General features: G+C 43.4%; 1 protein-coding gene and 2 long non-coding RNA genes across 9 annotated transcripts; all 3 read right to left on the reverse strand.

Moving 5' to 3' along the window:
* Positions 1–5,733: 5,733 nt before the first annotated feature.
* On the reverse strand, positions 5,734–7,705 carry LOC115597941. Its single transcript, XR_003987281.1, has 2 exons — positions 7,594–7,705; positions 5,734–6,010 (listed from the first exon to the last, which is right to left on the reverse strand). It is a non-coding gene; the product is annotated as an uncharacterized LOC115597941 (long non-coding RNA).
* A 2,421-nt stretch (positions 7,706–10,126) lies between these two features.
* LOC115597879 lies at positions 10,127–12,183 on the reverse strand. Its single transcript, XR_003987222.1, has 3 exons — positions 12,036–12,183; positions 11,135–11,240; positions 10,127–10,559 (listed from the first exon to the last, which is right to left on the reverse strand). It is a non-coding gene; the product is annotated as an uncharacterized LOC115597879 (long non-coding RNA).
* A 4,711-nt stretch (positions 12,184–16,894) lies between these two features.
* LOC103525556 (SWI/SNF-related matrix-associated actin-dependent regulator of chromatin subfamily D member 3) lies at positions 16,895–105,825 on the reverse strand. Of its 7 annotated transcripts, none has more exons than XM_030446471.1 (14): positions 104,901–105,211; positions 102,253–102,438; positions 61,423–61,640; positions 58,301–58,343; positions 43,445–43,567; positions 34,470–34,592; positions 33,147–33,242; positions 32,534–32,635; positions 31,130–31,291; positions 30,067–30,164; positions 26,417–26,552; positions 24,263–24,385; positions 21,026–21,127; positions 16,895–20,928 (listed from the first exon to the last, which is right to left on the reverse strand). In XM_030446471.1, the coding sequence occupies exons 3-14, from the start codon at positions 61,629–61,631 to the stop codon at positions 20,875–20,877; spliced, it is 1,371 nt and encodes a 456-aa protein (XP_030302331.1). In that variant the 5' UTR covers positions 61,632–61,640; positions 102,253–102,438; positions 104,901–105,211; the 3' UTR covers positions 16,895–20,874. The 7 variants fall into 7 exon arrangements, with proteins under 7 accessions (XP_030302331.1, XP_030302330.1, XP_030302327.1 ...); XM_030446470.1 differs by having other exon boundaries at positions 103,682–104,963; XM_030446467.1 differs by lacking the exon at positions 104,901–105,211 and adding an exon at positions 105,797–105,825 and having other exon boundaries at positions 20,468–20,928.
* Positions 105,826–109,496: the final 3,671 nt, after the last annotated feature.

Consider the following 109,496-nt stretch of genomic DNA (forward strand, 5'->3'; position numbering starts at 1 on the left):
ATGAATGATTCCAGGATCCAAGATAGCTGGGCTAGAAGACATGCAGGGATGCAAGAGTGACACATGGAGGCTCCACTGTGGCCCCAAGAGTGTTGAAGGGCACCACCTTTTAAAAGAAGCTACTTTCTAAGCTTTGGTGACACGTAAATGACAAGTGTGGATTCAAGACCTAAGGATTCAGGGAACAAGCCCCAGTCTAAGAAAATCGACAATTAAAGATGCTGCTGCAGTGAGGAAGAACATGTCAGAAAACAACCTTTGAGAAAGCTATGATACACAAGAACGTTCAATGTTGTGAATTTGTTATGCAAAATAACACATCAGTGAATGCGTTGATAAGGTGTTTCAGAGCCTAGGGATGGTGCCTAAGGTGCGAGACTTGCTCTGTGAGCACAATGAGGACACCAAGGCCATAGAAAGCTTTAAGACAACAAAGACAAAGACACACAGCAGAAACTACACACCACCGCACACAAAGGCTGGAGCTGCCCTACCCAAGCTTGCATCATATTGGAATCTAAACCACTCCCTCCACCTGACCAAAGGGGGCTGCTCCTGGACAACTCTCTCACCTACACTAACTTCCAAACCCCTCCCTGCAATTGTCAACTTTTCCCCTCCCTCCCCAGCCCTTCCCCACACCTGGTTCCACTTATTTTTCAGAAGGTTGGGCACCTGAAGCCATAGTCAACAAAGAAAGCCACGACAGGGGGCTGGGATGTTCCTGTAGCCACAGGGTTCCTATCCATCACATGCCATGAAAAAATTCCAACCCACAGTACCACCAGCAAGTCCCATACCAGTAACACTAACCTCTTCTAGAACGCTAAACTCATCCAAAGAACCCCTGGGTGTTTCACTAACTCTCATTCTAGAGTTGAACACTGCAGCTGTTACCATTTGGGAAACCAAAAAATAGCAAGACAGAGCAAACAACCACTGCACCAGCCAAAAGACCCCAACCCTCCCCCTCTCACCTGGTAGAGCTCCAAGCACAAACACAACCCCAAAGCAGACTGAGCCAGTCCCTAGAGGTGAAGGCTTATATGCCTGGGCCCCGCCCCACTGCACTTCCCACAGTCCTATGGGAAAGCCCCCTCATCAACCTGACTGCCCACACCTGGGCTACCCCAACCCCAGCTGGAGCCCTTTAGAGAATATCATCCCCAGCCACAGCTGGGAGCTCTGTCCCCTAGGGCTGCCAACCGCACCCCACCCCCCTCAAAGCAGGAAAATGTTCATTCAGACTCCTCAGAAATCCCAGTAGAGTTGGAGACAAGGCTCAGAGCCTGAACTGAGCCAGAGAAATGAAGAAAAGGAAAGAAAAAAGGAGAGTGAGGGAGAGAGAAATTAGGAGGGGTGGGAAAGAAAGTTAGGATTATGCTCTCCCATCGCCTCAGTGCCTCCCTCTGCTGTCACAAGCTACGTCTGCTGCTGTGCGGACACAGCACAGCACAGGTCCCGCCCCATTCTCTGTGGACAAACACACAGGTGTAAAGGCCCCACCCCCTCTCGGGTGTGGACACACCCTTCGTGTGAAAAAAACCCTTATAGGTCTCATGCACACTCCCCCTTTGTGTAAAAACCCGCACCACCTCCAAGAAGACACACCCCAAGACCAGGAAGCTGCGCCACCTTGTTGTGCGTGCGCGTGCGCGTGTGTGTGTGTGTGTGTGCGCTCTGGTACAAAAAACAAACCAGTTCTGCCCTCCTGAGATTGGACACACCTTCTGGGTGATTCAAACCCCACCCCCTTTGGGTGTGGACACACCCACTATGGATGTGGGCACACCTCCTTTGCATAAAGCCCCGCCCTCCTGGAAAGAAACACTTCCCTTGTGTGATGTAACCCCCATCCCCTTAGCTGTAGCCACGCCCCCTTCGGGTAAAGCCCCACTCGCCTAAGAGCACCCCCTTCAGTGATGCAAGCCCTGCCCCGTTTGGGTATGAACTCTCCTCTTTTGTGTTAGCCCCGCCCTGCTTCACGTGGACACGCCCCCTGTGTGATGGGAACCCCACCCCCTTTGGGCCTGGCTAAAACCCCTTTTGTGTTAAGCCTCACCCTCCTGAGAAATACTCCTTGTGTAACACAAGCCCCACCCCCACAGTCGGGGTGTGGACACGCCCCTTCCTGTTTAAGCCCGGCTCTTTTCAGGCATGAACACGCCCCTTTGGTGACAAAAAACCTGCCCCCTTTTGGGTTTGGACACACCCCTTTGGGTATAGCCCCACCCCTCTATAGCTGTTGGCACGCCCCCTGCCATGGAATCCCCGCCCCCTTTTGGATGTGGAAACTGCTCTTTTGCATTAAGTCCCGCCCTCCTGGGAATTAAACTCTCCCTGTGTTACAAAATCCCTGCTCTCCCTTTGGGTGTGGACACACCCCTTTGCTTTAAGACCCGCCCTCTTTGGCTTAGATGAGTCCCTTTTGTGTTAAGCCCCACCCTCTTTTGCATGGAAACACCCCCATGTGATGCAACCCCCCACCCCCTTTTCATTAAGCCCCGCCCTCCTGGGAATAAACACGTCCCCTATGTGATGCAACACCTGCCCAGGATGGACGTTGATACTTTCGTGTTAAGTCCCACCCCTCACACCTCCCCTCCCTGAGTGGACACAGACCCTCTGCTTTGAAACCTCACCCACTTGGGACTTGGACACACCCCTATGTAATCAAAACATCTCCTCCCTTTGGAGGAGGTGTGGATACGCCCCTTCTGCGCAAAGCCCCGCCTTTTTAGGAGAGGACACCCCTCCCCCCCATGTCATGCATACCCCACCTTTTACCTCTGTGGTTTACCACCTCCTTCGGATTAAGCTGTGCCCTCCCTTTGCATGTACATGCCCGTCATTTGATACAAGCCCCACCCCCTCTAGGCTGTGGACACGCCCATTTCTCCTAAAGCCTCACCCTCCTGGGAATAAACACTCCCTGTGTGATGCAATCCCCACCCTCTTTGGGTATAGTCCTGTCTTCCTGAGTGGACACACCCCCTCTGATCGCAACCCCACCCCTTTGGGTGTGGACACGCTACTTTTCTCCTAAGCCCCGCCCTCCTAGAATGGACAGACATACCCTTGTCCAAACCCAACCTCATTATGGTGTGGACATCCCCCCTTTGGGTATAGCCCCACCCTCCTGAGATTGGACACACCCTCCATGTGATGGTAAAACCCGCCTTCTTTGGCTATGGACACACACACTTTGGGTGTGGACATGCTCCCTTTCCCATTAAGCCCCACCCTCCAAGAAATAAGCACTCCCTGTGTGATGCAAACCCCAGGCCCTTGGGTGTGGACACACACCCTTTGCTTATACTCCCACCCTCCTGAGTGAACCCACCCTTTGTATAATGAAACCCCGCCCCCTTTGGGTGGAGACACCCCTTTCATGTAAAGCCCCACCCTCCTAACTGTGGACACACCCCTTTCATGTAAAGCCCCACCCTCCTAACTGTGGACACACCCCCTGTGATGGAAACCCCGCCCTATTTGGTTGCAGACACACCCCCTTCACATGAAGCACCGCCCTCCTGGGAATAAACACTCCCTCTGTGGAGAAAACCCCGCCCCTTTGGGGTGTGGACACGCCCCTTTGTGGAATAGCCCTGCCCTTTTATGTGTCAACACACCCCCTGCATGATGCATACCCCTCACTTTATTGCTGTGGAAACGCCTCCTTCAAATTAAGCCATGCCCTCCTTTGCATGGACACGCCCCTCGTGTGATGGAAGCCCTGCCCTCCTGGGAAAAAACAATTCTTGTGTAAAGAAAACCCTGCCCACTTTAGTTGTGGACACACCACTTTTACGTTAAGCCCCACCTTCCTGAACACACCGCCCCCATGTGATGCAAACCCCACCCACTTGGGGTATGGACACGCCCCTTTGTGTATAGCCCCGCTGATGTAAACACTTTGAAAATACAAAATATGTCTCTCGAATCAGTATTTTTTCTGCTCTTTTTAAAATATACCAAACATTCCCAATTAACAGATTTCTTCCCCAAACTTAACTAGCTTCTGTTTTGTATCATGCTTGACAGGCACCTAAAGATAAGACTGCTTATCAGGTCGCCTCCTGGTACACGGCCCAGACAAAGATAATAAATTTAGCAAGGTAACAAGGACAGAAAAATAGTAATAAATAAAAAAGAAGTTCTTGGGATGGCAAAATCTGTGTTATCTTTAGCAAGTCTGTGTGCCAGTAATTTATGAAAAGACAGAACCCCTTCTGCTGTATAAAAACTCCAAGAGAAAAAGGAGAAGCGGTGGGTCTTCTTCCACCCCCCTTCTCTCTCAATACTTCAGCTACGGGACAACAACAGCGGAGGAAAGGAAAAGCGGAGAACATCAAACCCCGCCACTCCAGCCAGAGACCAGGATCGGGGACGGTGATAAAATCTTAATTGCTCCCTCAGTTTCTTTTCTTTTCTTAACAACTCTTCTCTCAAAAGTAACAAATTGTGTTCACCCTTTATTAACAGTGATATTTTGTTTTCCCTTTCCTAAAATAAATCCTTGTAACTTGCTTAAGTTTCAAAATGCATTAGTGTGCAATTTCCATGCGTTTTCTCTGAGTAGTGGCTGCATTTTCCTCATTATCAAAATATTAAAATAGTAACTTGGATCACAACACCCGCCCTCCCATGAGTGGACACACAACAGGTAACAGAAATCCCACAGTCTTTGAATCATAAAATCATAGAATTGGCTGGGTTGGAAGGGACCTCAGAGATCATCAAGTCCAACCCTTGATCCACTACCGCTGCAGTTACTAGACCATGGCACTGAGTGCCACATTCAGTCTCTTTTTAAATATCTCCAGGGATGGAGAATCCACTACTTCCCTGGGCAGCCCATTTCAATGTCTGATCACCCTCTCCATAAAGAAATTCTTTCTAATATCCAACCTAAACCTCCCCTGGCACAACTTGAGACCGTGCCCTCTTGTCTTGCTGAGAGTTGCCTGGGAAAAGAGACCAACCCCCCCCCTGGCTCCAACCTCCTTTCAGGGAGTTGTAGAGAGTGATGAGGTCTCCTCTGAGCCTCCTCTTCTCCAGACTGAACAGCCCCAGCTCCCTCAGCCTCTCCTCATAGGATCTGTGCTCGAGTCCCTTCACCAGCCTAGTTGCCCTCCTTTGGACCTGCTCCAGGACCTTGATATCCTTCCTAAACTGAGGGCTTGAGTGTGGACACAACCCAGAGCCCCAGAAGCCCCACACAACTCATGACTATAGGGCAGCGGAGATGTCCACTGGGGCACTGGGGGTCTGCGTGGTGCTGGTAAGGGGCCTATAGGGGTATCTTACGGGCCCATGGGGGGGGAGCTGACATGCACAATGGGACACTGAGGGTCCTTCTGGGGGACAATAGGGCAGCTCAGTGGCCCATATGGGAAACTTAAAATGCCCTATGGGACACTGGAGGTTTGTGTGAGGTAGTGAGGGAACAATGGGGCAGCTGAGAACTCCAAATGGGACAGTTAAAATGCCCAATGGGGCACCAGGAGTCTGTGAGGGCAAGTTAGGAAACAATAGGGCAACTGAGGGGCCCATATGGGACAAACAGAATGCCCTCCTGGAAATATACATTCCCTGTGTGATGCAAACCCCACCCTCTTTGGGCATAGCCCCACCCTCATGAGTGAACACACCCCCTCTCATCAAAACCCCGCCTCCTTTGGGTGTAGACACGCCCCCTGTATGATGTAAACCCCACCCTGTCAAAAATGCTGACATGTTTAAAAACTTTTTATTGAGAGAGATGTAAGTAAAGCAGTGTGCTGCAGCACGCTGGGCAGCCGGGGAACTGAAGCCCCACCACCTGCTCGCACCTTCAATAAGGTAAAGCCGGCCCTTTATGCTTTTCATCAAGCCCTTCCCCCTCAGTCTCCCATCAGTTTATCATTGGTTCCCATCCCGCGGGCTCTCCCAGCACTGGTTCTTGCTTCCCGGCTTCTCTCTGCTGCCGATGGGAACAGTTTCACATTTCGCAGGCTTCGCTCTGTTGCTGAGGGGAATTGTTTCACGTTACGTTCCTGTTTCGCAGGCCCCTGCAGTCGGCCCCTCCTCCTCTTTTTCTGGCTTTTCTTCCTTAAAGTACACTTACAAATACACCCCAAAACAACATGATACAAACTGCTTCAACAAACTGACCAAAAAAACATTATTAAACTGAAAGATACACTCAACAAAACAATAAACTGCAATTTTAAACCCTTATTTTTCACACACTCCCTTTGGGGATGAACACACCCACTTTGCATTTAGCCCCACCGTCAAGGTAATAAACACTTCCGGTGTTATGCAAACCCCAACCCCTTGGTTGTGGACACACCTTTTTTCATAGCTCTGCTCTCATATGTGTGGATATACTGCCTTTGTGATGCAATCTCCTCCCCCTTTGGGTGTGGACACTACCCTTTGGTTACCCTGCCCATTTCGGATGGACACACCCTCATGTGGCACAAAGCCAACGCACTGTGTGTGGAGACACACCCACTTTTGCTTATAGTCCCACCCTCCTGAGTGGACACACACTCTGAGTGATGCAAACCCCCCTCTCTTTTGATGTGGAGATGCCCCTTTCATCCACATGCCCCTTTCATGTAAAGCCCCGCTGCTATATGTGGACACACCCCCTCCCTTGGAGACCCCGCCCCTTTTGCACGTGGACATGACCCTGACCCCCGGAAGCCCCATACACCTCACCCATGAGCAGCTGAGCAGCCCAATGGGGAGGTGACTGTGGGTCACGTGTGAGTCCCCACGGGTTGGTGTGTGTCCCCTCCCCCTAAACCCCACTACCTCTGTTCCTGTTCCACCTGGGGTCCGTAGCAGAGGTGGATTTCCTATTACCTCGGCACGTCCCTCTGCTGCTGCAAGCCACGGCCACTGCTGCGAAGACACGCCCCTCTCATGGGAACAGGTCCCCCCTCCTTCTCTGTGGACATACACCCAGGTGTAAAAACCCTGCTTCCCTTTGGGTGTGGCCACATCTTTTTTGTGTTAAACCCCCAGCCTGAACTACATACACACCCCCTGTATAATGGATGCTCTGTGTACACTTTGCCCACCATGTGCTCACCTCTTCCCCCCACACACACTGTACTCTTTGTACACAATGTGGACACCTCGCCCCCCATACTGCACTGTTTTTCAAACTCGTGCTCGCGTTCACTGACTCACTCTCTCACTCATTCACACACACATCCCTCCCCCCCACTCCTTGCTCTTGGAGCCGATGCGGGTCCCTTTTGTCCCTGTCCTTGTTTTCCCCCCCCCCCCAGCCTCACAACCACTCCCAGCCCCACACAGCTCACACGGGCCTCTGCGGCTGCATCTCCGGTGGCAAGAAATCCCCCTCCCAAGTCGTCGTGGCTGTGCCAGGAGATGCCATTTACTCTCCGGACGCCATTTTCTCCCCCCAAGCTCTTGCCCCCCCCCCCCCTTTTTTTTTTTTTTTGCCCCTGCCACCCCCGCGCCCGCCCTCCAGGTCCCCCCGTGTTCGCGGATCCCTTCCGCCTCTTCCCTGCGCTGCCCCCCACGCCCCTCACCCCGGCCGCCAATTCCCAACCCCCGCCTCCCTGACACCTGTCTTCTCATCGGCACCGTAGCTCCCTCACACTGACGAGTCACCGCTCCAAAGTTTCGGGGCTCGCTGATTGGCAGTCCGCTCCGGAGGGAAAGGCTTTCATTGGTTCAGCCGCTGGTGTGCCTAACCCACTTCGTGGGGCGACACAGGCGCTGATTGCGCCCAACTATGCTCTTCGCACCCGCACCCTCATTTTGCACCCTCCCAGGATGCTGATTAGCCAGCGGCGCTGAGGCCGCTCTGCCACTGGCCAATGGGCGGGACATCGCCAGCGCCCGCTCATTGGTTCCTGAGAAAAAAAAACACAGTAAAAGAAAAAAAAAGGAAGCGCGTGGTGCCCTCACCTTACCTACAGGACTCAGGCATCTTCCTCCTCTTTGAAGAAAGGTCGCCCCTTTCCCGCCTGTTATTAAGGGCACGCTAAGGGGTTTGCTGTTCCCCCGAGCAACCCACAGCTGCCCGTGATCGACTGCCCTGCACTTTAGGGTCCCCCCCTGCGCGCTAGAACTCCACAGCCACCAGTGAGGGGTCTGCCCGTGCCCCAGAGCACCCTCCCCAAGTGCCCACCCCAGCACTATAGGATTGCTCCGGTTCAGCCGTAGCCGTAATTTCACCACCGGCAGCTTCTGCAACCAGGTCCTGACGGAAGCGGCAGCTCCTGACCAGTACCGACCAGTACACACTGTATAGACCCGTACGCAGTATAGACCAGTCACATGTTCACCGGGCCATTATTCACACCCAGTGCACAACAGTAGCCCCCAATGCACCTTTCCGGCCCCTCCAGTACACACCATTTTACACCAGTACCCCCAAGTGGCACTTCAACCCCTCCCAGTGCTCCCATCCTCCCTCCCAGTTGCTCCTGGTCTTATCTCTGCCCCTCCCACTCATTCCTATCTGCTCCCAGTGCCTCCACCCCTCTACCAGTACAACCCCGTAGCCCCCAGTGCCTCAGTGCACACCAGTAATAGCCTCCCTCTAGCCCCTCCCAGTGCCCCCCAGTATAAACTGCCTGATGCAGTCCTGTGTAGAGGACAAGAAACACATTTTTATATAAAATCACTTATCTCTCCCTGAGGCTTACCTCCTTCCTTCTCTCTTCCTAAGGGTTTTTTTTTTTATATTTCTAAATTGTAAACTATGGAACTAAAATTCCCTGGAAGGCAAGTTATGATCCAATTATCAAATTCAATCACTAGCTTTTTCTAAAGGTATTTCTAAAATTAAGTTCAAGTGTTATTTAAGTAATGTCAAAGGCATTCAAACTGCCTCTTCTTTGTCCCGATACACTTTCGTTGCTGAAACTCCTAAACAGCGGGTTTTTTTAGACAGAGAAGGTCTCCATAAATGTAATCCAGTGGGCCAGACTGCAGGAACAAAAAAGCAAAACCTGATCAGAAATTACAGTCCTGTGACTGTAGCTTGTATGTACATAGAGCAAGGTAATTCTAAAAGCAAAGCTGTGTAGCCAAAAAAACACATTCAGATGACAGCAACCAACTAAGTTCCTCTATTTTCTGGCTGCTTAAAGCCACACTAACCCTCTCTGCTGGGAAACAAGGTGGTGTTACCTTGGGGGGAGAAATGGAGCTCAGGGGGAAAAAGAGGATTGCAGGGGGTCTAGTGGGAGAAATGGGGGCTTAGGGGGGGGCAAAGAGGACTGGGGAGAAATAAAATGGGTGAAAGGGGATTTTGGGTGGGGGGTAATGAAGAGTTATGGGGAAAAAAGAGAGGAGAAATGTGGCTCTGGAGGAGGAAATGCAGTTAAGAGAAGGGAAACAGGGGGGTTGGAGGTGAAAATGGAGATTTTAGAGGGGGTCCGAGGAGGAGAGAAATGTGCCTCTTGGGTGAAAAAGGGGTTTCAGGGAGGAAAATGGTGGTTTGGGGGTTGATGTGGGGGTCACAGGGTCTACAGTCAGAGCTCCAGCCCCACAGCAGGGGAATCAGGGGTAAGTTACACCCTCAGGGTTCCCCCCAGGGACTTACCCCTGCAGGTCTTTCTGCCTATTACACCCCCCAGACCCAGCCCTGCCATTCTAGGACACCCCACAGCCCCTTAAAACCCCTGCAACCCCACAGAGACCCCCCCCAGTAACCACTCGGACCCTGCAGGACACTAAGAGCATGAGGTACTCGCATCACACTAAAGCGTGATGGGAAATGTAGTCCTGTCATGCAAAAAATAACATTTTATCAAATTCAAACCAAATGAATTGGTTGAAATTATCCAATTCAAGTAATCAAATTCAACCAAAGGCTTTTCTATAAAGTATTTCTAAAATTAAGTTCAAGCATTATTTAAATAATCTCACAAGCATTCAGACTGCCCCTTCTTTACTCACATGCACTTTGTCGAAACTGACAAAGAGCTCCTCCCAAAAACAAAACCAGAAGCTTAAATTTCATGTGAAAATTTAATAATGAAATCATGATAATAAAGTAATAAAACTTTACAAAAAAAATTAAAATCTAGGCACTCGCCAAAAAATTATACCAGCATCACCAGGATTTTCCATTTGAAATTATAACCTTTGACTTCATAATAAAGAGGTGAAAATCAGCTCAGTGGAGCCACATTGAGATGTATAGTGCTGTATTGGTGTATGTTGTAAAGTTTGGACAGAGAAAGTCTCAATAAATGTAAGGTCACAGTATACTTAGCTTTTATCCAGAGATGATTTTGTAGCCAAATCCAGGAACTCACCATCTCCCAAGATCCAAGAGCAGAGGATGACTTTACCTGAGCAGATCTCCCCACAACTGGCTGATGCAGAGGAGACACAAAAGCACAAAGCAGTTTTTTGTTTTTGTCTTCAGTGAAAAACAGCATCCTGCTCAGGTCATAAAAGAGAAGAAAGATGCCCTGGTTTTAAGGTACCAACACTGCCTGTGAGTGAGGCCAGACTGCCCAAAGTCTTGGATTCAAGTGGACGTTTTTTCGTTTCTCCGCAAGCACAGAGACCTGCATAGAGGACATTAAGTCTACTGTGAGCTGAGGCAGTTAAGAACAAACAACACTTGTACCTCAACTGTTAAACACTACCCCACACAGATAGACTACCACTTGAGATACAGATTCTTAATGGTGCTTTGACACTTTTAATTCAGTTTATTCATTTAATGTTTAATTGCATCTACTGCTGACTGTTTATTAACTGCATCTGCCAAGCAATATTTTGCAACACCACACTAAAATTATGTTCCAACTATATTCCATTATTATATTAAAGCTTCATTAAAATGCATTCACAAGGTAACACGCTAGAACTTTATTATCAGATCTGTCCTTTGATATCCTCTTAATCTGCACACAAAGTAAGCTTTTCACATCTGCCTACCCTACATTTGGTAAATCATACAGCAGAACAATGTACAGAAATCTCTTCTTGGCTACCACTACAGATAACTGCACCGCTTTGGACAAAAAGTTTAAATCAGCAACCGATTAAAAAAAAAAAGCCCACCAGAATGTTCTTCAGTGACTCAAAACTCTTACATTGAGTGTTTGGATAAAGAGCCATAACCAGCACTGCCCACCTTAAAACATTTGTTATGTTTTCTGTCCCAGCCAGGAGTTCTCCCACAGGGATAATCAGGGCCTCTCTTCACCACGTAGATTCTGGATCTCTACTTTGGGATTTCTCTATAACGTAAACTAGAAAGACATCCTGTTGACTGAAAACTGCACTTGCTTTGTTTTTGAACTAAAATATGGACAGAGTGCACATGCAACCTAAAACCTAAGTGCCTCAAAAAATCTTTTCATTTTTCTTTTTTTTGGGGTTTTTAATTTTATTAATTAGCACACTGCGCAAAGTGCAGGGGAACTTAAAAGAGGCGTGAAAGCCACACTTCCTGGTTTTAAATTCCTTTGTTTCACCTTGTCTGGAATGTGCCGACAGGTTAAAAACAGCAACTGCAGTTTTAAGCTTTCATACAAAAAAAGAAATTATGGACTGCCCTTATCAAGCCGAAGCTACGTATTTCTCTTAGGTATGTTCCTTACAACTTAAACTTAAAACTCATTTAGATCAGGTAAAACCACCACAAGAGTTAAAGGGTGCTTAATCAGCCATGGACTCCAGCTTGCATACCACAAACCCTCAAAAAAACACCATGAAACAGTACTTTTTCAGAGATCTTCCAAGTGGTCTTGAGCAATTTGTGTGCTATGCACCCTGAGAACAAAATCAGAGTTTTTAAGGAATGGCAGCTGACTTCAGTGGGGATACTACAGTGCAAGAACAATATAAATTGTGTTCCTCAAGCAGGCATTCAAAAGCAACTCTACCCTATTCACTCCTTCAAAGTAAACTACAGTCTCTGTAAAATGGTAACACACCTGGATCACAAGCTAAGTTACACTCAAACAAGAAAACTTACTTTTTCAGTTGAAAATTTCAATTAAGTCTATTTTACTTAGTAAAGGCTTATTTACCATATCTCCTGGTCTGTCAGCAAATCCTACAGCCTCCACATCCTGGCAAGCCAAAATAAAGCAGTGCAGTTTCTCTCTGTCAATAATCCAGTGCAACGTACCAATCGTCTTCAAAGATGACAACACCCACCACAAGTAACATGCATCAGGTAACTGGCAGGCAGAGAAACAGATCATTATTTGATTTTGTTTTAAACAGAACATTTCAGTATTGGTGATCGTGCAAACTGCTAGGTGTGGCATAATACTGTTGCAGAGAAACAAAACTTGAGGAATTTTTTTGGGGTAAAAAGAGAAGACAGTTCCTGGATGTAGTCTCTTGTCAGAGGATATCTCTTCTTCCAGAAGGGTAAGTCTCTTTCAAACCTCTTCCCTTCTTCAAGAAACAAAACCACAACTGATTCTGAAACAGCCTTCATCTTCTATGGGAGAGGCTAAAAAAAGACACAGTGACTTTTAAAAAAATACAAAGAATTTCTTACCAACCAGTTTCTTTGGGGTTGTTTCTTTGTTTTTTTTTAATCTGTTGGGATGGTGTTGGGAATTTGTGCCATTGCTATTGGAGATTATTCTAGGTTAGACAATTTCATAGGGTCATGTGGAGCGCTATTACACCCTATCTCCACTGAAACAGTAATTTTTGTAAAAATTCTGTAAACCAGATCATTCCCAATGTCAGAAAATATACAAGCCTTGTTAAAACGGGATACTGGTTCAAGCAGTCAGCAACACAAACTTCAGCATGAGTACTTTCCTAAACTGAGGATTCAAACTAACCATAACTGAGGACTGCTCATGAAATCTTAGTAACAAAATGAAGAATCAAAATGAGAGCCTGACTTAGAAAAATCTATAGAAAAGTTCATAGAAAAAAGTACATAGAAAAGTAATTATATTTTTAAGAAGCTCTTCAGCTTTACATAAAATAATCTCAGCTGAAGTTTGAACAAAGAAGCCACGCAATACCTCTTCTAGTAGTCCATTGCGACCTCCAGAAGGTAACTGATGTTCACAAAATCACCATCTCACCAAGGCGTTTATTTGATGCAACTGGTCTGTTATAGCCAGAAATCCTGTGCAACAATACATGTCAAACTACAGACATATATTTTTTGTGTATTTAAAAACTAGGTATAGTTAAGCAAACTAAGTGCAGTAAGATCTCAAATCAGGAATATAGCTGTGAAAATGCAACACAAAGTGGAAACTTCAACTCACTACTTTATTTCAAAGGAATTTTACTTTTCCATTGGAAAATGTTATTGTTTCAGTTGCTTTTGTAAAAAAAAACGAAAAGATTTAAAAATTAAAAGATTTTTAAATTACCCCACTTCACAAAATGATCCATCTTCTTTTTTGCAAGTTCTGTGTATATTATTTCATCTACCTATGCAACACGGAGACTACCACGGAAGATACGAATCTGGAAGAAAAGACAATTGTACTTGGTTGTAATCAAAGAGAGACAAAAAACCACCTTAGACCTGTAAGAGATTTTATTTAATTTACTGTGAATACTATTTGGTACACTTAATCAAAATAAAAGTGCATGCACCACGGTTCATTGTGTAAAAACCACATAGGTGCGACGCCCCCCCTCGCACAGGCTCAGCATCTGCTTCTCCGGCAGCACCGCCCCTGCACAACATACACACCTCCTCATGCCCTCTTCCCAGCTCAGGAACCTTCCACTTTCCCCGTCCAAGCTCCGTACAGCAATTTTCTCGCCCCCAAGGAATCGGTGAACATGAGGCGGCGATAGGAGGCCCCAGGGCAGCACTCGGGACCTGCCCAGAGCGGCCCCGCGCCGCGCCGCTCCGCACACCAACCCCCCCTCCACTCCACTCACCGTCCCTGCCGCTTCCGCCCCTCTCCTCGCCCTAGAAGCAGGCGGTGAGACGGAACAACCAGAGCCGGCGCCCACCCGCGGCGCTGCGGTTCTCCGCTCTGCCCACCGGCACCGCCATCAGCAGCGGAGACGACAGAAACAGCAGAAGCCACTCCATGCAGGGCGATGAGTGACGACGGTGCTCCAGCTTCATCCAGAGCTCATGCGCATGCGCAGATCCCCCATGCCAGTACTGCAGCTCCCAGCTGCAGTACCCACTTTTCGCCTCCGGGCGACGCACTGAGCGCCTAAAAAAATAAAAAAATAAAAAACAAACCAAACCAACCAACCAAAAAGACCCACGACGGCAGGGAAAAAATTAGAAAAATACCAAAAATACCAAATACCGATACTTTTTTTTCTTTTCTAGACATCATATTCGGTGGCACTGAGCTGCAGCTGACCGCCCGCACCTCCAGGACGCAGGGAAACGGCTCACAAAGCACGGAAAGCAGCAGCTGGGTGGAGGCAACGGGCAGGGGCACGGCGACAGTTCCCAGGCAGGGGGAGACAAAGACGCGGACGGAGGAGCGGAGACGCACATGGGGGACGGGAACATGAATGGAGGGGGGGGTGATGGCACGATGCACTGCAGCTCCACACTCTGCCTTCCGGCTCTGGCAACAGCAGCAGAAGTGGCAGCGGCACCGGCGGCTTTGTACAGGGCGAGAGGGAACCCCGCACCACCGCCATGACTCCGGAAGAACCGCTAGCTCACTTGCCGGCATTTACGGCCGCCAGGCTTCTAAGAGCGTTGCGCATGCGCCACTCCTCTCTCACGCGCCTTTCAGTGGACATCTGGTTTCAGGTGATGTGACTGCACATACGCGAAGGCTTAAGGCAGCATTTGGCACTGAATTGCAGTATTGATTTTTCGCCACCGGGTGGCGAACTGAGTGCCAAATAAACCCCACAAACAGCACCTGACACAAAAACAGCAAGAGAAAAAAGAAATTCACATGCACAGTAGGATCACGGTTTTCCTTTTCTAGCCATCAGACTCAGTGGCACTGCATTGCAGCTGACCGCCCGCTCCTCCAGGACGCGTGGGAACGGCTCACAAAGTACAGAAAGCAATGGCGGGGAGGGGCCAACAGGCAGGGGTACAGGTACAGGTCCTGGGGGGCGAGGGACGAAGGGGGGGACAGGGGAGCGGAGACACGCAAGGGGCGTGGGGGGTGGTGACAGTGCAGCGGGGGGCACTGTATGAGGGAACAATTAATATAAGACTGTTGAGACACCCACTTCTGCTTCTGTTGGGGTGTCCGGCAGTAGTACGCACCACTTCGCGTGCTATCACTCGTGGCACTGGCTTCGTATGACATCGCTGTGCATGCGCATACTCCGAGTGTCAGTCGCTTCTTCGGCCGATGGGCTGGAGGACCAAACCACCATAGGGAGAGCGCTCGGAGGACTGATGGGGTCGCTGGAAGACCAAAGCACCGTGGAGAGCGGCCGGAGGACTGACGTAGGCCACCTGGCCAACCTGGCGGGCACACACGCCTCTACGTTCCCATTGCCACAGGTAGGAGCTGCGGGTACTCAGTCTTCTCCACATGACTGCTGTGCCGCACTGCTGTACGCACTGACCCGCATCCCGCGCAGCCCCGCACACTCGGGTAATCCCCGCACCAGCCCCCCACTCATTTCAGCTCTCCCCGCTCCCCATCGTGGCAGCTCTCCTCGACACGCCAGCCCCGGCACACAGCTCCACCCATACGGTCCTTCCGTTTACATTCCTTCCTCCCAACAAGCTTTTTCTTCTTTGCATTCTTTGCATTTTCAACTCTTTTTTAAAATTTAGGCACACAAGTGGTGTTTTTGTTTGTTTGGGGTTTTTTCTATTTTAAAGTCGTATCTATCTCTATTCAGATTTCTGCTTTTAAATCCTTTACCTAATACAAAAGAGGGAAGTTTATGGTTTCCAATCAGTTTCCATATATAAATTAGTACTTACTTTCCAAGATACATAAACATGAGAGATTTCAACACCTCACACAGAACACTTCAATATTTTTTCATCTCCCTTGTATTTTCAGGCATTTTTTAGCAGCTACCCTCCTCTGTGGGGGGGCTGCCCCCATGCCCCATTCACCTGCTGCTCCTCTGCCACATCATCAGCCCCTTAGTGACTGACACTGGTTGCCCGAAGTCCATCATCTCCCTCCAGACTCCCCCTGATCAGAAGCTCATTAGACTGACCATGCCATTTGCATATACACACACACAAACCAAAAAAACCGGGGAAGCTTCAGCTGGAAAAATAAAAGGTAGTGCTCCCCTGGACAGCTGCAGCCCCCCTAGCCCCTGTCCCAGAGGCCAGAGGGGACCACAGCTCTGGCTTTGCTCACCCCTATTTGCCTCCACTCCCACCACGGAGCAACAAATACCCCCAGTCCTTCTTGACCCCAGACTTCTTCCTCCCCCGCTTCCCCTCCCTGGGCAGCCCTTGCTGCACCCACTGGACACAGAGCCCTCGCACGCAGGAACTCTGACTTGTTTGTCGAAGTAGCACCCAGGGACAATCCCAGCTGAGGTGGCATCCACAGAATTCCTACCATGGTCTAGGTGGTGGCTGTAGAATTCCTCCTCTACCTCTCAATACCCAAGCTCCAGCCCCAGCTACAATTTATTTGTTCACTGTAACTAATTACAGTGGTAAGGATAAATGTACTCCAGATGTACCTGACCTTGAGGAGCCAGACTAACCAATGGTAAGGATTTCTCACTTACTCAGCATGGAAGTGGCCAGTGATGGAATTCAGTGTAGAAATGAATTCATGTAACCAGTCTCTAAAGAGCAGCAGTCCTTAGCCCTGTGAATTCCCATTAGAACCTGTGCATGTGTCCACTGGGAATGCCTGTGCACCCACCAGCAAGCAGAAATCCAGAAACTCCAGAACACTGTCAGGAGCAGAAAGAAACCAACTTCACCTGTCTTCCTTAGGACATATAAGGTAAGTGCAAGAGGTACAAAGAAACAAAGTATTTATTGTTAAAAGCTTTTCTATGAATCACTCAGCATCAACCAATGAAGATGTGGTGGCTACAGAGTAGAGGGATTTTCTCTCTCTCTCCCCCCCCCTCCGCTTTATACATGTATTTGCTCACTCTCACAACCCACAGCTGTATTTTTTAAATGGAGTTCTTTTCTTCAATGAGATTGGAAAAGGTGCTTATCATACAGGATCTGGCAGAACAGATACATCCTATTGAACAACAGAGCAGTTACAGAGAGGTGATCCCTTTCTTCAGGAAATAAAGAGCTTTCTTTTCCCCTTCATCTCTTTGCACTGCCACGAAAGGGTTCTCAATACCAAATCAGGTCAAAAAAACCTCCAATACCTGACTAGCATTTTGGCAAAATTAGAGGCGCTAGGATATGCACCCATGTTGATATATGCACTAATTTCACTAAGGTTCACAGGATAAATTCTAGATAAAGTGTAAAGAAACTGCCAGCTGAAACAATGTCTGCACTACAACCACCAATGCTGCTAAATCAAACAAGTGAATCCCTGTTGAAAACAGTGGAAAACATTCTGATGATGTGTCTTGGAGTTACTGCAGAACAACTGGTCCTTGTCCTGGACACCCGTTTCCCAGGCTTCACATGAGGTGACACTGGCTCTCACCTACACACACTCTGTTCATAGGCACCCACACATGCACACAAAATACACCACATCACTCATACTGTGGTATTTCCAACAGTTCTTTGCACATTACCTTGTGCTATGCCTCACTGACATTTCATTGGTGCTTTGCTCCATCTTTGTATATTGTTTTCCACTGCTGTATTCTTCCCTCTGTTCCATAATCAAATGTTTGTTTCCCCTTAATTTCTAACAAACCCTTGGTCTGAATCCTGATTCATGGCCAACAGCACAAAGAACTGTAGAAGTGTTTCAAACCTGCCATATCAACACTTCAGCTCCAAGATACTCCTTGCATTCCAGAATTCTGTTTTAGCCCTTTCCTAGTTTGATACTAACAATCTATATTATCATCTATACATTAACTACTCTTGTGCACACAACTGGGGTTTTTTGCAGTATGCACAGACATTGTACTGAGTGAGCAACAACTGAAGACCCCAAAAGACCTCCCTATCAACTTTTACAAACACAAAAAGACAACCATCCTGAAATTAATTTATTGTTCCAAATCTGCCACAGTAACATGCCTGTTCAGTACCACTGCCCTTCCTTTTCATATGCTCAAACAGCATTTAGTCCACTTCCTCGTAGTATGTCTCAAATATTTTTCTTCAAATGTAATTACTACTTTTTGCAAATAAACACCCCTGGAACAGAAGACAAATTTTTTTCTCTGTTTCTTCAGAAAAAGGCCTGAACTGCTTCTGAACACAGGAAAGCAGTGTCAAAATCTCAAGCCCCTGTTTAACCAAAGACACCTGACAGATATTCCCAAGACTCACTGCTGGTGACCAGGCTGTTTGTGTACATAGGAATATGGACAATGGGATGTAAGAATCTATATTTTGGATTGCCCTCTACAGTGGCTGACACCTGCCCAGCTCTGGCACTCAACACAGGTTCACCTTCCAGCAATGATGCTGTGAACACTGGGCACACCACCACTTTGGTTTCCTTAACTTGCTCTGAAAGACAGTTGAAAACAGACCCACACAATTTATTCTACAGAGAGATTCTAAAAGCAGATAGGACACCATTATGCTGCCAGTTTTGCCACATGACTGAAATTTCTCTGCAGAAATATTTGCCACTGCAGTGGAAAGTTCTCAAAAAAACAGAATTTGCTGGCAGACATCCTGCAGGCCTCTACCCCAGTCTCACTCCTTTCGCACATCCTTCCATATCCTTCTTTGCATTTCTTATTCCTGGAGACTGAATGCATCCCCTAAATGTAGCTGCTCTGTTTACCACATACAGAAAAGAGTTTATACACTGGACAGCATGCACACAACTGACACAGCAGTGTAATAAACATGGAAGCACAGTAGCAGATGACCCCCACTGTTTTCCCTCACAATGCTTGTTTGTAGTCTCATTAGCAGAGTCCTAAAGTAAGATTTAAAGTCATTGTCTGGCAGCCTCACAGTCCCTCACTATACCCAGCTCAAGACTGCAGGATTTCGTATTTTATTGTAAAAAGAGGTTTTAACATAAAGCAATTCCAAAGGAAGCCATTCCTAGTAAAAGGCCTCAGGCAAATTGGTAGAGAAATGCTTTTACTTACCCCAGTGGTTTTGCATGACAGCACTGCCATTATATGACTGCAATCAAATGTACATTTTCCAACACAGCACTGAACACAATGGACAGAGTAAATGCTATGGCACTATTAATGTGAAAGCAGAGGTATTAAATAAAGGGCTGGGAGAGACTATCACTTCTGTGACTGGACAGAAGAAACTTTTAAGTTCAACTACAAATGAAATTGGCAAAGACACTAGAAGAGAAAAAGGCAAAACTACAGCAAAATGCATTATTCAGAAGAGCTGCCTCCATTCTGCACCACGTGAATTTCTCTTTCCAAGAAAATTAAAGGAAATGAACAATCATAACCCATAAGAGGATTCTGAGTGCCACATCATCTGGCCAGTTATAATTTGGTAGCTGACTAGAAATCATGTTGGGCCATTAATTACAATCTAGTCTATAAACTATAAAAAATGAGAGTGGGGAAGGATTTAATGAAGAAGTCCCTGTTTCCAAGTAAATATGGTACAAATTCCCACAGTCTGAATTTTTTGTACATTTAGAAAGAAGATGGTTTCCAAGGGATATGTTCTCTGTGCTATTTAAGGCTGACAGTGCTTTGTAACTCAGCAGTATCCTATATAACCACTATGTATAATGTATGGGGGAACGGAGTAATTCCTAGTAAGAGGCAGTTCATGACTGAAATGTGAGACCAATCCAGGGACTCAAGTCTTAATATCTTGAAGTAAGAGAAAACTGCTATGTTATATGAAGTCAAGCTTCTTGTGTTCTGCACCAACTTGACAATTAGGGAAGTTCTTCTCAGTGTTGATCCCAACTGGCACAGAGAGAAACTATGATTTAGGAAATATTGTATTTTATACACATGCTTACTGTTAGTATCTGATGTGTTCAAGGCAGGTATCAGCAAAGCACCATTAAGTCATTTTCATTTTCTCAGAATGCCTCATTTCCTGCTCCAACTTCAGCTTTGCTGCTGCCATGGATATTAAGGATGCGTAAGCAGGTATTATCCAGGGAGTAATTCTCTGTCTCTCAGTACAGCACACTGATCATACCCACCTAGTGTTACGTAATTCATTCTACCTTTCACTGCAGGGTCAAGGGAAAGAGTAAGTATTGAGAGTCTGCAGAAGAGATACCCTGGCTGTACTTCCCTCTTCCAGAGTGGCTCTTCATTTCCAGGAAGGAAAATCCTCCTAATTGGCTCTTTCACATGGCAAGATGGCTTCTTGCACTGGTCCAGCTGGAATAAAAATTCTGTTCATGGATACAGAACATTCCAGAGCTATAAGAAAGACTATCTTGTTTAGTGGCAAATTGAGACTCCTAGGTAACATAGGATGAGAACTGCCTTTATTTCTCTAAAGCTGTAGTCTCCTATAACACCCATCTCAACTTCCCCCCCATCAATGCCACCCATGACTCTGTATGTAGCCCATTAGGATTTGCTGTGTAGTGTCTGAACTTTCCACTAAATGATGCACGTTGATGAATAAACCATTAATCTTCTTAAACACTGACACTTGTATGGCACTGTCTCTGGTCTGGAATGGTTTGAGACACCCCCTCTTGGGCAAGATTTTCAAGGGTCACTCTAAAGCTGGTGTTCTGACTGGTGTGTTGATGGCACGTTCTCATCCAGTCAGGAAGCGGGTCCATGTGTAACAGTGAGCTAAGTAACACTGAAAAGTCCACTGGTTTGGTGGTCATGATACCAATGGGATCTGGTGAGCAGTACTTAAGTGTTGCGCACTCCCAGAGATTGTTCCAGTTCCTGCCGGCGCTGCTGGATCTGAAAGAAACAGAGAACTGTGCAGCTCAGCAAATTCGATTGTTCACTGGCAGGAAGATCAACATGTAAGCCAGCAGTGTGGGTAATTCCTTTATACCTTGCAGTAGAAGTATCTGCTTACAGCCTCTTGAGACCACGGCTCATGATAAAATTCAGCTCTGCGTTCTTCCTCTGGGTTTCCAACCACATCAGTCATTACCTGTGACAAAAACAAAAACAGTTTTCCCTATAGCTCTTCAACAACACAGAGAAACGTCCAGATTTACCTAGAGTCAAAATTTATCATTACTACATTATTCAGGACTGCTCTCAAAGCCCAGGGCAAACGGACAGTGAATGGTTTGTGTGCTTATGTCCAAAACAAGATGGTCACATACAAACTGTGAACAGCTCCTCTCCTCTGCTCCTCAACTGTGCCAAGGAATAATCCTGGACACCAGTGATTGCCCAGGCTATGTGCCATGGTCTCAGTTTAACAGCACTGACAGTTCAGTTCTAGAGCCCAGGAAAAGTTACCCAGCACTGTATATTTTATTAGCCTATGTATCCAAAGAACCTCCACATCAGACTGAAGAACAACTCTCTATCAGTCTTGCCCTCATCTCAACACATACCTCACCTTGATTTCAAGGAAAGTTCTTTTGGGAAAAGTATTAAGGAAAAATAACTCTATTGAAATGCAAAGGATAGAAAGCACTAGTAATTCCAAAATGGCCAAAGTCCTGAGCTGAAACTTCAGTCTCAACACAACTGCCAAGAAAGCAAGATTTGACAAACCAACAAGCTGTTTAAGCAACTAGTGGATGGGACCACCTGGAAAACTGCCCTTAGGGACAAAGAGACTTAAGTGTGTAAGAAATTGGGCAAGGAAGGCAGAAGGTTGGCATGGCTCAGTAAGGAGCTCCTGGTCAAATGAAAGCGTAAGAAGAAAATGCCCAGGCAGTGGAACCACAGACATAGATCTTGGAAAGAATATAGGGCTACTGCCCAGATATGCAGGGATGGACTCAGGAAAGCTGAGGCACAGCTAGAGCTGAATTTGGCAAGGGATGACAGACCTGGTGATCTTAGAGCTCTTCTCCAGCTGTGATGATTCTATGATTCTGTGACGTGAAGAATAAGAAGGGCTATTACAGGTACGTTGGCCAGAAAAAGAAGATTAAAGAAAATTTATCCCTCCCTCTAGTAAATAAGACAGATGAACTGGTGACAACCAATATGGAGAAGGCTAAGTTAATCATCATTTTTATTTTGCCTCAGTTTTCAGTGGTAATATCTCCTCCCACATCTCGCAAACCTCAGGGGGAAAGTAGTCCCTCTCATGACATGAGAAGAACAGGTCTGAGACCATCAGAGAATCTGAACAAGTCCATGGCACCTGACAAAATGCATGCCAGGGGCCTGAGGGAACTGGCTGATGCAGTCATCCTCCAACACATTTGAACTCACCACAGTTAGGTGAAGCCCTCAGTGACTGGAAAAAGGGAAACATCACATCAGCTTTCAAAATGGTAAAAAGAAGAACCCTAGAAACTACTGACCAGTCAGCCTCACCTCCCTGCCCAGTGAGAGTATTGAAAGAGATCCTTCTGGAAGACATGTCAAGAGATAGGGAAGGCAGGAGTTGACTAGACAGCCACATGGATTCAGCAAAGGAAAATGGTGTGTGATTAATGTAGTGGCCTGAAGTGAATGCATTTGTGGATAAGAAGAGAGTAACTGATGTCATCACCTGGGTTGAGGCCATCCTCAGTACCACTACAGGCAGAAGGATGAATGGATTGAGAGCAGCCCTGCAGAGAAGGATCCAGAGATACTGCTGGACAAAAAATTAAAATGAGCTGGCAATGTGGGCTTGCAGCTCAGAAAGCCAACTGTGTCCTGGGCTGCATCAAAAGCAGCATGACCAGGAGGTCAAGGGAGGGGATTCTCCCTCTCATGAGGCCCCACTTGAAGCACTGAATTGAGTTCTGGGGTCAATAGTACAAGACAGACATGGACCTGCTAGGGCAGGTCCAGAGGAGGCCGTGCAAATGGTCAAAGGGCTGGAGCAGCTCTGCTCTGGAGACAGCCTAAGTTGGTGTTGTTCAGCCTGGAGAACACTCCAGGAAGATCTCTTGCAGCCTTTCAATACTTAAAGGAGGCTCTTAAGAAAGATAGGAAGAAGCTCTGTACCAAGGCCTGTGGTGACAGGACAAGGGGCAAGGGTTTCAAACGGAAAAAGGCTAGGTTTAGATTAGGTATAAGGAAGACATTTTTTTATTATGAGGGTGGTGAGCCCCTGGCCCAGATTGCCCCAAGAAGCTGTGGCTGCCCCATCCCTGGCAGTGTTGAAGGCCAGGCTGGATGGGGCTTGGAGCAAGCTGGGATGGTGGGAGGTGTCCCTGCCCATAGCAGGGGGGTGGATTGGGTGATCTTTGAAGGTCCCTTCCAACCCCAGTCATTCCATGATTCTATAAAAAATCAAATCTGATGACTAAGTCTCCAGCATTACATAATTGAGTAAATATAAAATTGTTAAGCTCTTTTGCAGTGTAGTATTGTGCAATCACAATTCTGATGCCAGCAGGGTGGATCATAGAAAAGGCCCTCATGGGACTGATGTTCACTTAGGGAGAACATTGAACAACTGTTCTACATATGCAGCTAGAGAAGCTAGCTTAGTTTGTAAGTTATTATGCTAAAGACTGCTTTAGTTAAACATTCTCTTAGATGCCTGTCCCCTTTTGAATATAATATAAATAATAATACTTGTAATATCAACAGTAGATTTTTGGAAGACTATTGACTACAAACTAGACACCTATACTTGAAAGAAAAAAAATTTATTAAAATAATTTTTTTAGTTCCTTAATTCAACTGGTTCTGAGGCATCTAAGTGAAAGACACAAAGTGTGAAACTTTTTGTCAAACAAAGTAATTTTTACTGGCAAAAAATTTACCTTCTTTACTTTCCATTTCTTGGGTATCTCAAAGCTAAGCTCAAAGGCATCTGATACTTAATCTGAAATTTAATTCATAATTAAATTAGGAACTAACAAAACCCCCAAACTGTATTACTGTCCTACAGGATGTTCCTACTGAGTTTTATATGGCTTTAATTTTACAGAGTACACCAACACAGCCCTGCACCTCGGTATCACTGTTGAAACCCCCATTTCTTCTGGGAGATAAGTACAGTCTGAACTCTTCTTCCTGCATGCTGCTCTGGAATTGCAGTATTCCACTGTCTGTCTTCCACAAATTTCCATCCTGGATGTTTTCTCTATACACATCTAGATAAAATTCTTACACTCTGGTTCCGTTATTCATTCCTCTTCAAACTTTAGCTCACCTTGAGATCCCTACTTTGGGATCGGAGAAGGTCTTGAATGTATCCTTTGGGATCTTTGGAAAAACTCAGCATGAAATCTCGTTGTATTTTCAGCTGATTTATGGATTCAATTGTCTCATGAATCTGACAGAAAAAAAAACAACAAAGCAGATGTTACTTAATTCTTACCATACTCCAGTGACCCTTAGGTCTGCCCCATTACCACCTTTGTGCTTCTTGTCATGTACAAAGGTAGGAATTCTACACCACAGACTCGTGCAGGTTCCCATGGCTTTTTCCCTTCAAAGGAGGAGTTAACCATATTCCTGAAGTTACATTTTGGTTTCACCAGTGCCCCTGTAATGAAAATCTGTCCTGCGTTGAGCTGCTGGGTGGCATGCTGTATGCAATACTGAAGAGCTAAGTCATGCCACTGTACAATGTAGTAATTTCCTGTGTATTATCAGTCTTTCTGCCAAGTCTGGGGTTCTTCAGGAAAGGTGCTATACAAATGTGTCTCTTAAGAGTGTCCAATGCAAGAAAGCAACTATTCCTCTGTTTAATTATCATTGTATCTTCAGTACCCTGCTGTGAGCCTTACAATTTCTAGTGATGCCTCAACAAGTTGATGTTAAACAAAGTCCTGTAACAGACCTGACTTCTACACTTTTCCTTAGGAGAAAGCCAAAATGGCTGCAAGAAGAAGTGGGGTGTGAACAACGAGAAATCATCAGTATAGAAAGTTTATGGGAAACAAGTTGTATATTCAGAAATATTTTGTTAGAAACGAGCATTAACCAGCAGGGAAGAATGAAGACTTCAAAGAGAAGTCAAGGTTCTATAACCATCCTGGATAAAAAAATCAAGTATAATCAGTGGAAGGAAAGTAAGGAAAATTAATATACATACATACATACATAGAAAAGCAAATTTTTACTACCCTGTTCCTCTAATATTCTAGTTTGAGATTGTAAACCTGTCTTGTTTAATTTAAAGTACGCATCTATCCTGCTAAAACAGCTAATGTGAGCAGGTGCATGGGAGAAAATAATCCTTCCCTGATCTGGCTATGCCAGTAGTGTAGGCACAACTGTAGAGTATGTTAACAGCAGTGAGTTGCTATGAACTCAAAATCACTCCTTATTTAGGAAAATGTGTAGCCATGCTGGGGAGAACTCTGTTGGTATGCACCGAGTTTCCACTAGAGGACTCCAGCAGCACAGCAATAAACCCCAGAGATGATGATGCAGCAGTTAACACCTCTTTATCCAGAAGTTATCTCAGTAACTTCACTGATCAGTTTGTCCTCTGCTGTAGCAAATGCTCAAAAAGAGATGGTAGAGACATAGGAAAAGGTGAGATGGGCTGGGAATAGAATAATCCAAAACCTCTACAGGCTGAGAAATGACTGGCTGAGCAGCTGTCCTGCTGAGAGGGACCCTTCTCAAGAGCCATTACACAAAAGATGCTGCAGGAGTTACTCAAATTCACGGGAGTGCTAGTGTTAGAAACAGAAACTAGGCCTGACTGCATTTCACATAAATCATCTCTGGTCCATATTGTCACATTTCTTCCCTTGCTCTGACAAACCTATTTTTTCATTCCTTATCAAGCCAAGTTAGCCATTTACTTCACTTGTGCCCAAGGATGGCTAACAGTCCCCATGACCTGAACCCCTAGCACAGCCTGCAGACCTCACCACTGCTGACAGACAGATGCTACTATTTAGTGTCCATCATCTCCTTTCAGTAACACTGAACACAAATCTGCCACACAAGGGATTTCTCTGCCATGCACTTTCCACATTTGCACCAATTGCAGAGAGCTGCTCAGCAACCCTGCATGCACAAAACATTTTGACTATGAGATTCTCCTGACTTTGCCTCAGAGAAATTCAGCAAGATACCATGACCTCTCAATAAAAAGTTCTAGTCAAAAAGTTCAGATGATTCTTGAATATCAAGGGACACTCTGGTCAGGTCAGGCCCTGGACCACATCCCAAGTAGGATTGTGAACCACCTCTCTGTATTCCCATTCCTGATTAATCCCCTGAAAGCACATCCACTTGGAAGTCTGTCTTACAACACCGCTGACTTTGATGTGTGACACCAAACCCACATGCAGGTACACAATAAGTAAATATGCCACATGACACTCTACTCCTAGGCTAGTACCTTGTTGTCCAGTGCTGTAATCTCCTGTTGGTTAGCTGTTGAGAGAAGAAAACTACTCATCTGTCCCTTTAATGGGTCTTCAACTTCTACATCTATGTCATAACAAGCCGTCTTCTTCTGATCGTTGGGGTCAACACTATGGAGAGTATAATAGATCATGAGAACTGCCATAAAGAAACAGAATAAATATCCACCCAGGCCCAAATACACTCTTCAATAAAGCCTGCTGCAGTTGCTGTGAGAAATCTTAACAACAGGGTATCTTTACATAGCATGATGAGCTATCATTAAGTTGCCTGCTTAGTTCTTCCAAGAATAGTCAGTAATGCCTTCCTGTTACAGAACCTCTATTAGCTCTTCCTCAATGTACCACACGTCTATGAACTCTGTTCTCTTCTACACCAACTGGCTAGCACCAACTGGCTTCCAGTGTCCAGGATTGGTCCTGGTATGTTTTTGGCATCACATTAACTATTTACCACCCTGCTGGTACTGAAGATTTCAGTAACAGGTAACACATTATAACAAATCACAGAATCATTTTAGTTGGAAAAGATCCTTAAGATCCTCAAGTCCAACCATTCCCCCAGCACTGCCAAGGCCACCCCCAGCCCATGTCCCTCATCCCCACATCTCCAGGGCTCTGAAACCCCTCCAGGGATGATGGGGACTCCAGCCCTGCCCTGGGCAGCCTGGGCCAGGCCCTGACAACCCTTTCCAGGGAGAAATTGTTCCCCAGCTCCAACCTAAACCTGCCCTGGCACAACTGAGGCTTCCTGTGCTCCAGGCTCAGCAATCCCATCTCCCTCAGCTGCTCCTGAGCAGACTTGTGCTCCAGATCCTTCCTCTGCTCCATTGCCCTCCTCTGGACACGCTCCAGCCCCTCAATGTCCTGCTGGTTTTGAGGGGCCCAGAACTGAATGAACACAGGAACTGAGGTGTGGCTTCACCAGTGCCAAGTTCAAAGCTGGTAGTTAACCAATTCCATTACAGTCCTACATGAAAAACCACTTACAGCTCCTCATTTAGTGTGTATTAAGTTTATTCCTATTTGTTACCTTGGTGTGATGAAGCATTTCAGATACGCCCTTTCTATCGGCCCTCAAAAGCCTGAACTGCACAGAGATGGAGCCTTTCCTACATTCTAAAGTTAACATTCATGGAAAGAATTAATTTTTGTTTTCTTATCTGACTTCAAGCAGCCGATTCTTCCAAGAACAGCTTTTTCTAACCTTATTAATTTCTCTGTTGCAACTGTAGTTCTCCCACTTCCAATATATTTTGATCAGCCTTATTAATTTCTTTTTAATCTTTGAGATGCTAAATACAATTTTTATTATTATTTTGTTTGCCCTATACTAAATTTACATTTAATTTGTTGATGTTTAGACTTACCATTAACTTTATCTTTAGACTAAAGTTTCTTAGCAAGAAAAGTTTTCCAGCCCAGGATGTGGTAAATCAGAATTGAGTCACTGTCACTGTTTTTGAAATGTCTAGCTTGTGTGCATCTGCTGTGGGTAGTAAAAATAATTGGCTCAGAATCTAATTGAGCTTGTTAGACTTCAGGAAACAGAAGAACTTCCATGAATGGATTTGGATTAGAAGTGTTCCAAGCAGGTAGAGAGAGATGATCCTTCTCTATAGCCAGCACTGGTGAGGCCACGCCTGGAGTACTGAGCTCAGTGCTGGGGTTCCCAGTGCAAGAGAGAGAAGCAGCTACTGTAGAGAGTTCTGCAAAGGTCCATGAAGATGATTAGCATCGGAGCACCTCACAATGAGGAAAGGCCAAGGGGTTTGAGACTGTTCAGCCTAGAGAACTTGTTGGGGAGGGAGCTTATGAATTCCTGAATGGAAAGTTTAAAGTAGATGGAGCCAGGATCTTTTCAGTGGTACCCTGTGACAGGACAAGAGGCAGTGGGTGCAATCTGAAACACAAGAGGCTCCACCAGAACACCAGGAAACACTTTTCTACTGACCAAGGACATGACTGGGCAGCTGACCCCCACTGACCAAGAGGATATTGCAAACTATATGACATCATACTTAGCAGTAAACCAGTGGGGGGGACAGGACACACTGCTTGGGGACTTGCTGGGCAACAGCTGGTTGGTGATGATAAATTTTCATTTGTATCACTTGTCTTTCTTGGGGTTTATTTCTCTCTTTGTTGTTTTGCTATTATTATTACTGCTTTTTTTTTCTTCTTTTTTAATTATTAAACTGTTTTTAGTTCAACCTATGAGTTGTCTCACTGTCACCCTTCTGATTCTCTGCCCCGTCTGTCTGGATGGCAGTGAGAGAGCGGCTGCCTGGTGCGCAGTCACTGGCTGTGGTCAGACTGTGATGAGCAGCTGGCAAATTGCCTCACTGGCTGCAACATTAGCTCTTAAAAATGTGTAGAGAGTCTGTGAGAGTCTGCTTAAAGCTAAACTGGACATGGCCCCCAGATATCCTGATTTAATCTGAACCTGCTCTGAGCTGGGAGAGTGGAGCTCCACATGACCACCAGCGCTCCCTTCTTCTACACATTATCCTGTGATTTTTGTCAGTCTAAAAATTACTTAATTCCTTTAAATTTAGTGCCAGACTTCCAGATTTATTTCAGCCTAGACTGAGATTGTAAAGACACTATTGCAAGAGTATTCCCTGTCCTCAGGAGATTCATCCTTCCCCCTGTACTGCTGCAGGTGCTGTGTGGTGCACACAGTGCATCACCGAACAGTGCAATACACAAGCTCATGCTCTTTAGCTTGTGTCTGATAAAACGAATTCTTTGTTTGCCACCAGAATCTCTTTGCCATCTCTCTGCCCCTGAAAACACAACCAACAGTTCCTTCTCATTTTTCTCCAACATAATGACTATGTATCCCTGAGGAACTCAGATTTTTTATGTCCATCAAATGAGTGACTGAGTTGTCTTGACTGACAGTATGTACACAGCTATCGGTCCACGAGGTTTTCAAGCTGCTTTGTATATTTATAGTCAAAAAGCAAATTTTATTTTGACAGCCAATGTAACATTTAGAGAACCCAATTTTAAACATATTCAGAAATATTTGTTGCCAATATTCTGTAGCAAACCAAACCGCTATACTCAATTAACAACAGTATTTAAACACCCAGAATCAGTTTTGACTGGTACCACAAAGGAACCTGCGAAAGACTGAAATTCCTGAACAGCAAGGTTGCAATCTACCTCTCCCCCACAGATATTTGCCACTTAAATATGGAATGTGCCGGAAGTGCCCTAGATAGCTGAAAACTGTATTTAATCTGCTATGCCAGAAATACATCTGTTTTGACAAGGAATCTCAGTATTTTGGTGACAATGGCCTTCTCTGAATAGGCATCCTTTACTATACATCTCCTGAGATCTCCCACTAGGCTGGCATTCTTACAATGAGACTAACACCCAAATGCTGGCCCAACTCCAAAAAAGCATGCATAGACCAGCCACTGTATTCGAAACTGTAATACTGTTGTGCGTTCTATATAGTGACTCAGTGATTAGAATGATTGCCCATGGTGTACAATATCTTGCTTCCATCCCTTTTTTACCCCTAGAGGAAAAAAGTAGGTCCCTGCTACTGCAGTTGTTTCTGTATTTTTCACAGTGACTGTTTTGTACCTGACAGTGCTGTGCTTACCTGATGATGTGGTTTATCACAATAGGGTCTGGTGGCAGCAGAAGGTTAGTGAGCCTCTGAGGAATTTCTGAAAACTTTAGCCGTGGACAGTCAAAGATCTGGAAGATAATTATAAAATAAATAAAAATATTAAATTATGAATCAGAAATAAAGCACATTATCCTTGTCCAAAACCTAACTTGTAATTAAACAAGAAAGTAAGAAATCCACAGTTCAAAAGTGAGGTGACAGCTACCATTCTGTCTCTTTGCACAGGACAAATTTTTGTCACTTCTGTCCCTGCTGCACTCACAGTCTGGGCTATCTGACAGAGGCATCAGATGATGACAATTCAGGTGTACCACCTTTGGTTTAGCTGCTGAAGGGCACATGACACTTCAGTGGGACATCAGGATCAACTGTATCAATGATGGAAGAGAACTGAACTCTTCCTATATCAAATGAACACTTCTAACCCTAAGGGTTTGCAGGAGCATATTGGACAGGAAAAAATTTGGGGTTTTACTAATGAAATATAAAAACTTTGTTGTTTTTTTGGTTTTGATTTTTTTCTCAAGGCATGTTTCCCGCAGTATTTTGTGTGAAAGAAAAATACAAGAAAACATTTTTGTATTTTAAAACCATTTGCAAATTTAGCAGACTTAAGCAAAAATAGATTTTCTAATTATATCTTTCATGTCTTCCATCCTCCATAAAGAGGAAAAGAGAAGGTCTACATACCATTTGGCAATCAGAATCAGCAGATTATTTCATGTTTCTTAGTGCAAAATGACATATGGATAAGGAGTAGGCATGGTAAATCAATAGAGACAATTAGAGAATGTCCTTCCTGGAAAGGCCAAAACTTATGTAGGAGCACTGAACCACCAAATGTGATTTTTTCACAGCAGTGGCAGATGGCGGGATGCTTTTCATATTGTAGTAACTGCTGACAGCCACTCCATACTGAAGATACTGCATATCATTAAGAGAAGATAAAAATCAGTCGTCTTTATCCTTCCAAACTTTGTGGACAGATATTATAGTCGCCTCTAAAGAGGTACTGTGCCCAAAAAGGAGTTACCTGCTGGAAGTATTTGTCACAATTAATGTATTCCTTATCATGGGAGTCTTGCAGCTTATTTGTTTTGATGTACTGCCAGAGAGCCTGGATGATGGCTGACCGGGTCTGCGTGTGTATCCCCAGCAGACGGGCTAATCGTGGGTCCAGCTTAAACTGGGGAGGCTGTAACAGAGAGGAGATGGAGGTGCCGAGAGAGAGGAAGGCTAGTAACTGCTCAGCTGCCTTACATCAACCAAATGCTTTGGAACTCTGCTTTTCAGGCCTGTCCCCACTATTCTCTGTTGCATACCAGAAAATTTACCCAACTTCACAAGTATACAATGGAATGTATTTCTTCTCCTGACCTCTGTGACATCAACACCTCTTAAACTCCCTACAATTAATAATTTTTTCTTTCTGTTAACAAAAAATTAAGTGTCTTTATACTGGAGAAGTGCTATTTGCAGAGAGGAGAAAGACAATGGCACAGAAGGAGTTCTTAAAAGTTACAGAATCAAAATCTATCTGAGGCTGAACTGCCACTGAAAAAGGAGACCTCCTCTCAGCAGTGCATTTCTGTCAGTTTCCTTTAGACAGCAACATTTCTTTCAGCGGTGCTTTCAGTCATATTAGTGAGCTCCACAACTGCAAACCTCCATTGTTTGTGCCAAGGGAATGGAGATTCTAGCAGTGCACACTGACAACTGAAATGAAAGTGGGTTTTTTCAAGTAGCTTAGCATTAAAACAGAATAAAACAGTTGGAAACTCTATCCAGGAACCTTTTTTTATATTCTGTCCCAAGGCAGAATAGCCTAATGATGCTTTTTGGTTTCCTGTGACTGGAAACTGATTTGTAAGTAAGCTTTGTCAGCTTGCAAATGGATTGGTTCGTGGGTTTTTTGTGTTCATTCCACAAATACTACTAAAACTGACAAAAGAGAGGAAGCAGGAATGCCTAACGAGTAATGAGTAATGGCAAATGTAACCTTTGCAGGGCAAGGTTGCCTTATGCTGTACTAGGGAGACAATATAACCAAAACTTCAGAAAACAGGAAGGTACCACTAACAAAACCCACTCTTTTGAATTTCTGTGCAGGACCACACACATAACTCATGTGCAACTTATCTGACAATCCTCTAAGATGCCTGAGGTGGAGATGCATATTCTTTCTGCAGGCGGACAACAAAAATACTAATTATCATAGTGCCAAGAACAGTACGTTGCCAGACTGCAACAGAAACTTAGTTGTTGTGCCCCCTTTACATTTAAAAATAATCTGTCTTGGTATCATTCTAACCTCAACAGACTCTGTAACATTCTGACTGCAAGTATATTGGGTTTTGATGTATGTGACAGTATGAATTAGCTTTGTTGCACTATGTGCCAAAAGCTATATTTTTCATGCCAAAAGGAGTGCACTGACCTGGTAGTCCAACATGAGGAGTAACGTGCATCGCACACTGACATCTCCAGGTCTCTTCACCTGGAAGCCATCCGTTTCCTGGGTTGTGGGAGTTCTGTGCCACTGACAAAGGAGACAACAAGTAAGACAGTCAGCCCTTTTTTTTTCACTGAGGTCCATCGAGGTCCACCTTGCAGAGAATGCCGTGCAAGAGTAAGACAAGAACAAGCGTTCTGAAGATCTTGCAATTAAACAAACAAACAAACCGTCCTCACCAAAAAACCCCAGAAAACCCCATAACAAAATGCCTCCCAAAATTTCTTGCTCAAACCTGACAGTTGAGCATTAGTGCACTATCTGTTCTGCTGCTCCCGTGCTTTCACACCCCAACTTCTTCATCAAATTTCATTCATTCTGTCCTAAGATGTAGCTACATTACATCAACATGGATGTTGATCTGACTATATAGATTCTGTTATGAAAAATTCTTTAAAAGAATGGAATTTTGATAACTGAAAACACCTTAAATGAGATAATGAACGCAAGGTAAGTTACACAGGTCAGATGACGAGCACACAGCCGTTTATTTGTGCTACTTGCACATTTGTATGCAAAGGGTACATGACTTTCTTACCTCCACAAGATGGTTGTCAGGCCCATAAAGATCTTTATCCAGTTCAATAACTAAACTCTTAAAGAAAGATGAAAACTTCCGTTTCTGTTTGCTGAGCTGTACAATGAGAAGAAACAGAAATGCTTATGGCTGCATATATTAGCTTGTGTTCTCTGCTTCCTTCTCAGGCTTTGTCTTGAGAATTAATTCCTAATTAATTAAGTCCCTTCCAGCCCAAAATATTCTATGATTCTAAGACCACTGTATACCTTAATAGCTTGTTTTCTTTAATGAATGCTCATTTCTTGATCTGATTTATCAGAAGATAGTAAATTTTACAGATTAATCATATGTAACATGAAAGTGTTTCCTTTTACATTTTGCCTTTCCCTTTAAATACCAGTATTTGCTGTTTACTGCAAAGCTCATACTGTCTAAATTAAAAACTGGGAGGTTTATCATCACATAATCTGACTTTCCATAGAATCAGTCCACAGGACTTTAATGAATTTCTTCTTGTTTAAATGCAGAAAGCTTTTTAGAAATACATCCTCCCTCAATTTAAAATTTGCCACTAACTGAGAAGCTATTTTGTTTCAAAAAAATCTTTCTTTGGTAAAATATAGGCTGTAATCTCTACACTGAATTTGTTTAACATCAATTCCAGATGTTGCACTTTGTCATCCCTTTACCCTCCAGCAAGATTATGTTTCTGATTCCTGTACAACTAACAGCAGCCAGACATGCCTCGCCAGCCTTGTCCTCTCTGTAAAGTGTGTTTTTTATCTGTTTATCCTCTCAAATTCTTAGCTTGTGAAGTCTATTCAAATAGGAGACAATTTTATCAGGAAAGCCCAGCCATCCCCAAGGATGGCTAAATCAATCACTGAAGTTTCTGAGGATTTTAGAATGATAAAACTTTTCTTCAATCCTTGTTCTTAGCATCTATACACCCCCTTGTCCTCCCTAGGAATGTGTTTCTTCTTGTCACCCTGCTCTCCATACAATGCAATGCCTGACATTGGCCTGACTTATCACACCTCTCATGACCTGAACCTGACATATCTTACACGGGAGTCATCTCAGCCCTGTTCTCTCCACTTCCTCCTACCTGCCCTGTCCTTAGGTTCTTCCATGTCCTACTGCCCTTCCCTCTCCCTCCCCAACATTCCCATCATGGGCTCATCCCTCACTCTGGTTGGACCTGGTGCCTTCCAGCAGCAAGATGTCAACGCTGCCATCCACTGATGTCTTGTCTGAGCTGATATCCCCAGTACAGCCCACCACCCCACAGGACAATGTCTAGATCCTTCCCAGCCCCAGTGAAGCACAGGTAAGTCATACATCATCCAGAAGCTTCCCCTCCACACGCAGCTCCCAGGAGGCAATACTGCCATCAGAATCATCTGCATCAGACTTGGCAGGATTGAAGGTGTTGGAGATGTAAAGTCTCAGTTTCCGCTTTTGCTGTTAGACAAAGAAAGAAAAGTTTAAGTCTGAGACACGAGGAAGCCACAGGAGAGGTAATAATTACATATTTGGTAGAGAATATTTAGTAGAGTTTAGTCCAGTTCCACCAGGTTGTACTAGAATTTAAGATTTGGTTATGTGTAAGAAAATACACCAAAGAGATGAATCTCAAACTTCCTTTCAAAAACTACTGGCCAAGCAAACATGCTCAGATCTGCTGCAAGTGGAGAGACATGGGAGGCTGCAGGGCCTGTGAGGCTGTATATCCTTTATTCTGGATTAGAGATCTGAGAATTCGCTGTGAGAAAACCACAATACAGTTCCCTCCCTGACTAGATCCTAGCTAGATTGCTGAGTCTCAGCTGCAAACCTCCTGCTACCTCAATGCCTTTTGTAGCTGCAGCAGTTCAGAGTTGCAAATGGCCACCACAAATACACCTAATGCTACAAATTACATGCCGGGCATATCGCTGCCCATCTGTGTTCTACCATCATGTAGAACCTGGTAACAGCCTGACAGACCCAAACACCCAAACCCACTCACACCCCTCCTTGCTGCCAAACCTGGAACTGCCCATTGCAGCTTCAACGTGCTGTGAGAACCAGGTGCAGGTCACTGTGCTTCATCCCTCACCCAAGTGCTCAAGTCCTTAAGAGTCACAACCATGCCTAGCTGCTGTATTTCTAAGGCTAAGGTTTCCCAGCTGCCACACTAGCTTATGGCTATGTTACCTCTCTGTGCCCTTCTTGTCCCTGCTCTATGTGGAAAAATTGGCCATCAACTCTGGATTCCAGAAAATATATTGCCAAGAATTTCTTTAGGACTCTGATCTCCAATACCTGTTTATAAAATAATGACAAAAGGGCTACAGTTGTCACATTAATGCAGTTGAAACAATGGTGAAAAAGACACTTGTCCATGAACACTGCTTGAGCAGCCAAGCATGTCCTCCACTGCATAGCACTGCACTGACCCAGGGACACTGATGTCTCCACAACCACCTTTATGAAGCTGCTGCCAACATGTCCACCTCCTGTTTGTTCCCTCATGAGATGATGCTCAATTTTTTTTCATTCTTTTTGCCCTTCTCGCCCACCACCACCTCTTCCTTTCATAAGTCTAGTGTTGCCAGCACCACTGTGTCCTCGTAAAAGCTACCGGAAAACAGCTCTGTTCAAGACATTCTGGAAGGATGACTTCCAGAATCCAATTCCAGGAACTAGACATCCAATTCCAGGAACTAGACAATGGCACTGAACTTACCTTACACACACATCACCAGTAGTGCTAATAGACACTGTGAGCAGTGGCACTGAAAGAAAATCCATTTAGAAATCTCTAGCATCAGACCCATAGTTCTAGAAATTAACATTTTCTCCAGACAAGTAGTCTCCTTCTCCTCAACCATTACTTTTCACCTGCCAGCTGTCACTACCATCCCATCTGATAAAGTAAGATCCTGGCAGAGATCCAAGAGTTTAATCTGAGCTATCAGTCCAGAGACAATACAGATACTTAAAATTGAGCTCAAGCACCAAACAACCACTGGCGGGGGCTTTACGGCCAGTATGCAGACCAAAAGGTCTCCTTGGCTGAAGACACACATCCCAAATCATTGCTCTCAGTTCGCTTATCTGTACTCCTGAGTTCCACAATAATGTCAAGTTCATACCCAGAAGGCTCTGAGAGTGAGGTGTTCCTCCAACTCCAGTTGAGCAATTCCATCTCACCCATGCAGGAAATGACACATCGGTTATGTGCAACGTGGTCACTCTACAGTATTATCTGGGCAAGAGGCCACTGCCTTTCAACAAATCCTGCAGTTTTCTTCATAATGCACATTATAGCACATATCTAAAATCTACTCTCCTCTCTGTATGGTGGCTTCTCAGACAACAGAAGAGAAACCAACAAAAACCCATGGCCTTATTTTTTCTGGTAGGATTTTCAGGATTTGCCTGGAGCAAAAACTAAAGAGAAATTTTTATCTTGAGGGCTACAGGAAAGCATCATATTTCATCCCTTCAGACACACTAAAATTTTACCACCCACAAAAAAAACAAACCAAACCAATCAAAAAAACCCAACCAACCAAAAAAAAACCTCAAAACCGGGGAGAACTTGGCTGAAACCTGATCAACACTGTGAGTCAAATAACCTCTCCTCCAGAAATCAATGGATGCTTAATCTGCTTGCACTCTAAGGTTAAGATACACATCTTAAACATCAGCTTTGTCTTGCCTTCAGCAAAATGAACCTGAACGAGAAGTCATGTTAAAAAGAAAATCCTTTCCCAAAACCACTGTATTTCACTTGCAATTTTTCCTTGAGAAAAAGAGAAGGAAAAAAAAAGCATATGTGACAGAAAATTAGTCATGTTAGCAATAAACTACTGCAAAGGTCTCAGCTGCAACAGCAGCACAAGCAGCAGGACAACTCATGAATGAAACAGATCTAAAGAGGAGTCTTACAGGACTGCTGGAGCCAATCTGCAGATTCTTCTCTAAATTCTTCAATGTCATTGTCCTGGTTTGGGCCAGGATAAAGGTAATTTTCTGCCTAGTACTTTTGCTTTCAGCTAAGTCTCCGGTAAGTAGCTGCACTTGCTGAAATTAACAGCAAGTTTCTCAGACAGTGTCTGCTTCTAGGACTGATAACGCTCAATGTGTATAGTTACAGCCAGGGACTTGTATGCAGAACCAAGGACACTTGCTCAGCTCTGAGGAGCATTTTACCCTCCGGAAGGAGTCAAGAGGTCCCACCTGAAACCCTCCTTTGGGGAGGAACAGACAAGATAGATGACCAAAATTGACCAAACAGAGCACTCCATCCCATACATGTTATACTCAGTATAAATTTGAGGGATCAAAAGGGTCAAACCCCCTTCCTTCTCTTCCTGCTTCCCCTGTCTCTGTTTGCTTCGGCATCCTGGGAGGATTGTGTCCGTTCGTCTGCCTGTGGACCTGATCCGTGCCAGCCTGAACCTGTGTGTTCCTGCCTCCAGCTCCTGACTGCTGCTGACTCCGGGAGTCCAGCCTGGACTTTCCCAGGGCTGCCCTGCAGCCTTGGTGGTGACATGAGAGTTATTGGTGGGAAGGAGGGAGGAACATGGTATCAGTTTTCTTCTGTATTTGTAGATATTGAGTAATTTTTCCTATTTATCATTACTGTTTCATTAAAGCTGTGTAGTTCAGTTTCCAACCCATAAGTCTCTCTCCCTTATTCTCTCTCCTGTCTTTATCAGGGAGGGGGATTAATAGAGAGCATCTGTTAGTTTAATTGCCAGGCCAGTGTTAAACCGTGACAGTCACCTTCACACAAATCAATATAACTTTAAGTTGAAGTAAATGGACACAATGCTGGAGATCCATGAAACCCTTCAGAAAACTACTTCTCGTTTATAGTGCCACTTTCTTTTATTTTTTTCCTCCCCAGTTTCCATCCCTACAAGGTGAAATCAGGAGCTAAGCATCTCAAAATATCATGATCTGCATAATGCCCACAGGACAAATCTGCACTGGTGGCTGAAGTTAAAGTTTCCTTCAGTGCACTCTCAGGCAGGACACAGTAACTCCAGAACACTTCCAGAGTTGTGCTTGGGAATTCAAACACCTTAAGGATGGATTTCTATGTACCTCAGAGCAGCTTAAAAACCTCATGCATAAAGCACTGGAAGAATTTAAATCTGCTTCTGCCTGCATGTAGAGTGAGTGTTTCATGGTCTCACAAAACTTTCTAGGAAGTAAAAAAAACAGCAGTGGAAGATGACGGAGAATAGAAATCAGGACAAAAAAGGAACAATTACCACTAATAACAAGTGTTTACGTGTGACTGAATCAAATAGAACAGCGAGTGTTCACATCAGGACTGGAATACAGAGGTATCTTCTACCCAGAGTAGCAGCGAACAAGTACCTCAAAATTTGTAGAAGGAACAAAATTCATTAAGCAACTCATGACAACAAAAATGGACAAGAACTTAAAAATGGAGAACCCAAAGCAGGAAAATGAGTGAGTTGATAGACTATGCAGGTATCATGAAGACTAAAAGGAACTATACAGTATTTACTGAGTTCAAAATTGTACCAACATGTGAAAAACACCTGTAGAGAGTTCTATTAAAAATTCAGCAACAAAAAAGTCTTCAAAAAAGTTGAACAAATATTATAGGGGATTAAAATGCAGAACAGCATGCCCGGTAGTCCACAAAATCAGTTACTGCAGATTGCTATTTAATTATACTGTCTCAGGAAGAGAATCTCTACTGATGGGGGATAAGAATAGCTAGGTGCACTGAAAAATTCTTTCTCTTCAGTGACTAAAAGGACTCAGTTTTTTACTTAAGAAAAGATAACACTAAAGAGCCTGAAATATGGGCTGATATAAGGCAGGAGATTAGATGTTCATGTTTTCCTTATCTCACAACACAAGAAGAACATATAAATTATGTCATAAGAAAATAAATTCAAACCTGAACAATGGAAGTATCTCATGTATGCTCCACAAAACATAATGAATCATGATTAACCTAAGGAATTCAATGTCAAAGAAGGTAAATTTTAAACTTGTAGGTTTTTAAGCCAGAAGAAACTTTATTGTCCATTTTGATTTCCTGTACAACACAGTCTCTAATCATTCACAAAACAGGGCAGGTCTTCTTAAAAGACATCTAGTGCGGACCTAAAGACTTGACATAACAAAATATCTATAACACGAATGATATCTTGCTCTAATGGTCAAAAATATACACATTCATCAGTCTCAACTGGTCTATTCTTGAAATTCCATCTGTCAGACCAAAGCCAAAGGCTCTTAAAAAAAACCCAAAAAACAAAAAACAAATAAACAAAAAAACCCACACCAAAACTAAAAGACAACAGAAGAAAGCAAACAAACCCGGAAGGGTCTGGAGTCACTGTATTATGTACAGGTCCCAGGAATGTCCAGTCATATAAAAGTGTGAAGGATTTTAAAAGATGTCAAACTTTTCTGTGTCTTAATGTGAACTGATCTCTCATTTCTGGAATTGAGGTGGAACTGTTACCTACTGCTGGAAGATTTTTTGTATCCTCCTAAGAATTATTTAGCACTGGAACATATTATCTTGAGAGGCCATGTAGTCTCCCACCTTGGAGATGTTCAAAAGCCATCTGGATGTGGAGCTGGATAACTAGCTGTAGGTGGCCTAGACTGAGCAGGGGGTTGGACAAGATTATCTGCAGAGGTCCCTTCCAACCTCAACCCATCTGTGATCCTGTTACTGACCACTATTACTATGGACAGTGATCCAAACCAGCCTCACGATTCCTCTTGCCACTGCATGTGGGAGAGAGAGGGTGATTACACAAGATACAACCACATTCTCATCCAACACTAATGCTAGTTTATGATGGGTTAAGATTGTCTGTTTGTGTTGAGGCTGAGGGACGTTTTGCCCAAGCATGTGTCAGTCTTTCACAGCAGGTAATTATCCAGGGAACAAGCCAACCAGGAATGCACTAACCCATGTTGGTGTGGTACCTTTGGCAACTCAGTCCTCTCAGTAATGTGTCAGAACCCCCAGATCTGTATAGAGAAGACAACCTGAGAACTCCTAGAGTAAAGTTCAGGGGTGTCCAAAAGAAGGGGAATTCACCAAAAGCCCACTACTTCTGAGGTGATCCTCAAGGACTGGGAGAACACAGATCAACAGACATGGAAAGATTAAGGACAAGTCTCCCAGTGTGTGACCACATACTAATCAGAGGATGAATCTGCTGATGAACTGGTCTCATTACACTAGGAAAACTAAGCTGTTTGGCTTTTTTTTTATTTTGTGAATTTTCTGGTTGATGATTAAAGATGAGAAAATTCTTAATAAAATTCCCTTGATAAGTTGCTTTGTTTACATTTCAATTGCCATAAATTCTGTTTTGCCTTCAACGTATTTCTACTTTAAATGCCTTCTGCAGACATTTCCCCTAGAGAGCTTTAAAAGATCTTATTAAAACCTCTGTAGTGTTTGATGGAGCACACCAATGGGGTGTAGGGTCACTGGGCTGGCAGAGACAGGTCTGTTTCACGTAATGCTTTTCAGAACTCATGAAGATACAATTTAAAAAAAATAAAGTATTTGTTTTCCTTCTTGATTTGGAGGAATTTTGCTTCTATGACAATTACAAGCTCTTTCTAATTTCAAGCCTAACATTTATTCAGTCACCTTTTCACCATTTATTCTTGTGTTGACATTGTCCTTCAGCCTAAAGGTCTATACTTTTCTTCCTCTCTATCAAAAAGGCAGCCACTCCCAGTCCCTTCCAATTTTTTTAGTGATCATATATAAAAGCCAAGTGATATTTACAAGGTGTATCTTCTTTTCCCTAGGTTGTTCAAGCACTTCTTTCACATGATCATTCTAGTCTGAGGAGCTGCTCACTGTGAGCACTGCTGACACTGTATTCCAGCTTTGACAAGATGAGATGGCAGCAGGATCTTCTGCAGCAACACTAGAACTTCTCTGTTGCTACAAGGAATTCTAGTTACAGACCTGTCTTGTGATTTCTTCTCTCAGTTGCATAACAGTAAGTATAGGATTGTTATTACCAAAATAATAAACCCCACATTTAATGGTGTTTCAAATCAATTGGCAATTACTTTACAACATAAATTATTCCAATTAATCCTAGCCAGCACCAAGACCAACATTACAATCACAGGAAAGGAGGTTGTAGACTGCCCATGTGCCATAGACCTTGAAGTGTAGAGGGCAGGTGGTGAAGGCCTCCAACCAACCTCACAACCTCAAGGTCTCCTCCCTTTCTGAGCAGTCCCACTGCTGGCATCTGTTGCAATACTGCAGCTGTTCACAGAAGGTTCAAGTAGGATCAATATGCCCAGCACAGTTTATGCACTGTCTTCAACTGAAAGTGTTTGAAAAATTTCCCTCTAAAATTTCTCCAGAATACAAAATTCTTCAGACAGAAAAGCAAAGTCTGAGCAACACCAGACCATAAACTCATGGCTCCCAAAGACTCTTTCCAGCTGTAACCCAATCCCTGTGCCCAGTATAATAGCTGCAATTACAGCTGATTGATCTAAGCAGTTCTGCATGTTCCCTGCCTATCACCACATCCCTCAGACAGATTTAATTCTTTCCCAGGATTACAGTCCCAGTTTGTGAACCACTACTTTAAGGCAAATACTCCAAAATTAAAAGAACTTTGATAAGAGTTGGAAATGCAGAGATAACTTTTATTGCTTTTATCAATGTTTCAACTACAATAAAATGAAAATACTTCACATCAGAACAACCCAGATTTATCTAGGCTTAGTTCTATTTTGACAGGTCTTGAATTTCATTTGCTACATGCTAAGTCTAGACATGAATTTGAAAAATATATGCTTGATCATTCTTTTGATGGATGTTAACTAGCCAAGGAACTGATATTTAAAATGTGTTTGCTGACCCCTAGATGGAAACAGAATTTTCTGCCTGCAGTTTACGTAGAGTGTGGTGCCTCCTACACTCTTCAGACTTACAGGCCCTGAATATCTCCACTGTCAAGCTTTGAGCTGGAATCTCATGTCCTTGTCCACTTCCTAGTGAGAGTTTGCCACAGAATCAGCATCTTATTGATCTTGCATCAGATCGATAAATGTAAGCCTGAGTCTTCCATTACTTTCAAACATGGCCCAGTTCCTGGCTAGATTAACATAATGATGTTCTTTTACAGTAAGAAGCTATGTCAAACTATTCCTTCTGAGAGTCCAATCTACTGCATACACAACACCTTTTGACTACAAACCTGTGATTTAAACCACCCACACTTAGTTTTCCTATCTGTAAAATAGGTATGTTAATTTTTCCTTTTCCTTTTTCTTATTTTTTTTGTTTCAAATATATCAATTTAAAAAACGTCAGAGGTTGCAGCCTTCCTCATCAGATAACTGCTGAGTGACAAACAGAACAGAATCTCGATCTCAGTTGGGTTGATACCTATTACTGAGGTACAGACAAGAAGGACTGCTTTCCTTCACAGTAGACACACAGCTACATAACTTCATACTAGAGGATTTACTGGATGAATGAGTATGAGAGTTAAGACCTTACATAAGACATGGAAAGAAATTTCTCACAGTGGGAGTGGCCAAACATAGGAACAGACTGCCTGCAGAGACTGTGAAACCTCCATCCTCTGAGAGTTCAAAAACTGAACAAGGCCTTCACAATCCTGTTTTGAGCAGGAGGTTGAAGCAGAGGACTTCCACAGTTTCCTCCTAACTAAACTTTCACATGATTTAGTTGAATGGCCTAAGAAAAGCTGGGACAGGAGCATTTCAGTAGGATATGAACATGAACAATGAAGCGCTGGACTACATCTAATAAAAAATGCAGAAAATGTAATCTATTTTCCTACATGAATTATCCTTCTACAGACTATGGAAATGCAAATATTTTTGTCAGACCTTTGACAATTTTTCTCTAAGTAATTTTTCCCATCTATGTTCTTTTATTCCACAAGTTTAACTTTTGACTAAAATCTAATCGGGAACTTAATACACCTCTTCAGCACACTCCTCTGATCTCTTATTTTCTTCTTTTTAACCATTCTAATTCAAAGTTGCAAAACCAGGGTTTACTCATCCAGAAAGTATTATTCCCCATTACTCAACGCTTTCAGAAGCTATAGCTGGTAGTATCCACGCAACTTTCTCCATGCACACTGCTCCCCAGCTGCCTATTTTTAGGAGCTTCGTTTGACCTGTTTCAGAATATCTCTGTTCACAGGACTTTTACTGGAAAGACCATTCATACAAGGATTATTCTCTCCCAGACCCCCAGCTCAACCCACAAACTGTTCACAACGTACCTTCATTGGCCTCTTCAGGGCTTCCTGAATGTCCACGCGCTTCCGCATGATGGTCTGGTCTAGCTTGCGTTCAAAGGCCAACAGATCCATGTAGGCCTGAGACTCAGGAACCAGCTCCCGGATCTGGGAAGGAAGCAAGGAATATCCAAACACTGGAAGCAAGAATCAACTATGTGGCAGAGCAGCGATGCTGACACCTTCACAGCCTGAAGACAGATGTGCTCCCTTGGTTGCCTAGGGAGGTTATTGATGCCCCACTCCTGGAAGTGTTCAAGGCCAGGACGGATGAAGCCTTGTGCAACCTATTCTAGTCCGATGTGTCTCATTAAAGGGGGCTGAATCTTGATGATCTCTAAGGTCCCTTCCAACCCAAACCATTCTATGATTCTGAGTTAACTCAAGTCAGAAGTTCCCAACTAGCAGGACAGGTCTCAGTGTCGTGGCCCAAGCATATGGCTGAAAAAAGCCCCCAGCTGGATCCACAAAGCCACAAAACTTGAATCATGGCTGCTTTGGGTTTTGTTTGTTTTTTTTTTAACCCTAACCCATATCTACAAGCAGCCTGGGAGCCACTGTTCTCACCAATGCACAGAAGACTGAATTTGGCCTGTTAAAAACAAAAAAGTGCTGTAGACTAAACCTAAAGCTTTATGTTAATGTTGGTATTTTACAAACATTACCCACTAGAAATAAAAACTGCTATTAATAAAGCCAACTTTTGTCAACACATCTTGGCTGAGGTGAAATCGACCTTCATATCAAAGTTTTAACCCAACTATGAAGTGTCTATTTACGATCTTGCCAACTTTTATTCATGTTTTATTACATTAGCTAAACTACATTAGTATTTTAAAACATTAGCTACACAACATTAGCTTTATTAATAAACTCCCTTTTTATTTTCCCTTTTCCACAGAAGTTAGCACAGGTGACATGAAGTTGTATAGCAAGAACTAACAATCTGAGCTTAGAAATGGGCAAGTATACCCTTTCATGAGTTCTGAACTGGGAATAACCCATGCAAACAAGGTCTAAAAGAAAGGAACTCTAAGTGTTTGTAATAAATCTACTGGACTGCCTGGTCTATCTCTATGATACTCACTCTTTCACCTCTATAACTACAGTATTTAACTGTTAAGACTGCTGTAGGAATTAAAAGCTAATTGGTATTCCAGTTATGCTTTAGAATCAGAAGTCTACAGTTTTAGTTTGGTGTAAGACACAAACACCTATGTGACAGGTGACATATAAAACTGCTCCCCATGTTCTGTAAGGACATCAGAACTATTGCATGAGGTCACCCCAACACTCCATCTGTCATAACCCTGTGTCTCTGACAGCATTTGGAAAGTTGTTGCCCTTTAGCACCTACAACTGCTTGAGGCACAGCCTCCTAGAGCCTCAACAGACAGTGAGTGAAGAAGTTATCTCCTCCTCATTTTCTATCTGACATCTGTTATCTTCGTCTAATGCCATCTCCTTGCACAGCTGGAGTAGCAGTGGGCAGGCATTCCCTGTGCACATTCTACATTCTGCTTACACATTTCACAGATTTTTTGCCATCCCTTTCTTCATATTTTTATTTTCCAGGATGAAGAAGCACATAATAATTCCTCCCTTCTGTATTTAGATTGATCAGGACTATCAAGTAGGTGTCTCTTTCAATATTATTTATCTGTTTGTTTTGCAATTCTAGAATGCCTGCTGGACTGACACTCTGGAGAAGCAGAAACCATGAAGCCAGAAACTGCTCATCTTTAGCTGAACCACTATATATTTAACTTTATATTTATCTTTCACGAAGTCTTACTATCAGCAGATTAGTAAAAGAACCTGAATGGTTTTTAGAACAAAGCATGATGAGCAAGCATTACCCTGGAAACATCAAGGAATTGCCAGACAGCTTGCAGAATAAAGACAGCTGGGCAAGACTTCCTCCCCATGGTAAATACAAAGCTTTGAACTCAACAAAATACCCCAATCCTTTTATCCTGTCCCACACAGAAAAAGACGTATCTCAGTTCCTTCCACACAGAGGAAATTAACCATGGTGTAGTGCAGTCAATTAAAAATTCTGGACCCAGAACCTAGTTTCAGTCCTTGAACTCCCAGTTCCTGCACAGTCAGTTCTTGAACTCTCAGGATCTGATGAAGCAGGGAAAGGGCCTCTGCAGCCCTCCAGATAAAGCACACACAGAGCTGGGCTACAACCTTTCCAGACGGTTTGCAGGGGTACTGCACCCAGAATCTAATTAAATTTCTACTAAAGTTTGTAAAAAGATCAGTATATTTCTATTCCACATTGTAGCTCTTTTCTATTCCATTCTTATAACGAAACTGGATCTAAAACATTTTAAGATGCTAATAAAGCACTGACACTTTAAAATGAGCCAACAAAAATAACACTTCATGTAATTCCTTGAACTGTCAACAACTGTGGGCTGGGAGAGCATTTGGGAGAACTGTACTTGCCTGTGTTTTTACTCTTCTCTAGGTATGAGTTTGATCCCAGTGCAGGTAGGATACTGGGCTAGATCAATAGTCCAGTCAGGCCAGTTTTGGCTGCTCTGACAGTCTTTTGCTTTCTCACCCTGCTATTGGAATAATCTTTTGGAGGCACGATAATGTTCCAATTTCACATTCTTTCCTAATTTCCCTTCAAGAGTGAGAGAAAAATTAAAGGCTACGACATCAAAACAAAGAATTTTCCTTGTTTCTGGTACATCTTACCTCAAAAAGATGAAGGTATTCTTACACTCCAAGGTATTCTTGTACTCCAGACAGTAATATTTAATTAATTTTTCAGTTTTCTTCATAGGAAACTGAACACCAGCTACCCCAGTGTTCCTGTGATAAGGATCTGTGCAGGCTGTGCACTAACTGAAAAGTTCACAGCTCCATGCAAGTCTCCTCTCTTCTTCTAAAGAAGAAGAAAAGAATTCTTCTACAAAAGTTTTAACTATTTAAAAGAGTATTTCAAGACCTGAATTCTCCATTCTGGCCTTTACCTATCTATTTCAAGAAAATTCCAAAAAACTACTTAAGGACAGCATCTCATCATCTGAGGTTTTGAAGCATGTGTGGTAAAACCTTACTTCAGAATTATATGGATAACTGGAATAGATTACTATTAGTATGAAAAGTGTCCTTCTACAGGCTAGGGTTAATTTTTCCCTAGTGAGAAAACTGAAATGTTGACAAATGAAAAAAAAAAAAAGTAAGAAAAAATTATTATTAAATTATAAGTTCTAATCTTTAACTTCCATTCCCTCTTTAATCGATGGTGACAAAAAAATGGAAAAATTATAAGAAGGACACAAAGCCTTTTGTAGACACTGGGAGGAAGCCCCGTGGTTGCAGGCCCTCATGCTCATGAAGGAACTTTAACCACCCTGACATCCAGTTTGAGGGAAGGAGCACTGGGCACAAGCACTGCAGGGGATTCCTGCAATGGACTGATGGCAATTTCTTGACACAGGTACCCAGCAATAGGAGGAGGCAATAGAAGCTCACTGCAACATGGGCAACTGACTCAGTATAAGGAACCTTTTTTCTTCTTTTTTTTTCTTTTTTTAAAAAAAGCCACAATGGTACCAAAACATTGGCAGAGGCTGTGGGATGCCCATCAATGGTTGGCGGTATTCACAATCCAACTGGACAGGGTCCTGAACAACCGGCTGTAATCTGAACCTCCTTCATACAGCAGTTTAAGTTCACAGCTTTCAAAGGTCCTTCTGATCCAAATAATTTTGTCATTATTGGGGCTTAAACAGTTGTCTACCCAAGTCTTGGTTTTGCCTGAAATTCAGTGAATCCTTTGTGTGTTTGAGGACTATGAGGTCACTTTCAGCCTGTATGTCAGAGGGTCTAAATCACTGGTTTTATTTTATTCTATGCAACTGCAAATACATGTTACATGTGCTACATGAGTTGCAGTAAAATGTACAAGTAAATATTTAAATTATAAGTGCATATGCAAATGAGACTTTAAGTTCTTCTCACAAGTGTTCCAAAGGAACCAATAGAATTGCTCGTCTACCTAATACCCTCTAAGTATATTCACAAATATACTTAGGATATCACAAAAGGATATCACAAAATCAAAAACTACAGAAGACATTAACATAGAAAGAAAAATTAGAATGGAGCAGCCACACAGCAATAGGAGCTCTCTATAAAGCTGGGCTACTTGAGCAACCTTTTTTTTATACAGCTAGATGAAGGCCCCAGTAATGACCATCACTCTTCCAGAACACCAGCTAACTAACCATAACACATCCGAAAACAACAAATTCAGACCTACCGCTCATCATTGTCCTTCCCTCTCTCCAGACCTGGCACTAACCACCAGGAAGGAAAAAAAAAACCAGGGATAATCCATCTTTTGAAATCCTCAATTAAAGTAAGTTAACATTAGTACTGTAACAGATTAAGTATCTAAGGCAGTGGGACAGGTAAGGTTTTGTTTGGCCAATAACATGACTGGAGAAGAACAATCCTGGAAAAGGTGGCCTTCCTTCACATTTGAGGCTACTGTTTCAGACCCGAACATAGCAGATTCTGCTCAAAACACTGATCAAAATCAGCTGTGGGTTTTTGGTGGTACAAAGTCAAACTAATAAAGCTCGACAACATGTCTGACTTCTTTCTGCTTCAATATTTGCAGCTGAAAGCAACATTTATCTTACCATTAAGCAATGGTTTGGAACAGAAGTGTCAGTCTTCAGAAAAAGCACCTACAGGGCACAACTGTATGATAATTTAGTTACCTGAAAGAAAAGGATGGATGTTACCTATGAAGCAGGAAAGAGGTGACTGTTGTTCTGGTGAAACAAAAACTCTGAGGAACACTGCAAGCAGATGGAAACAGGAGTACTGTAACACCTGTGTCTCTGCTGAACGCAGTACTAAAAAAACGCACTGAGGCTGTCTGGCCTATCCTATACATGCCCTATGGGACAGGTACTAGCTCCACCTGATCTTAACAAATATTGTGTAAGAAAGTATGAGAGAGGCAGAACTAAGTACAAACCATTGCTTGAGCTCTGCCAACTCCAACTGCTTCAAGCACGTTGGAATCACTGCTTTCCAAGACAGACTCTTGTACTACCAGATTCCTGGGTTAGAGACGTTCCCTTATTTACAGAAAAACTAATTTTGTTTACAACTACTCTATTGGGCAATTGTAATGATGCTTTCTAGCAATAACTGTCCTTCTCCCTGTGTTTATTTACTGTTTCATTAATCTTAAAAAAACCTGTAAATTTTATCATCAAATTTCTTGTATTATGCATGACAGTGAAACCAAAGAAAAAGAATTTTTAAAAATTACACTGCACTGGGTCAAGATCTTTCTCATTCCACTAGAAATGATCCACTCACTATTATGTCTCCAAATTGACAGTGAAGGACTTTTCAATTTAAGGTAATCAATAAGCTTCAATATACTGTAATATTTTTTATTGAGATGTCATAAATAACAGATCAAATGGCTTGAAAAAGTCTAATACTATCAACACATTTTGTATGATCAGAAAATGCCATGATGTCCTCAGAAAAGACAGTCTTGTTGAACAAGATTTAATTTTTAGAATGGGTCTGTGAAGCTTCAAAGTACTCAGATGTCTTCATTTAGGTCGAGGCACAATGGTCTCCTCAAATAATGTAAAACTTCACAGAGAGATCAAGCCCTGGCAGGAACTAAAAGATCCTTCCTCACCTAGAGAGAAAAGTCTTCCAGAGATGAAGAGAGATTCCCTAGCTCTGAATTTCTCTTCTCCTGTGACCAAGAAAAGGAAGGGCTGGGGAGTGAACCCTAACTGGACTGGCAGCCGTCAGGCAGGGAGGAGAACATAAAAAAAATCACGTTTAAGCAGCAAAAATCAATTCTTGCCTCCTCCTTCTCTGCATCTGCAGCAGAGCGTAAACTAATCCAGTAACCCTTAGCACAGAGGCAGAACCCCAAAACTTCACTTCCCAACCCTCAAAAAAATGTGTTGTAATTAAAGACCCTTTTTTTCTCTTTTTTCATTAACTCCTAGTCCCAGCTCTCCCTCAGCCCAAACTCCATCATAACCATAACCATAATAATGCAACTAATAATGCAACTGTGTTGGAGAATGGTGCATTTGTAAATTAATTTTGAATGTTACAATGTTCTGGGTATCTTATTTCCAATTACTAGAAAGGAAAAAACAGTTTAATGGGAGAAAATACTTATCTACTTATAGTCACAGAGTTATGGGAAGAAACCCGAAGTCTTATTTTGATCTAAAATAAAGAAGGGTGGAACCAGGACAGATAAGCCTGTTTCCACGCCTGTCACATGCAGCTAAAAGATACAAGCAAGATTTAGAGAGTTTTACTCTGGTTTCTCTACAATGTTTTAAGCAGAATGTCCTGAACACTTCTTAGTTATGAAATACACAGTCACGAACATTTAAATTTAGACTAAACTCTCACAAGAACACCAGAGAAAACCCTGCTTTGGTCTCCAAGGCTATATAGGAAGATAAATACCATGTCAAAACCAATCTAATGTGTCCTTTCCATGCTAATTACTACTTCTGAGTATTAAAATGCATAATGAATTCCAAATTTATTCCTCTAAATATCAAGAGACCTAGCTGTATCACTTCTGCAAGAAAACTATGTCCTGTCCATTCCACAAAGATGTCAGAAATAATGGAAAAAGGAAAACTGGTATTTTAGGTTTTCAGGTGGTCCTCAGGGACACAAACCTTTGCAGTAACTTTTTGAGGAATTCACAGTGGCCCACATAAAAGTAAAATACTGCCCATGTGTTGTTCAGGAAAGAAAGAAAAAAAAAGCAGGAAGACAAAAATTTCATTTTCATCACTGCCAAGTGCCATATGAAACCTCAGATCTTTCAACAGCTTTGACTTGGCATTTCTATTAAAACGATCCAGAAAAGACAAAAAGTGACATTAAATGCATTAAGAGCTGGAAACTTGTAGTTAATCACAACCTGAAGAGACTGTAAGGCACTTCTAAGTTTGCTGACTGTGGTAGCAAATGAGCTGCAACACTCAACTAACACAAGGGAACCACATCAAGACAGTAATCATACTGGTGGGCACTAATGCAACCGTGGCTACTGATGAAAATGACCACAACTCAGTATTAATTAAGTCATCTGCAACAAATAGACAAAGATGCAAGGTACAAAAAATAGCAAGGGGTATGGGGCTTTTATAATTTAATCTGAATGTAATGAACACGATCAGGAAATCAGAAGAGGAGGACAGGGATATGGATCCACACCAGGGTGACCTGAGAGAAAGAAAATAATACAAACTACTAAGATATTTGTACAACCAAAAAACCTAATAGCAAAGAACGTAGGAAGCAGCTACAGCACGGGGACTCTTACTGCTTCCCAGGGAAATTTTTAAAGGATTTAGGTAATTGTAAGTGTAGAAACAATAGCCCACAACACTGCTGTAGCCTGAGAGGCCAGCACAGCTCTTGAACATGTGAGCAGGAAGACACAGAGCAAGACTGAGGATTTTACAATTACTGCCATGCTTGGTAGGAGCATAATCAATGAAAGAACACACTAGAGTCACAGATGAAGAAATCTACTGACAAACTTAGGAAAATTCTGAGAAAAGCTTTTGAGATGATTAACAGACAAGAAAACATCCTCTGTAATACGAGGCTCCACTAAGCTGATTCATTTAGCTTTGCTTATGAGTATATATCTACCTACATAAAAAGAAAAAAATGTTCTCTGCCTGTCAAAGTGAAAACACGATAAACTTGAAAATGCTGAAGTTCACATTAGAAAGAAGGTAAAAATTCTTAGCAGCGAGCATAGCCAAACACTGAAAAACCTGAAGACAACTGCAGGGAATATTTCATCATCAGTGACTATAACTATATGTGCTCTTACAAGAAAGCTTCAGGCCTGTATTGTAGAAGTTAAACAAAAAAACCCCAACAAGGTAGCAGTAAGTTCTCACCATAGGGTCAAACTTCAGAATGTCTAGTTGCACGGCACTAAAAATAAGTTAGTACTTTTTTTCTTCTCCCAGACCAAGTATGTGCGGTCTTTCTTTTCAAAGTATTATATAAGAAGACTTGCCATGCTACTGAAATTAAATTGCCCTCTCAGTAGAGCTACTAGGAGTTGATATACAGATATGCTGACCATAAAGGACAGTATACTGAAAGGAAATGACAGAAAAAAATTAGTACCAGTGATGGAAAGCCTGAGCTTAAGCTGAAGATAAAGGTTTTCTTGAGTTGCATCATTGCCACTGGCATGTTCCAGATCAGAGACATAAGGAGAAACAGAAGTGAGATGTCCCATTTCTGCAAAGAACAGAACCATCTCCCACACTCTGAACACTACAGAAACAGATGACAAAACACAGGCTCCCAATACCCTCCTGTTACAGACAGGTCAGCTATTCATTCCTCCCTGTGAAAAATAAATTATAGTTATAATTTCTGCTACTTCTGCCATCAGGAAACACAGAATCTGGGACATGCATTTGTGGCACAAGCAGTTTTCTAAAGGGGGCTGTTTGGGTTTTCATTGTCGTCCCTAGGTGAGGTGTGGAAACTAAGAAATCTAAAGAATGCACATATGTGAACCTTGCTGACTTCCAGCACCACTGTATGTATGAAATCTGTCCTGCTGACAAGACTAGAATTCATTATGCCATAATTTTTATACTGTGGGATATGGAATTCTGAAAGAATTTGGGTCCCTTCAAGTGGAGCCCTGATAGGACTACTGCTGGCTACCATAAAAAATCCATATGCAGCCCAGCCTTCCTTGGTGCCCACAAGCCTTCAGTGTTGAGGCAGCCAATATTTCTTTGCCAATCAAGGAGTATCAGAAGCACCAACCACCATTCCTTCCAACAAAAGACAGACACCAAAGTCACGCACATCCTAGGAACAACGCATTAGAACTTACAGGGTTGTGGGGCTATGTTGATGAACAGTCTTCAAAGCTGTCAAGGATTATTTGAATTTCAGGCAAAACCAAGACTTGGCTAGAAACTGTTTAAGCCTCAGTAATCACAAGATTATTTGGATCAGAAGGACCTTTGGAAGATGTGAATATGAACTGCTGTATGAAACATGTTCAGTTTACAACAGGTTGCTCAGGACCCTGTCCAGTTGGATTGTAAATATCTCCAATCAATGAATATCTCCCAAAGCATGTTTTGGATGCCTCTTCTGATGTTTTGGTACAATCATAACTTTACTAAGCCAGTTCAATTGCCCACATTGCAGTGGGTTTCTGTTCCCTCTAATTCTACTGTTGGGAACCTCCATGTCATTTTTTTTCTGTCTTTCCCTCACTATCCCATACAGCAGTTGCACTCAAAAGTGTAATCCTCCTTTGCCCTTCTTAAGGCTGGACAAACCCAGTTCTTGCAGGTTCTCTTGGCAGGCACATGCTTTAGCCCCCATATATGCTGGTGGTCCTCTGCAGGCCTCACTCCAGTAGATCACGTCTTTCTGGTCCCATGCCCAGAAGTCCAGGTGCAGTTTCACAGGTGTGGCGTAGCAAGGAGCAGATTCCTTCCTTACTTCTTTCCTTGACTTGGTGGCAACACTTACGCTAAGACTGCCCATTTTGCAGCTAACCTCTGTCATGGCTGGCTTACCTCACAGATTCATTCTCTGCTTGCTGTTTGTGAGGAACCCCACGTCCTCTCCTGCAAAACTGCTTGCTACTCAGTTGATGTCCACCTGTACCACTGCAAGGTGTCATTCTATCCCAGGAGCATATGTTGAACTTCACAGAGCTGAACTTCTGTCCTGTTTCTGCAGCCTGTCAAGGTCCCCTTTAACAGCCAGGCTCCCCTAATCTGATGTAGGCTGAGGGACCTGGGAGGCCTGATGACAGGATTTACCAGGAGAAATGGTGCAAAGACAGCATCTAGTGCCTTGGCCTTTGTCATGACTTTTGACATGAGCAATATGAGCAACCCAGGTGTTCCTTAGCCTTGCTTCTGCTGCTGATCCACTTGCAGAAGGCTTTCTTGGGGCCCATCACATCTTCTGCTAGGTTCAATTCCAGTTGAGTTTTGACTCTCCTTATGTCATTCTATCCTGCTTGGACACCATTGTCCCATTCCTGTTGGGCTGATCATCCCTGCTGACACATCTTTGCATTCTCTCTTTGCACTTGAGGCCAGTCAGGAATTCTCTGCCTAACCCTGCTGGCCTTCTGCCACACCTGCCCACCTTTATGCACATCAGCCTGATCATTTCCCTTTGCTTTGAAGAGGTTGTTCTTCAAGTTCAGCCAGCTTCCCTGAGCCCTTTTGTCTTCCAGAGATCCTCACTGACCCATGGGATCCTTCCAGACAGCCAAACAACAATCCTTCCAACAACCCAAAACCTGCTCCCCTGAAACCCAGGTCTTGCTTGCTCAGGATGACCAACTCAGCCATCTCATGGTTGCTGCAGCCTGGGCTGCCCTTAACCTTCACATCATCAAACAGTTCTTCCCTTTGAGAGTAACAGATCCAGCAGAGCACCTCCTCTTGTTCACCATCTATGCCAAAAACCTGTCATCAGTCCAGTGCAGGAATCTCCTGAAGTGCTTGTGCCCAGTGCTCCTGCCTTCAAATTGGATGTCAGGGTGGTTAAAGTTCCCACACGAGCATGGGGGCCTGCAACCATGGGTCTTCTTAGATGTCTAAGAAAGGCTTTGTCTCCTTGATCAGGCAGATTGCCTGTAGCAGACAGCCACCATGCTGTTGCTTTTATAACTTATATTTTGCTTAGAGATAGTTTAAAAAACCCAAAAAAACCCAAACCAGATACAGAGAATGTGCCCTTCAGATCAAAATTTCTTTCCAGGCCAAAGCTGGCCATCATAAAAGGTCCCAGAAAAAAATTATAAATACAATTTGATCCATTTCAGGTAGGAAATAACAATTGCATCGGCATTCTTCACTACCTGAGCAGGACAAACAAAAGAGTTTTGGCAGTTTTCTTAAAAAAAAAAAAAAAAAAAAAAAAAATCAGATACTAATAAATAGAGAGTTGACAACTTCCTTATAATTAGGCTAGGCTATTACCTCTATCTCAGTATTTTGACTGAGCATTCCACAACAGAGAAGAAGAAAGGATGAAAAGGAGAGAACAGCTGTACAAAAAACCACCAGCACAGCTCAGCAAGGTCCTCATGGGAACCTGGAGCCCAGCAACAAGAGCAGTAGGCAATACTGAGAGCAGCATGCTACTGAAGGAGAGGTTTGTAGTTCTGAAGCTGCGCTCCACTTATCAAGTGAAAATGGGAAAAGCAAACAGACTCCACCTAGGGAGGCAGGATGGCTTCAGCTGAGATTCCTGCATCAGAAGAGGTAGGCAAGGAAACTGAAGGAACAGAACTGTGAAAAATGGTCATGGTGCCTGGGAAAAAACATAATGACCCAGAACTAAGAGTAAATAAGACACTGTCCAGAGGCAATGAGGAGACAAGACACAGAGAAAGAAGAGGAGCAATCAGATGTGCAATCATGTTTTTCTACAGACAGACTGTGACCTGAGGCTGAAAATGTGGCACAACTTCTAGACCTGGGTCACAAAGGCCACATCAGCTCCAGAGACCTAGGTCCTCAGTTACGAATGAAGATACCTATGAGCTTTTCCGAAGTTGAATGAGGGTTTCAGTGACCTGAGGACTTGGGAAGGATCCAGAGGAGAGAGATCCAGCCTGCTGTACAGAAACTAGAGTTAGTGTTGAAAACACTATAGAAAATTCTAAGCCTTGTTACATTACAGTCAGTCAGCCTGGGCTTAATCAAGCCTTTCTTGCCATTAAAATTGCATTTCAGATCAAAGATATGCAGTAGATCCAGTTGACTTGCATTTAAGCAAAGCATGTGACATATAGTCATAAGTCACTGCTTAAGACTAAAAAAGACAAAAACAATATGTGGTAAAGAACTGGCATTGGTAAAACATACTAAGCAGCAAGTATATCATGGACCATTTTTGGAACTGATTTTATGTAGATATTCTCATTAATAGCTCTAGCACAGGAAGAAAAAGTATACTAACAAAACTTAATGGCAAACTTGGGTGGAACTGTCAATACAACGCAGGAGAGAGTACAGAAAATGTAAGGAAGCTGAGAACTGTATAACAGGAACAGCATAAAATATAGCATTACAAGGAACAGAATCATGTTCCTTAGAATCTATACCCATAATTCCTGCTCTAACATGGTAATTCTTCAGTTGTAAACAAGAGAAATACTTGTGACTATCAGTCAATCATTGAATTACTATATGCTCTATCAGTGTGGTAAGGCTGTAAAAAATAAAATGTGATACAAATCTGCATCAGCAGCTATATCCAGTAGAGATAAAAATGTGTGACATTCAAGAAGAGGGAATACTGGTAATCTGTAACACTATGTATAGTTCTGGTCTCCTGAGAGGTTGAAAACAGGTGAATTTAAGCTGGAATAGATACGATGAGGGTATTAGGACTGGAATTGTGGAGAGTTCCTCTTAGCAAACTCAACACCCTTGCCTTGCTGAACCATGCAAAAAGAAAATAGAAAATAAAGCTGCTGGATCGAAAGGCTCTCATAAGCAAGGAAAGAAACTAATCTTCATGCAGCAACTGTGTTGTGGCCTCCATGACAAGGGGGAACCAGGACAGATATTCCCAGGAGGTCCCATGCAGCTCAATATTCCTATCTTCCTATTTGTAAGAGTCTGCTAGGCTGAGCTTTCTCATATGATTGTATCAACAGAAAACTAAATCCTTCTCAAATAGCTGGGCTGTAACAGCTGAGTAGCCCTGCCTAAATGGGAATATGCTCCAGTGTCACATCACATCCTTGATCAGAGAGCCTCTGTGCCACAGTTTATCTGTGCCATGTGCTTGACTCACTGTCACAGCAACACTGAGAACCCACCTCCATCTACCAGTACATAAGACGGTTTTCAAGAGTAAAATATATTTAATATCTTCCCCTCTCCCTTTCACATACAAGCAAGAGTCTGCAAAAAGTCTGTGGGTAACAGATGCTAGCTGGATGGAAACCACTCCAGAAGGACCTCTGGAAAGCTGGAAGGTTTTCATGCATCCCACAGCCACCAGTGCAGATCCTCCAGTTGACAGGGCATGGATGCATGCAGCATTTTCCCATCCCATGCATGGTGTGCAGAAGAAGGTTCTGATACAGCCACTGAAGCTTAATGAAGCACCTTGAGACATAATGTCCTAGCATTCATACCAGGGCTTCAGCTGCAGACAGAACTTTAGCCGTATGTGTCACCTTAGCACTCCATCAGTGAAAGTTATTGGCTGACAGTAACAAAGATAATGAAAGGCAGGAAGACTTGGTGACAGCATAGATCTGAAAGGTGTTTGCATCTGTATAGCTTTTTGACATACTTGAGTAAGGCTCTACCTGTTAAAGAATCATGAATGCAATAACAGACCCAAAAGTCTTCTGTTACCAAAAAAGTTTGGGTACCTCTGTTCTGAGACCTTTTTATCTTGTAAAGACGTAAGGAAAAAAAAAGTAAAAAAAAAAAGTAAACAAAACAACAACACACAAAAAAAACCCAACAACCAAAAAAGCCTTGAATGGACATGTATTTAAAGCAATAGTCTCACTATACAGGATGTATAATTCTCAGTGAAAACAATTTGTGTAGAACAGACAGAACTGACATCACAAGAAACATAGCTTTTGCTCCAAGGAATTACAAACTCCAGGCAGAGCAGGAATGAGGCTTTAACACAAACAACATGGAAGCTTCAAGTAGTTCAAAGGTCTGGATTTAATGGTAGCTTAGTCCATGCAAGATAGCAGCACAATTGAACGAATGGCCAACCTATGAGAGGCTGTGCATACAGAGGGTGGCAGGAATTACAAGAAAAGAAGTGTTTATATGACATCAGGAGTACCAAAGTGGGATCACCTTCTCAGGTGCTGGCACTAGGGCCTGTGGAATGTCACAGAAAACAAGGTGGAGGCTGCCAGCAAGTTTGGATTTCCACTACTAGTGGCAAGGTAGACTTGAAAAGGATATGGAGATCTACACACCTGTCAAAGGGGTTTTGAACCCAGAAAAAACAGCAGAAGCTAAAGACAAGTATGGGACAAGTATGTGACAGGGGTGTGTGTTTTGAAGAGTAAGGAAGCTTGCCTGTTGGGATCAAATAGGTTTTGGGGGAGCTGCAATGAAGAGGGCATAGGAAAGAAAAAGTCTGGGAATAATGAAAGAGAAGGGGAGCAGAAGAAAATTCCAATGTTTAAAAAGGAAGCAGAAGATTTAAGCATTGAGTATCAAGCATAGACAGACACCAAAGGCTAGACATTCACCCTGGGGTAAGAGAATTCAACTCCCTGGGCAATGCAGGCCCGTTGAACTGTGCTCTTTATAGTTTCCCTTTAGTCCTACTAGGACACAGCTACAAAATTTACAATCTGGCAGCTGTACTAGGCCTGTGACACCCGACGAGCCCACCTCCTACAGGCATAGCTGGGCTCTGAACCAGCTTTTGGCCAGCCTCAAAAATTGATAAAAAAACATCCTTAAGACGCAGAGGGCCCAGAGTCGAGCCGCGCACGCCGCAGCCCAGCACCACTGTCCATCCAGCAAGTGGCAGTGCTGGCTCGGCTAACCCAGCGCAGGAGGAGACAGGCCGGGCTGTTCCACGCTCCCAGCCCCCAGCCCCAGCCCCAGCCTGGTGCTCCAGACTTTCACCCACTGCTGACTTACTTTTTAATTAGATTTTTAAACAAAAAGTGAAAGTATTTTCTAAAATCCCTCTAATTACACTAAGATGCTGGACTGATTGTGAAGGGAATAGGAAATGAAAGCGACTCACCCTCTGAGGGAGAATTTTGTCAGCCATCTTCCTCCTCTTGGCACTGTACATTTTTTAAAGAAAAAAACACGTTACCATGGTGACAGATCTAGGAGTAACGAGGCCACCTGCTAAATTATCCTGACATCTCCACATGCTGGTGCACAGCTGTGCATGCATCAGCAAAAGAGTCTCACCCATGCCCAGGCCCTAGGACCCCTTCTCTCAGCAGCCTGGGGAGGCAGTTAGCTAAGAACAAATCAGGGCTGTCTGTTACGCTTCTTGGAAAGAAGTGTGCAAATTCTTTGATCACAGCATCTTCTGTGGTGCAAGGCAGCAATGTATGCAAGTGCAGGTGCACATGCTGGCTACAGAGACAGAAAATGCATGTAGGAGGAGAGGGAGCAGGTCTCAAGTGTGCACAGACACACCTTTGTACATGCACATCTCAGTGGTTCAGTGCCAGTACACAGAACATGACCTTGTTCAAGCAGATGACATGCATTCATTCATGCCCAAAACTGAATGCTGGTGAAAATATATATACATGTGTATTTCATGTGATGTATGGAAACACACATATAAACACACCCCGCCCTACTATACACACTTGTTTTGCAGTAATGCATTCGCATAAGTGGCTATAAAGGTAAGTGGGCTGACATTCCCCATGACATTCATCTTAATGAACACACACGTGGGAAGATACGTGTGCCTGCTGTGTATATACCTAATGCTTCCATACCTACATATAAGCACATTTACCTACCTATGCTTTTAGAAACACAACTATGTCAGCTGCGTTCATTATATAAACACAAATGTGTACGTACCTAAGATATTGTACTGTCAGGAATATTCTCCAGATTCTAAGAACCGTTTGTGCCCATCAAACCTGTCATCTAGCTTTCTCTAGTAGGGCCAAGAGGGAATCCAGGCATTATTCTTCACCCCTATAATTTGCAAGGCCTTTATCTAAAGCAGCAGTCGAATCACTCCATCTGTGACAGACAAATGGGAGCAAGCCAACTGCATGCTTCTGCTCTGCTGTGTCACAAGGATGCCTCTCCTTACTGTTTTCACACAGGAACTCCATCATCAGCTATGTCCACATAAAAGCTATTTCCACACACATCAGTGTAGCGCGCTCCTTTCCTACATTTGCTAGTAAGCCTGTCCTGAAATACCAGATCCTTAGATTCTTCCCCATCCCCATAAAGGCCAATCCTGAGTAACTATCTGTGCTCAGAGGTGAAAATTACAGCCTTCTCTGGGGGCAGAAAATTCATCCACACAGTCACACCCAACTTCATAGGTGAACATGGTCCCTTTTTAAAAGCACTGCGGTAACAGAATGTCAAATGGCATGAACTTCCAATACCTTCCACAGCTCATAAAATCAAATCTGCACTGAAACACTTCTCAGTCTGGAAATAATGCCTGAGCAAGCAGTGTACTCCCAAAGGGGAATGGGATACGCATGCATTTGCAACAACCCCATAGGCTTGCAGTTAAAATGCAAGTAACAAACCAAGCCCTAACAACTTGGGTCTCAACAGTTCTCTAAGAGTATTACAGAAATTATACTTTTGTCTCAAACAAACCTGCCAAGAAAGGATGACTACACCTTCTTGGCCCATTTGTGACATAAAACACAGGACCTGATGACTCTCGGAGTTGGACCCAAGATGCCAGAAAAGTTTGCCAGAAAAAAAACCAGAAATATCCCAAAGGGAAACAGGGAGGTGGAAATGAACAAGGGTGAACATACAACACATTATCTGGAGGGAAAGCATGGCAGAACAAACAGAAACTCTCCTGAGGAAGCCCTGGTGTGAGCTGGACTCTAGAGTAGAAATTAGCACTGGGTTCCAAATTAGAAGCACTTAAGTGAAGAACTGGGGAGTGGGAACTGCTTTCTTCTGTGAGACAGGTCATCAACTTTTAGAAAATATTCTTTTATGTGATCTCTGGAAACCAGTCTAAAATTTACCCTAATTATCCAGGAGTGGCAATTTTTCAGGTTTATCTACCCTGTATATTTGAAGGCTAGGCCCTATTTTGTGCAGTTCCTGGAGTTCCTCTGGGGAGGTGATGTGGAATGTACATTTCAGTTACTGCTGGGCAGGTGATGTGGAATGTACATTTCAGTTACTGCTGGGCAAGGCCTCCGTGACCCACATGCTTGTGCTCACATGCTACACTCACACACTTCTGTATTCAGTCTTATTCAATCATAATGCATTAGTATGCTCAGGACTGGTGTCCTTTCCAGATGCATCCCAGATACAAGCATCCTAAGTCTGGCTTGCTGATCCAAGGTATGTAACCTGGACAGAGCAGCGCTCCTGAAGCACTGAGCCTAGAGAGTCAAGTACAACTAGATATGATGACATCATAGGGCACTGCCTGAATCTGTATATACACCTATAAGGATTCTGCAAAAGGCAGACCATCTAGATGACTGCACCCTACATATTTATCAGGAACTGGCTCACACCTAGAACTCAAGACTTCTGAGGTCAAATAAGTTGCAAAACAAAATTAGTGAACTGTTACTCAGGAGAGAAAGTATCCAGCACTGTACAAAGCAGGCATATTTTAAAAAGAAGGTTCCCTTTAAAAATTGCCCTCTAATTCTGTGAAATTATTTGCTTTGCCTATTTCTTTATTTTATATGTAGGAATGCCTGCAACAATTTCAAGTTTTATGACCACTCTCCTTAGTGACCGTAGTAAAAGTATTCATGTGACCAGCAAAAAAATTTTCCCACTTGTCTTGTTTACAAACCATTTTGTTAGCCAGTCAGAAACTATACAGAACGGATAATGAGTAATACAATAATGACATTATATTAGAAAATAACTGTTCACTAACTTTAAAGGTTAAATATAACAGACAGAGTTATAGCCCAATAAACCTGAGAGGTAAAAGCATTATAACTGCGAACAAGACGTTAGTAGAGATCAGTTTGTTCAAGACCATTCACAAAGAGTAAAACTGGCCAATGTTTTTCCTGCCTTAAGAAACCAACAATTTGCAAATCTTCTATTCTGCCTAATTTTATGTTAAAAGTCTTACCTATAGCTAGTAAGGTATAATTTTTTCCTTCCTCAAACTGTTGTTCTTTTTGGAACACTCACCTCCTAGTTCGGTTCTGTGTGGCTTGCTGCTGCTGTTGCACTTGCTGCTGGACCTGCTGCTGCTGGACCTGCTGCGGTGCCGTACGTTTTCTTGTGGTTTCCATCACTGTCTGAGGCATCCCAGGTCTCACTGAGGGGCTTCCAACATATGGGGCACCTGGGGGACCCATGGGAGCCCCCTGATGGGGCATTCGAGCTCCTGATGGCATCCCAGGTCGCTAGAGAAGAATTGAAACAGAAAGAAGAGCCAGTTTGGTCCCTGCTTCTTCAGCTGCATAGACATTGGTACATAATTAGACACTAGTTCCAGCAAGTTCACAATTTTGACCATCTTGGTAAACACTAAGCAGCAACAAGAGCTTGGTACATGGACTGGTATTTCCTGGACATTGTAAAGAGGAATTCAGTAGACAAGAATCAGGGATGAAAAGCACTAATCTTGGCGACACTCAGTGGTCAGTAACATATCCAGGCCAGCTTAGAGAAGAAAACTCTGCCTTCAGATAGAAGAAAAAGCTCCACGGCAGCTACACACAGTCCAAACCAGTGTAGTTCACATGCTAATCAAAGCTATGGGCAAGCTCACATCTACAGTGCTTCAGATTTTGCCCTAACAGGCTGCTTTGGTCAGTACACAGACTATAACAAGCAAAGGTGAACCATGAAAACACTGATAAAACACTTCCATTAAGAGCCCTCTCCACCTACACTGGAGAGCACTGTATTTGGTCATAAAGCAACAAGAATCCTTTAAGAAAAGGTCATGTCTCTGATCAAGCCTCTAAAATTAAAAAAAAAAAAAAAAAAAAAAAAAAAAAAAAAAAAAAAAAAAGAGAGAGAGAATGTGGTAGACACTCTGTCTTGTGTCAGAAGGCCCTGTAGGCATTCTAAAGTCCTGACATTTATGTTTACTTCAGCGCACTCTGGAGAGATACTTTAGGTCAAATCAGAAGCTTGATGCTGTACAAGACATACAGCAAGCTCAATTCTAAATCCTAGAAGTTTACAGTCATCAAGGAAAAGCAACAGTAAAATAATTACCATCTGTAAAATGCAATTTAAAATGGAGAGCTTGGAGAGCTTAGCTTCAATCTAAGACTTATAAAGATGTTTACTATATGCCTATGCATATGTGAAAGTACAGGCAAATACAGACACAATGTATAGGCATTTAAACCAGTGAGTGAGTAAGAATAATGATACACAGAAGTCTTTTGAAAGCCAAGTCCATCTACAAAGTCTCTTAAGGAAACCAAAAGGCATCCATTATGGGTAAATAATTGTTTAAAGGATAGAACCAAGGTATCAGTAATTGATTCTGAAAATGAAAGGAAGGCATGTGCAGAGTTCTGCTGGGACTCATGCTTTTCAGCATATTCATAGGCAACTTGTAAAAGAAAAGTAAAAAAAGAGAGAAAAAAGGCAAAGAAGTGAAAAATTTGTTGGTAATGCTAAGTTATTCAAGCTGGCAAGGATGAAGGACAGCTTCAAAGAACTGCAAAAGGATTCTGAGACACAGTGAACGCTTAAAACGAAGATGAAAATGTATTTCAATACATATTGAAGTGAATTACATGGGAAAAAACAATCCAATCATCACATACAAAACAATGGGCTCTGAGCTGCCAGTAGCCCAACAGCAGCAAAATCTTGGAGTTTAAACAGACACTGACATAAATAATTTAAAAAAAAAACCTAAACAAACAGTACACTGCTTACTAGAGTTCAAAAAAAACCATTAAACAAAAGAAATGGAAGGGAACACAGAACATCACTGTGTCACTGTCCATGGTTTGCTGAATGCAGTTCTGATGCCTGCAGCTCAGTAATGGAAGATCTGAAAAAACTACAAAGAATGGCACAGAAATTATTAAGATATGGAATTGCATCCACTATAAGTAAAAGTAAATATAGTGTAATTTTCCACCTGAAGAGAGGTGATCCAGGGTAATCTAAGGGGGCATTTGCCAGAGCTCTGCAAAATCCTGAATGGCCTGGAGAGGGCAGTTGGGGATTGCCTGTTCACTGCCCCTTCCAGAACATCAACCCGGGCCACCAGAAGAGGCCAGGAAGAGTCAGGCTCAGAGGTAACCAAAAGGGGATAGTTGGCCACACAGTGGGTAGTCAGGCTGTGGAACCTCTTTCCAAAGGGGTAACAACGACATGGCCAGCAGATCTGGCTCAGGAACTTCTCTGGGTTACCAACAGACTTGGAAGAAGTACATTTGTGGTCTCCAAAGCAAGGAGCATGCACTCCAGAGGGTATGCAAGGGACTAGGGCCTCAAAAGAAAACATTTTTTTGTACCATTAACCAACAAAATAATATAAAAATTTAAAACAAAAATCATATTTTAAAAGTTACTTTAATATCTTCCTTTATAATTTCTAGACATAAAATTATAATATATACTAAACTTCTATAAAACTATAAATACAATTTGGACCTGCATCTCCAAATTACCCAACCAAATTCAGTGTAGTCCACAAAGTGACAGCTCAGTGTAACCCTGATCATCACAAGTCTTAGATATTCCTTGAGCTTGCATGTGTGAAGGGAACTGGAAAAAGAAAGAAGGAGAGTGGATGATCAGCAAAAAAAACAATGGCTGTGACTGGTATGAGCAGAGAGGCTGAGAAGCCAAGCTAGTGAATTCAGCAAGGATTCACATAGGAAACCGACTGTGGGTCTGGTCTGGAGCAGCAGCAGGAGGCAGCAAAAGGCAAAACTGAGGCTTTGAGCAGAGCTGGAAACATTTTCTTCCATAAACAGGGAGCTATGAAAACCACTGGAACAGAGCAGCTCTCTCTGTTCCCACGTACTCACCCCCACCCTCTGACCCAGGCAGAGTCAGCAGAAACAAATAGCCCAGAAAATGCTTCTCACTTGAGCTCGAACTTAAGAACTCTGTGTTGTCTGTCAATCTACACATTGTGGCCTTTCTCCAGCAGAGAGCAGAGCACTGAGCCCGCTGTTGCCCGTCAATCAGACGGGGACATTTCAGAGTCGTTCAGAAGAGACAAGATCCTGGGCACAGCCATCTCACATTCATGTCTCCAGGAGACTATCTGGTCACCAGGATCAGACTGCAGGCCCACTTCTCTGCTCCCACAAAGGACACTGTAAGGCCTGAAGAACAGGGTCAGCAAGCCAAATCTACTCTTGATCTGATACCTCTGAACTTCAGTTCCCCTTGTTAAGCATCAAAATAGAGAAACATACAGAAAGGACAAAACTGGGAAAAAGGAGAGAGATCAAGCAAAACCACATTCAATCTCACCTCTTGCCCCACCTCATTCCTTCTCCTCCCTTCTCATGTTCGTATCTGTGGTATCGCCCATAGATAAAATATTATTGACTTCATAACTGTCATCTCCCTGCTCTAAGCCCACCAGACACCCAAGATATAAAAAGGTTTTCTCTAAGCTTTTATAAAAGAACACACAAACAGTACCTTACCTCACCCTACAGTTTATTTTGCTCTCCAACACACGTGCAAGACAAGTCAGACAACACACTGAATTTTTCATAACACTGACATTAAAAGAAAAAATATTGATAATGAAGAGTATTATGATACCATTATGTCTTTTGATAGACATCTTGGAGATGCAGGTTAGGATCTATCTCTCCTCTCTTTCTTAGAGGGGTGGAATCTGCCCTCAACAAGAATCACCCATGGTGAATGCCGCAGTACACAATCGCACTGACACATCCTCCTTCCTGGGAAATCATCTACCCTAAGACCTTCTACATGACCCAACTTCCTCCTTACCGAAAGACCTGTCCCCTTTTCTCCTCCACTGATTCCACCTACATGTATTGCCCTGCACTATCTCAATACTTCACGGGACAGAGGGCACAACCTCTGTAGGCCACATAAAATGAGGAACACAGGGTATCCATAGCTGAATGGACCCCTCTCACAACTCTGAGAAGATGAAGCAAGAAGCAGAGGAGCTTGCAGAGCAGCTAGGCAAGGCCAGCAGTACAACATGCAGAGAAAGGCACACAGAGTACTTCATGCATGCACACTGGTCCCCAAGAGCTGTTCTACCTGCCCATGTTCCTGCACAGCCCATCACTGCCCTGGCTGGACCCTTCCAATACTAACCACACTGACACTGCAGCACACAGACCACCTCCCAACAACTGGATCTTAGGAAGAAGTTCTTCAGTAGGAGGGTGGTGAGACTCTGGAACAGATGGCCCAGAGAAATTGTGGCTGCCCCCTCCCTGGACATGTTCAAGGCCAGGTTAGATGAGGCTTTGAGCAACCTTGTCTAGATGAAAGGCATCCCTGCCCATGGGAGAGAGGTTGGAGTAAATGATCTCCCTTCCAACCTAAGCCATTCTATGACTCTGTGGAAACTGCTGCCAAGTCCTATCACTACCTTCTACTGCCCAGGTTCCTAAGCTGCACATTTGGCTTTCTGGCTTTCTTCTCTGCCTGGATGTCCTGTCACAGCACAGGACTGCCTCCTTCCTCTTACTCTTTTTCATTCTCCAAGTGAACTTCACCTGTCTCCTGGCAGAAATGAGACAACATTGGAGTGGTGCTTTTCTGCACATTTCTACTGCAAGGTCTGTTCTCAAGGGATGTCAACACCATAGTAACCAAAATGGTGAAGCAGAAAAAAATGGAGGGTTCCTGTCTGGACATATTACATAGAGAACTGATAGGTAAAAGGAAAATAAAGTGTCAAGAGAGGAAAAGCAAGAACACCTGCATGGGCTTTTGAAAGGGACTGAACAGAGAGCAGGGAGCCACTGCAACATCAGACAGCGCTGAGATGCGCATACAGACACGCCTGAAAGACACAGAATGTCTCTCCTGATCTGGACACCTTACAGGAGGACTCATGGAGTGCAGTGACCAGCCACAGGCTTCCTGGTAAAAGACATGCTGACACATTTTGAGAATAACCATTACCAAGTATACAAGCAGCATTTTTTTTTAAACTAAAAACAGAAGCTACCTTGGCTGGACAACATATTGGGTCAAGGTATAAGTGTAGGTAATGATTTCTGTAAGGCATAGATAAGTAAGAGGAGATGCCAGATGCTGTCTGAAGGTAAGAATGCGTCACTAGAAGTATCTGGAACAGTTCAGAAATTTAGACTAGACTGATACTGACTGGTGGTAACAGATTCCTGACTGCACAAATGGCTTCCCAACTGAATGTGCCATTTCAAAATGGACTCTTACAAGTACAAGAAAAAGCTGCAGGTGGCTTCTCTCCTCTCTAGAATTACAGGTGTTACCCTATATGAGTTACTTTTTCTCGATGTCTATTAATCTTCTGGAGGTTTAGTAAGAAATACCAGTATTGCTATTCTTCTTGCTTGTCTGCTACATTCACCTTCCTCCATTCCCCAAAAGTTCTCACATCCTAGAATCAAGGTCCAAGTGTTTCACCCATTTGTAAATAGTGTTCACAACAATCCAAAAATCTTTGACTTAGAAAACATCACAGGTACAGAACTGTGAACTGTAACTTGAAACAAAGTTTAGTGATCACCTTTCTTTTTCATGCATGTCTTTTTCATGCATGTCCATTCACAGCTCAAGATAATCAGACACCAAACCTCAAACAAAGCCCTTGGAGACAATTAAAGAAAAAAAAAAAAAAAAGAATTGAAACTAACAAACCCTATACACCACCTCTGAGGTACAACAGCTTGCTCATTTTAACAGCTCTGATCACATCCACTACTGTGGTATCAGGTGCAGAATGGATTTTGTGTGAACTACCAGACTGCAACTCTTGACTCTGTAAAAAGGATGACTTCAGGAGGGGGAGAGGGAACAACAGAACTCTGCAACATCATGGTTGGGATGGAGAGAGAGGATGCTGATCCAGAGCTCAATCTCTTCCCTTACAAGAATCAGACAACAGTGAGCAGTTGTCAGGATCGGGTACTTCTTTATGTGAGATAAGCCTTAAAATTCCTGACACAAAACACTTTGAATGCTAGAAGTTTATCTGGGTTCAGGTGGACATCACCAGACTAACCTATATAAATAAAATCCATAAAGAGGTGCTGCACACATAGAGGGCAACTTTGGGTCAGAACACTCCAGATGAAGCATAATAAGGCTTTTTTGCCTTGCTCCTACACTTTCATGCAGTCTTCTGCTGCTCCCTGAAACTGGCGGCACATAGTTAAATGATCCAGTATTACTGTTTTCATATTTCTACAGTATTACTTTTTCAAAAAAAACAGAAGAGTAATTAAGACACCTCACAGATCAATTATGCCTGTGCACCCATATTCATCAGCACATCCAACTTTTCTCAATGAGCAACTCAAATTTGCTTAACAAGCCTGTGTAGCATTAAATCACATCTATCTTTATTAAAACCCTAGCTGGAATTAATGTCTTTTCTAAATTATGTGTGAACTCTTCTGTGCGCATTAACCTGCAATTAGTCCAGGGGTAGGAAAGGACAAACCTCTGGCTTCTACTGGCAGCTTGTTCACACCACACTGTACAACATTTCCACTCCACTAGTCTTCTGCAAGCCCCTTCCCAATCACATTTCTCCACAGCAGTAAGGTCCCTTGATTCCTCCAGGATGCCCTATACTCACTACAAACACCTCCTTGTTGAACAAAACAGGGAATATACATGCAGCAAACCAATGACTCTATGCCAGGAGCAGTTCCCTGACAGTGTCCTTGCATAGACAACTGTGCAAACAGCCACATGCCAGGGAAGTGGAGCAAATTGTTCCAAAACGACAGTTTGTGAGGCCCTTCTCTAGACTTTCTAGTGTTAGCTTATTTATGCTCTGACAATATAGTATTTATATCCATTGTAATATAAAAATTGGTGGGATATTTTTCATTAGCAAAGTTCTATTTTTTTCAAAGCCAATATCCTCACTAACTTCTAGTAGTGACATCTACAAACAGATGACTGGCTGGAAATAAAAATCACTCTTATCCACTTCAAATAGATGACCATTCAATTTGGGGAGAATATCTCTAGTTCTTCCCATTCTAATAAAACAAAGAGAATTGTTATAATACACTGAAATAAGAGTTCTTGAGGCTATCCAATCCTTCCCCGTCTCAAAGAAGTATCTCCATCATCTTTGATAAATGTTTATTTACTTCTTTAACCAGTGCCTAACAGCCCCCGGTGACAGTTTGTACAACTTTCCTAATCAGTCTCCATCCTTAGATACTATTAATAAAAAACCCCACACATTCTTTTATTGTCTTCATAGGCCTCCCACCATTACAGCCCTGTAAATTGCCCTTTTTTTTTTGCTTGTCAGTCACACAGATGACCAAAATCAGAGCATTCTTGTAAGCATATGCCATGGATTTACAATTGCTTCTGTATTATTCTCTGGCCCATTTTTTAACCAGGCGAAGAGTTTACTTGCTTTCCTAGTAGCAGTGGCAGCTGCTACACACTAGGTAGCTAACAGGGACATTCAGTTCCTCAGCAACGTATGAGGAGATGCAAATTTGTTTATGAAAATCATTGCTCACCCCCTTTTCCAAATCTCTGATAAATCTATTTGACACTACATACATACTTTTGGGGCACCAGACCTGTCTTTTCATCTGTTTTAATACTGGCAGCAAATTATTTACCTGTATTAAGTATTTGTTCACATGATGGCATGCTTTGAGAACCTGCTTCTGCTCTACTCAACACCACTTCATGTAAAACAGCTGCTATACTTACAATAAACTTCTATGACCAAATCCGAGAGGTAGATAACCAGACAAAAAGAAGACTGAGGATAAGCAAAGGAGCCACAGAGCTGATAGAGAGGTTTGTATAAATGACCAGTCTTGATGTGTAACTAATATTAAATTGTAAAATTAGCAGGAACTATGAAAAAACACATATTAGCAGAAAATAAATATGGATGAGGAGTTAATAGGTATTAATAGGAAAAGCTTCCTAAGCACAGTACAAAGAACAAGAACACTATGAGAAAGAGAAGCTGATTTGAACTGACAGCAAATATATTGTAGATATAGATATGACTTGATAGTTAAGAAAGGGACATAGACCTTTACAGGTCTGTCTTATGTATAAAAGGAAAGAAGACTGGTTTTGGAAGGAAGATGAAGCGGGAACAGAAAAAGGACACAGAAGCAGATTAAAAAGGTCAGAACAGGACAAGAAAATGAACCTCTCAGCAGCTTCTTGTGTGAAGATGACACAGACAAGGTCAACAGTACAAAGCACCAGATAGAAGATTGCTCCAACTGAGTCACAAGAGGACAGATGTCTGGACAAGAGCTTTGACAAGATCTGCACCATGGACCTTCCCAAGGCTATTTGGGAAAATACCTGTTTCAGTAAGAAAAAAAAAAAAAAAGGGGGGGGGGGAGGTAAAAGAGGGAGACACAGGTAACATTCTTTGAAGGGATTCAGCCAGCAGACAGGCCCATGATAGGGTTTAGAGGATAGAATAAATGGAGAAAAGGAATGGCTTGCAGGAATATTAATAACTTGGTTTGGGTCAACAAAATTTAAGGCACCAGCTGGACACCCAGAGGAAGATGTCATAAAGACAACCTGAAATATACTACTGGACACTAGAAAATGCATCAATAAAGAGATAAATCAACATAAATGTGATTATTAAAGCTGTATTTATCCATAAAAGTGCTTGAAATAGAGTGGAACAAAAATAAGGACAAACTAAAGAACGAAGCCTTTTGGAAAGAAACAAACCTCTCTTCCCGAACCAAAAATGTGCAAGACCCTGATGAAACAGAACAGAAGCAAAAGAACTGTAAAACTAAACAACTGAAAGAAATCTAAGTTTTTTTAAAAAGAAGAACTGAGAACCAGAGGTATAATAAGCTATCACAAACTCAAGCAGGACAATTAGGATTTAAGATTTTTAACAATTAAGAGATAACAGAGATATCCTACTTGACCGTGACAAACAAGGAAGAAGACATCTTCTAAGCTGGTAATATGGAAAAGAACAAAGGCAAGATCAAGTGCACAAGAGCAAAGGGCAAAGTGACCTTAGCAAAGGAATGTATGTTTCCAGAAAGATCAAGTGAACACAAAAGCTAAAAGCCCTTTGGAAAGGCTGCAAAACTATCCTGTTCATTTAAGTTTTCACATGACCAAAAAAAAAATTTCTTGCAACATTGTGCCTCTGTTTACCTCTCCCCATTTCTGGGCAGAGGAAAAAAATAAAAAAGCCTGCAGAAAACAAAACAAATATGTTATGTTAAATAAAAATAAAATCAGTAATTTGAAGATAATTTTTCCCTGAAGTTAGAGCAGAATCTGACTTCAAAGAAGTATGAAGTCTGCTTTGTAACTTGTTTTTTCAAGGAATTATCAGATAATAATAATAATAATCTGATGGTGACATGCTATGGGCAGCAATAAAACTCAATAGCCAGCACTGTGTAATCTCAAGGCAATGGCTGCCATGGCTCATTCTCTTCTTTGGTAGGATACCTGACCTGAAGAGATAAAACCAAGTTACAACTTTTAAAATCTTTTTTATAAGTAACAGAAGATTGACTACCCCAACCTGTGTTTTGATCCAAATGAACCTGAGATGAGGAAAAACTAAAGGAACGAACAAGCAAGGATGCGAAAACAGAACTAGATGGGATCATCACATAGGAAAGGAGGTCATACATAAAATGTTCAGGCAACAGAATGACGGACAAGAAGCATCAGCCATGCTAACAAGGAAGGGGAAGATGACAAACAAATGCAGATATTCTCGGCAAATACAGGTGTTCAAGATGCCAATAGTGCAAATACTCCCAGAGCAGAACGGGTAGATTTTTCTAGAATCCAAATAAGTAATGGAAATGAGTTCTGCTACATTCATTCTGGCATAAATTAAAAATTCACGTGCTTAAGAGGCTAGTACGCCTTCACATTATGTCCATCTAGATCAGGAAGAAGCAAAGTCACATAAATATTTTTGCCACTCCTCTTGATATTAAAGGAAGACAACTGGTGTACAAACAGAAACCTTGGAAAAAGCAAAAGCATCACAATGTGCACACCCCTCCCAGCTTGCCAATGGTTCTGCTTAGCTCCAGCCATTCAAGGCTAGCCTACCTTAATGAACCCACTAGTACAGACCTGCTTATCTGCTCTCCAGCCATCCCTGTACACCCACCAACCTCGCAACTCACTGCTCCTCTACACTGGCACCCACCTCATCTCTTCACTCTTCTCACAAACACAGAACGTTGCCTGAAAGTCCTTAGCCTTACAAGTCCCACCATATCCATATCTGCAGGACACAGGCTCGCCCCAACAAATCTGGAATATGCCTAAATTATGGAGACAACCTAGAAGCCAGTGGTGAGCTCCAAAGATTTCTATGATCTTTGCACAAGAGCCCCCACCTGATGTCTTCAAAAAGGTGTCACAGGAGATGCCAAAATGGTCCAGCAAGAAAACATGGTGGACAATCAGTATCCAAATATGTGCATTCCCCAGGGCTCCTTAACAGTCTTATTTTTGTTAAATGTGTATAAATGCAAGAAATCCAAATGTTATAAATGGTGACTGCTGTCAACCACTAGAGTAATTTAAAGTACATTGTATCCAATGGTAGCAAAACAGGGTTAGCATTTCCCCTTAAATGGAGATCAAGACCTGATTCTTAAACAAAAGCTGAAAGATTTGTAAAGACCTGAAGGACTGCTTTAATTAAACATGGCACCCTGAAATTCTCTCATGGGGAAGTTCCCATAGACTGTTTCAGATCTGCAGAGCTAATCTCTTCAGGCCCCTGAAAGTCACCTGTTAAGTAGCCAGAGGATACACAAGAGCCAAGACTGGAGACAAGAACCAGACGCAGCACCATAAGGCTTCATCAGGCTTTCATCAGAATTCTTTTCCAAAACACAAGTTTGATTACAGAACAAACTGTCCTACAAGCCCATTTGGGTCAGATCCAGTGCAGATTCTGCGCCACGATCAGGCTCAAAAGCATGCTATTCACCATTCATGGAGAATCAAAGCAAAAAAATCACAGCACACATCCCCCCCAGACCCAAGCCTGTATCATCAATGAATCTGCATATCCTGGGGCTCTACAGACCCCGCTGCTCTCCTTGCGAGGCTGTTACCAGCGCCCCAGGAGCACACTGCAGGAGCCGATCCAACCCAGCACAGAGCCTCCAGTTTCCACTCATCCCTCTATTCAGAGCCAGCCAGCTCACTAACTTTCCCGACTCACCACCCCATGGACCAGAAACTCAAAAAGTTTGCTTTTCGTAGCTTTGCGAGCCCCTCCTGTAACTTCGTCTGTAGCCATCGGGGTCTGCTCAGCCTCTATCACTCTCTCTCTTCCTCTTTCTTTCCCTTTTCTGCCTTTTTCTCCAACTCTCCCCTCTGAGTCCTGCTGGGCTCTCACACTTCTAATAGCGCGGAGTGGGGAGGGGGCCCCTTCAGGGCCTTCCTGACGGCCCACTCGCGCTAAGCCTCAGCTGCTGCATTCCTCCACTGATAAGCCAGAAATAGTTTGTGCTGCCGGGTTCTCTGTGTTTACTCTGCAGGGACAGAAAATCCAGCTTTTTAAAAACCTCTCTGTCCAAACAGCAGAGATAAGCAGGACGAAAAACTGAAACCACATCTCAGGCTTTTTTGCAGCCGTGCTGCAACCTCTCCTCCTCTGCACCAGGGCATGGTAAATTCTGGGGCAGGGTGGAATGGGGTGGGGGCAACTTCAGCAGTGACATAAAACTCGGTACTTCAGAGGGAGTGTTTTCCCACTTGAAAATGCAGCAGGCAAGCAGTGAGAAACAATGGTTTTCCCTTGCTCCCACTGCTCCTCCTGCACTGCATTTCCAGGCCTTTTCCCCAGGGACCTGGCAGGCAGCAAACAGAAACATTCACTGGCTCCTTTTCCAGCATCAGAGACTGAGAACTAACCTCTTTGGACAAGAGAGAGAAACAGCAGGAGGGATAAAGCTGGGAATTGGGAGGGACAGCATGTGAGAGCGAGAGCAAAGAAAGAGTGTGAGGAGAGCGGGAGGAAGGGGGCGGGGGGCAGCATGGCGGCTGCACAGCAGTGCCTGGCTCTCCTGCCCGTAGCCTCCCTGGCGGGGTGACCGCCGTCAGGATGCCTTGGTACCACCTCATGGGATCCATTAGAGACCCCAGATCGACAGGCACAGACAAATTATTAACACCACAGCTGCCGGGAGGCATCAGCAGCTCACTTGTTAGCACACAAAGCCCTGTGCGACAGCACATGTCATCCCAGAGCACTGCTGGGGACATGGCTCCCACCTGCCACCCAGGAGAAGGAGGCAAAAAGTGGCACAACATCCCCTCCACCCCCTCACGCTGCTGTGAGGGCCCTGGCGTGGCGACCATTCTGCGGATGGTTGCATGGGTCCCTCCATAATGGCAAAGCAGGCAGCGGGGCCTGGGGCACCCACCGCCTCACCCCCTTTTCCCTGCTACTCCCAGGGGCTGGTGATCCCCACACTGCCTAACACAGCAATAGGTGAGATGTTACAGGGTTACGAGAGGGCTTTATTCTATTACTCTGCTTGAAATTCTTGTCTAGGGGCTGCGATTTTTCTGTAGAGGCTGCGAACAGAAATCAGGTCTGAAAAAAATAAAGTGCCCCCAACCAGCAATAAAACCCAAGCAACTACATTAGCCGGCAGCAAAGAGCAACGTATGAAGACCATATAGCCTTTTGCACATGGGATGAAGGCAATGACCTCCACTGGTTTTTAGGGTGACTCCAAAGCTTTACCGTGTGGCAACAGCTGTTCGATTAAGAAATTTCAGGAGGGTTTAGGATTAACAGTTCCCCTTCACAGTCCGTCCGAATAAACATGCCAAGCAAAATGGTGTGGCCCTATTCAGTGCCTGAAGTATTCCTGAGGTCCTAGCTGATTTGCATAAATGCATGTTATCAGGAATCAAACTGCTTCCTGCCTGGAAGACTTAGTACCATTACTGATTGCACTGGATCCTAGGGGCCTCTTTCAACCTAAATGATTCTATGTGTCAGCATTCCCAGCAAGGTGGCACTGGGCCTCCATCTGCAGGGATTTTTCTTTAGAGGTCAGAAAGTAACACACAGAAATACTGGCTCCCATCTTGTGAGCCCTTTCGCCTGCTCCCAGACAGACCACAGGTCTTTTCTTCAGAGACCTCGTTGACACTAGGCTCCTGCCAACTCCTGCCAGAGAAGCACCAGCTCAGCCTGCAGCGGGGTTATTGCCACAGGCCTGTGCAGGTGTTGATACTACCCTTCCTTAAGGGGAACCGAGCAGTCACCATCGCTGCACGAAATGGCTCAAACGGGAAGCCGGCTGCCCACAGCGGCTCGATGAAGGCTTCAGGAAAACAGCTCCGAGCAGCCCTGGTTACCAACGACACCGGCACAGCTCGGGCCAAGCCGCGGCTCCTTGCGCACCCGCGCACCGGAGGGATCCGCCAGCCTCCGCAGAAGGCGGCAGAGCGGGCAGGGCGAGGAAGGCCGGCTGCCGGCTGCGGCGCGCAGTCCCCCCTCGCGTCCCCCCGTGCTCCTCCGCCAGCGCCAGCGGCACCGAATGGCAACGGCACGGGCAGGGCGTGCGCCAGCCGCGGTCCCGGCCGCGCCGCGGGCGATCGGAGGGCTGTGCCTCAGGCCCCGCGCCGAGCCGGGCTGGGCCACACCGGGTCGCGCGCCCAGCCGAATCGGGCCGAGTCGCCCGGACGACTCCGCGGGCCCCGGGCGCGACGCGCATGCCCGGCGCCGCTCCCGTGAAGGTCAGCGCTGGCCTGGCGGGGGACGCGCGGGCGGGGACGGCCGGAGGGTGCGGCCTTAACCCCGGCCGCGCCGCCGCCCAGCCTGGGGAAGAGGCCGTTGTGCTGGGAGCTGAGCGGAGCCCGGGGGCGATTCGGCTGGTGCGCATCCCCCGGGGTCGGAGCTCAGGGACGCCTCGCTGGGAGACGACCCCGGCCGGACGCCGCTGGCGGTGAAGACAAAGCAGAGCCGGACGCCGCCACTCCGCCCTGTCCCGTTCGCCATAGCCCTGCGGGGCCTTTTTTGACCCCGGCACGGCCGGGCTGGACTGTTTTATTTTTCTAATCAGTGATAGAAAAAGTCGTGAGCTAGTTGCTCCCATCTCCAGCAGTAGCTGGCTGCTGTAGTACCTTCTGGAGCAGGAGGACAGATGATGAAGTGTTAACTTATATTTAATGCCATAGAGTATGAATTCTATCTGGATGTTCTTAACAGGCATCAGATAAAGAGATTTCATCAACATCAAGTTACAAGGTCAGCCACTTGAAAATTAAGGAGTAGCAGACCTGCTATAACCATAGACTGAGTAAAAGTTAAAAAAAAATATAACTGTAAGAGTAAGACTTGGCTTTCAGTTCTTGACTGTAGTTCTTTAAGTATTTTAGAAAATAAATAAGTAGAAGCAGCTCCTTTTTTTGCAAATGGAAAATAAAGTACAAATGGATGGAAGTGACTTTCCCAGTATCACCTGGTTGAGAATGAAAGCCTGTTCCCTGTGATTCTTCCACTCCCTGCAGTACTGTCAAGGAAAACTGCTACACAACACATTTTCACAAAAGGGTGAAGGTTACAGTGCAAGACTGTCTTCTCCCAAATTAAAAGAAAAAAACATGTAATTTCACTTTAGTGTTTCTACTTTCCCTGCATGTTTTTTTTCATAAAAGTGTAGAAAATAATTGCCTGTGTAATTCAAGTGCCAGTTTCAACCCAACTCTTTCCCCAGCTGCTAAAAGTACCCCGGCAGCTCACAACCATTCCTGGTCTTGAGGATGTCAGAGGCACTAGACTCACTGCCATTGTGCCCGTGTTCCTTCACCAGTCTTTCGAGGCTGACTGTGCTCCAGAGCCTCCCTTCCATCCCACCACTGCCCACTTCCAGCTCACCTCATGCATTCCTGGCCCATTTCATTTAAAGGAAAGGCTTGAAATAAGATGTAAGATACTTCTTGGGGCTCTGAGAGGCCACCTTTTGTCCCACAGGCTGGTGTGGTTTGTTTTCACTCCTGTGCTGTTGTTTGGTTTGGGGGAGCTATGTTTGCAGCTGCTTTCAGTTTTTTGATATGCATTTTCACATAAGACAGCAGCACTCTGTTCACTGAAACTTAAAATTCAGCAGTTCTGGTACTGATGCACTATGGCATATAAAACATGCTGAAAAGCAGACAAAATATCCCAAGTCTGTAGGTCTGCTTATTCTGAAGAAATGACTGCTTGTTCCTGAGTTCATAATTACTCAATATTATTCAATATTCTGATTAACAGTGTAGATAATGAACTAGAGAACATGCTTATTAAATTTCCTAGCAACACATAATTTGGAGGGGTTAGAGGTATGCTAAGAGAGATTATTAAAATGAAAATCCAGAGAAGCTAGAGATGTGGTTTGACAAAACAGGACAATTCAATCAGAATGGAAGCTTTCACCTCAAGATAGAAATCAACAGCTATATAAATGGAAGAGGGAGAACAACTGGATGAAGAGGTGGGATTTTTTGTTTTGGTTTGGTTTTAAATAGTTGAGGATATAATAAATTATAAACTGAATGAGTTAACAGCACTACACTGACATAAACTCAGCAAACAAAAAAACACCAGAGGAGCAGTAACTGCATATTGCCCCACTTCTCTCATCCCCTTGGTGGCAGCATAAGCAGTGACAACAGCACTGAAGATTCTTTTTCCACTTTGTCTCTGCTTCTTCGCCATCCTTTGTCCTCTCCAGGGCACAAGCAATCCTAGTTCAACATTTCCCTGAGGCTGCAAAGTTAAATTTTGCCAGCATTTCTGAGGAACCCTTCCAAAGTAATTCTACTGTGGCATGAATTGGTTATGTCTCAACCAGACTGTCCTTTGCAGTTCAGGACTCTATGCATTAGAGAAAATGTGTTTGGGAGAACTCAAAGGGTTCATAGGAGAACAGAAATCAAGATGGTTCAGGGAAGAACAGTAGGTGTGACAAAAAATGTAAAGCTCAAGAAGAGAAAATATTTTTTCTCTTTAGATATCCAAAAGATGTTCCAGATACAGGGAAGAGCTGATCACTATCCACACAGTACAAGAAAAAATGGACTGAAATTTCTGCCAGGAAGATTTACACTAGATATTAAGGCGGAGTAGAGCAGTAAAAGTAGAGATGCTCTGGGGCAGTTTGTCCAGCAAGGATGGGAATCTCTGTACCTGAAGATCTTTCAAGAAAGGTTAGACAAGCATCTGTCCAGAGTGATGCAGGTAGTGTAGCTTCCGTACCGGTGGCAGAACAAGGGACTAGCTGATTGTCAGAGGTTCCTTTTGCTTTATTTCCCTACAGAAACAGTAAAGAATTTCATGAGACAAAGATAAGGCTTTTCGCTGTCCCTGTCGAGTGGTTTCCCCTGATAGATTCCACAGATCTGATGTAAACAAGTTCAACCCCATCAAAAAGGGTGCCTTATATTTTCTCTATTGGAAAAATACACATCTGATTGCCTCAACAATGTAAGAATAAGTAATCTGTTTATGCAGATTGCTGCCAGTTACCCTTCAAGACTCCCCAAGTATCCTATAGCTTTTATACTGTGGCTTTTTGTTTTCTCCTTGAGTCACGTATCTTCATCTACCATCTTGTATCACTGTCTCATAAACCTGCCTTTTTATGTTAGGCCTTTCCGCTGTTTTTAAAATATATCTGCAATGAAGAAATACCATCAGCAATTTGTAGCACGCATCAAGAAAGAAGATTTGAAATAAAGGCAAAAAAAGAACAAATTAAGCCAAAGAAAACCTCTGTCTCCAAAGGTTCCAAGCATTATTCTGCAGAGGTAGAGAGATAATTACAAACTTACCTCCCGAGTATTTAAAAAGCAATCAAAGGCAACAGCAGGGATGCCAGAAGATGGAGGAAAATATATTAAATAATATAGGATGCAAAATAACGAGTCATTGGTATTATCATTATATCAACCATACTTGGTTTCTACCCAACTCTGCAATTCTGTGTGATCTCATAGCAAGCTGTCTAGCTCTACCATGCCTCTGCCTCCACTTTTCCGCCCTCACCAAATCCAATTTCTACAATTTGTGCAGTGACATCTGTGTCTGGCTTCTCACACTCCCTTAGCAAAGAAGCAGAGTGCTACACGTAGCAGTCCACCATAGTGATTTTCTAGCCAAGAGCCAAAGCAGAGCTGCAAAGTAGAAGTTCATAGGAAGAGTTTGGTTCTGGAAGGAGAACAGAGACGATAGGAGATTTTGTTGGGATTTTTTCAAAAGTGAGGGAATCAGGAATTCTTGGTGAGGAATCCTGGGCAGATAAAGAAAAAGGACTATCAACAACTACCACCAAACCTACTGCCCCCTCATCCAAAACGTGTAAGAATCTTAATGATATTTGTTGACTAGAATGATGGTTTTGGGGTGTATTTTTCAAGACCATCATAAAGGATTCACCTACTATCACTGAGAGAACACAGATGGGGGAACTGATGGGACTAGATTTCAAGTCCACTGTTGTATAGCCAGTAGCAGTCATGTCATACTTAACCCTTTCAGACATAAATTAATTGCACAGCACTTTAAATCTTGATGTTCCTATGGAACAGCTGCTAAAAAAATTAGTTCTTTAAATGACTCAATATGTTCTTTTTTAAGATATGCAGATATTCCCATTTATTATTTTTACCACCATTGCCCTTAATGGTTCTTCATTGTGTATAATGTTCATGCTTTGCAACATTTATACACAGACCCACAGATCCTGTTATCAGATTAAAAAAGTAAAACTGTTATTTGATCTCTTAAAACTGCCAATTTCACATAATTCCATCAGCCTTTTCCATGTCAGTCCCAGTTAACCTGCCTAGAACACAGGCAAACAGAACTGTACCTAATTAAAACTTCTCTCACCTGCAGACATCTCCACCAAGCTTTGTTAGGTTCACAGCTGCCTCCCACAATATTATGACAGTGATAACCCCCCAGTTTCCTGCAAGCAGAATAAATGTAGTGGGCTGTTTGTCCTTCTTTAATCACTGTCATTAGGTAAGCTTCCAAGCTTACAGTGCTGATTTCTGTTACTAGTCCCTCAGCACATGACTATGCACTATACTGTCATCAGATACCATTTTACTTCCATTTGTGTAGCCTTCAGAATACTCCAGTTCTTTCCACATAACTCATTCTTTTCTGCTTCAACAACACCTGTCCATTTTGACACATCAACAAATTTAAATACAAAGCTTCCTATTCTTGTGCTTTGGGCATTACTAAAAATATTAAATTACATCAAACCCAAGGCAAATCCTGAAGAAAGTTTAATGCCTTTTTGGTCTTCTTTACTGAGCTTCTTACCTACCTTGCAATTCTTCTATTATCTGTCTTCTGAGTATCAACTATCAAAATTTTGAGATAGCACTGTATCAAAGGCTTCACTGAAGTCTAGATAAGTAAGACATGCACTGTTTCCTTTTTGTAGAAAATTAGCTGAGAGAGCACGTGAGTAAACTTATACTGCTTTTTTAATCCCATCTACCATCCACATCCTCCTCATGCTCAGCTATTTTCTCTTCCAAAAATCATTCCTGATCCTTGCATAGACTTAAGATGCAACTGCTGAAAGTATTCTTGCCTTTCTGTGTTATAGAACCAACAGGATTTCCTGTTTCTTTAACAGGAAAATGAAAATTTTAGGCCCACTTTGATTAATATTAATAATGCTAGGATTTATATCCTGTTCTTACTGAAAATACTGTGAAAAGTGTCTACAGTTTAAGCAAATAAGCAAATAATGACTGAAGGATATATTAATATGCAACACTATGTAAGAACCGACAAAGTCTGAGGAAGCACTGAGAGCACATGACCAAAGAAGGAAAACTGAGCAATCCTAGCATAAACTGTCTGTGAGATTTACCTCTCATTTCAGCTAATCTAGCAGAACAATTAACAGATCAATACAACCACATCAATCGTAGAGCACAATGAAACTGAGAGCAGCAAATAATATTGGTAAGCATAAAAAACCTGCATTGCTAGACAAGCCCGAGTGTCTTTTAAAATTATTTTATTTCGCAGAATTACAATAATTTCAGATTACCCTCAAAAAAAGTTAACAATAACTCAAGTGGTGCAGAATTACAGTAAACATCAGTGACTTTAGAAAATGGCAGCCAGTGGGAAACAGCAACTGTAACTTAAATGCAATGTAGTAAAACATCATTAGATGCCTGAAATTCTTAATATAAACATATTTTGTATGTAATTGCCAGGAAAAATAAAAATTACCAAAAATTTATAAAGAAAGGGTTGTAAATGAATGATAAAAATAGGTGGAAGGGAAGTGGCTACTAGGGACTTCAAGGATGGTTTTTATATCCAGATTGTTTTACCATCTTCAAAGATCTAAAAGCGGGAAGTAAAAGACATATAGATTAAATCCTCAAATGAGGTTCTGAAAACTGTTCTGAGAATGTTCACTGCCAGTCAGGACAGAGATAAAAAAAAAATTGAAATGGGCCTTAAATGTTAGACAGAACATTTAGGCTGGAAAAACTCAAGCAGGTGGTAGAAGATAAATTCTGAAGTGAAAGAACTGTACTACGTCAGTAGCAGCAGCTAAGACAGTTTTCTAATCTTTTCAGTGTCACATTCACCTGGGACATAAATTCACCTATAAAACTGCAGGGATACGGAAATGCCCAGAACAAAAAGTCAGGGCACAGAGACACAATTACAGCACTTGTGCTTCAGCTGGACAATGGGCTTTCAACACAGGCTCTTTTTGAACAACTCTGAGTTGCAAAAGTGGAAATTGTCTGCCTCCAGCACAATACAGTGGTTTGTCTCCTCATCTCTCTCACCAGAGCCTAGGCATGGTGAGCTGGCAGATGACAGCTTAAAGCAACAATTTGCACTTGGCACTGGGGTTAGGAAGTCATCAAGTGAGCACAGCAGCACGCTGCCCATGCTCCCAGAAAACAAGCAGGTCTAAATGACAAGGCATATAAATGGTGGCAAAAGTTACTTGTTAAGTGCGCTTCAGAACATATGTAAAAGAAACACAGAGAGAAGAAACATAAGTTGGATCATTTTGGCATTCAGTACTTTGCAAAATAAACAGAATTTAGAGTGGTAAAACTGAAAAAGCAGAGGGATGAGTTTGTGTGTGGATATGAACTGTGAGAGGGAGAAGAGTTACGTGTTATACCATATGTCATATCTGTCACATTTCACAATTCTTCCAATTCTTGGTACTCAGTTGTTTCTAGGGCCTGAGAGCACTAGGAGATACAGATAAAAACAATGGCCTTCACATTTTACAAATTAAGCTAACAGATGGAAATAGAAAGAGTGCAACAGAACAGAGAGTGTACCTGTCATCCTGACAGGCAGTGGACTTGGCACACCAGCTGTCCAGCTATGCTTATTTTGAATAGCCACCACATTCCTGCTCTGTGCACCCCATCCTTGGCACCTGTTTTATCATCAATTTATACCCAGCCTGCAACTTGAAACCACAGAAACAATGTGCTTTGTGGGGGATTTTGACTACCCTGTTCTCTCTTGGGCGAAGAGTACGCTTCATTCTTCAGAGATTCCCTAGTGCTCATGTGCTACAACAAGATAGTATATGTAAATTTGATACAGCAACACTGAATATTGGTTATAAATATGATGCCAAATAATAAGACATAAACATCTGCTAAGGTTAGAGACTGAAAGGCTTTATAATCTGTACTTGTAAAGTCCAAAATACCAAGAAAATGAGAAAATTACTTCTTTAAGTTTCTTTAGTTAAGATCTTGGATGTGGGTCTGGATATTCACCTAATCTAAACAAGCAAAAAACAAACTTAAAAGAATAGTGAAATGTTTATACAATGGAAGGTCAATCACAATTATTCCAACAATAAGAAATATATGGAGCTGAACATTAAGGAAAAAAATTCCAACACAAAAAACAGCTTGCCATATTTCTGCTCTTGTGAAAAGCTTCTTACATAACTGATTCCTTTCCTACTGCATTTGATCTAGAACAACTCTTCCACTTAGCAGACTTTGTCTTAACAGCTACCCTTTTTCCAGTTTCTCAGCCTCCTGCTATTTGAATCAATTCCTTTTCCCAGGCAAACTCCTGCTACTGAACATCTTAACACTGCAATTATGTATTTTTGGAACTTGAAAAATCCTGTTTTCATTGATTAAATACACTTGGAATGCTGCTGGCAAAAATTTGCTCTGAAACTGTCTAAAATGCCAAATACAGGTGTATGGAAGTGGCCACTTCTGCTGCATCTATCTCATCCATTTGTTGATTTTACTCTGCTCTGTGACAGCCTTGCCACGCATTTATCATGCCACATCACTCTCGGATCCCTACTTTCTTCCACAGTGCTGCAAGAAGTCAACAATCCCAGTTCCTTATGAGAAATTAATCAAGAATCAGATGCAGGCCTACACCTCTCCCCTTGCTATGGCCTTATTTTAGGACTTAGCATTGTTATTCCCTATGTTACCCTTTATATGTTAACTCTGTTCATCTATCAAAGGACCAATTCTGTGAGCCCTCAGAAAATTACTGTTCTGCCTGGAAGCTAGTGAAGAATGGAGCACATGAAGCTTAAACAGTTTACAGTCTTTCAGCTTCTGATCCTGTTGCAGTCTCCCAAAACAAAAGTGGTTCAGACATTTCCTGCAGCAAAGTGTGCAAGACAGCAGCAATCAGTCAAATGCTCGTTCAGTTGTTTGCTTGTGGCTAGAGGACAGAAGACACTCCCGTAAGACTTACGAAGACATGATGTACTCTCTCAGTTCCTACTGCAGCAGTTCACTCTCTGCTCTGGCTAACAGGCCACCCCTCTCTCCTCACAGGAAGATGCACTATCACCTACACACTGTCAGTGCTGCTCTCTCTGTTTCCTTTCCCATCCTAAATGTGCACTGAATTATAAGGCAGCTGAAAATCTGCGGGGCTGGCATGCTGCAATGGAGGGACACAGGCTCCTCAGGAGGAGCAGGTGTGGGGCTGGGGTGGGGTGGGGCTGCTTTTTTGGCTGAGAGAGCTGCAGGGGTGCACAGAGCTCCACCTGGGTCAGTGGATCAGCACAGAGCTTACGGGCCTGCGGACCACCACACTGTGGTCTGCTACAGACCATCTGCTGAGAAAGAAGTAGATAAGACCTCAGACAGCAGGGAAAACCCTCATAATCACAGTCTCGGGTCCTCTTGGGTGACTTCAACCACACCATCATCTGCTGTAGGGATAACATAGCAGGCCACAATAAGTCCTGGAAGGTTCCAGGGCAGATGAATTCCTAACACAGGAAAATGAGGATCAGAGAAGAGAAGGTCCTCTGCTGGACCTGATTCTTACACACAAGGAAGAATCAGTCAGGTATGTGAAGGTCAGGACCACCTTGGCTGGACCATGCAATGGATGATTTCAGGAACATGAGAGGGGGAGAAAACAGCCCTAGACTTCAGAAGAGCAAACTTTGGGTAGTTCAAGAATCTGCTTTGAAGAATCTTCTGAGTTATGGCATTGGAAAGAATAGGGTTCCAGGAAAGCTGTTTGATTTGCAAAGATCACTTCCTCCAGATTCAAGACTGATCTATCCCAACAGGCAGGAATTCAAGCAAAAGCAGCAGAAGGCCTGCATGCATGAACAAGGAGCTTCTGACTGAGTTCAAGCACTGCAAGAAAGCATGCAAAAGGCAGAAGCAGGGACAGGAGATTCAGGAGGAATACAGAGACACTGTCCAAGCATGCAGAGATGCCATTAGGATAACAGAAGCCCACCTAGAGTTGAATCTGGCAAGGAACATAAAGGGCAGACAGGCTTTTACAAATGCATCAGCAGCAAAAGAAAGACATGGGAAAATGTAGGCTTAGTGATGAATGGGGAAGGGGACTTGTCAAGAAAGAATATAGAAAAAGTTGAAGTACTGATACCTTCTTTGCCCGCTTCTTTACTGGAAAGATAAGCCACCAAGAATTCAAGGCTCCTGAGGTCAGTAAGAAAGCCTGGAGCAAGGCAGACTTCCCCTCAGTAAAGGTTAGGGAACATTTAAACAAACTGGACATACAGTAGCCCATGGGACTTGATGAGATGTTATGGAAGCCAGCCAGTGTCATTGGGAGACATCTCAGTTATCTCTAGAAAGTCCTGGAGACTGGGTGGACTAAAGAGGAGGAAGAAAAAACAAACAGTAAATACAGGTTGTTCAGCCTCACCTCAGTCCTAGGGAGGGCAATGAAGAAGATCTTCCTGGAGAACATTTCCAGCACATGAGCACAAGAAGGTGACTGAGAGTAGTCAGCATCAATTTGTGAAGGATAAATTGTGCTCATGTACCAGGACAGGCCAGGGGATGAATGGCTGGAAATCAGCTTTGCAGGAGAAGACTGGGGGGGTCCTGGTAAGCAACAAACTGATGATCAGCCAGCACTGTTCACTTGCAGTGAGGAAGGCCAACAATATCCTTAGCTGGATTAGGAAGAACATTACCAGTACATCAAGGGAGGTGATCCTTCTTTGGTTGCCACTGGTAAGACCACATGTGGAGTGCTTGTTCAGTTCTGGGCCTCCCAGTACAAGAAATACATGGACATACTGCGTGAGTGCTCATCGCGATGGTTAAGGAACTGGAGCATCTATCATAATAAGGGAAGGCTGACAGGGCATTTTTTTAGCATGGCGATGAAAAGGCTTAAGGAGTGTTTATTCAATGTGCATAAATACCTGATGGCAGGGTGTACAGAGACAGATTGTTCTCAGTAGCACCAAGTGACAAGACCAAAGGCAACTGGCACAAAATAAAATACAGGAAATGTCATTTACACACAGGGAAGTTTTTTTACTGTGACTAGGCAAACAGTTGTTCTACTTAGAACAGTTTGCCCAGGGACCAGCCTAACTCCATTCCTTAAGCCAGTCAAAACTTCACTCAACTTGGTACTCAGCAAGTTGCTCTAGCTGATCCAACTTCAAGGAGGGAGGTTGGACCAAGTGATCTCCTTGGCAATTCTATGACTTTATGATTCTACTCAGGAAAGACTTAAACATTACAAATGACTAAAATATATGCCCAATGAACATGCAACAGATTCACATAAGGAACCATGGAATAGAAACTGAGAGCAGAACCAAGGCAATGACAAAACACCTCAAATGCCCTTACCTGTAAACATATACAGAGACCTAGCTGCTGCTCCGCAAGCATAGCAAAATTATAGGATGCAGAGATGGGGAGAAGAAGCAGGGGTTAGAGAGGCCAATTCAGGAATAGTGATTGAAAATGCAAGGGGTTTTTTACTGCAGAAGGTAAGTCTTAGGGGGCAAATCAGTAAGATTAGGAAGGTAAGCACTTGTGTTTTCTGTCCCTTAATGCAGGACTAGGAAGAAGCTACTGGAATTAAAAGCAGGCTGTTAATGAAAAATCTTTGAAACAAAAGAAGGCATGGCTTAGTAACACTATATGCCTATAAAATATATATATAATGCCTATAAATGCATACAAAATGCTGTTTCTAAAATAATTTTCCCAGTCCACCACTTTTATATTATCACTGTTCCACTAATGCCTCTGCATCCCACATCTCATATTTTAAAAAAACTTAAAAGATCAAACCATGCTTGTATCCTGCTTCTGGTCTCTACTAAATACATTTTCTCCCTTAGAAGAGCATCATGATGGGTTAGAAGAAGTGGTGTCTGCTATATATAATTTGCTTACTGTATCAGCAGTTCCTGATCGGTGGATCTAGTGCAGGTAGATATGTCAGTGCTTCTGAATATTTCTCCTTTTCTTCCTGCAGACATGAGAAAGGACTGCCAGCATATACATTGTTTTGTGTTTTTCAGTTCTGTCTGTCCACTCATTTGGAATAATAAGTATAAGAAAATCTCTGGTGCCTCCCTGGCTAGCAAGACTACTGCTTTCCTTATAAAGAGCTGAGAAGAAGTCTTCAAAGCTGACAATTAATGACTGAGGAAGGAACGTCTAAGATGGAAACAACAGTGTACAATAAGTGGTTTATACAGGAACAGCACCACACCATGTGCAGCTCACCCACCTTGTCAGCTGCAGGATCAGAGCACCTGGATGTGCCAGTGCTTCTACCTCAGGTGCAGGCAACAAAGAGCTGGGAGCCTGCGCTGTGAGCTTTGAGCAGAATCTTCGATGTGAAACGTTCACAGCACATTTCCATGGGAACAGACACATGCCTTTCTTGTTGCCAAGGAGATAGCTACTGCCTTTTGAGACTGGTGAACATTGTGCCCAAAGCATTTCAGCATCTTTAAGATCATAAGGAGATTTACATATGCATAATCAGTCCCTTCTCTCCCCAGTTAGACACATCAATCATACTCCTCACTCCTATTTTCCAGAATCTGTTTTAAGCATTTTGATATGTCAGATTATTCCTAGTACCTATTTTTGATACCAACAGTTTAAATTGCATCATCAACCCAAACACATCTGTATGCCTAGAAGTGTGTTAAGCTATTGTTCTGCAACTCTTCTTATGCACTCTCACTGACCTAACTTGCAGTAAAACTAATTTCTTACTCTCCAGGGGTTTCCTGTGGTACTGATCTGTACTTGGAGAACAGCTGGTTGGCAAAGCCAGTGTCCATCTTTCCTCCATCTTCTCCCAGTTCCACTAATTTTAAACAGAAGCCATGTTCATAAAATCAAAGGGCTGTGTAGACTCAGGCCCCGGTGTGGAAGTAGTGCTGGAAGGCAGAATATGCACAGAGGAGGTGGATTCATGAGATACTTCTGGGCTTGGCTGTCCAGGGACCCAGCAGCTGGGTGAAGCCATGACCAGTTTCTTGCTGCCCCTCCGTGGCAGCCTCTGCCACTTCACTGATGAGAAGGTCTGCAGCATGGGACCTCCTGCACCATCACCCTGCAGAAGCAGCCCCACAGGCTTAAAGGAGATGTTGCTCAACCTCCTGTGAAGGAGCAAAGGTCATTCCCTAGGCCACAGAAGTGGTGGCCACCAGACTGCTTGTGTCTCTTCACATTCTCACCTGCCTCACACAACTTTTCCCTTATCCTTTCTGAAAAAAACCCACACTAATAGTTGAGATTTACAACTTGGGAGGGAGTGTCAGCTGCAACAGGGTCCAACCATTAACCCAGCACAACCCAGGCCACCATGAACCCATGTCCCTCAGCACCACATCTCCAGGGCTCTGAAACCCCTCCAGGGATGATGGGGACTCCACCACTGCCCTGGGCAGTCTGGGCCAGGGCCCAACAACCCTTTCCAGGGAGAAATTGTTCCTCAGCTCCAACCTAAACCTGCCGTGGCACAACTTCAGGCAGTTCCTCTTGGCTCATCCCTTGTTCCTTGGGAGCAGAGCCCGACCCCCCCTGGCTCCAACCTCCTCTCAGGGGGTTGCAGAGAGCCACAAGGTCTCCCCTCAGCCTCCTCTGCTCCAGGATCAACACCCCCAGCTCCCTCAGCTGCTCCTGGGCAGACCCTTCCCCAGCTCCACTGCCCTCCTCCACTGCCCACGCTCCAGTCCCTCAATGTCCTTGTGGTTGTGAGGGGCCCAGAACTGACCCCAGGATTCGATGTGCAGCCTCACCGGGGGATGATCCGTGCCCTGCTCCTGCTGGCCACACCAGTGCTGATCCCAGACACGATGCTGGTGGCCTTCTTGGTCACCTGGGCACATTCCGGTTTATTATCCAGCCACTGTCACTCAACACCCCCAGGTCCTTTTCCACCAGTGCCACTGTGCCCCAAGCAGGGTACACTGCATGGACACAGGATGATCTGCTCCAAAGCTTTGCTTGTTATCCAGGTCAGACTGACAGGCTTGTAGTTCCTCAGATCCTCCTGGCCCTTCTTGTAGATGGGGGTCATATTTGTTAAACTCCAGTCAGCTGGGATGTCGCCAGTTACCCAAAATTGCTGATAATGATGGAAAGTGACTTGGAGCACTTCCAACAGCTCCCTCAGTTCCCTTGGGTGGGTGCCATCCAGCCCCATAGACTTGTGGTGTGTCAAAGGGGTGTAGCATGTCACTGACTATTTCCCATTGGATTATGGGTACTTCATTCTGCTCTCCCTTCCTATCTTCAGCATCAGGGGGCTGGAGTACCCTGAGAACAAGTGGTCTTACTATTAAAGACTAAGGCAAAGAAGGCATTAAGTACCTTCCACCTTTACCTCATCCTTTGTCACAACATTCTCCCCCAATAATGGATGGAGATTCCTCTTACCCTTCCTTTTGTTACTGATGTATGTATAAGGGAAAAAAATTCCTCTCTTATACAGCAGTAGTCAGAGTAAGTTCTAGCTGAGCTCCGGCCTTCATAATTTTTGCCCTCCATAGCCTCATGACAATCTTGTAGTTCTCTCAAGTTGCCTGCCTCTTCTTCAAAGATTTTTTTTTCAGTAACAATAGAATAAAAAAGAAGCAATAAGATAAATATTGTGATATTAATCTAAGTGATACTTAGAATTTCTACACTGCAGTCTCTGCTATAACATTCTGTTAGAGAACTTAATGTAATTGAGTTAAAATCCATGCAAAAACATCCTCCTGAAAATAAGTAACATTTGATGCACTGTCAAGATAATTTACAAAATTTTTGGCAATAAGCATTGTCATGTATTTAGAAAGTCAGAGGATATACTTGCTGCTTTTATTGGTGACAAAATAACAATATGCTTTTTAATAGTACTGTTCCTGCACAAAGGTGCTAACAACCTTGCTAACCGCAAGGGTGCTAGACAACTAAAAAATTATTAGCTGGATGCTGCCTTTCAAAGCAGCTTTTTGAGAAATAGCTTGTGCATTTCTCAGACCATTACTGTTGACAAGAGATCTTGAAGCACTAAAGAAGATGGAAGGAAGTTAACACTGTGTAAGAAAATTAAGAACAGTGAACTGGATGACATGACTGGCTAAGAGACCAGCAAGTCTGACAGTCCAACAGTATTGCTGCCACAGTACTCAGGAAATATTGGTACTATTAAAGAATGTTTTATAGTTAACACTAATCAGACTAATGGCTTTATGGAAAACATATCTTGTCAAACTAAGCTGATCTATTTTCATAAGGCTATTTATAAAAACCCTGCCAATTTGTTCATAGCCTCCCCTAAATCATTGACCATGCAACTAGGTTTAACTGGGGTTAGATCTGAGTGTCTAATCCAGCCAGCTGCTAACAACAGGTATTTGATAGACTTCATCTCAACCCAGAGCATGAGTGCAGGGTTTATGAGCTGACCACCCCTGACAGCCAACAGAGAGAAACAGACACTTTTAGGGATGTTTCAACAGATCAAAGTATGATCTATTTAGGTCTTTATATTACTCTCTATACTCTGAGTAAACTCTCTACTCACTGTAAAATGAACCCATGACAACTAGTTCAGCTGCAGACATTTAAAGTTGTTCAAATAATCCACATTTTCTTTATGCACCTGTAATGCAGGGTGCCAGATTTAAAATCAAGAAATCACAGAATAGAATAGCAAAAGCATTTTGAGTTATAACTACTTAACAAGTAGTGATATGCAAGTAGTGTTTGTAAACTGCTACTCTTCAGTGAGCTGCTATGATAAAAACTGCTGTGCAAACTCTAGTTATAATGATTATGCCCAGAGTAACATCAGCTGAAGAACACTGTCTCAGTGTCTTTAACTGGGCCACAGTCCTGGTTTTCTTCATGTTTCAAGAACTTCTAAATTAGAAGAGACAGAGAGATACTATGACAAAGAATACTGTTTAGGTTAAGAACCAGTGTTAATCTCGTTTACAGGTCCCACAAGTTGTGACAGCAAAACAGTTCAGGGAAGACACAAACCTCCAGGAATGAGTAGCCAGAGCCAGTAGGAACTTCTTAAATCAATTTATCAATAAATGCTATTTATGCCAAACCATGACTTTGATGATTTCAACGATGAGAGAGAAGCAGAGCAGTTAGAAACATTTTTACAAATTGCAAGCAAGAAAGGTGAAGAAAATTAATGATAAAATTCACATGTAAATAGCTGCATTTATAGGTATTTGAAACACAGTAATTTGGATTATTGTGGAATAATGAGAAAAGGAATCAAAGGAAGATTGTACCGTGTTGCTGGCTCAGTGCTGGCCCTTCAGAAGGACTGAGTTAGGGAGAAAAAAAAAAATCAAAGGCCAGGGGACAGTCTCAGGATTTCAGTTTAAATGCCAGACATCTTATAAGAAACCTTAGGTTCTGACTCAAGTATACTGAGATATCTGCTGAACCCTGTAATTTTGAATAAAATACTCAACCTTCCACAAAAATCAGTACAGCACATGCTTCCTATCTGTCTAAAAAGAACAAATCCTAAATAGTAACAGCCAAATGAAGAACCCATGGAAAGCAAGAGCTGAAGCGGGTGCGTAAGCCAGGAACAATGTGGTATAACCAGCTGACACAAACTACTGCTGAAGCAAGGTTGTCCTTGTACGCCAAAACAGCTGTGAGGAGCAGAGCCAGAACACAGGTGTAAGAGGCGAAGCAGGGAAAAAGGAAAGAGTAATAGAAACTTCATTAAAAAAAATAGTCAGTACAAAACATGAAGATGAGGAGAAAAGCACAGAAAGACCAGATAAGGAATCATGGAAAGATTTAAAAGTTGTATGGAAAGCATTTATTGCAAACTGATGTAAGGGGCCCACAAAGAAAGTGCAAGAAAGTTAATCAACAAGAAAGAATTTAATATGGAGCTCAGATCTGTCAAGATAAAAAAATAAAATCTGTGACAGCACTGCCAGTGACTAAAGACAAGAGAAAACAGTTGCAGGACAGATTTAGGAGACAAGTTGTATTAGGTGGAACCAATGCTATGTGATGGAGTGAGAGGATAACACAAGCACTTAACAGAGAAAATTATCAAGAACTTCATAATATAACCATAACTGTAAGATTATTACCCACCTTAACTTGTAATAGTTTTATTGAGGATTAAATGTCTCTCATAAAGACAATGCAGAATACTAAATGTGTGTTGCAATTTGCATAACAGTATTTCTCTCCACATTTTCAAGTTCTGGTTCATGGCAATAAAAAAGTGAGGCTCTCCAAAGGCCAAGTTCTCAGATCAAGTCAGGTTTCTCCCACCAGACATCAGATACCACACCATTCCTGAAGCCAAGAAGTTCTCGCCCGAAACCTGGGAAACCACTCCCCATCATTTCCTTTTCCTACTTTTTTTGTATTTTTCAAACAGGAGCACAAGTAAGTGTCAGAAAGGCAAAAGAGATAAAGTTGTCCTGGATAAAGAAAGCTCTCCATATTTACAACTCTTTTCCCCAACACTTTGTGCATACTCTGCAGCTGCCTTTTACTTCCTGATCTGTGTTTAACCTCAAAACAATCCCCCAAACCCACCTCCAGAACTCTAATAATTCACCAGAGCTCCCTACCATTTCCACTATCATTTATTATTATGCTCATTTTCCTACCATCTTCAAGGCACTGCTTCCAATCCCATCACTGCTCCTCTCCATTTTGACTCTCCCTTATAACCTGAGTGCTCCAGTGTGCACTCAGATGTCTTCACTATGCTGATGCAAAGATGTATTTAGCTCTCACCTATGGCAAGAAGAAGCAGTGCACAGGAACAAGTTCCTGTGGAGCAGAAACAGAGCACAGCAGATTCCAAATGTGAGATATGTAACAGACCTCCACAGAGCAGAGAAAAGAAGATAAAGGAGTCATATGTGACAGTATAATCTAAACAGCAAGTAAGCTGGCAGAGTAGCATTAAATGCAGATAGATCCTTACTAAAATATTTGAGTTTCCCACTCTTTTAACCTGAACTGAGCAGATTTCATTATTTTTCATATTTATATTTTCTTTTAAGTAGTGGTTCTGTTGGGTACTTGCTAGTCTTGTTTTTCAAATTAAAAGTGAAGGAACTCTGCAATGCACAACAGTCACCACGCAGCAGTGACTCCTGTTACCTTTTCTCCCAGTCCTGGAAATCCAAAATGGTAACCTTCCCCTCCTGTATCACTGAAGGGTGTATCTGCTGTGTTCTGCTTCCCACCAAGGCACTTTCATCCTTGCATGAAACTCAAAAAAAAAAAACCCCTAAACATATCACCTGCTTCCAGGGACCACATCTAGCCCCACTACATGGAACACCCACTACATGATTTGGAGAGAAAAACATAACCAGGCTTGTTAAATTTTACTTCCTTTCAGTGAAAACTGATTTTAGAAAAATGTTCTGCTTTCACTTTCTTCCCATCCAAAGTACACTCTATAAATAGGAACAAAGTATTTTTATATTTTAAATCAGTACAAAAGACTTGTACAGGTATGGGAAGCCTACATAGTCCAGAGGGCTAATACTCAACAGGAGGAATGAAGTCAAAGATAAAGAAGGGAGTCTGAGAGGGAGTTTGAGCTACACCATTTAACCTCTTCTTTTTTTTTCCCTCTGAAGTTGCTTAACAGTGACTGACATCCAGAATAAAATAGGCCTTTATCTTTTACTATCTTTAGACTTTTAACAAAGACTGGAAAAATTCACACTTCTGACACCATCAGATCCACTTAGGCCCACTTAGGCACATCAGATCCATCAGATCCACCAAAGGTCCACTTAGCCAACATTTCATACCAGATGTTCAAAGAAAGACTGTACGAAATAAAATTTTGAAGTAAATACTCTGATTTTCTTTTTTTTTTTTTTTCTTTTTTTTTTACAACTGCTACCAGGTATTCTGATAAACATACAGGGAACGTTAGAACTTTTTTTACTATATGGATAGGGCACCATGGCCACAACACTATAACTTCAAAAAGCAAGACATACATATTCCCTCTGCAGGACCTTCTTGTTGCTAGCAGTTTACCAACACCCAGTCCTGGACCACCATGTGTAAGTGCCAGGTCTGATACCTGTGTCTGAACCCATCTATACTGTAGACAGCTGAAACATCTTTTAGCAATAAATGCTACAGTCTAATTTGGCATGAGCTGAAAAAAGAAAAAAACAACCGCTTGCGTTTGTTTGAAGCCTGTTGCCTGATGTTTTCATCACATGTCCGTATATTCTATAAACAGCAACTCGCCTTTCCTTCCTGATGACTAATGATCTCTAGCACTGTTATCTTTGTCTATAATTTTTCTAAAATACTTCCGCTGGTGGAAATCTTTCCACCTCTCACCATCCTTATCATTTTTTCTGTGATTCTTCAAGTCCTACTAGTCATTGTATCTTAAGGGATACAGAACTACATTCACTCTTCAGAAAGCAGATGAACCGTGGATTTACATAGTATTATAACAATAATTTCAGCTTTTCTAATTGTTTTCCTGTGATATTGAACATTGATTTTTCCATTTTAAACACTACTGTTGAGCTTATATTTTCAAGTAACTATCTATAAGGAAGCTCACATTTCTTTCATGAGGAAGAAGTAATAATTTTGACAACAACGTGGCTACATTGGCAGGCTTATTTTCTCTACACACTTTACGTATCAATTCATCAAGCTTACATTTATTCTGACATATCACACAGTTTTGGAACACTGCTGCCTTACCTTAAGAGACAGGCTTAGGTTCTACTGCACTGAATAGTATCATATTATCAGCTAATTTTGTTGCTTCATTATTTACCTCTTTACAAATAATTCTGAACACCAGTGAGGAACCACAAAAGCACTCCTTCCATTACAAAAACTGAACATTTATTCGTCCTTCTGCAGACATCTATTCAAGAAGCTCCAGGGCCTAGGGAGTCTACTAGTTCAGGTTAGTCCTCTCCAAAGCTATGCCTGTAGTTTTTTAATGTCTTGCCAATTAGTTCAAGTGTTTTTTTGTTCTGTGTCTCTAGGTTTGCATCTCTGTGTTTTTTTCTTTATCATTTCCCCCATTTACTCATTATCCCCTTTGCACCAAAAATGTTCTTGACTGCATAAACTTAATGAGGAAGGAGTGCACTCTCACCCTCTACATACCCTTATGCTTCCTCATGAAGTGCAGCACAGGCAAGTACAAAATTCTGCACCTGATGAGGAACAGTTCCAGGCACCAATATATGCTGGGGACCACACAGCTGGGAAGCAGCTTGCCAGAAAATGACACAAGGGTTCAAGTGGCCACCAAATGGAACACGAGCCAGCACTGGGTTCATGCTGCAAAGGCACATGGTATCCTGGGCTGCATTAGGTAAAATACCATCTACAGACCAACAGGAGTGATCCTTCCCCAGTGCTCAGCACAGGTGAGGCCACAGCTCGAGTACTGTGTCCAGTACAGGAGAGGCATGGACATACTGGTGAGTCCAATGAAAGGACACAAAAATGACAAAGGGACTGGAGCATCTGTCCTAAGAGGAAAGTCCAAGACCACTGTTTGGCCTCTGATAAGAGAAGGCTCAGAGAGGATGTTTTTAATGTTTGTGAATACCTGAAGAGAGAATGCTGAGAAGATGAAACCATACTCTTTTCAGTGGTGCCAAATGACAGGACCAGAGGAAATAGGCAGAAACTGGAACACAGGAGGTTCCTCTGACACATCAGCAAATCCAGTTTGACAGTAAGGGTGACTGAGCTCTAGAAGAGGTTGCCCAGAAAAGTTGAGGAGTCTCCCACTGTGGAAATACTCAAAGGCAGTCTCAGCATGGTCCTGGGCAATCAGTTCTCCTTGAGCCAGGGAGTTGGACAAGTTAACCTCCAGAGGTCCCTTCCAGCCTCAACCAACCTGTGATTCTGTGATTTCCTACTTACTGCTTATGAGGAATTTTACTTATTGATGATGTACTTCCCTTACTAGCTTTTAAATTATTTAGAAAACTTGCTAAGAGTATTTTCAGAACATCTAAGTCAAATACACTGAAAGGCCTACTCTTATTCACATGACCCATCAAAGAATTCTAATCCTAATAAAGCAGGGGTACAACAGATAATAGAATAGGAACATAACAGACCTGTGGAACACCATTTGCCCTATGGAAGACATACTAACTCCTTATGTGCAATGGCATGCTTAGACCCCAATCCTTTTAACAAGACTCCACTAATTATAACTTCACGTGCAATTTACAGTGTTAAATATACTAACAGATGAGGATGGCTGCAGCACCTGACAGAAATATTCACTCACAAAATTTTAAGGAGTTATGAAGAGCCTGACAGAAGATATTACAGAACAAAGTATCAGTGAGTAGTTCCCTCTTGCTTTTATCATACCCACAGACAGTGCTGGTCATATCTCTAAATAGCTATCTTAGTAAGAGGAACTGAAAAAGAGTGCTTGTTTATTTTGCACAGGAGGGGGGAAATGTAGAGCATTAAGAGTAATGCTGAGATAAAACTAGGAGCACATTATCTTGTAACAGAAGAACTAGGACACCACCAACAAAATTAGAAGGCAACAAAATCAAGATCAACAAAAGCTTTTTCATGCAGAGTAGTTAGCCTGAGGTACTAACTGGCATAGGGCTTGCCAAGAGACATTGAAGATCTAGAAAGGACCAACCAGGTAAGGAGCATCCAGTTTTCTTGACCTCACAAGCCACACAGCAAAACATTTACATGTCAAATGGCGACAAGACACATGGCAACATATTTCAGAGCATAGCAGAGAGAAGTACCAGATAGTGCACAGCAAAGTTATGATAGCAGACGTCTCACATGTCCATCACGCTCCCTTGGGCCCTAGCTAGGCTAGGCACACCACTGGATCACAGACAGGGAGACCTAGTGATGGAATTCTGGGTAGTTCTGTTTAAAAGACTGTTTTATTTCCTCCCAGTTTTAGACCTGGCCTACCAAGCACAAAAATGGCATCAGAATTACTTACAAATCATATACAGATATCCTTGGACTAACCACATTCATTCATACAAGAGTATCCAGAGATGTTAACATTAAATGTTAAGAGAACAATGAGAAAGTTTGTACAGAACCAAGCCCACAGAACAAAAGCCAGGCTCTACTTTGAAAAGAATCCTTCTGTGAGGGGCAGCTTATTGCCTAGCATTGATCAGGAGGGATCTGAAAGACCATTCCAGCAGGGTGACTGAGTTTTATTAAGCTATTTTTTTCTGATTACAAATAAACACTATGAAATATTAATAATGTCCCAAATTTCCTGACACAAATTAAACCATAAGTATAGTTAAAAGTGAAGATGCCTTTATAGAGACCTCCAGTAACTAGTCAGACAACATTAAACAGTGTTAGTATATGGAGGTTAATACAAAATCAACTCAAATGAACTGGAGTGCAGGAGGAAATTGTTGGATCAAACCATCTTATTAAGAGGATCCATTCAAGGTGTGTGTTTAAAGGAAAGGAATGGTCTAAGAAGAAAGAATGAAACGATCTCCTGAAGGAGGAGATCGTGTTTTGAAAAGTGGGAAAACAACTCAAACTGAATGACCTGTGTCACACTGGTACAAAGAGACATGAAGAGTAGAAAGCAAGGCTGGTAGGATGAGTTCCTTTATGTACTTCAATCACTAGAGAAGACCATGTTGGAACGCTGAATAAGTAGTGCCAAATACCACCCTGAAGTCTGGAAAATGTTTTCCATGAAAAATTTAATAACGCAACATATTTAATAAAATAAAGTTGAGAGATGAACATGATGATGATGTTTAAGTATATTCAATGTCAGTACAAGCATTCATAAAATCCCAAGAAAAACTTTAAAGTTAAGTATAAAAAAAGACCGAATAGGAGCCAGTAGACAAAAGCTGACATGAGACAAACTATGCCACAAATCATTATCACGCACAGCACAGGTTAGTTGGGAGCACTGGGCAGGGTTAAGGGTTAAGTTAGGGTTAAGCTCTGCCAGGGGAGGTTTAGGTTAGATATTAGGAAAAAATTCTTTACAGAGGGGGTGATCAGGCATTGGAATGAGCTTCCCAGGGAGGTGGTGGATTCTCCATCCCTGGAAGTGAAGAGACTGCATGTGGCACTCAGTGCCATGGTCTAGTAACCACAGTGGTAGTGGACCTTGATAATCTCAGAGGTCCTTTCCAACCTGGCTGATTCTGTGGTTCTGTTAAAATGATACTCTCTTCTACATAAGCACAGCTGACACTATTATAACCTTCACTCCCTGCTTTCAAGATAGTCTGGCCGTCACAAACAAGGTATTTACAGAATCACACTAGAGGGACTAGCATGACTATCAGAAGACTTCCAAAGCCTTCCTTGCCTCAAGTCAGTACTTCTTAACTTCTTAATCAATACAGGCTCTACAGGCAGTATATTCCATTTATTTTACAGTACCTAACCAAGCTACAGCTTGTCTTTCTGGAAGGTATCAGGCTCACAGTAAGGACAAATGGAAGCCCATTAGTGTGCAGCAAAATGCAGGTGTCAGATGAGCCAGAAGTCTCTTTTAGCCATAAAATCCATTAATCTGTGAATAATCATGATTAGGCAAATCAACACCTGGCTTCGTGGCTGGTGTTGACACCAGGACTTTGGCTTCTACAACAAGATATTAGTTGATGAATACAGATTACTGGAAAGAGACAGGATTCACCATCAGCCAGTTCCTTCAGGACTCTAGCATCCATCTAATCAGGTCCCATGGACTTGTGTATGTTCAGGCTGATGATCTCCTACCACGGGTGGGACTTCATTTCCCTAGTTCCTGCCATGATATTCAGGGACTTGAGACATTTGGGAAGAGCAATTGCCAACAAAAACTGAGGGGGAATAAAGTTGCTGAATTCTTCAGTCTTCTCCATGCCAACTGTCACCAGATTCCCTGACTCATTTATTGAAGACTGCAATTTCTTTTGTCTTCCTTGTCTGAGTAGCATACCTATAGAAATGCTTATTGTTCTTTGCATCACTCGCCAAATTTACCTTCAGGTAGCCTTCCTGATCCCATCCCTACACTCCTGGGCAGTATTGCTATATTCTCTGCTGGGGTACATGGTCCTGCTTCCCCTGCCTATGCATTTCCCTCTTGTGTTTTGGTTTGGCCAGAGGTCCTTACTCAGCCATGCTGGTTTCCCACCTTACTCACCTTATTTCTTGAAAAAGAGAATCAATAGTGCTTGTGTGCTAAGAAGGTCTTTAAATACCTACCAGCTCAATGTCCAAATGGAGATCAGCATCAAATCAGTGTTCCTCAGGGGTCCACACTGGGACTGGGACTGTTCAGTATCTTTATTAATTACACAGGTAGTGGGACCGAGGACACCCCCAGCATGTTTGCAGACAACATCAAGCCAAGTGGTGCAGCTGACAAGCAAGAGGGAAGGGATGCCACCAAGAGGGATCCCACTGGAGGAGTGGGCCCATGTGAACCTCATGAAGTTCAATGTGTCCAGGTACACCTGGGTCAGGGCAATCACTAGTACCAGTACAGACTGGGGGAGGAATTGACTGAGAGTAGCTCTCTGGAGAAGAACCTGGTGGTTCTGATAGATGAAAAAGTAGACATGAGTTGGCAATGTGTACCTGCAGCCCAGAAAGCCAACCTTGCCCTGGGCTGCACCAAAAGAAGTGTGGCCAGCAGGTTGAGGGAGGGGATTCTTCTTCTCTGCTCTGCAGTCCTGAGACCCCACTTGGATCCAGCTCTGCAGTCCACAGTCCAAAACAGACATGGACCTGCTGGAGTATGTCAGGGGAGAGCCATGAAAATTAGAGGGCTGTAGCACCTCTCCTGTGAAGAAAAGAAGAGACAGTTGGAGTTGTCCATCCTGGAGAAGAGAAGGTCCAGGGAGACCTTATTGAAGCCTTTCAATACTTGAAGGGACTTCTAATGAAGATGGTGACTATTTGCCAAGGTCTGTAGTGAAAAGACAGGGAGCAAAGATTTCTAACTGAATGAAGGTATGGTTACACTGGACATAAGACAGATATTTTTTTATGATGATGGTGGACAGACTGGAACAGGAGTAGGATCTTTAAAGGTCCCTTACACCCAAATCATTCTGTCATTCTAGGAGCAACACACCGCGGGAGCTTTGTACTTTCTCCTGCAACTACTCATACTGGCCACTGTCCAAACAAGTCTGACCAGCATACCAGCCAGCTCAGTTACTATGTGGTTATCCCTACCATCTCAAAGAAATAAAAACAAGAATAAAAAGCCTTAAGCAACCTTGCAGTATGTCCTTCCTTTGCCATGAAAATGGAAAACTTTAAAAAGTTACCTAGAAGTAACATTTAAAAATCATTCCTCACTCACCTAACAGTGGCAAACAGCTCTTGCTTTCCACATAGACATCAAATGTTACGCCTTGTTAGGACTTGCAATTGCACCAAATGAAGTCCCACTTCTTTCACATCATCAAAAGCACTTTCGCAAATTAAAGGCCACATGCTTATTAAACGTTAAGCCTACACAATTTCCCACAGCAGTACAATAACTCTGTGCCTACAGATTTAAAAGTATGACTGGTAAGTTGTATTTTCCTCTTTCCAGTTTAGGATCTTGAAAGGAACTGCACTACCTTTAACCAAATTATTTTAAAAATTAATTCAGAGAGAATAAGTATGCCAAACTTCCGGGTAAAAAGTAAAAGATACAGCATTGATTAAACTCTGAAACTGAACTTCTTGGAGCAGACAAGTTCTTCAGTCTAGCTAAGGGCTTCATCTAAGCCACAGTGATAGTGACATTCAAAGAGAAATGCTTCTGTCTCTAGCTTTGGACAGCTACCATAGACAAAAACAGATGTCATGGTTCTGGTAAGAGCACAGAAGAATAAAGACATTATGAAAGCATTATAGAGAACACAGCTGTAACTCTGAACTAGAAGAAAAAGCATGGAAGTTATTCAGTTGTTTGGTTGTTTCTATGCATTTAGGACACTTCTGTGTAAATTAATAACCTGCTTAACTCCTGTGGCATAATACCAGAACTCTTTAATTGTTTATAGTTTAAATTCATAACCAGTGAATTTCTCCAGCTGCACATTTCCAGAAAGGTATGTTCCTGGAATGCTACTGAAATTTACATTCTTCCAAGCACTCTGTTTGGAAACCACTATGGCAACACTGCACTGGAAAAGGAGTGAGCTCCAGGTGATTGAGAGTACTGAAAGTTAAAGTTAACACCTCACCTTTCCTCAAAAAAAGGCTAAAGGAGCTTTAATACATAACCTCATCTGATTCCATTAAGAGTGGGGGACTCTTTGCGTATGTATCAGTGGGTGTATTCCACATTAACACCAATGCGTTCTTAACAAGTTAGTCAGCATAGAGAAGGTGGCATGTGATAGTTAAAGGAACAGAAAGATGTGGAGTGAGATGCCAGAACTGAAAAAGAAAGAAATTTTCCTAGGTGTCAACCAGGAAGCGCCTTTTGCCACATTTGCTGCCTGGCATTCAATGGTCATCTTGAACCCAACAAACACCATCCACAAGTGCAAACACAAGTAAAAAAATCACAAAAGTACTTCCTGATTAGCAGGCTATTATGATTACTGTCCTTACTTCCTATTTCTTTTGCCAAGCATCTGCAGTCACCCTCTTTTTGTCTGGGCTTTCCCTCTGCCAAATAGCTCTGATCCATATCTCAGACTTTTATCATTTGGGATATGAATGAGATGAACTGTCAGACTGCCTTTCTAAAAGACAAACCTTTACTCAGCAACAGCTGTGAGCTGAGTACAGGTACCCATTACCTTCAGGAAACCACTACAGTGAATGCTTCTACAGTCCACCCTGGACTCAGAATCCAAGAGAACATAGAAGGACAGAACAGCAACTGAAAACAGAATCACAGAAAAGTTTATCACAGAAAATGGAAACAACTCCTTCCAATTGATATAATTTAACATTGAAACAGCAGATGGAAGAATTTGGGGGAATTTTGTAACATTGTTTACTCCAAACTAGTGACCCCATAATTAGATGACTATAAAAACTAAGAGGCACATGGAATTAAAAAAATGATTCAGCATTTGCTTCATTTTCCTCTTCCTTTTTTACATACCCATTATTAGTCCAAGACAGGATACTTTGGTCTGACTCAGTGCAACAACAGTTCTTAAATTCATGTAATTTATGACTGGTGGACTAGAACGGAATCTCTCTGTAACAGGCTTTCCCTAGCTCAGACAGATGTGAAAAGCCACAGATAGCAGGCACTGGGTAAAGTGCACAATGGTGCTGCAGCAAGCTGAGTGATGTGGTTGTTAAAGGGCCAAATCAGATGACAGTAACAAGCCTTACGTGTCTGTAACCTGAGCTATTTATTTCCAGTGCAAAATATAATGCATCTTTATAGCAGATTATTTACACTACTCGTGAACTGACCTGTGCAGACTATAAGGGATAAAGAGGCACTGATCCAGTGCTGGGAACAACAAAGTGCCTAATGGTAGAAATGGTAGAAAATAAAGACCTGAGTAGCAGATGTAAGAAACTTATCATGAAAATTACCAAGACCAGCAGGTACTGGAGAAGTCTACCAGCTGGGAAAAGCTAACCATGCTAATTTAAACCATAGTTATCCTACAACTCAATAACCATCTGACAAAATCACATTTACTTGTCACTAGTGGAGTAATGAATTACCACAAAGAATACCTGAACTACTACTCTTCATTCTTTCCTCTATTAGGCATGCTCTTAGCAACTGCATTCTCTAATATTATTTGTTCTGAGCCAGACTACTACGTCTCATCAGTACTCTCCCTGCCAGCACTAGCAGAAATGATCACAGAAGGAGCTGGCCAGTAAAAGGATCGGTTTAGATCAGCATCAACAAGCAGGCAGTTCAGTTTTATTTCACAAACATTTCCCATGTGTTTAAAAGCAGAAGTTTTCCAGTCCAAATACAAGTCACAGACACATTCTTCCCCACCAGATCAGGTCACTTGTCAAAGGGCTAAAACCTACCTGTAGCAGACTAGGTAGCTGATGAACACTCGGAGTCACATCTATATAGACCAAGAGGAAGCAGGAAACTTATCCAAGAGGATGGACAGGAGACCAGGTTCTATGTCATGGTGAATTAGCAGCAGATACTGTCATTGACCTGAAGCAGGAACAGATCTAAGATCAAGGATGCATTTGGATCCAGCTCTGAAAAGAGAAAGTACACACTGAGTGAAAGGGAAGTAACATGAAATACAAATAAAATTTCCTAGAACAGCACCATCCCATGTGACACTTCATAAGCAGCACAACTGAAAAAGAAAGGGGGAAAAAAAGGGGAAAAAGCAAGAAAGAAAAGATGCAACTGACAGTGCAAGCAACTGCACATAGTTGCATGCCCCTGTTGTTCAAACAGTACTTTTGCCCAGGCACTAGATCATCCTTACAGGCTATTCAACTTACAGATGGGAGCCAGCTTCTATCTGGGCAGATGGAAGAAAGCATGAAGAAAGTACACCACTTGCTTAAAGACTGTCAGCATGCTGAGGTGTGCTCTAATCAGAACCATAGGGTGGTTAAGATTGGAAGACTTCTGGAATCTACCTGGTCTAACCAAGAAACAAGTGTTCCTCTTTACACAGATATTCTCAGTTGTGCTTCTGCCCCAGACATCTCGGGTAACCCTTAGGAGACAGTTCAGGAACTTTAATCACATCATCTTGCTTTCATGCTTAAAAAAATCAAAACCTTAAAGATTATCAGAATACTCTAGAATTTCAGCTGGCATCCTACCAGCTGCCCTGGTAAGATGGTGAGTGTTGCAAACTGGGGGAACTGGTAATCCCACAGACTACAGCATAGTCAAGCAGCTTCAGTGTCTGAATATTCATGATAGGTCCCAGAGAAGATGACCCATAAGAAGGAAAAGTGAGCTGCTCCTTGGGAAGAGCTGAGCCAGCTGCACCTGTGTATACAGAGCACTGCTTCTTTTGACAGCTCATTACTGTAGTTGAAGAGAAGCATTACAGCAGAACAGATGTGAACACCAGCACTCACAGCATTCATGGGTGTAAGCACATGCAGTCATGCACTTCGAAGCAACTGCTCAAAAGAACGGAGAGACAAGAAAGGGAAATATGAGCATCCAAGTGCCAGCACAAGAGCAGACAAATCCATCAGGGGCAGTAACAAGGCTCTAGGTCAGCAGGGTCAAAACAAGGGAAGAAAAAAATGGCAGAAAGAAGATTGTGGTGAATTGTGCTAAAATAGAGCTGAAGTAAAGGAAGAACGCACTCCAAGAAAGCAGTGGCTGTAGAATACAGCAATGGAGACAGTGCAAGTGAGAAGAGCTGGGCCAGAAGACTGCACAAGGTACAGAAAGGAGCCTCACTGCAGCACAGCAGAGAAGGAGGCAACAAAAGGCTGAGAGTGTTAGGAATCTCATCCTCACCCTGTCTTTAGGGGTAAGGCCAGTCTGGGAGCTTCTTTCTCACATAGAGCTGGAGACTCTTTCTGGGAAGATGGGTTGGTTCTTCATGGTGGTGTCCCAACAGTAAACTGTAAGTTGTTGATTGCAGCACTAAGGAACTGGGTCCTCTTCAGAAGCCTCAGAACTCCCCTGGATGGGCAACACTATGAAGCCAGTCTCTCCAGGAAGGGCAGTGCTGACAGGACTGGGAAAGGACACTGCACAAACACCCCCCAAGATCATGCTACCTGTGAATGACCTTGCTCTTGCCTCAGTCTTTCCCAGCAGCAACTTGCCCACAGGGTCCCTCCACAGGCCCTGCTGATGGAGGAGACAGAGAAGACTTCGGGCCCCAGGGAACAGGCAGGAGTGACTAGCAATCTCCATTAGCAAGATCGCGTCACCAAAATGAGATGATTTGCCCGTGTATGAAGCGAAGATCTTCCAGAGCATTAGTCTCCTACAGATATGGATCAGTTTGTCCCAAGAGAGTACCTGGGACTGTGTATCTCCCTCTGGAAACAGACCTGAGAGGCAAAAGACAAATTCTCTCTCAAATGGTACAATCTCCCACACGAAGCCTGGCTGTTCCTGGAGCACTGGAGCCAGATGTCAGGTAGTCACAGGACAGCACTAGGTTGAGGGGTGTCTCCAGACACAGGGTGTTAAGAGGATCCTCCCCTCCAGAGGACCATGCGAGGGCGATTCCAAACGAGCAAGTCCGTCCCTGCTGAGGGAAAGACCCCCGAGGGGGCTGGGAGTGGAAAATGAGAACTGGGCTCCTGTGCTCTGCCTGCCTCTCCGACCCAGATGAGTCTCTGCGGGGCAGCGAAGCCACCAGAGCTCGGCCGGGGGGACAGACGAGTCCAAAGGGAAGAACGGAGAGCTCGGTGGGCCGGTCCTCGGGGCGTTCCGGCCGCGGCTCTGTGGGGGAGCCGAGCGACGGCGGCGGCGGGAGGGGGCCCCGGCGGGCGGCACAGCGACAGCGCGGGGTCCACTGGTGCCCTGCAGGTAGCACCAGTGGCCGGGGTCCGCGCCCAGCCCGGCGACACCGCTGGCGGGGGCAATGAGAAGGCGGGGATGTCCTGCAACCAGAGCTCCCGCAGGTGCTCGGGGCAGAGCCCCGGCCAAGTGCCGCCACGAGGTCCAGCCGGACGGAAGCCCAGAGCGGGGGGGAGGCAGGACCTGGGGCAAAGCTCACCGTCCCGTCCATGCTCCTCCCCGCCGTGTGTCTCCCGCTCGCAGCGGGACCGCCGTCCCGGCCCGGGGCGCCTGCGCGACGCTGCGGTAGGGGCGCAGGGACCGTCTGCAAAGCGCGCGTCGGCCGCCGCCCGCGTAGGAGCGGCAGCGCTGAGCCGGGGTGGGCTGCCTGCAGCAGCGCCTTCCCCACCGGGAGAGAGGGTCCCGAGGCGAGAATCACCACTCCTCCAGCCCAGCTCGCTCCGGCCCTCCCGCCTTTTAGCGACAGCAGGGCAATGTTGCCGCGGTCCCTGGCGCTCGCTTCAGTCCTGTGGGGGCGGCGCGGCACGAAGCTCCTCCCGCGGACGGGCGAAGGCAGCACCCGCACCTCTCAAGCCCCCTGGGCAGCCCCAGCTCTGCCGCTTCTGGATAACTCTCTCGCCCGCCGGCGGCGTCCACAGCAGCGTCGGATGGAGGTTAGGCTGCGGAGCCACCGCTGCAGTCCGTTCCCGCCACCACAGCTCCCAGCCCCTGGCCACACCGAGCCCCGGCGCGACAGTCCCCTCACCGCCTTCCTCTGTCCCCGGTTCCCCCCGCCACAGCACCTCTGCCCGCCACAGCGCTTCGACTTACCGCCTGAGCGCCCTGCGCTACTACAGCTCCTCAGCCCCGCCGCCACAGCGGCCCTCAGCCGCCACAGCGCCCTCCCGCTGCCAGCGCGCCCCTCAATCCCCACCGCCCCCACCCGCTCCACAGCGCCTCCGCCCGCCGCCATCTGCCCCAGCAGCAGCGCGAACCGGCCTCGGCCGTCAAGGCGGGCCGAGCTCTGGCACAGAGCTCCCGCCTAGAGCGCCGCCCGCGACCCTGGCCCAGCCGGCGGCGGTGCCGGCACCGGCCTGACCCGCCCACCCGACCCACCTGGCGGAGGGGATGGGGCTCGCGGGGGTGACCGCAGCACCGGGAGAGCGTGTGGCGGCTGGGGCAGAGGCGGGGGATCCAACAATGCCGAAAGGGGAAGCAGAACCTGGGGGGGCCGACAGTACCGGGGATTGGACTGTGTGATCGTTGAAGATCCCTTCCAACCCAAACGAGTCTCGAATTATGTTAAATTGGCTGAAGTTGAAGCATCGCAGCAAACAATGAGGGGTGAGAATGATTGCCCGAAATGAGAAATTCCCGAGTGCCTGATCCAAGGAGCTCTGAAAGGGGTGAAAGGAAACAACTCACTTTCAACGGAGTATCAGATGAGCAGAAGCCAACTCCAAGTGTTACAAAAAGACTAAGTCTAAAAGCTGAAATTAAATACCATAAAACTTAGAGGTGCATTTATGTCTGAGTATTTTTATATGGGGAGGAGGCTACATATTTATATGCCTTCAGCTTTTTCACTCTGCATTTTTGTATGGCAGATTTTCAAGCTTTTTGCTACAGCTGTTTGCATGACAAAAATACTACTGTAAAAAAGGGGGAAAAGGGGGGAGAGAAAAGGGGGAAGAGAAAAGGGAAAAGGAAAAAAAAAGGCTACAGCACCATTCCATGGACCTTGTTGCTCTCTCTCACATCAACATGTTTCACCAGACTGTTTGCCTGTATAGATCTGTTATAGCATATCTTAAACCCTAAACTTTACAGGGCTGGGATAGATCTGTATTTTATTGTCTAAATTAGCATGTCCTTGTTGAATTAAACTGCTTGTGCATTAATACAGTCAATTTCTTTTCCAAATTACTTTTTTTTAATAGTCCTCTTTAGAGGAGTGACAGACCTTCACTTTACCCAAGCACATATGTTTGCACTCAACTGCTTTAAAACAAAGCTTATTTGGGAAGCCTTAGTCTGCTACACACTCTTCTCCAGTTATCTTTATCACTGTTTTTTGCAGTACTTGTTTTTTACATCATCTGCAGATTTGATCGGTAGATATCTTGCATTTGCTTTTAAATCATCAATGAAGCATTGAACACCACCAGCTGGAAAACTGTCCCCCTAGGACCTAAGTACAAATACCCAAATCCAACAGCTGGCTCTTACTTGATGTGACAGCTAGTTTTTAACTCATGGGATGTGTTTGCTGCTGTGTAACTTTCAGTTTAATAGTTAAAGCATTGCATTAAATCAAATGGATTTTCAGGTCTGTAATATTTGTCTGATCACCTTTTTGAGGGAAGTTGTAAATCCATACTGTCAAGTCATGTGCCAAGTCTTACTTGCTGTACAACAACCCTGACCAGTATTAGTTATAGAGTAATGCCAACTACACCAAATTTCTTACCAGTTAGCATTTCTGGTTTCAATTGCTTGAAGTCTAATTTTAGGAATCTGTAAAAAAACAGTTAACTTTTGTTTGTTTGTTTGTTGTAATGCTGGATCGATTTGCTCAACATCTTTTTTTCTTTCCTCCTTACACCATTTGCCTTATTGCATTTTTAATTTATTATTCCTAGGCTATTGCAGCTAGAGCATAACTGAGATTTAACCTCCCTGCCTTTAAGACACAAATTGCTTTTTTCATATGGCCTAATCTCACCTTGGAATGCAGAGTTTTGATCAGTGAATCAGAATCTTCAGCTTATGGACTCAGCAGTATTTCCAGCTAGCAGTATTTCCAGCTGTTCCTTTCCCACAGAGTCAAAAAAAAAAAAAACCCAAAAAAACAACCAAAACCAGCTTTCAGCTTCCCTTGGGTAGTGCTGCACCATTGTCTTATGTGCACTGACCCAGGCTGTAACGCCACGTAACAAACCATTCTAACTTTTTGGTTCACATCTTTGTTTTATTTGAATGAGTCCATTAAATCTCACTGTCCCACAATTCATATCTCTTAATGAGGACTCACTAATGATTCTAGCTTGCCATATGTAATTCTATAACCTTCTCTGCAGCATCTTGTTTTATGTCACAAATACCCCAAAATCATACACCCCAAACAGATTTCAATTTCATGACCACAGAGACTGACAGTTAATTTACTGCATCTTTTTCATTATTTGTGCTTTCACCTTTGTTGCATGACACCTGTTTCATCCGCTGCACTTCATCAGGGAGGCTGCTTTTTCTGCTTACATGGTTTTCAATGTCAGTGATCCAAAGAGTCAGTGATCCACCATTGCTCTAAGGGGGACATGCACGCAGGGTGACACTGAGGCTGTGTTTGCCACACAGGCTGCTGCAGTAACACCTCAGCCAGCTCAGAGTGACTCAAGAGCCCACCGGCAGCTATCAGAATGGGAGTATCTGCTGTGCAGATGAGGTCTGTGTGGCATACTGCCTGTGGAACAGAAGCCAGCCCAGTGCTGCGCCACTCAGGGTTCCCCTTGTCTAAAGGATGTCACATTATCTGCACTACTCTCTCTTTACCATGTTACTCTACCACATCATATTTTAAATTACACCTTACATAGTCCAAGTACCTTTCCTAGTGGGTTTATAGCAGATCAGCACCTCCATGTAAAAACCCCTCATAAAAAGAAAAGAATTTCCCAGTTAGCGTCTCTTGTTCTCACTCTTGGAGGTTTGCCCAGCAACAAATGTACATTCCAGTCAAACACTCAGCAGAGATCTGACTTATTCTCATGTAAATATAGGTATCTCTTACTTTTTCAATAACAAATCTGATTATTTCATTTGGTTATTTCAAATCTGATTATATCATCGGATATTTCAATCTGATTATTTAATCTGATTATTTAATCTGATTATTTCTGATATCCTGTCTGAAGCAATGGTCCAGACTTCAAATACTTTTTACAAAGCTTTTCTAACCAGAATCACCAGACCTCACTCACTTCACGAGTACAACAAAGACAATCACTTTCTTAGTGAGTTATTGACACTTGCTGGCTCAGCACACTGCAATTGAAAAGTTCACAGCAGGGCTTTGGCCTTTGATTTCTAGGATCCTGCCTGGGAAGAACTGAAAAGCTGAAAGCTTTGCAGCAAAAAGACTGGTGGGGTCCTGATGATAACAAGTTCAACAGAAGCCAGTAGCATTCCCTCCATGGTGTCCAGTGATGCAACAGGCACAAACTGCAAGACAAGAAACTCCACCTAAACATAAGAAATTTTTAGCTGTAGGAGTAATACACTTAAACAGATTGCCAGGAGATTGTGGAGCCCCCATCCACTGAGATATTTAAAACACAACTGGACACAGTCCTGAGCAACCTGCTATAGCTGACCCTTTCTGCAGGGATGGGGTTGAACTTGGTCAACTGCAGAGGCCCCTTCTCCGTGATACCCAATAGGGAAATGTAAACATTATCTGTTTGCTGAATTTTCAGGTAACTGATTTTGCATTTAACTTTTTTATATGCAAGTGCATCTTGCATCTGAATCAATTGGTACATCAGTCCCGACCTCATTTTCTCCTACCTGGTTAACCTTTGCTTTCTGAAAACTTTTATCAACCTTCTTCCTTCAAATAATCAAATACAATGAGTGACATTTGGCCTAATACCCATTCCCATAGGAGCACTCTGAAAACTCACACCTGGTCATCAAAAGAAAGCTTGTTATCACTTTCACAAATTAAAGAAAACATGGACACCAACTGGGAATAAGCAGTCATCTGCTTCCACTAAGCTGTGCACTGCAAGATGCATACATCTGATGGAAACCA

The sequence above is a fragment of the Calypte anna genome, chromosome 2 (genome assembly GCF_003957555.1).
Source record: "Calypte anna isolate BGI_N300 chromosome 2, bCalAnn1_v1.p, whole genome shotgun sequence".
Classification (NCBI taxonomy): domain Eukaryota; kingdom Metazoa; phylum Chordata; class Aves; order Apodiformes; family Trochilidae; genus Calypte; species Calypte anna.

Bases quoted from the DNA above. Each gene is read 5' to 3' on its own strand.
- LOC103525556 (XM_008490518.2), bottom strand. From the start codon at position 72,715: ATGGCTACAGACGAAGTTACAGGAGGGGCTCGCAAAGCTACGAAAAGC. The intron at 61,641-72,637 runs GTGAGTCGGGAA...ATTCTTCTCTAG, and splicing joins AGTTTCTGGTCCATGGGGTG to CGACCTGGGATGCCATCAGG. The intron at 34,593-43,444 runs GTACGTTGTGAA...TTTGTCTAACAG, and splicing joins CCCTGAAGAGGCCAATGAAG to CAAAAGCGGAAACTGAGACT.